Source organism: Salmo salar, chromosome 10 (assembly GCF_965601325.2).
Source record: "Salmo salar chromosome 10, fSalSal1, whole genome shotgun sequence".
NCBI lineage: Eukaryota > Metazoa > Chordata > Actinopteri > Salmoniformes > Salmonidae > Salmo > Salmo salar.
In genome coordinates, this window is record NC_138300.1 from 82,125,842 (window position 1) to 82,250,389 (window position 124,548).

The following is a 124,548-nucleotide window of genomic DNA, read 5'->3' on the forward strand; positions in this document are numbered from 1 at the left end:
AGGTCATTGAGACCTTTCTCTGAGACTGCTGTTGTGTGTGCCAAATGGCAGACTATTCCCTATAGTGCTATGGGCCCTGGATAAAAGTAGTTCACTATTAAGAGAATGGGTCCCATTTGGGATGCAGCCCTGGTGTTGCATAACACAAAGTCTGGTGAAAGCCTCATCTCCCCCCACCCTCAACTCCTCTCTCCCCCTGGCCGGGTACTTTGATTCCCCCTTCCACCTCTTTCTGTCTCACTGTTAAAGTGGGTCTAAGCTTACATTTACATTTACATTTAAGTCATTTCGCAGACGCTCTTATCCAGAACGACTTACAAATTGGTGCATTCACCTTATAATATCCAGTGGAACAACCACTTTACAATAGTGCATCTAAATCTTTAAGGGGGGGGGTTAGAAGGATTACTTTATCCTATCCCAGGTATTCCTTGAAGAGGTGGGGTTTCAGGTGTCTCCGGAAGGTGGTGATTGACTCCGCTGTCCTGGCGTCGTGAGGGAGCTTGTTCCACCATTGGGGTGCCAGAGCAGCGAACAGTTTTGACTGGGCTGAGCGGGAACTGTGCTTCCTCAGAGGTAGGGAGGCGAGCAGGCCAGAGGTGGATGAACGGAGTGCCCTTGTTTGGGTGTAGGGCCTGATCAGAGCCTGAAGGTACGGAGGTGCCGTTCCCCTCACAGCTCCGTAGGCAAGCACCATGGTCTTGTAGCGGATGCGAGCTTCGACTGGAAGCCAGTGGAGAGAGCGGAGGAGCGGGGTGACGTGAGAGAACTTGGGAAGGTTGAACACCAGACGGGCATATAGCCTCGGTTTCAATCGTCCTCACTAGGAAACGCAACTGAGAACGAGATTTGGGTCACGAAGGTGTGTTTTGATGTGGGTGTCTCCTATGTGTGTGTGCTTGCATGTGGGAAGTGTTTGTACATTCACTCTGCCAAAACGGTATACAGTTACAGTCATTCACCCTTCTGGATAACCTGAAACAGCCTAACTACATTTTGTCTCTGGAAGTAGCCAACTTCTTTCTCCAATTATCTTCAGCCGGCCGGTGTGCAACCGTGGCAAAGTTGGAGCTGACTTTGGATAGATCTATGGGGCTAGTTTCTAACTAGCTACTTACATGCTACTGACACATAACATAGGCAGTACACTATAGTACAGAGTTTCTCAACTTGTACCAATGAACAGTGAGTGATTGTCCTCCTCTTCTTTTAATAAGCAGTTATTTTTAACCAACTCATGTTTAAGACAAATTCAACATGTAAAAGCACCACTGGAGATAACACTCACCACCAATATTCCCTCTAATTTTCCCTCTGAAGGTCTGCTGAATGCAAACCTGAACATTGTGGAAGTTCTGTGCAACTTCCAGCACGCGTTGACTGTGAACACACACTGTACCAGCTTTAAGTGACAGTTTCGACAGTGGCCGTGTAGGCTACTGTGGCTCTTTGATCATATTGTAGGCCTACCACAGTATCCTACCATCAAAAACATATGGAGGAAATGCATCCTATATGCATGGATATAGCTGTTCTATCATTCAGCCTACAGTAGTAGCCAATGTGTGGTGTTCAATGTAAGCCTACATTCCATTAGGCTTTTGAGAAAAAAAATGCAGGGCTTGACATTAACTTGTTCATCCACTTGTCATTCAGACGAGGGGGTGACTGAAACTGTTGTTGCAAGAAACCACTTTACAAAATAAATGATTATTCCCACACCATTATTACAGAGAATCAGACAAATTATAGCTTATCTTAGCTTAGTTTATTCAAGCCTGTCTCAAAATACAACACAAGACAAAAAAAAAGCTCTTTACCTGACTCGCTTTTCAAATATGTCTTGAAATGTTCACATTTTGTGCTCTTGTAAGAAGCAATCACTCCCTTGTTGCTGACTACAAATGATCTATAACTGGGATAATAACTCACTAAATAGCAAAGGATTTTAACAAAATGTGCACGTGGCTACATGCAGCTCTTGCTTTGATCTAAAAACAAGCGAATCTACTTATGACCGCTCATGCTGTAAACATAGTCCAGTTCAAAGTAAATGCCACAGATCCATATATGGCAGTGGTCTATTTTTATATAGGTTTACTGCAGCTCTGATTGTTTATGCTGCACTGGTCTGTGTAGAGTATGGGCTGAGTAGTGCGTGTCAATGCAATAGAATCCTATCCAATGCGTTCTGCCTACAACAAAATCTCTTGCATAATTCATTTTGTTTCAGTATGTTGCATTGAAAGGGGCTAATATTGTGTTGATTCGATCACAATTGTCACAGTAAAGGTAAACGTTGATAGTGTTAACAGGGAAAACTCTAGAACAGTAGTCACCAACCTTTTTTGAGTCAAGATCACTTTCAGTCAAAATGCAAGCCGAGATCTACTGCTCAGATGTTTTATTAACGTGACTTAAAAAGAGTAGGCCTATGCGACATTAACCAATTAAAAACAGTACTGTAGCAATGAGGTTTGTGGAGTAAGCTATAGGTCCAATACATTATCACCACATATTTATTGAATTGCCCTGCCAAAGCAATGTTGTTCGGGCTATTTTTGTAAATTATAATTTTAAAATGAGGTAGGCTATATGATTACACCGGTAGAAGATCTGTTGTTGTATTACTTGTGAAGCACAGCTGAGTGAGCATACATTTAAATAGCTAGCTTTTTATTTTTATATGCCTGCATCTGATGGTCAGTCTCAGTGGAGGGAAAGAGCAGCAGACTGAGGGGTCCGCCTCTCAACATCCCTCCTCTCTCCCATTCCTTCACTGACACTGACCAGAAAGTATTACTATCTTCCAGCTGATGGCAAAACTCGAGAAACATCTGCCTCATGCACAAATTCATGTTGTTACTCCTATGAACAGAGAAAGTGAAATATTCCTCGATATTAAAAAAGACTCATGCAGCTAATAATAACAACAACGCAAGCATATACAGTAGATACACTTCCCCACTCATTCATTACTGCTGCACTGTTTGTTGTAGCGCTGAGTGGAAATGAGAAGAACGCGCATTTTAGGGCTTATAAAAGTGTGACAGTGCTGAGTAAGAACTTAAACTTGAACTCACTCATAATCATAAGAACAGCCTCTCTTTGCTGTATTCGTTGACAGTTTCTGTAATATATTAGCACACTGAGGCAGGGATGTGTTTACAAGAACAACATCAGATGTCATGGGTCAAGTGCAAGTACAGATGATCACATGTAGTAATTAGTAACAGCGCCACCCTCAGGCATTCCAGGTAAGTACATGTACATAGATGACATTTCCCTTTTTTTTACAATTTAATGTTCTTTCTTTCAACTCATTGTTTCACATTGCAAACAATATGCAAAACAATCATATTTTTTTCTACATAACCTAAGACATCAAAATTGTCATCACGTTGTTATTGTTAATGTATTTTCAACGTTTAATTTATTATTTTCTTCTTATTTTTTTAACAGACTTTTCAATATAGTCTTTTCACTACTGGTAGCATTTTGGCATTCTGATAGTGAAATCATAGTGAGTTGATTTCACTGGTGTGTCAATGTTTACATTGTTGCTTTCCACTGTTTGTTTTGGTGTTGTTGGTGCTGGAGAACACACAAGTGAGTAGTTTTCTTCCAGGCTAACACTTGTTTCAGGTTCTCTTTCCACAGGATAAGGTAAGTCCATTATGGTTTCTGAGTGTCTCTCTGGGTATGTTGTTTCATGTGTTTTTAACAGGAGTCTCTGGTTCCTTCGGTAGATTCTTTCGTTTGGTGTTTGTACTACGTATGACCTTGGCTGGTCATGTTTTTCAGGTACAATTGCTGGTTGCCATTTGCTGTCTTATCTGATCCTGACTCATTCTCCTTCCTTCATGACCTAAAGCTTACGTGTGCCTTGGTCAAAGTCGTTTTTTTGTCTCTGTTGTCTGCTTGTGAGACGGCTCCTAACAATTTATTATTATTTTATTTTCATGTTATCTTTATTTAACCAGGTAGGCTAGTTGAGAACAAGTTCTCATTTACAACTGCGACCTGGCCAAGATAAAGCAAAGCTGGTCGAATACATACAACAACACAGAGTTACACATGGAATAAACAAACATACAGTAGAAAAAAGTCTATATACAGTGTGTGCAAATGAGATAGGATAAGGGATTTAAGGCAATACATAGGCCATGGTGGCGAAATAATTACAATATAGCAACTAAACACTGGAATGGTAGATGTGCAGAAGATGAGTGTGCAAGTAGAGCTACTGGGGTGCAAAGGAGTAAGATAAATAAATAAATACAATATGGGGATGAGGTAGTTGGATGGGCTATTAACAGATGAGCTATGTACAGGTGCAGTGATCTGAGAGCTGCTCTGACAACTGGTGCTTAGAGCTAGTGAGGGAGATATGAGACTCCAGCTTCAGGGATTTTTGCAGTTCGTTCCAGTCATTGGCAGTAGAGAACTGGAAGGAAAGGCGGCCAAAGGAAGAATTGGCTTTGGGGGTGACCAGTGAGATATACCTGCTGGAGCGCGTGCTACGGGTGGGTGCTGCTATGGTGACCAGTGAGCTGAGATAAGGCGGGGCTTTACCTAGCAGAGACTTGTAGATGACCTGGAGCCAGTGGGTTTGGCGGCGAGTATGAAGCGAGGGCCAGCCAACGAGAGCGTACAGGTCGCAGTGGTGGGTAGTATATGGGGCTTTGGTAACAAAATGGATGGCACTGTGATAGACTGCATCCAATTTGTTGAGTAGAGTGCTGGAGGCTATTTTGTGAATGACATCGCCAAAGTCGAGGATCGGTAGGATGGTCAGCTTTACGAGGGTATGTTTGGCAGCATGAGTGAAGGATGCTTTGTTTGCGAAATAGGAAGCCAATTCTAGATTTAATTTTGGATTGGAGATGTTTGATGTGAGTCTGAGTCACGTCCTGACCATGGTAAGCTGTTATTTTCTATGGTAGACTGGTCAGGGCGTGACAAGGGGTGTTTTTTCTATGTTTTGTATTTCTATGTTTAGGTTCTAGTTTTCTATTTCTATTGTGGCAAAGAAGGGGGTCGAGTGATAAATGGCAGATATGTGAGGGCAGAACTAATAAACGGGCTCTGCCCGATCACTAAAATGGCCACTCCGATCAGAACTACAGATCACAAAATGGCCGACTGCCAAAACTACAATTCCCAGAAGCAAGGGGAACCCTCAGAAGGTGGAGCCGACCCACAGATAAAGGGTCAAGAAAAACCAGGAAGAGAGAGAGAGGGCGGGAAGGATCTATGAACCATAGAGAAAGAGATAATCTACATTGGCTGGATTTACCGTATACGAGCTGGACTGTTTTGGACTTACCTGTTGGCGTTTAGACCTGGACCTACCGAGAACCAGATTTGTGTACCGAACCCTGCTATCCTTGACCTTACCTGCGGCCTGGGTGGACCAGGACAGAGAAACAAACACACAGGTACTGTCATGTTCGAAATAACTTTAATTCTGGGCTGACTTTGGTGACAGTTTCCCACTTCAAGGACCCTGGAGTCAGGCTGGGGAGTATCGATGCCCAAGGGAGGAGATTGAGGCAGCAAGAGCAGAGTTATTATGAGCGTCATTATGAGGCACAATACCAACCACGAGGCACCCCCCAAAAAAACTTTGGGGGGTGCACACGGAGAGTTTGGCAGAGTCAGGGTGGAGACCTGAGCAAACTCCCCATGCTTACCATGGGAAGCGAGTGAAGAAGCAAGCACCGTGTTATGCGGTGATGCGCACTGTGTCGCCAGTGCGCATTCACAGCCCTGTGCGATCTGTGCTCGCGGCCCGCATTTGCCGTGCTATGTTGAGCATCCAGCCAGCTATACGCTCGAGACCTCCGGTGCGCCTCCACGGCCCAGTATATCCTGTGCCTGCCCTACATACCTGGCCTCCAGTGAGTCAATCCAGCCTGGTACATCCTGTGTCTGCTCCTCGCACTTGCCCTGAGGTGCGTGTCACCAGTCTGGCATCACCTGTGCCAGCCCCACACATCAGGCCTCCAGTGCGCATTCCCAGCCCAGAGCTTCCGGCGACAGTTCCCAGTCCGGAGCTTCCGGCGACAGTTCCCAGTCCAGAGCTTCCGGCGACAGTTCCACAGTCCGGAGCTTCCGGCGACAGTTCCACAGTCCGGAGCTTCCGGCGACAGTTCCACAGTCCGGAGCCTCCGGCGACGGCCTGCAGCACAGAGCCTCCGGCGATGATCCACGGTCCGGTGGCACAGAAGCAGAGGGATCAGCGGACGGAGCGGGGGTTATGCCCCGAACCAGAGCCGCCTCCTCTACTGGAGGATTCGCTGGATGATAAGGTTCTGGGTACTGCACCAGAGCGGCCGTTGACACTTGTTACCCTCCTTTTTGTTTTTTGTTTTTGTTTTTTAGTTGCATTCGGAGTCTGCACCTTTGGGGGGGGTACTGTCACGTCCTGACCATGGTAAGCTGTTATTTTCTATGGTAGAATGATCAGGGTGTGACAGGGGGTGTTTTTCTATGTTTTGTATTTCTATGTTTATGTTCTAGTTTTCTATTTCTATGTTGGGTTTGTTTGGGATGATCTCCAATTAGAGGCAGCTGGTCCTCGTTGTCTCTAATTGGAGATCATACTTTTCCACCTGGGTTTGTGGGATCTTGTTTTTGTATTGCTCAGTGAACGCAGAACGTGACGCTCGTGTTTCTTTGATTATTGTTTTTGTATAAGTGTTCTGAGTTAATAATAAATATTTATCATGAGCACTCAACACGCTGCAGCTTGGTCTACTCCTTACGGCGAACGTCACAGTCTGGAAGGAGAGTTTACAGTCTAACCAGACACCTAGGTATTTGTAGTTATCCACATATTCTAAGTCAGAACCGTCCAGAGTAGTGACGCAGGATGGGCGGGCAGCGATCGGTTGAATAGCATGCATTTAGTTTCACTTGCATTTAAGAGCAGTTGGAGGCCACTGAAGGAGAGTTGTATAGCATTGAAGCTCGTCTGGAGGTTAGTTAACACAGTGTCCAAAGAAGGGCCAGAGGTATACAGAATGGTGTCATCTGCGTAGAGGTGGATCAGCGAATCACCAGCAGCAAGAGCGACATCATTGATGTATACAGAGAAAAGAGTCGGCCCGAGAATTTAACCCTGTGGCACCCCCATAGAGACTGCCAGAGCTCCGGACAACAGGCCCTCCGAACAATCTCTTTGATGTCAGAATCTTTGTCTTCAGCCTTCTTCCCATTAGTAGTTGTGCAGGTGAGATACCTACTTCATCCAGGGGTGTGTTTCTGTACTCAAGGAGAGGTATGTAAGGATCTCTGTTGCTGTCTTGTGCTTTTTTCAACAGGTTCTTCACAGTCTGAACTGCTCTCTGAGCTTGGCTGTTTTGACTGTGGAAATCTAGGTCTCTACGTGACATGTTTGAATTCCCAGCTGGTCGAGAACAGTGAAATTTCTTGACTCACCAACCGTCTTCCATTGTCGGAGCACAAAACGACTGGCACCCCATGCCTTGTGAACATGCCTTATGACTTTAGTGCTGTAATGATGTGTTTACTTGTTGTCCTACTGAGCATGGAGATTTCTGGGTATTTTGAGAAGTAATCCACACATAGAAGATATTCGGTGTCATTGTAATTGAAGAGGTCCATTCCAATTTTGGTCCAAGCTCTCTCTGAGACAGGATGAGACATGAGCGGCTCTCTTTGGTTGTTGTTTTTGTGTGTGTTGCAGACTGCACATTTTGTTATAACATATTCAATCTGTTTAGGCATGCCAGGCCAGAACAGAACATCCCTTGTTCGTTCCTTACATTTTACAATTCCCATGTGTGCTTTATTGATTTTTTTTCTTCATAATTTCATCTCTCATTTTCTGAGGAATGACACGTTTTTAACTTTTGAACAGCAGTCCATCTGAGTATGTCAAGTCCTCTCTGAAGGTCCAGTAGTGCTCTATTTTCTTTGCAACTTTCCCTCTCGTGTATGGCCATCCTTTCCTATCTGTTTTTGTGACCAGTCTTAACTCTTCATCTTCTGCTGTTGCTGTTTTGAATTGCTGCAGTTTCTCTACTGAAACAGGAAGATGATGAGCGATGTAGTTTACATCCATCTCACCATCCAGCAATTTCTCTCTCTGTTCCTTCAGGCACGCTCGGCTCAGTGCATCAGCGATGTGTTTCACCTTTCCTGGTTTGTATGTCACATGTAAACTGTATCTCTGTAGTCTCATCAGCATGCTCTACACTCTGGCTGGTGCTTTCTGGAGCGACTTCTTGAAAATTGTTTCCAAGGGCTTGTGGTCTGACTCTACCAGGATCTGTTTTCCATACAGGTATTGATGAAACTTCTCGCAGTCATTACACTATCGCCAGTAGATCTTTTTCGATCTCTTTTGACAGTCTGTGAGGGATCTTAACACATATGCGATTGGCTGACCATCTTGCACGATCACAGCTCCCAAGACTTCTGAGCTTGCATCCACAGTCCCTGTTTTAATTTTTGTTTATTTTTTTTACATTGTAGTACTTTCACACTGGTGCATTGCTGACAAGTGTTTTCAAGCTTTTGAAGCTCTGTTCCTGTGCAGACTCCCAGTGCCACTGAATTTCTCCTTCCAGCAGTTGTCTCAGTGGTGCGCTGACATCTGAGAGATTTGGGATGAACTTCGCGAGATACTGCAACACTCCCATGAACCTCTGAAGCACTGCTTTGTCCTCTAGCTCTGGCATTTCTTGTATTGCTCTGGCCTTTTTGGAATCTGGTTTCAGGCCTTCTTCGCGTAACATATGTCCAATGTAGCGAATTTCTGTCATTCTGATTTTTCACTTGTCCTTATTCAGTTTCAAGTTGATGGTTCTCAGTCTCTCTAGTAGCTGTCTCAGTCCCCGGTCATGCTGCTCTGTGTCATCACCCCAGACAAGAATGTCATCCATGATGTTAACGACACCTTCCAGACCTTCCAAATGCTGGGCGAGGCTACACTGGAACACCTCTGGAGAGGACGAGATTCCAAACGGCAGTCTCTATTCATCCAGTTGGATTTGCCAGAATCCTTGGTTTGCATCACCTACTGAAAATACCTTTGCGTTAGGCATTTCAGCAACTACCTCTTCAATGGTACATAAAGGATCATGTTCTCTCTTGATGGCTCTGTTTAGATCCTGTGGGTCCATGCATACCCATATTTTGTTTGGCTTCACGATTGTCACCAAGCTGTTTACCCATTCAGTAGGCTCAGTTTGCCTGATGACAACATCCATCTTTTCCATGCGGTTCAGTTCCTTTTCCAGTTTTTCTTTTAGTGCTACAGGCACTTTTCTGGGTGAGTGAACCACTGGTGTGACTTCTGGGTCTGTTTGTATGTGATGGACTCCTGGAACACATCCAAGCCCTGTGAATAAATCTTCATATTCACTCAAAATGTCAGTCTCTGTCCTTTTGTTCAAGCTTGAATATTCTCTCTATTAAGCCCAATTGCAGACAAGCTGATCTTCCAAGTATTGCAGGTGCATCTTGTTCTATCACTTGACATTCCAGTTCAAACACTTTCTCTTTAAATTGACATTCAAGTGTTGTCTTGCCTTTTGGCTCCATCTGGTGGCCAGAATATGACACTAACTTGCAGTTGGATTTTTGCATGGAGTCGCCCATCACGTTCACTTTCAGCATTTTCAAGTCTCTCACAGACTCCTGTATCCAGTTTAACAGTACATTTGTGGTTGATTATTTTCAGTGTTTCTGTCCACTGCTCTTTCTCAGTATTTTTCTCATTGACATCCACTGATCTACACATTGTACTTTGTTATGTTTCACTTCAATTGTCCCAATGTCCTCATTTCCTGCTGTCATCTCCCTGTCAATGCCCGAATCCTAAGACTTTCTCTCTGTGTGCATGTGGAGCACATTTTGGCGTCATCATTTTTTCTGTGACATGCTTTGCTTATCTGACCGTATGCTGGGCACTTTTTTTGGTTCATGTTTGTAACCACAACGTGAGCATTCTCCCTGCGACCTCTATTTTACTAGCTGTGCAGTGTATATGTCTCTTTGCCATTGCTGTGTTTTCTTTTGCTTATGCAACTTGTGAACGGGTATCTCGACTTCATCATGAAGCACTTCACTTGCACGGGCAAATGTCTATTGCTCTAGCTAGCAGGAGATCTGGTTCTCTGAGTAATCTGCCTCGCACTTGGTCATTTGTCATTCCACACACAATTCTGTCCCGTATCAGTGACTCGGTAAGTTGTTGAAACTCAGTCTTTATTTTTTAGATCACTCACATAAGTGTCAGTTGACTCTGTTTGTCCTTGCACTCGATTAAAACAGATATGCCTCAGGTACGTCAGAGTCTTTCTTGGCTCAAAGTACGTCCGGAAAAGCTCTTTTAATACATCCAAGTCATCAACGTCATTGTCAAAAGTATTGAATACCTTCATTGTATCATCTCCGGCTACGTGCAGGAATGTGGCACATTTCACTTTTTTGGATTTCTCAGAGATGCCACTGGCGATGATATAAAGGTTGAATTTCTGGATCCACACTCTCCAATTTTCGACTAGATTTCCCTCTATGTTCAGAGTAGTTGGTGGTCTCATTTGTTCCATGTTTCTGAATGTTGCAATTTCCTTGTATAACTTTTAAACTTCTGACACCATGTAATATATTAGCACACTGAGGCAGGGATGCGGGTGGAAGAACAACGTTTATCAGACATCAAGTGCAAGTACAGATAATCACACGTAGTAATTAGTAATAGCGCCACCCTCAGGCACTCCAGGTAAGTACATGTACATTCATGACAGTTTCTATCTAGCCATGTTTTTAAATCTCACCGTATAAACTGCTGTAGCTTTATTTTATGCGTGCTACGTTACTGCAGACACGTTCATCTGAGCCATCCGGTTGGCCAGCGGTAGACCTTTAGTGCACTTCATTTGTTCTTTGGGCCCGCCGGGAAGGCTGAGTTTGTACCTTCAGACATATGAAATGTTTCAAAATAGCAACAGTTCGCCTACCCGGCGTGCAGTGCCGCTGAATCGGGTGCACGTACTGACAACAGCCCGAGATGAATTTAAAAAAAATACGAACCCAAGGCTTTATCTTTCGGTTCTTTACAGTAATGTTTGGCGATCGACCGGTTAGTGACCACTGCTCTAGAAAGTTGAGTGAAGTTCAATCTCGTGCTTCTCTCTGTGGGCTTATTTTTCTACGCGGCAGTCTTGGGGCGCGCGCGTGCAGTTTAGAGGGAACATTGCTCACTACTATGACTACAGCCAGATACTTTTTTTTAATTCAGTCGCTCTTTAATCACCACTAACCAAAGCTGAGTAGGAGCTACCATCTGCCTGGGGCTTGCACGGCATGGAGCCAGGGCTTGCACGGCACCGCAGCACACATGCATATCATTAATAACTTCATTAGTGCTTCCTGACTACAGCCAAGGCCATGGTTGGATTGCTAGCTAAGGAGTGTGTGTGTGTGTGTGTGTGTGTGTGTGTGTGTGTGTGTGTGTGTGTGTGTGTGTGTGTGTTTGAACGCACTGTGCATGCATGTGTGTGTGATCCATACCTACATGCATGTGTGTGTCTGCGCATGTGTGTGAGCAAGACAGGGGCTCTCTTGATTGCATCCACCCCTTGGGGTTCAGAAAACACATCTCCTCCAATTGCATCCTTCCACTGTGATGAGAACAATGCGTGCTTGGGACACCCACACCATTCACCATTCCCACTGTGCAGATTGGGTTCCTAACCTCGATAAGGGTTCAAAGACTTTAAAATGATCAAAGATTGACGCTGCACACACTGCATGAAGACAGAATCTATTATAAGGTGAAGTATGCTAACGTGTTGGCTATCACATGTTATTATTGATAGACCGGACCAAAGGGTCTGTTTCACTCTGGAGGAAATCAACTATCTTAGTTTATTCTGCACCGGAATGAAAAGGCTGTCCCCTCTTTTAACTTTGATTGAAATCATACAATACACATACATTGTATAATTCATTATCCTTTCCTTCTCTGCTGTATGAGGGAATTTCTAGCACATTCAGTTGTAAGGAAATGAGGCCCCACTGTTAAGAAGAAATACTTCTCCTATACTTAAATAGCTGAAAAGAATTGTCAGCCAGACATGAAACAATACTGGTAGTACACTCTTAGCACCTTTTTTTCTATCTAGAACCTAAGAGTTTTTTTTAGGCTGTCCCCATAGGAGAACCCTTTGTAGAACCCTTTTAGGTTCCATCTAGAAGCCTTTCCACAGATAGTTCTACATGGAACCCAAAGGGGTTCTACCTGGAACCAAAATAGTTATCCTATGGGGACAGCCGGAGAACCGTTTTGGAACCCTTTTTTCTGAGTGTACAGAGGGTGTCTTGACATAAGGTTTTGAATTATTACAATAAATGCGGTCTGACTGCGCTTTCTCTCAACATGCAAGCAGAATTTTGATGACCCCCAAAATTATACTACATGTGTGCACTCCACTACCCCGGCATAATCAAATTCCTCTCGCTCGCAATCTAGTTTTGGCACCTTTCAGCAGAGCCACAACATAGTCAACCACATGACTTTCAGCAAATGTGTTAGCCCAGCCACTTGATCTTACTTTTAATCATATGGGCCAGCTGGAAGCTCAGCTCAAAACAACTGTACATTTGGCAGGTTTGAATGATGAGTTCCGTCCTTTGTTCAGATCTAGCATTCCAACATGCAGTGTGAGATCAAACCCTTTGAACATGTATTCAGTCATAACCCATTTAGTTGTCTTGAATGGAGTACTTCTGAGATGAAAACTTGGGTGATCTGGATATAACCTTTTGAATTGTTCAGAGACCCATAGGGAAAACAGCATTACAAAGACACAGCAGGTATACCGTTTCTGCATCTCAATGTGCCGTCTGTGCCTGGTATACATTTTTTGTATTATTGTCTACTTCCCCCTCAAGGTTTTGCTCTGTGAAAACTTTTTTTTCGGTCAGTGCCCCTTCTCTCAGAGCCTGCTCTGCTGATATAATACACCATCTTACTCCACCCCTTTGTCCTTCCTGTCTCTGTCATTGGGGGAGACTGAGTTCTGTCGCTGATGCAAGGGCCCAGCTCAGCAGGGCAGATGTGTGATCTACAGAGGAGGAGGGAGGGACGGAGCGAGGGAGGGGTTTTCTAGCAGGCTATTCTCTCTTAAAGTAACTGTCCAGTGAAAATCAAACTTTTAAAAGTTAATATTATATTAACTCATACCCAAATAGTGTTGTTGACTCATCCTATGCTCATATTTGTGGCCAAAGCATACATTTTGAGAGAAAAAAAAACACCACCTCAGACTTGTATCTCAAACACAAAAATGCCTGCTATTTCCTCATAAAGGATTATGTCATCCTCATGAGGAGGGTGAGCTGGCCAATGAGCAGTTTACTCAGCAGTCTACAGCAGTCTACTTCTGTGGAAATGCAACAATTAAAGAGTGAGATGGGTGCTCTGGGTATTGCTTTGGGTATTGAGAATGTTAGAGAAAGATTCATAGCTGTATCTAGATTAGTTAATAGAAATAGTATTATTAGCCAAATTCGTACAACAAATATTAGAAGTAATATGGAAATAAGAGTTTTACGTTGTTTATAATAGCATACTTACAGAATCATAAACCAGTAATAGTCACAGCCATCTTTTTGGGGAAAATTAATTTCCTTCATAAACATACAGTAGATGGCTATGATTCTGAGGACATGATTGAATGTTTTGAAGCTCTCAAAAGTTCTCTGACCTTGCTGGACCTGTGAGTGTCTGCAGCACAAAGGAAGTGAGTGTTCTGGTTCTGCACTTGTACAATGCATGTTTGTCATCACTGGGTGCAAAGAGGGAGTGTATGGGACATACAGTAATGTTATTGTGTACCCAAGGGTGTGCCTGGCTCAATACTGTAAGTTCAGAGAGGTCATTTACTGTAGGGAGGGAGATTGTTGTTCAGCCCAGTTACAAATCCACAGCAGGCTTAGCATAACCATTCATTTCACCATTGTCTTGACTGTGTGTTTTATAAGCAGGGTTTTTACTGTAAGTACAGGCAAGGATACAACGACATCGATCTGTTATATCACTTCAAATTAGACATTGAAACGTCCTCCTGCCTTTGAGTTATAACATGGTGTATTCTCAAAAGGGAGTTAACGTGAACAATCCATTCAACTCAAATTAAATATGATAACTCAGACAAACCACAAAGCTAACAAATCGGTTTGGTAAACAGAATGCTAGACATTTGTAAGGCGTCTTTGACAGCTCGTGACAGTGTATGACAAATGATACACAGAGTGTTGTGCAATGACTGCAGCCAGGCTGGGAGCTGGCCAGTCAGCGAGCCTAAATCTCTGCAGATCTCGGGTCTGATGCTTGGAGGAACCCTGGAGTGGAGCAGACCTGAGCTAGCCTAGGACTGAGTCTCACACGGGGACGAGGCGGAAATGCCACTGGAAACAACGGATCAAGGTTGTTTAAGATGAACAACACCATACAACACACACGTGCACATGCACGCAGACGCACGCGCACATTTATACACGTATATGCACACATTACAGACAGCGTTCCCTCAAGCACGCGCAAGCCAAGCCTAGAATGAAGTGATAAATATTTGCTTTCTGTCTAACTTTTATGGGGGTCTTGTTTATGATTGTCTTCAATACTCTTTTCTACCACTGTGAGTTTTCAAGTGTTGAACCAACAGAGTTATAGCTATGGTGAAGGCCTAGTAAAACTTATTTGGATGATTTGTTTACCTGCAGAGAACTTGCAAATCGTTTGATTTCCCTGAGCTGCTACTTCCAGGGGTGAGCGAGTCCATGGAGTCCCGTGATGACCCAGAGTGGCTGTGAGCTCATTTGAATGTATTACTGGGGCCTGATATCTTGTTAAGACACATCTGCCAACCAGCCTAAGCCTGTCGTTGTGTTGTGTAGTTAGGGGAAACAAACAAGAGACAGCAGAGACAACTAGGAGAGACAGTTGGCAGCAGCCTATGGGAGCTCACTGTTAGGGCTCAGACACACCAGTAGTGTTTGCTGGCCGAGAGTACTTAGCGCCGCAGAAAGTAATTTGCAAACCGAGTGCCCACCGATTTTTACATGTAGAACCATGTGAAAAATGTCTGCAGTCAGACATCTACAGCGGATGATCCCTCAGCAAACAAAGGCTAGATCTACATTCGGTCTGATGTGTGCAAGCCTATAGAGTTATCCTTAAAGTAGGTCACAGGAAGCAGAGAATAAGGATATAGAGCAGCCTTTCTTAAAGATGCACCGTGCAGAAACCGCTCTGACATTTCCTGGTTGCTAAAATTCGAATAGTTTGCCTAATTTCAGTTAATCTGAGAAAACAAGCAAGCGTAGTGTAGAGAATCATTGTACCATCTTAACCGCTGTGGAATATGTTTTCCAGAACCAAAAATATTGTATTTTCAACTGTTTGAAGCTGGTGTACAAAAACTAAAGTAAAAGACACAAAACTGAACTTAAGAACGGGAAGCATAGAAATAGTACACATAGAACATATCTACCACTTCTTAGACTTCCTTTCAACGAGAATGATAGATCTATAGCGCACATTTCTATGTGAATTTTGTTTGGTCGGCCAAACAGTTACTGGACCACTAACTGAATCTTGCTCTTCCCAGAGTACCCCTGAGGTACCCCGTCATGTGCATTTTACCAGTAGGCCTATGGTCTCATGAGTCTTCTCAAGTACCCCCGTGGATAGTCCAAGCACCCCCAGGGGTCAGTACCCCTAGTTGGGAACCACTGATGTAGTGGACAGTCCTCTGACTTGTCTGAATGTCCTGGCTTTTGGCTGTGTATCAACCCATGTTGTCAGCCTGAGCGCTAATGTAGCCACCCACGGCATTTGGGGCCAAGTTCTGCCACTGCCACATCATTGGATAAGGTCCTTCCCTGTGTGCCTGCATTATCTCTTCTTCACCTGAGATAACCCCACCAGAGAAGAATAGATGACTCATCTATGCGAAGCTCTGCCTGTAGCTTATGTGATGTATTCTATCCATGATAATGATGATAATGTAATCTGAGCCACTGTACACCTTAGGGCTCAACCACTAGCTGAATGGTGCTGCTTACACTGTGTCATAACTTTGTGGCACAATAGCAGCTTACCCTATAGCAGCTATATAGGCAGGTTGAGATGTAATTATTGAACTTGATGAACCTGTGTGAGGACCCGGTGCGCTGGTTGTGCCAACAAAGTTATGACACAGTGCCTAGGCTGCTGTCTATTTCCTTTGGTCTGTCTTATACATAAACTAAACATTACTTTTATGAGGGCACAGTCACCAGGCTTGTGACATAAGTGGCCAAGTCACCAGCTGGCACATTACTATAATTGAATGTAAATCTATGTGAGGTCACAGTCCAAGCTGTTGTTTTGTCTCAGTCTTCTATGCATCTGTACTTTAACCTGCAATATGATAATCTACCTAAGCTGCTGTCTGCCTGGCTGTCCTTCAGTCTCATGCATCTGTAACAGTGACCTTTAATGAGGACATAGATCTTCTAAGATAGCTCCTTTTCGAGGATCCAAAATCACATCAAGTGATTTAATTAGAGTATATGAACCAGTGAACTTATATGAGGACACAGTCCAAGCTGTTGTCCCACTTTCGTCTCATGTGGGGAAAAAAAACTCTTGAAATTAATTTTAACCATACAAGTCATTTCTGACCCCAAATTGGTAATGATTGCAAAAAGTAAATTAGTAACACTTTTTATTTTATTGACCTTTTGTAACTCAAGTCAATGGTTTAAATTCCCTAAAAAACATGTATACCGTACAGTGCATTTGGAAAGTATTCAGACCCCTTGACTTTTTCCACATTTTGTTATGTTATAGCCTTATTCTGAAATAGATTAAATACATTTTTTTCCTCCTGAAAATAGCTGTGCAGTGACACTCCCCATCCAACCTGACAGCTTGAGAGGATCTGCAGAGAAGAATGGGAGAAACTCCCCAAATACAGGTGTACCAAGCTTGTAGCGTCATACCCAAGAAGACTCGAGGCTGTAATCGCTGCCAAAGGTGCTTCAACAAAGTACTGTGTAAAGGGTCTGAATACTTATGTGAATATAGTATTTCAGTTTTTTATTCTTAATGAATTTGCAAAAATGTCTAAACTGTTTTTGCTTTGTCATTATGGGGTATTTTTTGTAGGTTGTTGGGAAAAAACGATTTAATAAATTTTAGAATAAGGCTGTAACGTAACAAAATGTGGAAAAAGTAAAGTGTTCTGAATACTTTCCGAATGCACTGTAATATACGTTTTTGCATGTTTTTCATGTTTTGAACACATATTTATACACTGCTCAAAAAAATAAAGGGAACACTTAAACAACACAATGTAACTCCAAGTCAATCACACTTCTGTGAAATCAAACTGTCCACTTAGGAAGCAACACTGATTGACAATAAATTTCACATGCTGTTGTGCAAATGGAATAGACAACAGGTGGAAATTATAGGCAATTAGCAAGACACCCCCAATAAAGGAGTGGTTCTGCAGTTGGGGACCACAGACCACTTCTCAGTTCCTATGCTTCCTGGCTGATGTTTTGGTCACTTTTGAATGCTGGCGGTGCTTTCACTCTAGTGGTAGCATGAGACGGAGTCTACAACCCACACAAGTGGCTCAGGTAGTGCAGCTCATCCAGGATGGCACATCAATGCGAGCTGTGGCAAAAAGGTTTGCTGTGTCTGTCAGCGTAGTGTCCAGAGCATGGAGGCGCTACCAGGAGACAGGCCAGTACATCAGGAGACGTGGAGGAGGCCGTAGGAGGGCAACAACCCAGCAGCAGGACCGCTACCTCCGCCTTTGTGCAAGGAGGAGCAGGAGAAGCACTGCCAGAGCCCTGCAAAATGACCTCCAGCAGGCCACAAATGTGCATGTGTCTGCTCAAACGGTCAGAAACAGACTCCATGAGGGTGGTATGAGGGCCCGACGTCCACAGGTGGGAGTTGTGCTTACAGCCCAACACCGTGCAGGACGTTTGGCATTTGCCAGAGAACACCAAGATTGGCAAATTCGCCACTGGCGCCCTGTGCTCTTCACAGATGAAAGCAGGTTCACACTGAGCACGTGACAGACGTGACAGAGTCTGGAGACGCCGTGGAGAACGTTCTGCGGCCTGCAACATCCTCCAGCATGACCGGTTTGGCGGTGGGTCAGTCATGGTGTGGGGTGGCATTTCTTTGGGGGGCCGCACAGCCCTCCATGTGCTCGCCAGAGGTAGCCTGACTGCCATTAAGTACCGAGATGAGATCCTCAGACCCCTTGTGAGACCATATGCTGGTGCGGTTGGCCCTGGGTTCCTCCTAATCCAAGACAATGCTAGACCTCATGTGGCTGGAGTGTGTTAGCAGTTCCTGCAAGAGGAAGGCATTGATGCTATGGACTGGCCCGCCCGTTCCCCAGACCTGAATCCAATTGAGCACATCTGGGACATCATGTCTCGCTCCATCCACCAACGCCACGTTGCACCACAGACTGTCCAGGAGTTGGCGGATGCTTTAGTCCAGGTCTGGGAGGAGATCCCTCAGTAGACCATCCGCCACCTCATCAGGAGCATGCCCAGGCATTGTAGGGAGGTCATACAGGCACGTGGAGGCCACACACACTACTGAGCCTCATTTTGACTTGTTTTAAGGACATTACATCAAAGTTGGATCAGCCTGTAGTGTGGTTTTCCACTTTCATTTTGAGTGTGACTCCAAATCCAGACCTCCATGGGTTGATAAATTGGATTTCCATTGATTATTTTTGTGTGATTTTGTTGTCAGCACATTCAACTATGTAAAGAAAAAAGTATTTAATAAGATTATTTCTTTCATTCAGATCTAGGATGTGTTTGTTAAGTGTTCCCTTTATTTTTTTGAGCAGTATATGTTTATCCATAGACACTCGTTATGAACATTTATTTGTCCGTTATTCATTCAGTGTTGTGTTTCTGTGATAAACGCAGATTTGACAAAGTCCTACAATTTCAGAAGGATAAAAAAACGGGTGCCCTTGTCAAAAGTAGTGCACTATATAGGGAATAGGGTGCCATTTGGGACATAGCCTTTGACTTGAAGGATTTGGAGATCCAGATCATGTGTTTCTCCAGCAGTGACAGAAACACTATATTCCCTCACTGTGAAACAATCTGTTGGCATTAGATCGTTCTGAGTGACACATCAGACCCAGAGCTCTCCTATATTAACCCAGGCCAGGTTTATAGCTGTGTGAAGCGGTGCAGCAAAAGATTGTGTTCCTTTCCAAACACTGCCACTTATTCAATCCAGAACCAACTTCCTTTTAACATTCAAACTCCTAGAACACGAGAGCCCTGCTGAAAGACTGATTATTAATATGACCAAGTTAAAGGATTTCTGGCCATTCCGAGGCCTGCAAAATTATAGTGGAATGCATGCCTGCAAGCCAATGTTACCATACAATTTACAGTAATAAGATGAAAACCATATAATAATCAACTGATGTATGAAGGGGCATACAGCCTGAAGTATGACATGTTAAAAAACATCTTCATCAGCAAAATACTATGAATTTCATCCATATTGAGCTTCATGCTGTATTATATAGCCTAATAGAGTACAGCCTAAAGGCATTTCACTGTACCTTGTGCATGTGACATTAAAACTTGAAACGTGAAACTCTGAGACTGATCAATTCAGTAAGTGATATAGAATAGTTAAGCCTAGAGGCCTGTTGGTCAAATCCAGGGGAGTATCTGGTACTAGTAAAAGTACTCCCCTGGTGAAGAGAGCCGGTGTGTGTTTGTGTGTATTGAATATTATGGCGAGGCTGCTGGTTCTACTAACAAGATACAACCGAGCACTGTAGTACCCTGCAAACCATGATCCGTTTGGTGTTTTACACACTGAGTTAAATGTAATGGAGTCTGTTGCACATGTTGTTAATGGTTGCCGTTCATACAAAGACCTGTGCATTGCAAGATATGACCACTTTGCCGACCTGGTAGCTACTGAGGCGAGTCAAGTTGTCTCACCAACAGCGCACATACACTTACAGTCTCCTGTCAGAGGAGCCTGGTTTAATGTAGATGATAATGTGTAGATGATTTTCTTATATGCCGAATAAGCAAGATATTGTTGTTTTGGCAGGAGGCCAGAGGGAGTTGGTGATTCTGGAAGTGGGCTGCTCACCCGACTGTTTGCTTTTGCAGACAAGCTCCTCAAAACCAGCCCCTCATATCACGCCTAGACAGCCTGGGATACAGATGAAGGTAGGTGGCACTGATATTTGGCAGTCTCGGCCACGTACGTAAGCTTACTGTACAAGGCCTCCAGATTGCAGGCCTGCCTAAGACCAGAGCAAAGCAGCTGGCTAGGTACCCACATGAAAAAATACTACAGTTTACTATAGAATACTACAGTACTTACTATATAATTTGATTGTAAACTGTAGTATACTGTAGAATACTATACTACACACTGTAGCATCCCTCGATCATGTGTACTACTTCCTATAGAATGTTGTAGTATACTGTAGAATACTATAGTTAATACTACAGTATTATCCGGCAAAGAAATACTGTCGTAAATACTACACCAACGTCTGCAAAAACACTACACTTTTTTAACCTCTACGTGATGGGTGTGCCTAAATCGGGACAGTTGTTGCTAACGTGCGCTAATGTGACTAGAATGACGTTTTATACAGCAGCCAACTTTCAGGGACATAGACATGTCTTATATGGGCAGAAAGCTTAAATTCTTGTTAAACTAACTGTAGTGTCCAATTAACAGTAGCTATTACAGTGAAAGAATACCATGATTTTGTTTGAGGAGGGCACAACAACAAAACACTTTTATCACGTCAAATGGTTTGACAAACACTTGGATTCATTATTAGGGGGACAAGGGGACATCACCTTAACTCTCATGTTAATACACCAATGGTGACATGATATACTCTTACCTAATTTAAATCAGTACCGCCTTGTATCCAACATCGGAGAAAGCGTGTTTGTACAAGGGCGTGGTTTATATAGCTAGATAGCTACTCTACTGGTGCCAAAATTCCACTGTAGAGTGTCAGCAAAAATAATTAAAAGTTTACCCTAAAAGTTTACCCTTGACAAAGATACTTATATGTTTACCATTTCATCTGTGTCTGATGTTAGCTAGTTACAGGCTAGCTAGGTCTTCAGCCAGCATGAAGCAAAAGGGGGAGAAGCGTCATTCAAAACTCTGACACCACTTTTCTATAAAATTATAATAAAACATGAACACTGTAGTGAATATTTCAGTAAAGTCTGCAAAAACACTACAGTGAATACTACAGTAAATTCTGCAAAAACACTACAGAGAATACAATAGTAGTTATACCATAGTAGTATACTATAGTATTTTTTTATGTGGGTACTGCTCTGTTTCGGCGGTTATGGGCAGCCTAGCTGTCTGGAGAATGGTGCTTTTTTGTTCCCTTGAGTGTCCTTGTCTCAATGACCCTTGAAATTGTTGAGTCCTTTGTGATGAAATGTGATTGGTGGATTCAATAAAGCATTTAAAATGAGAAGCCGTGGGAAAGGTAGTGGCAGGTCCACCCAACGTGCCTGCCGTGAATTTAACTAATTGAAGATTATGGCAGGGTAGTACGCCGTGCCTCCACCAGCAGATAATCCCCCATCAACGCCTGTCTGGATCCAGAACGAAGGGTGCATTACCGAGAGGGACTCCCCCCACGGAGACACAGACACAGACACTGAGAGGAGGCACTGTTTAATTACCAGTCTGGTAACTGCCTCAGAGCTGGCAGACTGTAGCGTGGAGAGAAACTGGGGAGGGAGGGAGAGGGAAGAGAAGGCTGGGGGAGCAGAGCGTGGACACAGAGGACTAGGGAGGGAGAGGGCGGAGAGGGAGTCTTTGAGCTGGGGGAGCATATTGCGGAGACTGGGGAGGCAGTGGGGGACACTGGGACAGAGAGGGAGTGTATTAGGGAGGGTTCGGGGAGGGAATGTCTGCCCCCACTCCCCCACAGCTATGGAAAACAGGAACAATAAGATTTTGTTTAGACTGCATGGCTGCGCAGCTTTCCCCTCAAGTTGCCTACTGTCTCCCTGGTTCTTGCTTAAGCCTTTGCAGGTTGACAAATCCAGACACATATTGAGTCATTCATGCATCTGTCATTGACATGGGGTGAAGCCCCATGTAGGGGACCCTGCTGGGAGTGTAATGAGCGTGTTTTCCATAAGATGCTATCTCCCAGAGTTAACAGACTAGCATATGATGTGTTTATTGGTTTATGTGAGAAAGTTAAATGCCAATAACTTCACTGTAAGCATTTCACTGTTAGTCTACACCTGTTGTTTACAAAGCATGTGACAAATAAATGTTGATTGGATTTTGATTTGAATTCAGAACTTGGATCTGATGCCAGTTTTTTGGTTTACAATCCTGTTCATCTTTATGCAATCTGTTGTTAGAAAGCACCCCTGTGGTCTGTGGGTGGGACTGTTATTGCGGACGGATTCTTCAGGTGAAACCCCAAATGGGGATGCTTGTTGTTTACAGAAACCAATCCCATCAACGTGCAATTCATGCGAATGTCAGAGTTACTAAAGAAACACATTTTCAGCCTTCATCACTTATACTGGTTAGTAGTAAGCAGCAGGCAGAGAGCCCAAACTCAATAGAGAGTGGTAACTTTGTACTTGTGGCCCTGTCAATAATCTCCTCTACAAGGGGAAGCCATGGAGAACTTTACAAATAAGTATGGCTTAGTGTGACTTGTGTATAGAGCCTCCAGACAGTCTGGGGTCAAGCGGTAATTAAGGCAAACATCTCACCACAGTTAAAAATAGACCTCACCGCTTCTCAGAGTTGGTGTTCACATGAGTGACATGAATACCAGGTAAGAACTCTGAGCCAGCAAGTTGTAATCCTTAAACTAAATATCTAGTGGTTTTGCATTTTGATATGCAAGAGTGTTGTCTGACCTGTTGATTAGGCCGTATAAGAAGCTCATTGTCTATAGTTAGAGCTGCACAGCACATGGGGCTAGGGGAAGCATGTGTCCATGCATTATAAAAACAGGCTTTCTATTCAACCATAACAAATATGGATTAGGTCTAAATTCACATTTAATTCTATTTCAACATCAAGGTAATCAACAAGGTGGAAATTCTAGATCTCCACCCCCTTTCATTTTGTTCCGTACTTGGCGTTCATTCGCTCCTGCAACATTGACTACAAGGCTTAACAGTGAAATAAACTGACATTAAGGCAGACGTATTGATGTACAGCTGGAATCTCCTGAATGTGCAGCAGCATGTCCTGTTAACAGCAGTGCCTTGGTTTGACAAGACGCTCCACAGTTGTCTTTATTCTTCCGGATGGCTCCATGGCTGTATTGGAAGCAGGGAGCCGGAGCGGCTGTGGGGTGGGCGGGCGCATGGTGGGGCAAAGTAAAGCCTTGTGGAGCTTCCAAAGTAGACTTTCCCTGTGGAGCCTGTGTCAGCACTCCGTAAATCCATGCTTTCTCCCACCACATCTGTTCCTGGATAACATGCAGCATAGGCTAAGACTACGACTACAGGGCTTTAGGTCTGGGAGACCCTCTTAATCCTGACCAGTGATGAAGAGACGCCCCAGTGTTTCTTCCCGGTCACACCACCACATGGGCTGTTGCACCCATCCTGCAATGTGCTCCCTCCCACCCTGAGCACATCAACAACAACCTGACTAACTTAAGACACATTAAGACACATTCATGCAGTTCTAAGAAAAAGCATAGCTTTCAACAAAGGATTTTACAAGAGCATCAGGAATTGCAATATTGGAATGATCCAAAAGCGATGTGAACTGTTGATTCCCATGTATTAGTATTTCATTACAAACACAGAGAGACAGTGTGTTCCTTTCAGAACCTCTAGCTCTGTAAGTCCTTACAATCTTTCTTTATACAGAGCACGTAACTCTGCCCTGAGTCCCAGGCTTGGCGAACCCGATCACCCCGGCCCGCCAAGTAATCCCCCTCTCCTAACCTCAGTGATCTCGTCACATGACCAGGGGGCTGAATGGCTGCCTGAATGCGGAATCTGATAAAAGACGTCACCAACAGACTGTCACACTCTGCCTTGGTAATCTCATTAAATCTTGTCTCTCGATGTCACTGCTAGGGTCAACGGGGTTGTTGTGTGTCTTGCCCTACGATAGGATCAAAATGATCATGTATTTAAGTGCAAAACATGAGTCGGTCAGTTTAAAGCGGCTGGGCATGTTAGTACTACTGCCAGAATGATGAAGAATGATGAAGTGGACTTACATTCACTCTGCATGGGAGGAAAACATGTCTGGTGTTGTACAAGGGGGGGAACATTTTTGGTGGTAAACAAGGGGGGAAGTTGCACGAAATGACCTCCTATGTCCTATATTGTTCACTAAAGTAGTACCATTTCAGAAGCAGCCTTGAACTTATCCTCCTGCAGGAAAAGTCTGCTAGGGCCTGCATTTCCTGTTTTTCAGGCCCCTGGTTGGTTTAACGAGGCTGCTCATGCAGTACTACAGGTGTAGGTTACTGTAGGCAAGCTGAGAAATATCTGTGTGACTCATCATTTCTTCCTCTGAGCTCCCCGTGTCCACTGAAGAGACCCCCTCATTTGTCATTGATTGTACAATGTTAGAATTGCACCTTGCCCCCAAAAAATTAAGTAAATCAATATGGCTACTGAAAACAGAATATTGAAACGAACAATAAATAGGTATCTTGTCAATAGTAAAAACCTTTTTAAATGAGAAGTATAATAGTTAATGTCTATATATTCATTTATGGTGCATGTCCTAAAAAGTCAGAGTGGATATTGACAAACTTGTACCATGACAAATTAAATACATTTGACAATAATGTAGCTTAAAATCACTGTACTAGTTACAGTATACACACCAACAATCATAACTATAGTCACTGAAATACTACTGTAGCTTACTGTGTAGTCATGGCTCATGCCCAGTCTGCTTAAAAACTGAGATTTTGGTCATAAGATATTGTAAAATGTCTGTAGAAAACGCCCTTCTGAGATTGCCACATTTCATGAAAGATTTGCAACATTTCCGCTGGTTGTCTGTAGACTTTAGGCGTGCTTGTAATGAATGTACTCTATTTGTGCCTCTATAACCATCTCTGTAACACATTTGCATCAGCTTGGCCTGTCAGTTAAAGTAATAATTGGTTAAGTTTGACATTTAATAAATCAAATTGCTTGATTTTATTTTATTAGGATCCCCATTAGCCAACGACAATGGTGACAGCTCGTCTTCCTGGGGTCCGATACATAACGAAAAAGACATTACTGACAAAAATACTTTACAATGTACATACATTTAAAAACATTAAAATAGACATTACAGACAATGTACAGTACCAGTCAAAAGTTTGGACAAACCTACTCATTCCAGGGTTTTCTTTATTTTTACTATTTTCTACATTGTGGAACAATAGTGAAGACATCAAAACTATGAAATAACACATATGGAATCATGTAGTAACCAAAAAAGTGTTAAACAAATCAAAATGTTCTATTTGAGATTCTTCAAAGTAGCCACCCGTTGTCTTGATGACAGCTTTGCACACTCTTGGCATTCTCTCAACCAGCTTCACCTGGAATACTTTTCCAACAGTCTTGAAGCAGTTCCCACATATGCTGAGCACTTGTTGGCTGCTTTTCCTTCACTCTGTGGTCCAACTCATCCCAAACCACCTCAATTGTGTTGAGGTCGGGTGATTGTAGAGGCCAGGTCATCTGATGCAGCACACCATCACTATCCTTCTTGGTCAAATAGCCCTTACACAGCCTGGAGGTGAGTTGGGTCATTGTCCTTTTGAAAAAAATGATAGTCCCACTAAGTGCAAACCAGATGGGATGGCGTATCGCTGCAGAAGGCTGTAGTAGCCATGCTGGTTAAGTGTGACTTGAATTCCAAATAAATCACTGACAGTGTCACCAGCAAAGCACCCCCACACCAACACACCTCCTCCTCCATGCTTCACGGTGGGAACTACACATGCGGAGATCATCCGTTCATCTACTCGGCGTCTCACAAAGACATGGTGGTTGGAACCAAAAGTCTCAAATTTGGACTCATCAGACCAAAGAACAGATTTCGATGGGTCTAATGTCCATTGCTCATGTTTCTTGGCCGAAGCAAGTCTCTTCTCCTTATTGGTGTCCTTTAATAGTAGTTTCTTTGCAGTAATTCGACCATGAAGGCCTGATCCACGCTGTGTCCTCTGAACAGTTGATGTTGAGATGTTTCAGTTACTTGAACTCTGTGAAGCATTTATTTGGGCCGCAATCTGAGGTGCAGTTAATTCTAGTGAACTTATCCTCTGCAGCAGAGGTACCTCTGGGTCTTCCTTTCTTGTGGTGGTCCTCATGATTTCATCATTGCGCTTGATGGTTTTTGCGACTGCACTTGAAGAAACTTTAAAAGTTATTGAAATGTTCCACATTGACTGACCTTCATGTCTTAAAGTAATGATGGACTGTCATTTCTCTTTGCTCATTTGAACAGTTCTTGCCATAATATGGACTTGGTCTTTTACCAAATAGGACTATCTTCTGTATACCACTCCTACCTTGTCACAACACAACTGAATGGTTCAAACGCATTAAGAAGGAAAGAAATTCCCACAAGCCAGGCACACCTGTTAATTGAAATGCATTCCAGGTGACTACCTCATGAAGCTGGTTGAGAGAATGCCAAGAGTGTGCAAAGCTGTCATCAAGGCAAAGGTTGGCTACTTTGAAAAATCTCTAATCTCAAATATATTTTGATTTGTTTAACACTTTTTTGGTTACTACATGATTCCATATGTGTTATTTCATCGTTTTTATGTCTTCACTATTATTCTACAATGCAGAAAAGAGTAAAAATAGAGAAAAACCCTGGAATGTAGGTGTGTCCAAACTTTTGAATGGTACTGTATAAGTATAGATAGTATCCATAAAACTACAACTAAAGACACAAATTTGCACAATAATAATAACAACGTTTTATTGTCGCATACACTGGATAGGTGCAGTGAAGTGTTTTGTTTCAAAGGGTCAGCCATTGTAGTATGGCACCCCTGGAGAAAATGATGGTTAATTGCCTTGCTCGGGGGCACATCGACTGATTTTTCACCTTGTTGGGCTCTGGTATTTGAATCAATGACGTTTCGGTTACTGGCCCAACGCTCTAACCGCTAAGCTACCTGCCGCCCAAACAAGAAGTTGCTCATTCAGAAAACCCAATCAGTTATCTAGAAAATCTCATCAAATCTCAGGTCTCTTGTCAGTAGTCCTGGTCAACATAGTTCTTCCAGGAAAATGTATCAGCAACTGCAACAGTTTTATATTCATACCTTCACAAATATGTTTTAAAGCCTTCCCACTCAACAATCAATAAATCAAACTTTATTTATAGAGCATATTTCATACAGGAGATGCATTTCAAAGTGAAAATAAAATAAAATAACAAACCACATCACATTATTCAATAAAGAGTTTCTGGGCACATGTAAATTAAAATGGTGCTTTAATTTAACATACGAATGGTATGACAGCATTGTCCATAAAACAGGTGTGTTGAAAGGGAAAGGGGTCAGTTGAAAGGGAAAGGGGTCAGTGAAATAAGGGAAAGGGGTCAGTTGAAAGGGAAAGGGGTCAGTAAAATAAGGGAAAGGGGTCAGTTGAAAAGGAAAGGGGACAGTGAAATAAGGGAAAGGGGTCAGTTGAAAGGGAAAGGGGTCAGTGATATAAGGGAAAGGGGTCAGTTGAAAGGGAAAGGGGTCAGTGAAATAAGGGAAAGGGGTCAGTTGAAAAGGAAAGGGGACAGTGAAATAAGGGAAAGGGGTCAGTTGAAAGGGAAAGGGGTCAGTAGAATAAGGGAAAGGGGTCAGTTGAAAGGGAAAGGGGTCAGTGATATAAGGGAAAGGGGTCAGTGATATAAAAATAATCATGCATAGGCCTTAATTGTAATGGGTTAGTTTATAAATGTTTCAATTTGTCTAATTATTCATTTATATTTAATAAATAATCGTTTAGTCATTGTAATTAACCACATTTTGAGAGACAGGATTTAGGCCTACGGGAATAGCCTAAACAATACAAATAAAATGGCAAAAGGTATATGCACATACAATATTTCATATGTGTATAGTTTCATATGCAATAGCCTATTTTAAAAAGAAGCGAGCAAGGACAAAGCTAATAGTCTAGACCTTGAGATAACCAACAGTTTTACTATTTACTGATCAGCCTATAACAGAAATGGTGAACACGTGCTGTTGGTTGTCTCAAGGATCTTCTGCAAACAGGTGCAATATTCCCACCTTTCAGTTTAATCTGTAGAATACTGTAATGTACTGCATCTATTTTTCTGTTGCACTGTGTGTGTGGCTGGTGTGTGTCTGTGTGTGTTGAATCTTTGATCTAATATTTTCTGTGCAGCTTTGTAAAGACCCACATCTGCAGATTTCAATCAATGGCCAAAGCATGGACAAAAACGTGTCAGTCCATTCCCACTGATCTGGACCAAATCTGAACCAGTCATAGACATCTATGTTTCACAAGTTTGGACAGCACAATACAGCACAGCACAGTAGAGCACAGTAGAGTACACATTTGGTATACATTTGGTATACAAGCACACAAACAAGTACACATTTGGTCGGTGGGGACAGGATCCGAATCTAAACGAACTGTTGACGTCTAGGCTGTTTCACAAGTTTGAACATCACAGTACAGTATGCACAGTTTAGCACATTAATAAAGCACAGTAGAGTCAGTGGTGGAAAAAGTATCCAATTGTCATACTTGAGAAAAAGTAAAGATACCTTAATAGAAAATGATTCAAGTAAAAGTGAAAGTCACCCAATAAAATAGCACTTGAGTAAAAGTCTGAAAGTATTTGGTTTTAAGTATCAAAAGTAAAACTACAACGAATTACATTTTATTTTTGTGTCAAATCGCCATTTGGCAACCCATCCCTTATGGGATTAATCGACACATAAACAAACTTACAATAATTCACTATGGTAATTAAATGATAATTGTTCTTCCGGCATTCTCTGCATTGCGCATCACATAAAGAGTGAAAAAAAGAAAGAAAAAGATGTATATATATAATACATCAATACATAACAGTAAATAAGGTTATCCAAACAATAATGAAATACCTAGAGCAGTAAAATAATACATATACATACATACATACATACATACATACATACATACATACATACATACATACATACATACAATAAACAGACAAATAAAGAAAAAAAAGAAACAGAAATCACTTGAACCCAGTCTGACACAAAGAGAAGATTCATATGGTAGACAAGCCTACACACAATACATATACACACACCATTAACCACATAGAAGATTCATATGGTAGACAAGCCTACACACAATACATATACACACACCATTAACCACATAGAAGATTCATATGGTAGACAAGCCTACACACAATACATATACACACACCATTAACCACATAGAAGATTCATATGGTAGACAAGCCTACACACAATACATATACACACACCATTAACCACATAGAAGATTCATATGGTAGACAAGCCTACACACAATACATATACACACACCATTAACCACATAGAAGATTCATATGGTAGACAAGCCTACACACAATACATATACACACACCATTAACCACATAGAAGCTAAATATTTTTACAATTTAATTATAGGTAGCCCTTCCATGCTTTATGTAAATATTCCGCAAACGGAAATACACAATGGACAAAAAAAACTTTACATTTCTCCTCATCACTCAGCCACATAATGCCAGGGTATATCTGGTGTGCTTTCTGGAATAGGAGCAAGCGTATATCGTGGTAGAAAGGGCAATAGAGGATAAAATGAGTTTCATTCTCCATTTCTTAGAGGTCACAATAGTTACATAGTCTTTCCTCTTCTATTTCATCACAATACCGACCTGTTTCAAAACGCGGTAACAATATCCCTGATCTGACCTGTTTCAAAACGCAGAGGCAATATCCCTGATCTGACCTGTTTCAATACGCAGAGGCAATATCCCTGATCTGACCTGTTTCAATACGCAGAGGCAATATCCCTGATCTGACCTGTTTCAATACGCAGAGGCAATATCCCTGATCTGACCTGTTTCAATACACAGAGACAATATCCCTGATCTGACCTGTTTCAATACACAGAGACAATATCCCTGATCTGACCTGTTTCAATATGCAGAGGCAATATCCCTGATCTGACCTGTTTCAATATGCAGAGGCAATATCCCTGATCTGACCTGTTTCAATATGCAGAGGCAATATCCCTGATCTGACCTGTTTCAATATGCAGAGGCAATATCCCTGATCTGACCTGTTTCAATATGCAGAGGCAATATCCCTGATCTGACCTGTTTCAATATGCAGAGGCAATATCCCTGCTCTGACCTGTTTCAATATGCAGAGGCAATATCCCTGATCTGACCTGTTTCAATATGCAGAGGCAATATCCCTGATCTGACCTGTTTCAATATGCAGAGGCAATATCCCTGATCTGACATGTTTCAATATGCAGAGGCAATATCCCTGATCTGACCTGTTTCAATATGCAGAGGCAATATCCCTGATCTGACATGTTTCAATATGCAGAGGCAATATCCCTGATCTGACATGTGCACATAGCGATCTCTTATTTTTAGGTAGGTTATACATAATATATATCTCACACACAAATTAAAACACTTAATCAAACAAAAGGTTCTCAATTTTGGTTTATGATTCATCTCCTCCACCCATTTGTATTCTTCATGTTGCATCAACAGTTGTTTTTTAAATCATATCTATGTATCCCTTAATTTGGTTTTCATACAGATGTTCACAGTCAGACTGTTGTAAAAGGTCAGACATTTCAGTTGCCCAGACTCACCCTATGTATATATCCCTTTGAAAAACTTTACTAGCTATTCTGGCAGTAGGCAAATCCAACAGTTTATTCCAAAGTCTCACCATACACGCCTTCCATCTCACCTCACAGGGATCCCAGCCCATGTCCCCAGTTATTGCAAGTATAGGTGCAAACTTGTGGACACCTAAAAAGTAACATATTGATATGTTATGAACATGTTTTTTTTTTTTAAATACCTCTTAGCACCCCACACCCCTGCTGAATAGTCCAGAACAGGACACACGCATGTCTGATACAGTTAGGAATACGTAGCGTAACTAATATCTTTGAGTGTTTTTGTTTTTCCTATAACTACCCCAAGAGCTCTACTTGCTGAGTCGGCCAGGGCAGATGTTGCGCATAGAAAGGTAATATGTTAATCAATAAAAAGTCCCAAATATTTATAAATGCTAGTAAACTCAAGAATGTCTTCACCAAAACAAAACTGAATAAACACTTCTCTTAGTACCTGGTTTTCTAAAATGCATTATCTGTGTTTTTGTCTGGTTGATCGTGAGTCTCCATCTTTGACACCAATTGACTGCACATAATAACATGTTCTGCAGGTCTGGTTCAGTTTCTGCCATCAAAATAATATCATCAGCATATAACAGGATACTTAGCATTTCATCATCATATCTTACTCCAATATTTAACTGTTTCATTTCTTTTGCCAAATAATTTATAAACAAAGCAAACAAAGTCAGTTATAAGGCGCCTCCTTGTTTTACACCCGAGGGTGTAGGAAACCAATCTGTACCATATTCATTAACACGCACACAAGCAATTGGTACTTTGTAAAGAGTGGATTGCTTGATTACATTTCCCATCAAATCCTGTCCTTAACAAAATATAGTCTAAAAGATCCCTATTTACAAAATCAAAAACTTTCTGGAAATCAATGAAACATGCAAAAGTAGGCTTCTCCTCATGTAATCTATTTCTGATTATTGTACACACCGAGAAGATATGATCTATACAGGCTCTGGATTTATGAAAACCATTTTGTTCTTCCACCAGAATGTTTTGGTCCTCCAAAAATGTAATTAGCCTATTGTTGAGGATGGATGAATATAATTTATAAACCGTACTTAATAAACTTATGCCTCTATAGTTCAGTGGCACTCTCGGGTCATTTCTTGAAGATTTGGGAATGAGATTCACTATAGACTTATACCAAGTGGATGGCTGTATGCTATACTCAAAACACATTTGGAGCAAATCATATAGGACGTCAATTAATTTAGGGGATTTTAAAACCTCATTAGGCAGTTGATCAATGCCAAACGCTTTCCCATTTTTTGCAGCGTCAATCACCTTCTTAACTTCTGCCACAGACAGCTCATCATTTAAGTACGGGTTACAAAAATAAGAGGGTTCTAACGCTGTATTTTCCATTTTAGTTCTCAGGGAACATATGTCTTTATAAAATTCTTCCTCAAAATATGTCACATTTTCATTACCTGAGAACAAACTAGCAAACCCCTTCTCCCACTCCTTAAGTACCTGTGTAATATCAGAGTTCAGCCCCCCCTGCTCTTCCCTGACATCCATTGGAATGTCGTTTTGGTCCTAACTTGTTTATTTGGCTCCAAAACTGTTGAGGATTTCTTGTCTGTATCTCCTCAAAGTGTAATAACTGCCCTCCCTGATATCTCCGTTTCAATAGGCACAGTTTTTTATCAAACATGCTGTTTTTTCTTAAATTCCTTCCTACACTCTTGCATTCCTATCTTTACACTGTAAAAATAAGTACTCAGCCTTGTGCATTACTGACCATAGATCCCTTAATCCATCATTCCAATAAGGCTTGTTCGGCTTGTAAACTTTCCTGGACTTGGGGGGTAATTCTTAATTCCCATTTTTTCCCATTTTAGAATATATAATATCACAACATTTTTCATACATGTATAAATCATTTAAAATTCCTTATATTAAGCAAACCAGACAGCACCATTTTCTTGTTTTGATTTATTTACGGATATCTACGGGTATGCTCCAACACTCAGACATCATTTACAAATGAAGCATGTGTTTAGTGAGTCCCCCAGATCAGAGGCAGTAGGGATGACCGGGGATGTTCTCTTGATAAGTGCGTGAATTGGATAATTTTCCTGTCATGCTAAGCATTCAAAATGTAACAAGTACTTTTGGGTGCTAGGGAAAATATATGGAGTAAAGAGTACATTATTTTCTTTAGGAATGTAGTGAAGTAAAAGTAAAAGTAGTCAAAAATATAAATAGTAAAGTAAAGTACAAATACCCCCCAAAAACTCCTTAAGTAGTACCTTAAAGTATTTTTACTTAAGTACTTTACACCACTTAGTAGAGTACAGTAGAATACTGTACAGTATGGTACGATACAGGACAGTAGCGTTTTATTCAATAGAGTAGAGTACAGTAGAGCACAGTAGAGTATAGTAAAGAAAAATAAAATAAAGTATAGTGTACTGCATTGTACCCTACCTTACTCAAATGTACTATACTGAACTAAACTGTACTGTACTCTACTGAATTAAACTATACTGTACTTTACTGTACTTTACTCTACTGAACTGTTATGAATAAAATGCTACTGTCTTTTACCATACAGTGCTTTACTGTGCACTAATGCATTAAACCGTGCCGTACTGTACTGTGATGTTCAAACTTGTGAGCTTTGGATCTAGTCCTCACCACCAAATGTGTACTTGTTTGGGGGTGGAGCTCATTAAACTAATACCCAGCATGCTTTATAAGTGTTTGTTTTAACATTTACATTTTGGTCATTCAGCAGACACTCTATGCAGAGTCAGTACATTCAAATAAGGTAGACAAACAACAATTTATCACAGTCATAGCAAGCAAAAAAAGCTGTAACCATTTCTGAGAATTTTATTGTGATTAATGTTGGTTAAAGCGGTTGGTTGGTCTCCTTTAAACATAATTGCTGCTAGTTTTAAAGCTTTTGATAAAGCTGGATGTGCATGTTATAAATTATATATTACACTGTAACCTACAGCTCTTCTTTCCAATATTAAGAGGCTTGAAAAACGAGTGTGATACAATGCCTACGTCATTAAGAATGTATAGCAGTTGAAATTTGGCCATACAATCAATGACTGAAAAATACGTATTTTCAACGTCTGTAAATTACGTATTTTCACCTTTCATTCAGCACCTTAAATGCACTTTATTTCAATATCCTGAAAATACGTATTTTCGCCTTCCGTAAAAAGACGTATAAACATGTATTTTCGACATACAGAAAACTATTTCCACCTTTCAGTCAGCACATAAAATGCACCTGACGTCAACGTTTGTCTACTGGGGGTTTCTGTCAGCCTACTCTATTTGTATGCATCAAAATATGTAATACATAACTGTCCTTTTCATTCCGAGAGCAGGACATGATCATGCTCAGGTAGTCTATCCCACCTCTCACTGGTCGCCTGATGATGTTCAAACAATGTATTTGTATTATTGTTATTATTATGTGTGACTGTGTGCAGTGACTACCGCAGTTTCAGCCGATGGTTCCGTTTTGCCAGCCGGTGCGTGATGCGCAGCCCGTGGCTATCACGCTAGTGAACACGAATCGGGATGGGAAAAACACAGATGAGAAGCTTTCCCCGGGATTAAAACCCCGTCCTCTTGAAAGGTTCTATATCGTCGGTCGTCGTTAGTCGGCGTCGGTTTCCTTTCTGTACAGTGCTCTACCCGCGCGAAAAATCACACAAAAGCAAAGCTACAAGTAAAATGGTGTGCTTGAAATGTTTTATTGGGTTTTAATTCAGGTCCTTTTACACATGGAAGTCAGATGGGAGACCTGAAAACAACAACGGACAAATGGTAAATTTTGTGTTTCCCTTGCCATTGGACACTGATATACTTTTGCATGTTTGCTATTGACATAGCCTAAGGTTTATACATTGTTTTATGTATATGGTTTTTTAAATACAGTGTTGCAATATGTAGGAAATACAGTGTTGCAATATGTAGACCTAGATCTTTGGTGCTGAAACCAAAGGTTTAAATATGATTGAGGTGGAATAGCCTTCTCTCCTTATTTAAAATAATGTTCTTTTTTTATTTCACCTTTATTTAACTAGGCAAGTCAATTACATTGTAATGTAGGCTAGCCTATTATAATGTATTGCATTATGAGAATAGCCTCTTGTCGAAAATAGCCTATACTTTAAAAATATGCATTGGACTGTGATTCTTTAGTTGTTGATATCTTGCTTAATTATTAGTGTCCATGATTCTGACTGTCCATGATTCTGACTGTTTACAATTTCAGCCATTTGTATTGAAAAATATGCAGTTAATGTAGCTTATAATTGTTTACATTTACATGTTTGTGTTTCCCTGACTCATTTCCTTAGTATATTAGGCCTATAGGAAAAGAATACGGCAACATTGGACATGTTCATGCTGTTCCTTCTTTCTCTGGTAGTTCACGGTGTAAACCAGTCACACAGTATATGTTGTGTAACCAAACACAATATCCTGAGGTAGCTGTATGCTGTGTGCTCAAAAGTTTGAGGCTGTGCATTTAGAATGTTCAAGGCTACTGTAATTATGCGTTTATTACATGTACTTAGTACTTCATTGAATGAAGCTCATATGACAAAATAGAACGCTAGAAGAGCCTGCAACTTGGCCTTGACCTTTCCTCTGCCTGAAGTACAGTATACAGGTTTGATATACAGTACAGGTATACATGGTGTACCTTTGTCAAACTAGAGAGGCCCTTCAAGATGGGATAGAAACGTGTCATATAACAGTGTCACATATGGCCAGGTGTGCATTGGTAGATGTGGAATAATCGTAAAATATATGGCATGTTTCCTACAATCACACAGCCAGACCTCTTTCTAAAAAAGCCTTAACACATACACTCCCCTACGTATTTATTTGGACAGTGAAGCTAAAACCTTTAATTTGGATCTATACTCCAGCATTTTGGATGTTTTATATGAGGCGACAATACAGAATATCACCTTTTATTTGAGGGTATTTTCACACATATCTGTTTTACCATTTAGAAATGAAAGCACTTTATGTATCTAGTCCCCCCATTTGAAGGTGTCATAAGTATTGGGACAAATTCACTTATAGTGTATTACATTTAGTCCAAAATGTTGTATTTTTTTATTTAACCTTTATTAAACTAGGCAAGTCAGTTAAGAACAAATTCTTATTTACAATGATGGCCTTCCCCGGACAAACCCGGATGACGCAGGGCCAATTGTGCGCCGCCCTATGGGACTCCCAATTACGTCTGGTTGTGATACAGGCTAGAATCGAACCAGGGTCTGTAGTGACGCCTCTAGCACTGAGATGCAGTGCCTTAGATCGTTGCGTCACTCGCGATAGACCTATTTGGTCCCATATTCTTAGCACGCAATCACCACATCAAGCTTGTGACTGCAAACCTTTTGGATGAATTTGCAATTTGTTTCGGTTGTGTTTCAGATTATTCTGTGCCCAATAAAAATGAATGGTAAATAATGTATTGTCATTTTGGAGTCACTTTTATTCTAAACAAGAATAGAATACGTCTCTGAACACTTATACATTAATATGGATGCTACTATTAGTGTGGATAATCATGAATGAATCAAGAATAATGAAGGGAGGCATAAATATCACATCCCCAAAAATGCTAGCCTCCCTTGTTATTGGGAATGGTGAGAGGTTAGCATGTTTTGGGGACATTTATGCCTCTGTAACTTTCTCACTCATAATTATTCATGATTCATTCATGATTATCCATAATCATGTTAGTGTCCACATTAATGTAGAAGTGTACACTATTAGTGAATTTGTCCAAATACTTATGACACCTTCAAATGGAGGGCCTAGAAACACAAAGTGCATTTATTTCTAACTGGTAAAACAGATATGTACGAAAACACAACACCCTTAAAGAAAAGGTGACATTCTGTACTGTCGCCTCATATAAAACATTTGATCTCAAATCCAAAATGCTGGAGTACAGAGTTGTAGCTTCGCTGTCCAAATAAATACATAGGGGAGTGTAACAGTAAACTTCTGGGCTGTGTACGAATAACTTGTTCTCCCCTGTTACCTCCTTCCAGCAAGGCCGTGGCGAGGTTGGGAAGGGGAGGGAAGCCGCATTGGGATTGCTGTCCTGAGAATATTGCTGGCCGCCAAGACATAATAATAGCAATAGCAGTATTAACAAACACACACACACATCGCAAAGGAAAACAATCTAATCTAAACTGTCAATTTTTACACATACATTGTGCACTCTTCTCGTGATCCTCATTTAGCTTGGGAAAAGCTCTGGCAGATTCTTTTTTCCAATTGATAGTTCCTGAGATTTGACATTACTTTTAGTAGCAGTATGTCAGTGGCCTGAGAGGAAGGCTTGAGAGCCTGCCACACCTAGATAATGTGTGTCAGCACAAAAGCTGCCTAATATGTACTGCCAATTGTAACAGTGCAGAGCTGAGATTGCTTGGTTGCTTCCTCTGACTGTAGGTCAGAAAGTTGATGGCTGTAGTGTTCATTTGCCTTTTGCATAAAAAGTTGGACTCGTCATATAATTGCAAGTATTAGCTGGCATTGCGGTACGCTCTCATTAACGTTGAACTCACTCATCAACTGAGGCTGTACACTCCCAGTCAAGACAAGTGTTACTAAATACTTATCAGTCACTGAATTTCATTGAGTTGATGGCTGACTAATGTTAATAACTTGGTGTGTGAGATATTGAGATATCTATTTCTGCTTTGGTATTTAACTTTCATAGCCATATCACATCATTGCCAGTAAGTCACATTCAACCTATTTTCATTGCTGTTGCTGCCCTGGCTCACCTAGGAAATGACAAGTGTGATGCGGCTTTCGAGGTCGTTGACTCTGCTACAATTGACTATTGACTGTCATCATTCAGTGGAGAACAGGGAAAGACAGACAGACAGACAGACAGACAGACAGACAGACAGACAGACAGACAGACAGACAGACAGACAGACAGACAGACAGACAGACAGACAGACAGACAGACAGACAGACAGACAGACAGACAGACAGACAGACAGAGCTGGTGAATGATGTGTGTTGCCAGACTAACCAAATACCTTGGTTTTTCAAATGACTGCCTCGCCTGGTTCACCAACTACTTTGCAGACAGAGTTCAGTGTGTCAAATCGGAGGGCATATTGTCCGGACCTCTGGCAGTCTCTATGGGGGTACCACAGGGTTCAATTCTCGGGCCGACTCTTTTCTCTGTATATATCAATGATGTCGCTCTTGCTGCAGGCGATTCCCTGAGATAGAGGTGCTACGCAGACGCTTACCATTCTGTATACTTCTGGCCCTTCTTGGACACTGTGCTAACTAACCTCCAAACGAGCTTCAATGCCATGCAACACTCCTTCCGTGGCCTCCAACTGCTCTTAAACGCTAGTAAAACCAAATGCATGCTTTTCAACCATTCGCTGCCCTGGACGGTTCCGACCTAGAATATGTGGACAACTATAAATACCTAGGTGTCTGGTTAGACTGTAAACTCTCCTTCCAGACTCATATTAAACATCTCCAATCCAAAATCAAATCTAGAATCAGCTTTCTATTTCGCAACAAAGCCTCCTTCACTCACGCCGCCAAACTTACCCTAGTAAAACTGACTATCCTACCGATCCTCGACTATGGCGATGTCTTCTACAAAATAGCTTCCAATACTCTACTCAGCAAACTGGATGCAGTCTATCACAGTGCCATCCGTTTTGTTACCAAATCACCTTATACCACCCACCACTGCGACCTGTATGCTCTAGTCGGCTGACCCTCGCTACATATTCGTCGCCAGACCCACTGGCTCCAGGTCATCTATAAATCTATGCTAGGTAAAGCTCCGCCTTATCTCAGCTCACTGGTCACGATAACAACACTCACCCGTAGCACACGTTCCAGCAGGTATATCTCACTGATCATCCCCAAAGCCAACACCTCATTTGGCCTCCTTTCCTTCCAGTTCTCTGCTGCCAGTGACTGGAACGAATTGCAAAAATCGCTGAAGTTGGAGACTTTTATTTCCCTCACCAACTTTAAACATCAGCTATCTGAGCAGCTAACCGATCGCTGCAGCTGTACATAGTCCATCTGTAAATTGCCCACCCAATCTGCCTACCTCATTCTGTTTTTATTTTATTAAGTTTTATGCTCTTTTGCACACCAGTATCTCTACTTGCACATCATCATATGCTCATTTATCACTCCAGTGTTAATCTGCTAAATTGTAATTATTCGCTCCTATGGCCTATTTATTGCCCAACTCCTCATGCCTTTTGCACACACTGTATATAGACTTTCTTTTTTCTTCTAATGTGTCATTGACTTGTTTATTGTGTTATTGGCTTGTTTATTGTTTACTCCATGTGTAGCTCTGTGTTGTTGTCTGTGTCACACTGCTTTGCTTTATCTTGGCCAGGTCGCAGTTGTAAATGAGAACTTGTTCTCAACTTGCCTACCTGGTTAAATAAAGGTGAAAAAAAACAACAACAAAAAACCCGTAGACCAGACTCAGACTATTGACCATAGCTGACTGGTGGGGCACATCCTCTGTGTAGCCCACTCTCTTTTCCTAAAGTCATCTGTCTCTGTGTTGTGTAATGTCCAAGTCAAATACATGTGAAAAGTCAAAGCTCAGCACATACAGTATGACTAGTTACTTTACTGACAGTACTGGGTGCTTAGAAATGGCCGTCCGCGTTACGTTGGCATGGTTTTTACTGTGTGTGCTTTTCTTGCTGGGTTTCCATGTGATTTTCCGATGACTTTGAAAATGGCCTTTCAAAGTAGTGCATGTTTATCTGTGTGTCTGTGTTTCAGGCCTTTATGTGCATGACCTAATTCTGCAGCGAGCAAATAATCTGCAGTGAAGGCTTTCCTCGTGTGTGTGTGTGTGTGTGTGTGTGTGTGTGTGTGTGTGTGTGTGTGTGTGTGTGTGTGTGTGTGTGTGTGTGTGTGTGTGTGTGTGTGTGTGTGTGTGTGTGCGCGTGTGCGTGTGTGCCTGCATACACTCTCCCTCCCTCCCTCTCTCCCGCCCTCCCTCAACGTTTCCTTGTATGAGCCGGCAGGGAGAGAAAGGGAGAGAGGGGGGAGTGAGAGCACACTAAGTTCATCTGAGGACAGGGAAATGCTTTTCTTTCCAGTGTGAATCATTTTGGAAAAATGAGCCTCTGGACTGAATTGCCCCAGCAATTTGGCATGTTTCTCCATTCTGCTTTATTGTCTATTTTGGCTGAACTCACAGTTCTTCGTTTTACTGCCAAGAAAACTTCAGGTCCTTTAAAGATACAGCAGGCAAACCACGTCCTTTAAGCAAATAAAATAAATCTCAGTAGAATGCTGCCATAGCTTCCTGTTTATCTCTGAATTCCAAGGGGAAATGAGCTGGTTCTCCGAGTCTGCATCCATCCAGCGCCCAGGGAGAATTAGTCAGTTGGCGTTTAAGAGGCAGTTTGAAGAACACCCCTTTTTTAAAAGGATTTAAACGTTGGTAAAATGGACATTACATGTTTAATACGTGGTGTGGGTTTTGGTTCAGATCTTTCTTTTTGGTAAGTGAATTTCCACACTAAAGATGTTGCCTTTGATTTCAGAAAGAACCTTGAGTTTATCGGCTGCTCATGCACTTATCAGTCAAGCAGTTTGGAAAACAAATGTCTGCAGTGCAGTGAAGAAGAAAAAGAAAGTGTAAGAAGGGTATGGGAGGGAGGGAGGGAGGGAGGGAGGGAGGGAGGGAGGGAGGGAGGGAGGGAGGGAGGGAGTCAGTCCCCTCTCCCACCACACAAATCATTTTGCTGTCTCCCCCCCTGAGAGAGGAGAAGAGACAAGGGGGAAGACTGAAGAAAGGAGAGAGAGAGAAAGGGGAGAGAGGGAGTGGCCTGTGTTGGGGTTTAGATGAGGCAGTGGTGGACCCAGTCAGCAACAGCTGGGTCTTTAGTGTCTCACTGTGTCTCCCAGCCAGCCTCCAGCCCCAGCCTCCCAGCCTCCCAGCCTCTCAGCCTCCCAGCCCAGTCTGAATTATGACACAACAGGGATGGCAAGCAGACTAATTACAATGACTGATTGCCTCTCTGCTGGCATTTCATAGACAGTGATTGTCATGTGAGTGAGCAGGACTGGAGACCTGGAGGAGGAGGAGGAGGAGGAAGGCTTTTCATTAGCTTGCCTCACTTCCTTTGGACAGAAACGGATGCAGATTCAGATGTGATTGGTTCAGGGCAAAGAGAATGTGTTTTTTTTATAACATTTGGCGCCAGACAGAACTGGTGTGAGGAGGCTAGAAGCCAGAAATACAGGTGATTTTGTAAAAAAAATTGTAGATTTGCTGTTCAGTCTTACTGTGCTGGGTTAGAGCTAAGATATTACATGTGTTAGTTTTATTTAAGTAATATCACGTAGGGAACAGACTCTGGATTATGAATGAAATTGGGTGATATTTTTGGTGTACTTTTTCCTAAATCAGCCATGTCATTTATACTGTGCTATAAGGAAGTAATTGATCTTAAAACCAGCTGAGCTGAAAAGGTGCTGGCTTCTAAAGCAGCAAGAGACAAAGTAATATCCATAGGAGGCCTCTTAGAGGTTATTGAAATAAGTGCAGAGTTCTTCCTCTATTGACTTCTCATAGTGGTCATTTATGAGATGTGTCTCTGTATATTACTGGGCATATTTATTTTCAAAAGGAGAAAGGTAAGGCCTTGAATTGTCCATTTGTATGTTAGTCTTTCAGTCAATCAGAGAGCACAGTGAAGTGTGATGTGTGTGTTAAGTGGGAGCTGGTTTGGGTTGGTCTGGACGGCTTTGTCCACTGCTTTGGCCTTTGTTCCTTTAATAATGAATTGTGGAGGCCTTGGCTTGCGCCGGCCTGTCTCGTAGCAACTGAAGACAGAGTGGTGGCGAGGCGAAGGGAGAGAAGGGCAGAGACAATCACGGGCGTATGTCTGTCTCTCGTGGGACAGACAGACAGACCACGGCTCAGTCCAGCACACTGAAGAATACTTAGCATGCAAAGAGGATGAAAACCTATTTGCTTTGTATAATGTGATCAATTACTTCCAGATAACACTGTCATTTTGTAACTGTAGCTGTGTCATTGTCTGGCATCACAGCTTTCATGTTGTCAACCAATGTTCCATTACACTGTTCCACTTATTTCTTGTCATGATCTTCCCAAATGAACCAGGGACAAACACATGCTGCATATGTACATGTTGTAAAACATGGAATAAACATGTAGTAATACAAAGAGTCTATGACCTCAAATGGGCATCTAACCTTATGAATCAGCTGTCGTTGATTAATGGAAGCCTGTTCCCCTGTATATTAATATTTGTCCTCAGGTCAGCTGGCACCAGTCACCCGAGACGGGTGTGCGTGTGTGCACATGCTGTGTCTGTTTGTGTGTGTGCTTCTGCGCCCTCGTTCACACTGAGCTAGAGTTTTATTAACCGACGGCAGACCGCTCGAGGCTGGCAATGTTTGCCCTGTGACCCAGACACTACCTGTCTGCTGCCATGGTTACAGGGACGGAGCAGATTTAGTGGCCTGACTCCAGGGATCACTTCCCCTGCGTTAACAATCAACCCTGCACCCTCACGGCCATAAAACAACCACCCTGCTGCCTCACGGGCCAGGAGAGACCAGGACACATCAACCCTGGTGCCCTGACGCCTGTTAAAGATGTCCTAAGTGCCTTGTAAGATTAGCTGTACGGCCTAATTGCTGTGGTGTCAGTGAGCGTCTCTCCCTTTGTGATCGGGTTCACTTGGAGCTGTTAGCCCTGTTAAATGAAAGAGCGCGTGAGTATCTGATACCATTTGAAAGCGCTTCTCTGGTTTGCTATTGCATAATGAACTGGCCCGCAGTATGGAGCATGGTGCTTTGTTATGAAGGGAAAATATCTTGTCACTTTGTGCCGTTGTATTATGTCCAATGGATTGTTAGCATTGACTGTTGTGTTCAAAGACCTTTGTGCTGTGGTTAGATACTGTATTTCACGATGTGTGTTTTTGTTTTTCAGTGTTACAGAGGGTGGCAAGAAGTCCAGATGAAATGGACTTGAATGAAGCAATACAGGTAAAAGATTAATAAGAAGAGTGTTCACAAAGATTCTCAGTGCTGTCTCATAATGTGCCCTCATATTTAACATCAGATGGCTCTAGAACCAGTTTTCTTTCTCTCTGAATGAAGTACTGAGCTGGCCAAACCAGCTCCCTCTGAATGAAGTATTGAACTTGCCTCCTATGCACATATCAAAACCAGCCTTATCCACACACATTAGCCTTTCTTTCTTTCTTTCTTTCTTTCTTTCTTTCTTTCTCTCTTTCTCTTTCTCTTTCTCTTTCTCTTTCTCTTTCTCTTTCTCTTTCTTTTTCTCTCTCTCTCTCTCTCTCTCTCTCTCTCTCTCTCTCTCTCTCCAGTGACTTGCACTGTTGCAGGTGTCCACCAGATGCTGCAAGCAGACAGAGCCTTTGCGGAAAAACCACATGATTTCACATGTGGAAAATCATATGATTTCACGTGACATTTCCACATGTTTTGCACATGAGAAATCATGTGAAACCATGTGTTTTTGGAACACTTGATGTGATGACTTTTCACATGTGGATTTTCACAGGTAATGCCCTGCAAACATAAATGTATTATTATGATACACACACACAGTGCTTTTAATATACATAGTTTTCAACTTATGTACGTTGTATATGTTTATTTATACAGTAATTTTTATTCAACATTACGTTTCCTAAGATTTGAACTGACAACCTTTTGTTTCACAGCATTCTGATCTTGCTGCTATGCCACAATGTCTGTGTCAGTAACTGATTTCACCTTTATTTTTTTGCATTACAACCATGACCACTGATTTGACCTATGAACCTGAAAGGGTTACTTTGGGATTTTGGCAATGAGTCAGATGAACTCGTGGATACCATTTTAATGTCTCTGCGTTCAGTTTAAAGGACCTTGTTAACTAGCGCAAGCACAATTGTTAAGGACACTGAAGCAGCAAACTTTGTGGAAATTAATATTTGTGATATTCTCAAAAGTTTTGGCCATAGAGGAAGAACAATTCCAAGGACCACCCTCCTTTTGAAGCTTCCAGTCTGTTATTCGAACTCAATCAGCATGACAGAGTGATCTCCAGCCTTGTCCTCGTCAACACTCAACACCTGTGTTAACGAGAGAATCACTGACATAATATCAGCTGGTCCTTTTGTGGCAGGGCTGAAATGCAGTGGAAATGTTTTTGGGGGATTCAGTTCATTTGCATGGCAAAGAGGGACTTTGCAATTAATTGCAATTTATCTGATCACTCTTCATAACATTCTGGAGTATATGCAAATTGCCATCATACAAACTGAGGCAGCAGACTTTGTGAAAATTAATATTTGTGTCATTCTCAAAACTTTTGACCACGACTGTACAGTTCAAGTCGGAAGTTTACATACACCTTAGCCAAATACATTTAAACTCAGTTTTTCACAATTACTGACATTTAATCCTAGTAAATATTCCCTGTCTTAGGTCAGTTAGGATCACCACTTTATTTTAAGAATGTGAAATGTCAGAATAATAGTAGAGATAATGATTTATTTCAGCTTTTATTTCTTTCATCACATTCCCAGTGGGTCAGAAGTTTACATACACTCAATTAGTATTTGGTAGCATTGCCTTTAAATTGTTTAACTTGGGTCAAACATTTCGGGTAGCCTTCCACAAGCTTCCCACAATAAGTTGGGTGAATTTTGGCCCATTCCTCCTGACAGAGCTGGTGTAACTGAGTCAGTTTTGTAGGCCTCCTTGCTCGCACACGCCTTTGCAGTTCTGCCCACAAATTTTCTACAGGATTGAGGTCAGGGCTTTGTGATGGCCACTCCAATACCTTGACTTTGTTGTCTTTAAGCCATTTTGCCACAACTTTGGAAGTATGCTTGGGGTCATTGTCCATTTGGAAGACCCATTTGCTACCAAACTTTAACTTCCTGACTGATGTCTTGAGATGTTGCTTCAATATATCCACGTACTTTTCCTACCTAATGATGCCATCTATTTTGTGAAGTACACCAGGACCTCTTGCAGCAATGCACCCCCACAACATGATGCTGCCACCTCTGTGCTTCACAGTTGGGATGGTGTTCTTTGGCTTGCAAGCCTCCCCCTTTTTCCTCCAAACATAAGAATGTTCATTATGTCCAAACAGTTCTATTTTTGTTTCATCAGACCAGAGGACATTTCTCCAAAAAGTACAGTCTTTGTCCCCATGTGCAGTTGCAAACCGTAGTCTGTTTTTTTTATGGAGGTTTTGGAGCAGTGGCTTCTTCCTTGCTGAGCGGCCTTTCAGGTTATGACGATATAGGACTCGTTTTACTGTGGATATAAATACTTTTGTACCTGTTTCCTCCAGCATCTTCACAAGGTCCTTTGCTGTTGTTCTGGGATTGATTTGCACTTTTCGCACCAAAGTACATTCATCTCTAGGAGACAGAAAACGTCTCCTTCCTGAGCGGTATGACGGCTGCGTGGTCCCATGGTGTTTATACTTGCGTACTATTGTTTGTACAGATGAACGTGGTACCTTCTCCCAAGGATGAACTAGACTTGTGGAGGTCTACCATTTGTTTCTGATATCTTGGCTGATTTCTTTTGATTTTCTCATGATGTCAAGCAAAGAGGCACTGCATTTTAAAGTAGGCCTTGAAATACATCCACAGGAAAACATCCAATTGACTCAAATTATGTCAATTAGCTTATCAGAAGCTTATAAAGCCATGACATCATTTTCTGGAATTTTCCAAGCTGTTTTAAAGCACAGTCAACTTAGTGTATGTAAACTTCTGACCCACTGGAATTGTGATACAGTGAATTATAAGTTAAATAATCTGTCTATAAACAATTTGGTGACAAAACGGATGGCACTGTGATAGACTGCATCCAATTTATTGAGTAGGGTATTGGAGGCTATTTTGTAAATTACATCGCCGAAGTCGAGGATTGGTAGGATGGTCAGTTTTACGAGGGTATGTTTGGCAGCATGAGTGAAAGATGGTTTGTTGCGAAATAGGAAGCCAATTCTAGATTTAACTTTGGATTGGAGATGTTTCATGTGAGTCTGGAAGGAGAGTTTACAGTCTAACCAGACACCTAGGTATTTGTAGTTGTCCACATATTCTAAGTCAGAACCGTCCAGAGTAGTGATGCTGGACGGGCGGGCAGGTGCAGGCAGCGATCGTTTGAAGAGCATGAATTTAGTTTTACTTGTATTTAAGAGCAGTTTGAGGCCACGAAGGAGCGTTGTATGGCATTGAAGCTCGTCTAAAGGGTAGTTAACACAGTGTCCAAAGAAGGGCCAGAAGTATACAGAATGGTGTCATCTGCGTAGAGGTGGATCAGAGACTCACCAGCAGCAAGAGCGACATCATTGATGTATTCAGAGAAAAGAGTCGGCCCAAGAATTGAACCCTGTGGCACCCCCATAGAGACGGCCAGAGGCCCGGACAACAGGCCCTCCGATTTGACACACTGAACTCTATCGGAGAAATAGTTGCTGAACCAGGCGAGGCAATCATTTGAGAAACCAAGGCTATTGAGTCTGCCGATGAGGATGTGGTGATTGACAGAGTCGAAAGCCTTGGCCAGGTCAATGAATACGACAGCACAGTATTGTTTCTTATCGATGGCGGTTAAGATATCTTTTAGGACCTTGAGCATGGCTGAGGGGCACCCATGACCAGCTCTGAAACCAGATTGCATAGCGGAGAAGGTGCGGTGGGATTCGAAATGGTCGGTAATCTGTTTGTTGACTTGGCTTTCGAAGACTTTAGAAATGGATTTTGGAGAAGGAGAAATAGGGAAGGCTTGGGCGAGTTGCTGTGGGGGGTGCAGTGCTGTTGACCGGAGTAGGGGTAGCCAGGTGGAAAGCATGACCAGCCGTAAAAAAATGCTTATTGAAATTCTCAATTATAGTGGATTTATCGGTGGTGACAGTGTTTCCTATCCTCAGTGCAGTGGGTAGCTGGGAGGAGGTGCTCTTATTCTCCAAGGACTTTACAGTGTCCCAGAACTGTTTTGAGTTTGTGTTGCAGGAAGCAAATTTCTGCTTGAAAAAGCTAGCCTTGGCTTTTCTAACTGCCTGTGTATATTGGTTTCTAACTTCCCTAAAAAATTGCATATCATGGGGGCTGTTCGATGCTAATGCAGAACGCCACAGGATGTTTTTGTGTTGGATAAGGGCAGTCAGGTCTGGAGAGAACCAAGGGCTATATCTGTTCCTGGTTCTACATTTCTTGAATGGGGCATGCTTATTTAACCTGTTTAGGATAGGGGGCAGTATTTTCACGACCGGATAAAAAACGTACCCGATTTAATCTGGTTATTACTCCTGCCCAGAAACTAGAATATGCATATAATTATTGTATTTGGATAGAAAACACCCTAAAGTTTCTAAAACTGTTTGAATGGTGTCTGTGAGTATAACAGAACTCATATGGCAGGCCAAAACCTGAGAAGATTCCATACAGGAAGTGCCCTCTCTGACCATTTCTTGGCCTTATATAGCCTCTTTATGGAAAATAGAGGATCTCTGCTGTAACGTGACATTTTCTAAGGCTCCCATAGGCTCTCAGAAGGCGCCAGAACGGGGAATGATGACTCTGCAGTCCCTGGGCGTAAAACAGTAGGGCTTTTGGAAAGTGGGCGTTCTGAGAACAATGACACGGTCGCACGCGTGCATGTGAAGACTCTATTTTCTATTTTCAGTGTTTGAACGAAAACAAGGTCTCCCGGTCGGAATATTATCGCTATTTTATGAGAAAAATCGCATAAAAATTGATTTTAAACAGCGTTTGACATGCTTCGAAGTACGGTAATGGAATATTTTGAATTTTTTGGTCACGATACGCACCGGCGCGTCACCCTTCGGATAGTGTCTTGAACGCACGAACAAAACGCAGCTATTTGGATATAACTATGGATTATTTGGAACCAAAAAAACATTGGGTGTTGAAGTAGAAGTCCTGGGAGTGCATTCTGACGAAGAACAGCAAAGGTAATCCAATTTGTCTTATAGTAAATCTGAGTTTGGTGAATTCCAAACTTGGTGGGTGTCAAAATAGCTATCCATGATGGCCGGGCTATCTACTCAGAATATTGCAAAATGTGCTTTCACCGAAAAGCTATTTTAAAATCGGACACCGCAATTGCATAAAGGAGTTCTGTATCTATAATTCTTAAAATAATTGTTATGTTTTTTGTGAACGTTTATCGTGAGTAATTTAGTAAATTTACCGGAAGTCTCCGGTGGGTATGCTAGTTCTGAACGTCACATGCTAATGTAAAAAGCTGTTTTTTGATAGAAATATGAACTTGATTGAACAAAACATACATGTATTGTATAACATAATGTCCTAGGAGTGTCATCTGATGAAGATCATCAAAGATTAGTGCTGCATTTAGCTGTGGTTTTGGTTTTTGTGACATTATATGCTAGCTTGAAAAATGGGTGTGTGATTATTTCTGGCTGTGTACTCTCCTGACATAATCTAATGTTTTGCTTTCGTTGTAAAGCCTTTTTGAAATCGGACAATGTGGTTAGATAAAGGAGAGTCTTGTCTTTAAAATGGGGTAAAATAGTCATATGTTTGAAAAATTGAAGTTTTTGGATTTCTGAGGTGTTTGTAATTCGCGCCACGCTCTATCATTGGATATTGGCGAGGCGTTCCGCTAGTGGCACATCTAGATAAGATGGTGAGGAAGGCATTTAAAAAAAATAACCAGGCATCCTCTACTGAAGGGATGAGGTCAATCTCCTTCCAGGATACCAGGGCCAGGTCGATTAGAAAGGCCTGCTCGCTGAAGTGTTTCAGGGAGCGTTTGACAGTGATGAGTGGAGGTTGTTTGACCGCTGACCCATTACGGATGTAGGCAATGAGGCAGTGATCGCTGAGATCTTGGTTGAAAATAGCAGAGGTGTATTTAGAGGGCAAGTTGGTTAGGATGATATCTATGAGGGTACCCGTGTTTACGGTTTTGGGGTGGTACCTGGTAGGTTCATTGATAATTTGTGCGAGATTGAGGGCATCAAGCTTAGATTGTAGAATGGCTGGGGTGTTAAGCATGTCCCAGTTTAGGTCACCTAGCAGCACGAGCTCTAAAGATAGATGGGGGGCAACCAGTTCACATATGGTGTCCAGAGCACAGCTGGGGGCAGAGGGTGGTATATAGCAGGCAGCAATGGTGAGAGACTTGTTTTTAGAGAGGTGGATTTTTAAAAGTAGAAGTTCAAATTATTTGGGTACAGACCTGAATAGTAGGACAGAACTCTGCAGGCTATCTCTGCAGTAGATTGCAACACCGCCCCCTTTGGCCGTTCTATCTTGTCTGAAAATGTTGTAGTTAGGGATGGAGATTTCAGAGTTTTTGGTGGTCTTCCTAAGCCAGGATTCAGACACGGCTAGGACATCCGGGTTGGCAGAGTGTGCTAAAGCAGTGAATAAAACAAACTTAGGGAGGAGGCTTCTAATGTTAACATGCATGAAACCAAGGCTATTACGGTTACAGAAGTCATCAAAAGAGAGCGCCTGGGGAATAGGAGTGGAGCTAGGCACTGCAGGGCCTGGATTCACCTCTACATCGCTAGAGGAACAGAGGAGAAGTTGGATAAGGGTACAGCTAAAAGCTATGAGAATTGGTCGTCTAGGACGTCCGGAACAGAGAGTAAAAGGAGCAGGTTTCTGGGGGCGATAAAATAGCTTCAAGGTATAATGTACAGACAAAGGTATGGTAGGATGTGAATACAGTGGAGGTAAACCTAGGCATTGAGTGATGATGAGAGAGATATTGTCTCTAGAAACATCATTGAAACTAGGTGATGTCATCGCATGTGTGGGTGGTGAACTGAGAGGTTGGATAAGGTATAATGAGCAGGGCTAGAGACTCTACAGTGAAATAAGCCAAAAAACACTAACCAGAACAGCAATGGACAAGGCATATTGACATTAAGGAGAGGCATGGTTAGCCAAGTGATCAAAAGGGTCCAGTGAGTAGTGAGGTCGGTTGCGGTCACGGCGATTCAGACAGCTAGCCGGGCCATGGGTAGCAAGTTGGCAGAAGATGGTCTGTTTTTAGCCACCTCGTGCGTGTCCGTCGGTAGATTAGTGGGGTTCCGTGTGGTAGAGGGGACCAATCCAATTGGCAAAATAGTTATAGTTATAGTTATAGTGGCCCAAGAAAATTGGCCGATAGACCTATTCAGATAGCAGCCGATAAGACAGCTAATGATTAGCTGGCCGCAGATGGGCGTTCAGGTTACGTCGCGACGGAGGGGCCAGTTGGATAACTCCCTCGGGCAGATAACGTCGGTAGTCCAGTCGTGAAGGCCCAATGGGGCTCCGCATCGGCAGTAAAACGGGTCCGGATAGGTGATTGTAGCACAGGAGTGGCTGATGGAACTCTTCAGCTGGCTAGCTCCGGAATAATTGATGTTAGCTCCGGGACCGACGTTAGCCAATAGTCACTCGGATAGCAGCTAGCTAGCTGCAAGATTCAGGTGTAAATGTCCAGAGCTTGCGGTAGAAATCCTCATTAATGATGAGCTTGGAGGGTACTATGGTGTTGAATGCTGAGCTATAGTCAATGAACAGCATTCTTACATAGGTATTCCTCTTGTCCAGATGGGATAAGGCAGTGTGCAGTGTGCAGTGTGATGATGGTTGCATCGTCTGTGGACCTATTGGGGCAGTAAGCAAATTGAAGTGGGTCTAGGGCAGTGGTGGACAACTCCAGTCCTTGAGGGCCTGATTGGTGTTACACTTTTTCTCCCTCCCTAGTTAACACAGCTGATTAATCAAATTGCATTCTGAACTGAGTAGGTGATTATTGGAGTCAGGTGTGTTAGCTGGGGCTGGGGCAAATCTGTGACACCAATCAGGCCCTCGAGGACTGGAATTGCCCACCCCTGCTCTAGGGTGACAGGTAAGGTGGAGGTGATATGATCCTTGACTAGTCTCTCAAAGCACTTCATGATGACAGAAGTGAGTGCTACGGGGCGATAGTCATTTAGTTCAGTTACCTTTGCCTTCTTGGGTACAGGAACAATGGTGGTCATCTCTGTTTATCATATATGCATAGTCACTTTAGCTATACATTCATGTACATACTACCTCAATTAGACCGACCAACCGGTGCCCCCGCACATTGGCTACCCTGGCTATCTGCATTGTGTCCCGCCACCCACCACCCGCCAACCCCTCTTTTACGCTACTGCTAGTCTCTGTTTATCATATATGCATAGTCACTTTAACTATACATTCATGTACATACTGCCTCAATCAGCCCGACTAACGAGTGTCTGTATATAGCCTCACTACTGTTATAGCCTCGCTACTGTTATTTTTCACTGTCTTTTTACTGTTGTTTTTATTTCTTTACTTACCTATTGTTCACCTAATACCTTTTTTTTAAATCCACTCTTGGTTAGAGCCTGTAAGTAAGCATTTCACTGTAAGGTCTACACCTGTAGTATTCTGCGCACGTGACAAATAAACTTTGATTTGATTTGATTTAATTTGATCTTGAAGCATGTGGGGACAGCAGACTGGGATAGGGAGAGATTGAATATGTCCGTAAACACACTAGGCAGCTGGTCTGCACATGCTCTGAGGACGTGGCTAGGGATGCCATCTGGGCCGGCAGCCTTGCGAGGGTTAACACGTTTAAATGTCTTACTCACATCAGCCACGGAGAAGGAGAGCCCACAGTTCTTGGTAGCGGGCCGCGTCGGTGGCACTGTATTATCCTCAAAGCGGGCAAAGAAGGTGTTTAGTTTGTCTGGAAGCAAGACGTCGGTGTCCGTGATGTGGCTGGTTTTCCTTTTGTAGTCCGTGATTGTCTGTAAACCCTGCCACATATGTCTCGTGTCTGAACCGTTGAATTGCGACTCCACTCCACATTTTGCTTGTTTGATTGCCTTGCGGAGGGAATAACTGCACTGTTTGTGTTCGGCCACATTCTCAGTCACATTTTCATGGTTAAATGCGGTGGTTCGCGCTTTCAATTTTGTGCAAATGCTGCCATCCATCATTTCTGGTTAGGGTAGGTTTTAATAGTCACAGTAGGTACAACATCTCCAATACACTTCCTTATAAACTCAGTCACCGAATCAGCGTATGCTTCGATATTATTCTCTGAGGCTACGCAGAACATTTCCCAGTCCGCGTGATCAAAACAATCTTGTAGCGTGGATTCTGATTGGTCAGACCAGCGTTGAATAGCCCTTAGCACGGGTACATCCTCTTTGAGTTTCTGCCTATAGGAAGGGAGGAGCAAATTGGAGCCGTGGTCAGATTTGCCGAAAGGAGGGCAGGGGAGGGCCTTGTATGCATCGCGGAAGTTAGAGTATCAGTGATCCAGTGTTTAACCAGCGTGAGTGCTGCAGTCAATATGCTGATAGAATTTAGGTAGCCTTGTTCTCAAATTTGCTTTGTTAAAATCCCCAGCTACAACAAATGCAGCCTCAGGATATATGGTTTTCAGTTTGCATAAAGTCCAGTGAAGTTCCTTGAGGGCCATCGTGGTATCGGCTTGAGGGGGGATATACACTGCTGTGACAATAACCGAGGAGCATTCCCTTGGGAGATAATTTGGTCGGCATTTGATTGTTAGGAATTCTAGGTCAGGTGAACAAAAGGACTTGAGAACATGTATGTTGTTACAATTACACCATGAGATGTTAACCATGAAACATACACCCCCGCCCTTCTTCTTCCCGGAGAGATGTTTATTCCTGTCGGCGCGACGCACAAAGAATCCAGGTGGCTGTACCGACTCCGACAGCATATCCCGTGAGAACCATGTTTCCGTAAACAGAGTATGTTACAATCCCTGATGTCTCTCTGGAAAGCAACCCTTGCCCTAATTTCATCTACCTTGTTATCTAGAGACTGGACGTTAGCGAGTAATATACTCGGAAGTGGTGAGTGGTGTGCGCGCCTCTATGGTGGGTGGTGTGCGTGCCTCTGACCAGAAGACCATTCCGTCTGCCTCTTCTCTTGCAGAGTTGTTTTGGGTCAACCTCTGGAATCAGTTCAAATGCCCTGGGTGGTTCAGACAAGGGATCCGCTTCGGGAAAGTCGTATTCCTGGTCGTAGTGCTGGTAAGTTGACATCGCTCTGCAAAGTTTTCCTGTCGAACAACAGATAGTCCCAAAAAAATTATCTAAAGGAAGTTTGTTCTGAAGTGTCTGTCCTATATCTGAGAGATAGAGTGCATTCGGAAAGTATTCAAACCCCTTGACCTTTTCCACATTTTGTTACATTACAGCATTGTTCTAAAATTGTTTTTTCCCCTCATCAATCTACCGTAATTTCCGGACTATTGAGCGCACCTGAATATAAGCCGCACCTGTCTATAAGCCGCAACACCTCGGCCGTCTGCTCTCTGTGTGTTGACCCAGTCTTCGAGCTCATTTTCTAGTTCAGGCCATTCTCTGAAAGCTTTAGTTGTCTTTTTGCACTGAGACAATTCCTCACGCTGCTGTTTCCAACGTCTTATCATCGACTCATTAAGACCAAGCTCCCGTGCAGCAGCTCTATTTCCTTTTCCAACAGCCAGATCAATCGCCTTCAACTTGAAAGCTGCATCATATGCATTTCTCCGTGTCTTTGCCATGATGAGGGTGACAAAATGACTACCATAATCAGAATGATGGGAAGTTTGAGAGCGCTCGATTTAATCTAAACAGTAAACAAAAAAGTTGTTTGACCTTAACCCGTTCGGCAATTTCATTGGTCTAATGAAAGCTTCATGCCGCCAAAAAACTGAGCACGTCACAGAATGTGTTTTTTTGGAGAAAAAAAAATTGAAAGCGGGAAAAATCCATATATTAGCCTCGCCATTGTTTAAGCCGCGAGGTTCAAAGCGTGGGAAAAAAGTTGCGGCTTATAGTCCGGAAATTACGGTACACACAATACCCCATACTGACAAAGCAAAAACTGATTTTTTGAAATGTTAGCAAATGTATAATAAAAACCCCCGGAAATATCACATTTAAATAAGTATCCAGACCCTTTCCTCAGTACTTTGTTGAAGCACCTTTGGCAGCAATTACAGCCTCGAGTCTTCTTGGCTGTGACGCCACAAGCTTGGCACACCTGTATTTGGGGAGTTTCTCCCGTTCTTCTCTGCTGATCCCCTCAAGCTCTGTCAGGTTGGATGGGGAGCATGGGGAGCACAGCTATTTTCAGATCTCTCCAGAGATGTTCGATCGGGTTCCAGTCCAGGCTCTGGCTGGGCCACTCAAGGACATTCAGAGACTTGTCCTGATGCCACTCCTGCGTTGTCTTGGCTGTGTGCTTAGGGTTGTTGTCAGGTTGGAAAGGTTGGAAAGGTTTTCATCAAGGATCTCTTTGTACTTTGTTCCGTTCATTTTCCCCTCGATCCTGACTTGTCTCCCAGTCCCTGCCGCTGAAAACATCCCCACAGCATGATGCTGCCACCACCATGCTTCCCCGTAGGGATGGTGCCAGGTTTCCTCTAGATGTGACACTTGGCATTCAGGCCAAAGAGTTCAATCTTGGTTTTATCAGACCAGAGAATCTTGTTTCTCATGGTCTCTGAGTCCTTTTGGTGCCTTTTAGCAAACTCCAAGCGGGCTGTCATGTGCTTTTTACTGAGGAGTGACTTCCTTCTGGCCACTCTACCATAAAGGCCTGAATGGTGGAGTGTTGCAGAGATGGTTGTGCTTCTGGAAGGTTCACCCATCTCCACAGAGGAACTCTGGAGCTCTGTCAGAGTGACCATCGGGTTCTTGAGCAAAAGAACCGACATGTGCAGTACCAGTCAAAAGTTTGGACACACGCACTCATTCAAGGGTTTTTCTTAAGTTTTACTATTTTTTACATTGTAGAATAATAGTGAAGACATCAAAACTATGAAATAACACATATGAATCATGTAGTAACCCAAAAAGTGTTAAACAAATCAAAATATATTTTCTTCAAAGTAACCACCCTTTGCCTTGATGACAGCTTTGCACACTCTTGGCATTCTCTCAACCAGCTTCATGACAATTATTTACTTGATTCTGGGCAGCTTTTAGCAAAACACAGAAATGCATTATTGCCTATACGCCTGTGGCCATATCTTTTTCACACTCACATATCTGGTGGTGTAGCTTGAGTTTGCTAGTGACCAAGAGGTTATGGGTTCGAGAACCATTGGCTTGGCCCATCCAATCAGAATCAGATTTTCCCCACAAAAGGGCTTTATTACAGTCATACATACTCCTCAGCACCCTCCAGCATGGTATTTGCACGCTCCCTCAAAACTTGAGACATCTTTGGCATTGTGTTGTAACGGTCGTCGTATATACTGGACCAAGGCGCAGCGGGTTGAGTGCTCATTTTATCTTTTATTTAGAACACTTAATAAACAAAACAAGAAAACGTACGAACGAACAGTATTGCAGGCTAACACAGCAGTGCAACAACAACTTCCCACAAGGGACATGTGAAAACGGGGCTACCTAAGTATGACTCAATCAGCAACAACGATGTACAGCTGTTCCTGATTGAGAGCCATACCAGGCCAACACAAAGAAATACACAACATAGATAGATCATAGAAATGCACAACATAGAACATAACCAAAACCCCGGAATACTCTAAACAAACACCCCTCTACATAAACACATATATCAACAAACCCCGAACCACATAAAACAAACACCCCCCTGCCACGTCCTGACCAAACTACAATAACAAATAACCCCTTTACTGGTCAGGACGTGACATGTGTGACAAAACGGCAAATTCTAGAGTGGCCTTTTATTGTCCCCAGCACACCTGTATAATGATCATGCCGTTTAATCAGCTTCTTGATATGCCACACCGGTCAGGTGGACGAATTATCTTGGCAAGAGATAAGCTCACTAACAGGGATGTAAACGAATTTGTGCACAAAATTTGAGATAAATATGCTTTCTGTGCTTATGGAAGATATCTGAGATTTTTTATTTCAGCTCATGAAACATGGGACCAACACTTTACATGTTGTGTTTATGGTTTTGTTCATTATATTTATTTAATCTTTACGGCAAAGTCCAGAAATGTGTTCTTGCCCATCTCCATTATGTCTAGTGCAGAGATTATGAGTTCAAATCCCAAGGGAGGTTCAGTCCCAACTAATTATCATCTGTCCCTTAACACCTGAATCTAGCTGTAAAAAATACAGTAACTACTTGTAGATTTACAGTATTGTCACCGCAACTAGACAAAAACATCCAGGGGACCATGACTGTTTAAATTGAATTAATGTAAATTATGCTTTTCAAAGTAAAATATTGTGAATTACATTCCACACCTGGGTTTTCACAGAGCTCTATTTTCATTTATTCTGACCACAGCACCGCCAAGATTTTGACAAACAGAGTTGGCACTTGGATTGGAACCGGTGCTATGCCCACAAATAAATTGTTAATTTACATTAAAATCAACATTTTGCAATAGCCATCTCGGTCTCCGGACTTGAACCCCATTGAAATACCGTGGTTTGAATTGAAGAGGGCAGTCCATAAGAGCAGACAAAAGATATGGAAAGATTCTGTATGGAGGAACGGTCTAAGATCCCTCCCAATGTGTTCTCCAATCTCATAAAACATTTCAGAAAAAGGCTCAGTGTTGTTATCCTGGCAAGGGGAGGGTGCTAGAGTACTGAAAACAAGCGAGCCAATAAGTGTGACCCTTATCTTGAGATTTTATTTTATTACTTGTTAAACAAAATCTCTTTCTCTGAGCATATGTATTATTATAAAATCATATAATTTCCTAATTTTGTTAGTATACAATATGCTGTGGCTCAGTAGACTATTTGTATTATTTATTATATACAGAAATTGAGAAAAATACTGTATTTTCCCATTAATTAACATACAATTATGATATTTCAGAAGCTATTTTGAATAAAAGAAATAGGTCATAGAGTCATGAAAGTACATTGAGATGAGTTACTGCTTTCAATAAATGTAAAATATTAGATAATTGGCAGAAATTGAGGTTTTCATCAGAGAGTGATGATACAGTATGTGTGCCAGCAAATACATGTATTTTGTGTGATTATTGCGTGTCTGTCTAGTATGTACTGTAGAACTGTATTAGAGAGTAAAAAGAAAGGTTCCGTCACGTGCTGAGTCGAGTCGAGCAATTTAACAGTTAACACAGGGACAAAGCCAGGACTGCGCAATGCATGCTGGGAAGTTTGGCTGCCAGACAAATTGCCTGCAAAGTTTCAGCTGAAACTCTTGCTAAGGCTGAAACTGAGATTGGAAATGAGAGGAGCAACAAAAGAGAAAGAGAGAGAAAGATGGTTAAAGGCTGAGTGTGCTCCTAAGCATTCCTGAAGCATGGAGAGAGACATGGGACTGTATAGTACTTACCAGTAGAAACAACATTTACAACTTTGGTTTACTTCTTTTGATGGAGAATATGATTGATGGGGACATTTTTACTATTCTGCATTTGCCTTTACCACAGCCCGAATTTAATTAAATACATTTTACACATTTCTTCCCCCATCAAAATGACATAGGAAGGTGCAATGTAGCACATTGTTACATAGTACTGACAACTTTTATACCTGAAGATGCACAAGCTGAAAGCTTTGCACGAGTAATTTACATTGTGCAGTGATAAGCATGTAGCTAGAAGGAAGGTTTAATCACAATTCATTTTGAATTTGTTTTTAAATCTAATGTCCGTATAAAAATACACGAACAGCAAACTATGTAACACAATTTTATTCAATTGTTACACACATGTTATTCAAATGTGCACAATAAAGATGAATAATGTAATAATAGTCCTAATTCAGTTGAATAATGTATCCTATCAACACTGGAAGTTGGAAGTTGGAACAACACAGGTTGTGATGAAACACAAAGTTATTTTAAACACGAGCTACAGATCTTCAGATTCCACATAAAATACACTACACAGTATTATATTTTAAAATCAGTTTTGTATTTTAAAATCTTTGAAAGAGTCCCACAACAGGTTTTGCTACCCAGTAGCTATATAGTTCTGTCTCGCCGTTCTTAAGGGCCTTCATCTCTCTATCAGAGAGGTGTGGCTGGTCCATTAGAAGGCTGTGTGTGGAGATGTTGAGCTGTGTGTGTAATGATGGGAGCAGAAGAGAGAGGAGGCTGAATATAGAGACTGGCACCTCTGTGGCAGCCTGGTAAGGCTCTCTCTCTCTCTGAGTCTCTTCAGCCCCTTCAGCCCCTCGTTTGGCTCTCACACATTGTGCCATTCAGCCCCAGACCGTATATTCACCCTGTTCTGAGACTAGGCAGACTGCTATTGTGTGCGCGAGCTCATTTGAATAGCCTTCAGTATTTTGTGTGAGCAAGTCCGGGCTATTTGCATTTGTCACAAAGGTTTACAGGTCAATTGAGGCAGGCTAGAAAAATCGCACATGCCAAGGAGGGTGTTTTTCTCCTTCTCTCTCTCCCTTTCTTTTTTCCTCTTCCTCATCTTCTATGGTTGCTAGGCACCTCATTATGTAAACTTCACCCCTCCCTCTCTCTCTCTCTCTCTCCCTCCATCTTTCTCTCCCTCTCTCTCACTCCATCTTTCTCTCCCTCTCTCTCTCTCTCTCCCTCCATCTCACCCTCTCTATCTCTCTATATCCCCCTCCATCTTTTCTCTCTCCCTCTCTCAATTTCTCTCTCTCCCTCCATCTTTCTCTCCCTCCCTCACTCTCTCTCCCTCCTTCCCTCTCTCTCTCTCTCTCGCTCTCTCTCTGTCTCTCTCTCGCTCTGTTGATTATATAGTGCTAAGGGTCTGAAATACTTTTGTTGGCATCCAGGGTGCCAGCTGGGGATCAGTTAGTGGAGAGAGAGGTGTGCGGTGTGCCAGCCTTCCATTCCTGCCCTGTTGGCTGACAGACAGACAAACAGACCACAGACAGGCTGGACATGGTGGGTGAGGGAGGCTGGTGCCAGGCCAGCAAACCAAGACAGCACTCAGACAAACACAACTAATCCCTTTAATTAGCCTAGCTCTTTGGGCTCTCTATTGTGTGTTGCTAGTGTGTGTGTGTGTGTGTGCGTGTGCATGCGTGTGTGTGTGTGTGCGTGCACGTGCGCGTCGAATGTGCGCATGGGGACGCCAGTCTCAGAGAACATTTTTGAGTGTGGCCGGGACCTCATACACAAGGGTTGATATATTTGTTGGTGTGTTGTACTTCTTCTGTCTGCTGCAGTACAGGCCAATAGAACCCATATAGTGAAGAAGCAGTGTGCTCTGTTTCACATGGTGTGTTGACAGGATAGGGGTGTGTCTGTCTCCAGCACTGTGCTGCACTGTGCAGCGTGTTCGTCATCAGTGTGTGCGTGTGTGTGTGTGTTTGTCAGTTGGTGGATGATGCTGACAAGGACGATGTGCCGTCTTCTCAGCAGACAGTGTGACAGTGGGAGCTAAGACTGGGAATTGCCAGGGTCCTCTCGATGCTCACGATTATATGTGTTGCGATACGATACTGTGATTTTATTGCAATTTGATGTTCCAAACATATTACTCACCATATGTCTGCTGCAGACGGACAAGAGAGAGCCATGAGAAAACAAGTTTTCATCAGTCATGGAAAAAAAGTGCTGACAACAAATTGGCTCCCTATTTAAAAAGAAGATGGTGAACAAGCTATGAAGGAAAAATACTGGAGTTTTGGTCCACGTACAAATCAGTGAAATGCTTACTTACAAGCCCTTAACCAACAATGAGGTTTTAAGAAAAAAACACCTAAAAACAAAAAAGAAATAAAAGTAACAAATGATTAAAGAGCAGCAGTAAAATAACAATAGCGTGGCTATATACAGGGGGTACCGATACAGAGTCAATGTGCAGGGGCACCGGACAGTCGAGGTAATTGAGGTAATATGTACATGTAGGTAGAGCTATTAAAGTGACTATGCATATATAATAAACAGAGAGTAGCAGCAGCACAAAGGGGGGGGGGGGGCAATGCAAGATGTCTGGATAGCCATTTCATTAGATGTTCAGGAGTCTTATGGCTTAGGGGTAGAATCTGTTTAGAAGCCTCTTGGAACAGTCTATGACTAGGGTGGCTGGAGTCTTTGACAATTTTTAGGGCCTTCCTCAGACATCACCTGGTATAGAGGTCCTGGATGGCAGGAAGCTTGGCCTCAGTGATGTACTGGGCCGTACACACTACCCTCTGTAGCGCCTTGCAGTCAGAAGCCTAGCAGTTGCCATACCAGGCAGTGATGCAACCAGTCAGGATGCTCTTGATGGCGCAGCTGTAGAACCTTTTGAGGATCTGAGGACCCATGGCAAATCTTTTCAGTCTCCTGAGGGGGAATAGGTTTTGTCGTGTCATCTTCACGACTGTCTTGGTGTGCTTGGACCATGTTAGTTTGTTGGTGATGTGGACACCAAGAAACTTGAAGCTCTCAACCTGCTCCACTGCAGCCCCATCGATGAGAATGGGGACATGCTCGGTCCTCTGTTTCTTGTAGTCCACGATCATCCCCTTTATTGTGATCACGCTGAGGGAGAGGTTGTTGTCCTGGCACCACAAGGCCAGGTCTCTGACCTCCTCCATATAGACTGTCTCATCGTTGTCAGTGATCAGGCCTACCACTGTTGTATCATCGGCAAACTTAATGATGGTGTTGGAGTTGTGCCTGGCCATGCAGTCATGAGTGAACAGGGAGTACAGGAGGGGACTGAGCACGCACCCCTGAGGGGCCCCCGTGTTGAGGATCAGCGTGGCGGTTGTGTTGTTACCGACCCTTACCACCTGGGGGCGGCCCGTCAGGAAGTCCAGGATCGAGTTGCAGAGGGAGGTGTTTTGTCCCAGGGTCCTTAGCTTAGTGATGAGCTTTGAGGGCACTATGGATTTGAACATTGAGCTGTAGACAATGAATAGCATTCTCACATGTTCCTTTTGTCCAGGTATGAAAGGGCAGTGTGGAGTGCAATTGAGATTGCATCATCTGTGGATCTGTTGGGGGCGGTATGCAAATTGGAGTGGGTCTAGGGTTTCTTGGATAATGGTGTTGATGTGAGCCATGACCAGCCTTTCAAAGCACTTCATAGCTACAGAAGTGAGTGCTACAGGTCGGTAGTTATTTAGGCAGGTTACCTTGGTGTTCTTGGGCACAGGGACTATGGGGGTCTGCTTGAAACATTTTGGTATTACAGACTCAGACAGAGAGAAGTTGAAAATGTCAATGAAGACACTTGCCAGTTGGTCAGCGCATGCTCGGAAAACACGTCCTGGTAATCCATCTGGCCCTGCGGCCTTGTGAATGTTGACCTGTTTAAAGGTCTTACTCACATCGGCTACGGAGAGCGTGATCACACAGTCGTCCGGAACAGCTGATGCTCACATGCATGCTTCAGTGTTGCTTGCCTCGAAGTCAACATAGAAGTAATTTAGCTCGTCTGGTAGGCTCGTGTTACTGGGCAGCTTGCAGCTGTGCTTCCCTTTAAAGTCTGTAATAGTTGGCAAGCACTGCCACATCCAACGAGCGTCAGAGCCGGAGCCGGTGTAGTACGATTCAATCTTAGACCTGTATTGACGCTTTGCCTGTTTGATGGTTCGTCAGAGGGCATAGAGGGATTTCTTATAAGCTTCTGGGTTAGAGTCCCGCTCCTTGAAAGCGGCAGCTCTACTCTTTAGCTCAGTGCGGATGTTACCTGTAATCCATGGCTTCTGGTTGGGGTATGTACGTACGTCACTGTGGGGACGACGTCATCAATACACTTATTGATGAAGCCTGTGACTGATGTGGTGTACTCCTCAATGCCATCGGAAGAATCCCGAAACATATTCCAGGCTGTGCTAGCAAAACAGTCCTGTAGCTTAGCATCTGCTGAATCTGACCACTTTCCTATTGACCGAGTCACTGGTGCTTCCTGCTTTAGTTTTTGTTTGTATGCAGGAATCAGGAGGACAGAATTATGGTCAGATTTGCCAAATGGAGGGCGATGGAGAGCTTTGTACGCGTCTCTATGTGTGTGGAGTAAAGGTAGTCTAGAGTTTTTTTTCCCTCTGGTTACACATTTAACATTCTGGTAGAAATTAGTTAAAACGGATTTGAGTTTTCCTGCATTAAAGTCCCCGGCCACTAGGAGCGGCACTTCTGGGTGAGTGCTTTCCTGTTTACTTATGGCCGTATAAAGCTCATTGAGTGTGGTCTTAGTGCCAGTATCGGTTTGTGGTGGTATGTAGACAGCTACGAAAAATACAGATGAAAACTCTCTTGGTAAATAGTGTGCTTATCATGAAATATTCTACCTCAGTCGAGCAAAACCTCGAGACTTCCTTAGATTTCGTGCACCAGCTGTTGTTTACAAATATACATAGACCTTACCCCTTGTCTTACCTGAGTCCGCTGTTCTATCCTACAGACAACTAGCGCAATACAATATCATCAAAAATATAAAGATAATTTTGGTAACTTTTAAGTAATATATGGAATTTTATCATAAGACGTCTAGTGGCCTTTTGGGGTACTTCAGATTATCACAGGTGTCTGTAATTATCTCTGGCCCTGTGTGTGGCCTTATCACATGTAAAATACATTTAAAAAATGCTAAATAGATGTTTTAAAAAATTTGAATAACAAAGCTGTAAACATTATCCTAAATATAAACCATCAACTTAGTGAATATATTGGTATAACTCAGTGAATACACTTTTATTTATTGTACTATGTCAATATGTCTTTGTTGTAAATGTTTTGATCAGGAGCACCCGGTCCTCATGAGCTGCTGGGGCCCACGACGGCGGCTCTGTGTTGTTTTCCTTAAAGTGGGCGAAAAATGTGTTTAGCTTGTCCAGGAGCAGTGGCGGACTTAGGCATAGGCTACATGGGGCAGCTGCCCAGGGCGGCATCTTGCCTGGGGCGGCATGGGGCACTCGCACAAAAAAAACAAAAAAAATAATTTAATTAAATAATAATTAACTTTTTTAAATAAAAAATGTATATATATTCCGATTGGTGACATTTGCGCGATCGGTTTTCTATCGCTCATTTGCACGTCACATCAATGATATCATGTCACCGTGTGGGACTGTGGGTCAATTAACCTTGTCGGAGTGGGTGCCCTGATTCTAGTTTGTGAGCTAAGCAGTTGGGAAGGGAAGGTTAAGGTCTCCCACTCAGAAGTACAAGATGGGGAGGGGGCGGAGGTAGGTTGACCTCAGGTCTCCCCACTGGAAGCCCGAGGTAGGGGGAGCGGGGGAATCTATCAAATAGTGCACCTCTAACTTTGTACAGTACTAATGCAATTAGTAATGCAATTAGTTGTGCAATTTAGTTTGTGTGCTTCTTGTTTGAAGTACAATAGTGTAATAATCAGGTTGTCTTCTTTATAAGTGTGTTATTCTATTTGTGTATTTGTGCGTTTTTTGTTAGCAATAAGGTAATAGTGTAATAATTTGACACTCTTTTTAATTTGTATTTATATACTACAATTTGTTTCTATTTGTCTTTGTTACTTCTTTTTGATATTTATGAGTCTCATTTGTGTATATATATTTATATTTATATAGTTTTAAATGTTATGATTATGTATTTGTGTTGTTCCAAATGTCTGAATAAAAGTTACTGTTAGTGCAGAATGGTGCTTTTTTGAGGGGGGTTCACCCAGTGAGCCATACAAGCTAGAATCGCCACTTTCCGGGAGTGAGGGATCGTTGTTCGCGACGTGGCTGGTTTTCCCTTTATAATCCATGATGATCTGGCATCCCTGCCACATGCGCCTCGTGTCTGAGCCATTGAATTGCGACTCCGCTTTGTCCCTGTACTGTCGTTTCGCCTCTTTGATTGCCTTATAGAGGTCATAGCTGGTCTGTTTGTACACATCCATACACTAAGGCATTATTGGCATGATAGATGGATGCAGTTCAATGCATGATTAATATAAATCAGGTTGTAAATCACAGCTGGTCTGGTACATTGTTTGCTGCCTCCATTCAGGATGCACTGTTTCAGTTTCAATGACTCAATATTCTGGACAAAAGTGGATGAGTGTGGCCTCCCGAGTGGCGTAGCCATCTAAGGCACTGCATCACAGTGCTAGAGGCGTCACTACAGACCCGGGTTTAATCCCAGGCTGTGTCGTAGCTGGCCACGACCGGAAGACCCATGAGGCGGCGCACAATTGGCCCAGCGCCGTTCGGGTAAGGGGAGGGTTTGGCGGTCCGGGATGTCCATGTCCCATCGGGCTTTAGCAACTCCTTGTGGTGGGCCCGGCGCATGCACACTGACTTCGGTCGCCAGCTGTACGGTGTTTCCTCCGACACATTGGTGCGGGTCGTGTTTCGGAAGACAACCTTCACCTCTCCCAAGTCCGTACGGAAGTTGCAGCGATGGGACAAGACTGTAACTACCAATTGGATATCATGAAATTGGGGAGAAAAAAATAATAAATATGGATGAATGTAACTAAGGCTGGGAATGTCAATACAATCAAACTAGCCAGGGCAATGATTAGAAGTCTGTCATAATGTGGTGAATAGGCTAGAATATCTATTTATTTATCAATCTAAAAACACAGAGCCTAGCTAGATAGATGGATGTCGTGTCATGCCATTGGAGGAGTGGGTGAATGACTGACAATTTCCCCTCATATCATTTTTCTGTGGCTATACACAGCTAGAGATGCAGGTGTCATTTGGTTAGCTAGCAAGAACTTGAATGACTGTTATCCAGTTAGCATATCTCTTGCGTTCGCAAATTCACTCTGGCTACTGTATATATGATTTCAGAGCACTCATCTAAGTGTGCCAGAGCACAGAACAACTGATGAATTTACGAGCGCGCAACACCTGATGAATACAACTGGTGTTAGTAAACGTAGGCAAAAAAAAGTAATAGTTAGTCTAGATAGCATGCAAACAGACTTACCAGCTCTGCTACGGCGGGAAAAATGGTCTGAGTGAGGTGTTCTCTCATTTGTGTCAGGAAGTAGCTAGCTAGCATGCTAGCCAACTTTAGCAAGTTAGCTTGGGTGCTTGGTTGGAACAAGCATGCATTGGCAGGCAAGCTGCAGTAGCACGAGGAGGCTACAATTCCCCATTTATGAGTGCAATTTTGATGGCCAACAAGCTGAAAAAGTTTAAGAGGGTTTATCTAATGTTCCTTCGTTAGATTTTAGCTCATCTTGCTCTGCTTAGCATTTGTTGTTGATCTTGTTGATGTGCATAACTGAGGGAGAGAGCGCCTACCTTTTCATGGTTGTTTGATCGATAGGCCTGTAAAGTTCCTAAATGTAAAAGGACTCCCGTGGTGTTTACATATTTGCAGAAATCTATTCAGGTGTATTTTGTGACTTTTGGCAAATGCGTGCTAATGATCTAAGCTCACGCTGTTGCAACTGCCTGTAAACACAAAGTCATGTTCAAAGTGAATGATGTCAGGGCCGTATGGCAAATGGCCTGTTTGCAAAAGGCCTACTGTAGCTCTAATTGGTTATAGCTCACCGGTCTGTGTAAACTCTGGTCCTGGACAAGACAGATGTTTTTATTCGGTTTTATTTACTGCAGTGTCTATTAATTGTCCAAACGCACGGCTGCTTGAGAATTTTCATACATGCCTTAGAATATGTAGTTCCCAAACATTCTAAGAATTTAGAAAAACACGAAAATTACCATATCTAAGTGGTTGTTTTTCAGAATATTTTTTTAAAGTGTAATATACTTCCTGGAGGTGTAAATGAACAGATTTTAATAAGATGTCATGTTGCTAAAATGCTATCAGTTCCACTTTAAATGCAACAATGTTTCACACGCATAAGTTATTTAAAAGAGATGGCTAACAAAAGATGGTGCGCTGCAATAAAAAACACAGTTCCACTCACCAGATGATGATCACCTTCTTGTTGAAAGTTATTCTTGAAAAGGGAGAAGCTAACAAATTAGCAACAACATCCTCTTTGATAACACCTGCTGCAGCCGTTGCAAACTAGCCAACTAGCTGACAACAAAGGCTAGCTAGCTAGACTGTGGGAAAACTACTGCTCGCTATTGCGCAGTGACCTGTTGGCCTTCAAGAAGTTTCCATACATTTTTGTAAAAACGGTCCCACCCATTAAGTCAAAATGTGATTGGTTGATTCCACTGTCATTCCAAAATGTTGCCCTAATATAGTTGAATGGCAGATGCCTTTATCTAGCATCTGATGGCCTAGCCAATGGCTGACTTAGCTAGCTAGATTTATCTCCCCAGAGACCAGCAGAGAAAAAACTTGATTGGATCTTTCTCATCAGTGTTATCCCTTTCCTTTCCAACAAAAACTGATGACATTTCATGAGAACATCATTGAAAATAATTATAAATCCTTAGCCTTTCTCTGAAATACCCATTGTAGAATGCCCATTGTTCCCCCCTGTGTTAAGGTTAGTAATAATTTGAAGAGTGGCTCTATTCTGAATGTGTAAAGAATTCATATGTTGTTCTGAAATATGAACACAGTAATACTGGACATTTTCAACTCTTATGGTGGTGATTTGACAAATTACAATCATGGTCTTAAATTGGACTCGCATATTTCCGATCTCTTGTCCCCCTCCCGGTCTTGACTCGGCCTCGCACCCCCTCCGGTCTTGGTCTTGACTCGGCCTCGCCCCCCCCCCCCCCCTCCCCTCCGGTCTTGGACTTGACTCGGCCTCGCCTCCCCCCCTCAGCCTTGGTCTTTGTCTTGACTCGGCCTCGCCCCCCCTCCGGTCTTAGTCTTGACTCGGCCTCGCCCTCCCTCCGGTCTTGGTCATGACTCGGCCTCGCCCTCGCCCTCCCTCCGGTCTTGGGCTTGACTCGGACGCGATTCACTCTGGTCTTGGTCTTGAATCGGTCTCGCTTTAGGTGGTCTCGAATACAACACTGCCTTTAGCTATTAACCCCAGTTATTCCTCATTATCTGAACTTGGCAGGGGCATGAGGACAGGGTAACCTGGGTCATCTTTACCACACCACCTCGTTCCCTTCCTACCCCTGGCCGGCACATGATGGCACTCGATGCCAGACCCACCCCTCCCTCTCTCACTCCCTTTCTCCTCCTCCCTCCCTTCGCCGCAGGCAGACCCAGGCATGGGATCTCCATCTGTACACAAAGGAGCCTCCTCTATCTGCATACGCTGCACATAAAAGAGCCTTTTGTCATGGGCTCTGCACACATGACCGTCTGCCTTTCACCCCCTGGAAAAAAATACCGATCTCTCTCTCTCCGTCAACCAACTCCACCCCCAATCGTCCCCAGCCCCCCAACCCCACTCCCTCCCTGCCAGAGTTTCGTCTGCAGCAGAAATGATTAAACACTCACTTTTTAAAAATAAAGAGATGCATAAGTGAGCTATACCTCCCTTATTACTGTTAAGTGATTTTCAAGTTTTCAATTTCTCGCTGTATACATTTCAAGTTTTGCTCTCTCGCTCCACCCTCTTTCTCTCTTGCTCTCTCACTCTCCCTATCTCTCAGTTTATCTCTCTATTTCTCGCACTCTCTCTCTCTCCCTCTCCTTCCCTCTCTCTCTCCCCTTGGCCCTTGTTGTGTGCAGCACTCACAGTAAGTCACAGTGGACTACAGCATCTGCTGTCCTGAAATATGAATGCGCTCTAGTTTTTGTCTCTCCTCCTCTCCCGTCTCTGACATTTAAGTGAACTGAATGGGCATTAGTGTTTGGTACCATGCCAGGTTATCACCCCCATTACTGTGGCAAAGGCACACTTGGGATTGCAGACTGTCTGAGAGCTGCTGGTTTTCACACTGTCATTGTGGAGCCGTCTATCTTTTCACCCTCCTCTCCTGTAGTTGTGAGAGCTGAAGAAACAGCAAATTGGTATGAATCTGTCAGAAAGGAAGCGAGTTAGTGCCATTATGAGACTCTGCTGCCTGCACTTTATGCTCCCATGTGCTTTATTGAACAGGTCTCGACGCAGGTCTGACCTGATAAAGACCTAAGGGATTCAAAACATCAAAGTACATTGGAGCATTGGATTCTCTTTTCCATTTTACTGAGCAAATATGTTTTGATCTCCAGCACCTGCTTTAAAAACATTGAATGTATGTAATACTGCATATTTCATTTTGTCCTATACTTGATGCAAACATGGCCATTTAGCAAAGGTGCTTTCCTGCAGTTTCCTGAGTCCGATGGGCTGGATTTCTCAAGAATTGAATCCAATGGATATCTGCCATTTTGGCAGTGAATGATGACAGATAGATATTCCGTTGGGGAACAGTCAGAGTCAGTTGGGGAGGGGTAGAGAGTGTAAGTAAGGAGACCGTGGGGACACACATACACTGTTAAGTGCGCGGGCCATAAAAATGCTCTCCTCAGCAGTTCCTCCGAAACACTGCACTGATGCCTTCGCTTTCTGTCCAAATAAGTGTGGATTTTGGAACGCTCCTCCAGCCCATCTTGCTGTCACTGCACAGCTGGTGCCGGAGCTGTGCCATGCAGGAGTGGAACTGTTTTCCGTACAAACAGTGCCATGTCCCCTCCCTGACCCCTGTGTGGCGTGAGAGGTCAGGGGCTGCCATATAGCCGACTGGGGTGGCCTGTCCACACCTCGACCCACACCCTGATGGGAGGGCCAAGGAGTCATCTCCTTTCCGTCACAGACAGACAGTCAGACAGACAGACAGATGGCAGACATACAGACAGACAGGTCTGCCGGGACATGAGTGGTTTAGTTCACACTGGGTGTATGTCTAGTGGGTTAATTTATAGTGTGAGACAAATTACAGGGATTGTAAATTACAGACGTGTTTATCTTAAGGGTTATTGGGGCGATACTGTAAAATATGGTACTTATGGTAGACTTAAAATGTTATTTGCTGTTTAGTTTAATTATTATGTTTTTTTTTTTTTTTTTTTTTTTTTAAATGTAGGTGACTTACACATATGCAGGTTGAACCGTAATGCTGAATGTTATGCTCTTTTTTAATTGACCATTATATTATTTCACAAGAATAAAATAAAAAGTGCTTTGATGTCAGTAGTTAATAACAAACACTCCGTTCGTTGAATTGTTCACCAAAACGTTGCCACGTTGTCAAGTTTCCTCACCCATCCAACCGTACAGGCATGTACACAGATAGGGCTCTACCTTTGCAGAGCACATGCCCCTTTTCCCTTCCAGTCTCCAAAGTGCCCTTTTGGGTGGTGGTATAAGCCAGTCGCACCTGGACTGGCAATTTTAAAAACATTACAATACATTCATTACAGAATTCACAACACACTAAGTGTGTGCCCTCAGGCCCCTACTCCACTACCACGTATCTACAACACAAAATCCATGTGTACGTGTGTGTATAGTGCGTGTGTTATCATGTGTGTGTAAGCACGTGTCTGTGCCTATGTTTGTGTCTCTTCACAGTCCCCGCTGTTCCATAAAGTGTTTTTTTTCATCTGTTTTTAAAATCTGACCCTACTGCTTGCATCAGTTACCTGATGTGGAATAGAGTTTAATGTAGTACTGTCTCTATGTAGTGCTGTGCGCCTCCCATAGTCTGTTCTGGACTTGGGGACTGTGAAGAGACCTCTGGTGGCATGTCTTGTGGGGTATGCATGGGTGTCCGAGCTGTGTGCCAGTATTTTAAACAGACAGCTCGGTACCTTCAGCTTATCAACACCTATTACAAAAACAAGTAATGAGGAAGTCAATCTCTCTTCCACTTTGAACCATGAGAGATTGACATGCATGTGATTAATGTTAGCTCACAGTGTACTTTTAAGGGCCAGCCGTGCTGCCCTGTTCGGAGCCAACTGCAATTTTCCCAAGTCCCTCTTTGTGGCACCTGACCACACGACTGAACAGTAGTCCAGGTGCTACAAAACCAGGGCCTGTAGGACCTGCCTTGTTGAAAGTGTTGTTAAGAAGGCAGAGCAGCGCTTTATTATGGACAGACTTCTCCCCATCTTAGCTACTGTTGTATCAATATGTTTTGACCATGACAGTTTACAATCCAGGGTTACTCCAAGCAGTTTAGTCACCTCAACTTGCTCAATTTCCAGATGATTCATTACGAGATGTAGTTGAGGTTTAGGGTTTAGTGAATGATTTGTCCCAAATACAACGCCTTTAGTTTTGGAAATATTTAGGACTAACTTATTCCTTGCTACCCATTCCGAAACTAACTGCAGCTCTTTGTTAAGTGTTGCAGTCATTTCAGTCCCTGTGGTAGCTGATGTGTATAGTGTTGAGTCATCCGCATACATAGACTCACTGGCCTTACTCAAAGCCAGTGAGTGGCATGTCGTTAGTAAAGATTGAAAACTTTCAATAGCGACCTCCGCCGAGCCAGCTAGGCTAGCTGGGCTTCCGTGTTTCTCCTCCTCTGCGGAATCTGGAGGGATCCAGACAGAAAGCAGCGCTCACAGCAACTATGCCCAATAGAGCCGCAGGATCCAACATAAAATAAATGTATATAAAAACACTGTCAGCTTTACAAAAACGATAAACCGAGGTCTCTGTGTCGGCTTTCGGCGTTCAACAGCATTCAACGACAAACAGACGTCGCGCTCAGGTGATGTCACCAGTTTCCCAAGCGTTGATTATAGTAATTGTAGGCTAGAGCATTTCTCACAATTTTCTATTCATTTCCTCTCATTAGTGGCTTATTTAAGCAATAAGGCCCGATGAGGTGTGGTATATGGCCAATATACCACGGCTAAGGGCTGTTCTTAAGCACGACGCAAAGCGGAGTGCCTGGATACAGCCCTTAACCGTGGTATATTGGCCATATACCACAAACCCCTGAGGTGCCTTATTACTATTATAAACTGGTTACCAACGTAATTAGAGCAGTAAAAATACATGTTTTGTCATACCTGTGGTATACGGTCTGATATACCATGGCTTTCAGCCAATCAGAATTCAGGGCTCAAACCACCCAGTTTATAGTTAGGGATAGTGTAGAGCAGCAGCTGTATACCTGAAGTAACTTCATCAAAGGTTCAGCCAGGTAGGATACATGATAGTGGCAACAAATGGAGTTAATTTGGAAATAGGAATGGTAGGCTACATTCACTGGCTGAATGGGCAAGACAAAATATTGAAGTGAATTTGAACGGGGTATGGTAATAGGTGCCAGGCCAAGAACTGCAACACTGCTGGGTTTTTCACCCTCAACATTTTTACATTTTACATTTTAGTCATTTAGCAGATGCTCTTATCCAGAGCGACTTACAGTAGTGAATGCATACATTTCATTTCCTGTGCTGGCCCCCCGTGGGAATCGAACCCACAACCCTGGCGTTGCAAACACCATGCTCTACCAACTGAGCTACAGGGAAGGCTGTTTCCGTGTGTATCAAGAATGGTCCACCACCCAAAGGACATCCAGCCAACTTGACACAACTGTGGGAAGCATTGGAGACAACATGTGGAATGCTTTCCACACCTTGTAGAGTCCATGCCCCGACGAATTGAGGCTCAATATTAGGAAGGTGTTCCTAATGTTTTGTACACTCAGTGTATTTAGCCTATTGATTTTATGTAAAGAAATATTAAAAGTAATAATTGCTCAACAAGTCTGTGACAGCGGTTGCGGGAACATTTTGGGGTGTGCTCTTTTGTTTGAGCACATTACCCCCCCCCCCCCCCCCCCCCCCAACAAAAAAAAGTATGTGCACCGCCCTGCAACAGCGTCATTTTGGATCTACTGTGTTTGCCTGGTACGGAAATGAAAGTCAAATTCATTCTGATCCATTTCAACTGTGATTTCTCCTCAATGAAATGACCTCATTCTGGAGGTGTTGTCAATACTGGAGGAGTGTTACTGCTGTAATTGATTCCACTGCCACAGTAGCATCGCCAGTACTGTTAGACCAGCAGCTGACAGAAACCTTCATGAAACAGCAACAGCACCTCTTAACTGGACCTGCTGCTGCGACACAGTTTCATATGCTGTGTTAGTTTCACTGTGTTAGTTCCACCCCCTGTAATAAAGCCACGTCAGATTAAGACAGTGGCAATGTATCTGCCAGACAGTGAGCGATTTAGGTTTGGTTAGTGTTCTAAGGAGACACGAAGCACAGTCTGTGTGTTAAGATGTGGAGAAAGAGCATGCACAGTGCATGTGTGTTAAGAGGTGTGTGTTGTGAAGCAGAGACAGCAAACAGTGTGACTGAAATAGAGAAAAAGCACATGGAGAGTGTGGAAAAGAAGCGGGAGAGAGAGTGGTAGTCAGCGGCCATTGGGTACGGAGGGTTGGGCTGGTTGCCGGGAGATCCTCTCGGAGTCCCCTCGGCCCTGTCCATGCCCGGCAAAGGTGCTGTGACGTGGTGTGCAGAATGTCCCCCACAGCACCAGGCTAGTGCCAGGCTCGCCCGCTCTTAGCTTGGCACAGGGGACTAATGAAAGCGAGTGGCCCAGGATGTAGCCTGTGTGAAGGGTGTACTAGCAGCTTGCACACCTCTCCTCAGAGGGGGAGCTCAGGGATGAAGGAGACCATGGTTCCAGACACATACCGGCTGGTTGTAGTGGTGGTCAAGCATGGGGAGATAGGAGAATTTACTTTTTATTGTTACGCTTCAACAGATCAGGAGAATTTGTCTTTTTGCTTTTCTGTTGGGTTTGTTCTTCGGATTTATGTATTTTACTGTAAGTTAAGGTTAGTTGATTTTTCTTTGTAAGAGTGTGCATTGTCTTTGAATAATGCATTTTTATATGTGTTGTTGCATCATAGCAACGATTATCACTGATAAATGTTTAGATTTAGCTGAGAATGGGCAACAAGGCCTAATATAATGGTCCCTTGATATTATTCAAAAGGCATATTCAAATCATATGAGCTTAAATCATTAGCGTTTAATCAGATAAAATAACAATGTTATCTTCATTGTGAAAACCTAACTCATGTCTATCCATTTCAATGTAATACTGTAGAATTTAACATGCAACTTAATTAAAAAAGGCTACATAGGTCATTTTTCAATTTGAATTTCCTGTCAACCGTTCTGCTCAAGGTCAAGATAAATTCACTTTGAACCTACCCCTGATATGTTATAGCCCTTTTTATGTTGAGGAGCTCTGACCTTTGCTATAGTGGTGTTGTTGCTATACTTAGACTGTACTGTCCACACAATATCGGCTTCCCGAAGGGCCATGAGGAGGGTCATGTCTAGATGGTATACAGCTTTGGTCATTTTAGCAAACCCTTTTCCTAACCTTAACCTAATTCTCCTAACCTGCTACGTTAATTCTCCCGACCTGCTGCGTAAGTTCTCCTAACCTGCTACGAAAAATCAATTTTGACAAAAGCTTTATCTCTTCTGGACAAAACACATAAGGAGTAGTCACTACAATCTGGGTGTGTCCCGCTTCTGAAGGTTGTCCATTTTGAGATCTGATATCGAATGGGATCCATTTTGTTTTGCAAGCTCTCATGCCGAATCTTTCTCCCTCCCTCTCTCCCTCTTTCTCCCTTTCTCTTCCATTCTCTTCTCAGAATCCGGTGAGGCACAGCAAGGTGAGTTTAACTCTGATGGAATAGCATATCTATTTGTCTTGCTCTTACATGTTGAAGGCCATATGCTGTACATTCGGTCACTGTTTATTTGTGTGTTTATTATGTTTAATTTCACATAATATATATGTAAGTTGTGAAGTTATGTATTAGAGTCCCTCCCTATTAGCTTTTGATTAAAGTTTTTGCGTACGAAGGTGACTAAACCCAGCGAGAACCAGCCAAATTCAACAGAAGTTGGATGATAAAAGGACAATAATCTAACATATATTATTATTGTAATAGCGTAAGTACTTACATATGATATAGAAATAACAAAAAATGACTTATCTTGAATATTCCCCTGCAAACAAATGGTAAAATAGTTCAAAGTATTTGAATGACTATACTCTGAAGTACTCTATGCATGAAAGCAATTTATAAGCTCATATTGAATCATGAATCATTTTATAAGCTCATATTGAATCGTGAATCTTTGTGAATCTTGAATCTTGTAAGTTACTCCAAAATACCTTGACCTTGACCTTTCCTTGGAAACTTCAAATTTATGAAAAGCATCTCTGTGTAAAGTAAGCATCAATACATGGTTTGATAATCACGTAGCTCATTGCTTAATGACTGCCAGCATATTGGTTTGCTGGAATTTCACAGATCAATAAATTCAGATATAAAGATGTAGATGTTAAGGTGTTAAATGTTTTTGATAAAATGTTAATACATTTTGTAGTCGTAAGTGAATAAGTATAATTTGCAGCCTTGCTTACCATATCAAATGATACTCTGCGGTTCATTTTCATAAATCCAATGATTATTTCGACTTGTAAATATTGTATTTCAATAAAAAGAAAAAGGAGTGTTACTCGTTGCTTTGCAGGTGCATTGGGAATGTGAAACAGGTCGGCATGAAAATAAACGACTGCTACATTGTCTGAAGGGTGTGCAGGAGCTTCTTTCCTTTGAAGAAATGTTTTATTGGAAAATATGCTATTTTTGAAAATGTGTTTTTCAAAATCCTTGTTCAATATAATAAGTGTAAATCATTTGTTCTCATCCTTTTTTGCAATTCCAATCATGGGAATATGCTCAGCCTTTTTGTTGGCAGGCAAATAAATAATGACTTACGATTTAGCTTTAAAAATATATATATATAAATCACAATGTGTTACTGTTACAGAATGATGAAGCGGATTTGAATTGTTCATGTGCTTGGCAAATTGAAACAGATTATTTTGTGTAGCCCAATTTAAGTTTGTAGTAATTTCTTCTTACCCGATTGATATTCACTCCTAATTTGTGATATCAATTACTATCTAATCAATATATTTACAATGATGTATTCATTCCATATTAATCATATAGTAAATCTAAGCTATTTGTGGTAAAAAGTGACGCATTTTGTTATTGAGTCAGTACATCGTATTTTATTATTTTGCTATATACTGTATTGATGTTTTTTACAATTACCTCTGGCCCTTCATTATAAATGTATTCGAAATTGTATTGTCATTAGAAAGACATTATCATTCATTGTCAATTCAAATATATGGATACTATACTTTTATAATGTTATATTGGACTGTGAACCCATTTAAAAAACACAAAAATATATGTGACTAAAAGTTAACCCAAAATGATAAATACCACATTCTTGTTAGTGATACAAAATCAAATGATTTAGTAACAGTGATCTTCATGCCTCGTTTGTCAAAATTCCAGAAGTCATTGAATTAGTTGTGAAAAATAGATTCTTTTTAAAGTTACACTTCAGGGGTGTCGGTGAAGGAAAATATTTCACAATTACACTTTTCTTTAACTTTGTATAATATTCAAGTGTAAACATGTAAATCACATACGCATGTCATGTTTAAACATCACCATCACCATCTTTTTCTCAGACCCATAATATTCACGTTTCGTATTTGTTTTTCAGCAGAAAATGTTATCATGACATTATGAGTGATTGCATAGTATGAACACCCGATGAAATGAAACAATGTCCATTTAGTTTCAAGAATTTTAATTTAAGCCTTCGTTTTGACAGAGAGTCTTGCTGAGACCAAAGTCTATTTTACAGATGAGCCCTGCACACACATCAATACACACGAATACACATCAATATTCATATCAATACATGAAAGCAAAACAAAATCATAGAAAACAAACATATTATTCAGTAAAAAAAAAGGTCCTCAAATCAGCCTTTTGAGAGGCACCAATTCATCCAACTTTGGAGATGGAAATGCCTTGAAGATGATATTTTTACAAGCAAAGTGCAAAAATAAAATAAATAACTAAAATCAGATTTAGTTAATTCAGTGAAGATGGAAGGGATCTTTAGTTAGCCATCCCTGAGACCCGGTATAGTATCTTGTACATCTGTAATGAATGTGTAGGTTTACTCTGTCAGGAGATATAGGGTTAAGTCAGCTTTCACTTGTGCAGATAGACACAAATCATTTGTCACCCACTCAATACATGCGTGTTAACTGAAGACAGAATGTGTGAAGAGAAAAAAAAGCATGGGCTGTTGAAGGAGTGTATCATACCGTGTTAGTTCTATCCAGGATATCAACACTGGAAGTCTTCTGTCCACCATTTTGTGATCAGAACTTTATCCAAATGCCCCCATTTTATGTGCTGTGGAACACTTGCAGCGCAGTAATACGGCCGGTCATTTTGAGGGACTACTCCTATTGAATCTATTGTTGTATAGGGTATAATGATTCATGAACATTGTGAAATGACACATCACAGACGCACATTAGCTAATCATAAATACTTTTGAAAGGACATGCCGATTTCAAGTTCAAAGGTTTCCCATATTTTAATTCTCATGCCAATACTACTACAAAAAAAAATATATGATTACAACTATTTGTAATTCAGAATTGACACTTAGTAATTGCAGTGATTGTTTTTTTCAAGTTTGTATAGATAAGAACACGTATTGCTCATTTCTTTCAGGCAACGTTGCACCCATCCCTTCCACTCTCTTCTAGTGTGTGCGTTTGTGTGTTATCCAAACACATAGACAGAAAGGGAGAGTGGCGGTCACACTCTGCTGCCTGAAGTGACAGGCCAGAGGTCAGAGGTCATGGGGTGTTAATAACACGTGATGTGTAGACCCTGTGAGTGACGTCCCTCAGGGCATAACCCCCTAATCGGCATTAGTTAATGTGTTAGTAATCTTTACCTTCTTAAAGCAAACAGCACTAGGCCCTCAATGGGTCTGCCTGGCCTCCCGTGTAACGCTTTTGACCCCAGGGTCATGGCCTTTGTTCCCTGCTCTATGGGGAGTGCCCTCAGAGGTCTCTGGTGTAATAGAGAAGTTGTTTAGACACGTGCGAGGCTGGAGCAAGACCACCTCATAGACTCACTCGGGCCCCTGTTCCTAGAGAGGGAGACCGAGTCTTTCATCCCTGTGTACGTAGGGCCAGCCGGCATTGTGATTTGGTGTTATCCTCCTAAATAGCTTCATTTAAAATACTAATTGTTTCTGTGTTCTGTGTCACTGTGTGTGTCTGGTATCCTGAGGCTTTGCGGTTCCTGATCCTGCACAGTCAGAAACCTTGGTTTTACTCCTGTTGGTGACTAATGGGTAAAGGAGTGTAGATCATGTCTGTCTATGAGGAGCTACTGCCCACTGCAATGTCATATTCATCAGCCTCCCTTTCCTTTCTGTTTCCTGTGTTTCTAGACACTAAAGAAAAACAATCGGGCTCCTAGTTATTTCTTGACTCCCCTCATGTGACCTACATGGAATATCAAGTGTTAGATGTGACAGTTTTGAAAAAAACGGGTGTACAGTGACTGTTACTCTGTGACTCCTCTTGCATATAAAATTATGGAGAATAAAAAGTTTACGAGTGAGAAAAAAAAATACATTTCAATGAGATAAATCAGAGAATGTCATGATTATACCTTTTGCATAGATTCTTTGTCGCATATAGTTTGAACTTCCCTTGGCCGTCACTTTCATTTTAAATGTTCTTTCTTGTGTGTTCAGCAGTGTGCATTTGACAGTTACCCCTACTCAAGAGAAAGGTTAGAAGTGAGATCTCGATTATGGAATCCAACAGTCTAGATTTGGCATGATCAGGATTTCATATTATGCCAAAATAACATGTGATTTCTTACACATTATTTTGTTGATCATGTTAAGATCCAACACTATCAAAAGTTATCCTTTTCTGTAGGGCCAGTTAGAAAAAAATATTGCAAGATCTTTTTACCATATATACTAGTGAAATACTACTGGGTTAAAATCTGTCGAATGCATTTATCTGTACAGGAACTTCATATGCAAATATTGGATATTATTTTAATTGTTTGTGATAGATAGAAATTACCCAAGACCACAAATCAGTTCTCATATTGATTGTGCTTAAAGGCCCAGTGCAGTCAAAAACTAGATTTTTCTGTGTTTTATATATATTTCGACACAATGAGGTTGGAATAATACTGTGAAATTGTGAAAATTATGATAATGCATTTTAGTGTAAAAGCTGTTTGAAAAGAACACCTGAAATTTCATCCTGTTTTGGTAGGATGGTGTTTTGGCCCTCCTTGTTGACATCACCATGTGGTAAATTAGTTAATAGACCAATAAGAAAGACATTTCTAAAAAACTTGCCTACTCAGACCACTCCCAGACAGTCCTAGCAAAATTCTTGCTTGAGAAATGTACCTTTGCTATTTTATTTTTAATTTTTTTACTATTTTAATTGAAAACAGAAATAATTTGATATTAAGATAAAAATTACTGCATTGGAGCTTTAACATTTTATGTTGAATTATGAGTTTGTATTACAAATACGTCATTACAAATGTATATAACCAGCTTGTCAACTAAGAGTTAAAAGACTAGACAGAGACAAAATGTTCAATCATTTTTCCTGGACTCGTTATGGTTAGCTTTTTGCAAATGTGTAGTATTTGAATACATTTTATCAAGCAAAGTTATGTTTTTAATGTATCACAATGCTTTACAATTCTGTATGAAGCCTGAAAATGACATGGCGGCTCCGCCATTTTGTTGAACATTTCCTTGGATGGGACCGAGTGACTGAATCTGTATTCTCGCGTTGATTGCCAAGTCACAATAACAGACATGTTAGTTAGTGTTCTACTCTGATCATGTTCTCCTTCACCCTCCTCTCACTGTGTGGAGTTGTAGCATTGCAAAGCATAACCAGGAACGTAACTTCGACTAACAGGTTTGATATTTACTTGATTAACCATTTTAATCTAAGTTGATATTATCTAAAGTTAATACTGAGTAAGATGCATAGCATACATGCATATCATATTTATTAACAATACAGTTAAACAATCCCTTCAAATACTACAGACGGAATAGTTACATTTACCTCCCTGTTCTTCCTCCAAGCTTTTTTCTGTTGTACGAGGACATCATTTTTTTTTATAGCTGTATTGTTTGCCAAAGTTCTTATGCACACCTGTGTACAGATTGCGTTCCTTAAAAAATATCTTAGTTGAAAAATAACTACATGAAAACCTGCCATGTTAACATTTCTTCATTTATTATTTGAAAAGTGTTTAAAGAACGCGTGGTTGGGGTCATTTACAAATATAAAACACAACGTATAGATGAAATAAAACTGCGTGTAATTAATTACAGACAAATGCAACCCAAGTAGAGAAGAAGGGAGCGAGGTAGAGGCACACAGTGGTAAAAATTGGCAGGCCACCCAAAACCAAAACCCTATCCTCAAGTGAACTTGTTGCAAACGCTAAGTGCTACATGCACGCTAAGCTAAATGATAACTACAGACAGTTCCAAACCAACCATCTCAAACAAATTCACAGCTGCATGTCCATTTCTCCTACATCCTCTACAGAAACTGAACAGGGCTGTGCATACGAAAAATACACAATCTTAATATACATCTACAGTAGCCACAAACTGTATGTGTCAATGTACATGCTTAAAACCAAAGACGTGGATTTTTCAATTGGCTAAAACACATGGCGAGATGTGACGTGAGGCTACACTGCTTTGGATGGGGTTCTAGGGGGTTCTAGGGATCTACTGTAGCTCAGGCAGACACATCCAACCCAGTATATCTCCTTTTTAAAAAGAAGACTGTAAAGACTGCTAATAACGCCCTAACTCAGCTGGACCATTTCTTCAGTAAGTAAACACAAAGAGTGTTTTTTTTTTTTTTTTGTCCCTGCTAGCGGCAGGTCCATTGAATGTAGCCACCTGTGTCTTATTGAACCTTGTTGTGAAGAGAGGAGGAGAGGAGAGGGGAGAGTCCTCGGAGTAAGCGAGCAGAGGAACCGGTCGTCCGTTGCCGTGCTGTTCTAGCGAGGGAGCCAGCAAGGAACGAACGGGTGGTTGCGTTAGGAAAGTGCTCCTCAAAGACCCACTCTGCAGATGAGATGAGAGCCCAAAACAGGAGCAGCCATGTTGGCTAGTCCCGTCTGAGCTAACCTAACAGCACAATGACATCCACAAACCAACAGAAAGTTACACACAGTAAAAGAAGCAAAAGAGTAGTTTCCCCCACCTTTTTCTCTGCTAGGCATGCAATCCCCTGCTATACTTTTCATCTGGCATTAAAGACATAAGGCATCAAAATACGTCCAGAACAGGAGACATGCAGAGATTTGACCGTTTTTCCTTTTTCTTTCTTTCTTTCTTTCTTTTTAGAGCTCCTGATACTTCGGGGCAGAGAGGGGGAAAAAAGTTCAAGCGTGTGAGCACAGCCTTTGCCGTTATTTGTAACCAGAGCCAAAAGAGGCAGGAAGTTGTTTTACAATAGTGTTATAGTAATCTGCCACAAATGGGAAAAGCCAAACGCTGGTCGCACGGTGGAGAAGGTGGTGGGACAGAGAGAGGGAGGGAAAGAGGAACTATGAAAAAGACAGAGATAGAAAAAACGAAAATCCAAATAATAATCGGTATGTACTAAGATGGTGGAGGACTGGTCTGCCATGCTGTTTTGTAGTGTGTGTGTGTGTGTGTGTGTGTGTGTGTGTGTGTGTGTGTGTGTGTGTGTGTGTGTGTGTGTGTGTGTGTGTGTGTGTGTGTGTGTGTGTGTGTGTGTGTATATGCGCGCGCAAACGGCAGGGTTTAGGGAGGGTGGAGCGCGCCACAATGCAGGATTCTAGATGATTCCAGGGTAAGGGATAGTTTAGACGCAAATATACTCAACCATCTTTTCCTATTTGGACAAGCTATCCTGTGCCTTTTTACCCAGGACAAATCAGAACCCCTCGTGTTTTCTGTGAATTCTCAATCACGTTGTAATCACAGCAGCTGTTTTTCTTCCAGAAAAGCAGTGAGGTCTCACCCAAAATGCTTATCAGGCTTTGACCCCTTGCCAAAATAGCTGTAAGGGTCATGCGATGTTTAGCCCCTCGGAGAAGCAGAGCCAGGGCAGGAAGAGGACAGTCTTAATGTACTGTACTGTAACTCTACTAACCCCGCTCTCTACACTGCCACGTGCTACACTACAGTATTATACTCAAGTAGCTCCCATTTTTCCATATCTACTTTTTGTCTTCTCAATGCTGCTTTCACGCTAGCTGCTGTGGCATGCTAAAGAGTTAATACTTTCTGTCTGTAAGCCATGGCTGGCTGTAGAATGTGATCCAGACAGACTGTTGCAGCTTGACGAGAGAGAGAGCTACAGAACTGTACTACACTGTACCAGATAAGGTTAATCATTTAACCTGCTCTCAGAACTGTTGCATATTTCAAATGTCCTTAGGCAGGGCAGCCCACTCTGAGTGTTTGTACGTTCTCTTTTTTTCGTTTCCTTATTTTTTATGCTCTTTTCTGTAGCTGATTGCCGGGGTGCAGAGAGTGCTAGTATGGCGTGAGTGTGTGCACTGCGTCTGCGCACTGCCGGAGGAGTGCATTTCTGTGTCATTCTTCCTCCTCTACCCCCTCCCACCCTCGACTGCTTTCCGCCCTCCCACTCTCCCCCGTCTCTCTCTCTCTCTCTCTCTCTCTCTCTCTCTCTCTCTCTCTCTCTCTCTCTCTTTCCCTCTTGGTCTCCGTCTCCCACCCTTTCCCCTTCCTCCTCCCTCTCTCAAGTGCATATACAGTTCCTTGCCGTGTTGGACGTGTGATGAAAAAGTGGCTGGCTCTCGTGCTCCGCCGCACCTCCTATTTCATCATCAGTCGAGCTTTTCTCTCCTTCACTCTGCGCTTGCTGCCTCGTCTCTTCTATCGCTCGCTCCCCTGTTCTCAGCTCCAGCCGCACGCAGGGGGGAGACTCGAGCTCTGTGGGGAGAAAAAAAGAACAAAGGTTTGCTGCTATTTCTACAGTCAGGGCCTCCCCACAGCCCGCCCTTCCATAGAGGAGATTTTTTTTTTTTTTACTACTAGCTGGATTTTAACCCTCTGCCTCCAAATATCTACACAACGGCTCTGCAAAAACCTGGCAACAAGTAGCTTTTTTGGGGCCTTTCCGTAGTTTTGTGCGGCAATTTTTGCATCAGTTTGGATCTTGGTGTTATTTCTTCTCTTTGGGTGTTATTTTTTCATCTGCACTGATACCCAGAGTTTTATATTTTCCTTTGAAAGAGTTTGGCGGTGTGCATTTTCAAGGTCTTATTATTTTCTGTCGTCGTTTGGTCGTGTTTGTATCTCGCCACGTGACGAGCCTTCTTCCTCCTGGAGCTGTGTTCGTACGGGCGTCATTCCTACTGGGTAAGCCCTCTCTCTTTTTCACGCTCTTCCTTCTAGTGACTGTCTGTGGATGACAAGCAGGAGAACGTGTCCAGTCTCTGAGCGTGTGGTACGTCTGCGTGTTAAAGACGTGCCCTTCGTGAGCGCCATCAGTTCTCTCGCCTGGAAATACTGCACCTCCCTCTTCTTCCTCACTCTCGCTGTTTCTCTCCCTCTTGCTCCCTCTCTTTCCCTCCCTCGTTCTCTCGTTCTCTCTCTCTCTCTCTCTCTCTCTCTCTCTCTCTCTCTCTCTCTCTCTCTGTCTCTCTCTCACTGGCTCTTTTTCCTAACAGGGGAGTGAGTGCTGGGCTGGAGCTCTTTCTGGGACAGGAGCCAATTCCAAACAAAAGACAGGAAAAGGCAATGACAGAAAAATGCAGCGATTGAATTTGGAAAAATGTTGCAGCGAAAACATAAGAAGTGATTGTGCATGTCGTTTCGTGCCGCCGATGCATGCTTGTGTTAAGTGTTAAAAGTGATTTCAGGGGCTGAGACAGCTTGGGGAGCGGAGGTCTGAATACACTTTCTCGGGTAGCGAAGGCATTCGAGTTGGGAAGACGGAGAGAGGGAAGAGAGGAGAGGAGGGGGGGTTCCTTTTTTCCAGACTGCTGAATTATTCATGTAGGCAGCCAAGGCTGTGACTGGACTGGTTGTGCTATTTGCATGCATCAGACATGCTGTTTGTCTGTTTGCTAACATTCCTCCTTCAAAGACTTGTTAACTAGCAGAGGGTTTTAGCTGGAGCCTTCCAGACAGCCTCATGGCCTCCTTTTGTTGCAGGGCCCGCCAGGCCTGGGCCCAGCCTACGGCAGCCAGGCAAGGTAGCAGCAGCCCAGGCTGGGGCTCTGGACTGAGGCTGGGCTGGGCTACGAGGTGGACTGCCTGGGGAGTCACTGGGCCTGCGTGCCTCTGTGCCTGCCTGGCTAGCTTGGTGCTCTGCCAGAGCTGCATGGGACACAGAGGCTGATGGATTTCTGTTCTCCTCAACAGAGATGTGGATCCAGCGGGGAAAAAAGAGAGGAAGAGAGAAGCTGCTCAGAATTTCACCCCCGGATTCGGGAACGTTTCGGAATCGCCTCTACTGCAGAATATTTGTAAGTAATACCTGTTTCTTTATGTGTGTGTGTGTGTGTGTGTGTGTGTGTGTGTGTGTGTGTGTGTGTGTGTGTGTGTGTGTGTGTGTGTGTGTGTGTGTGTGAGTGTATTCATTGCGTACATGTGTTGAATTGTGTATAGTATCATCTTTGTTTATAACACTCATTGTACAAAATAATGGACTTCATACACTATAGTACATCTTTTATTTTGATGCAAGTGCTGAACCAAAAACCGCAATCGGAATCCATTGCATATAGTCGTGCATTGCACGAAGGTAGTACTTTATGTTGGTTATGAAAGCGTTTTTTTCATGGCAAATCACCAGTACTCAAACTCAAAAAGTATAATACTGTGACCTCTACACAACACAGTTATTTAATAATATTGCAAATGTGTTTTTCTTAAAACCAGAGGTATCCGTTAATGGTCCATTGATTACTGCCAAATGAATGTGATTTCGTTGGTAATCGCGGGGTCACGTTTGTAGAGATATTTCATGTGAGTGATGCGGTTTTGGGTTAGGTGACAATGTGTGTGGAGTGATACATTGTGGTACCCAGTTTGTTCAATAATGTTATCTTTCCCAATGACTCATCTGTCAATTAAGGCTGGGTTGGAATTATGATTTATTTACAGGTGTATTTGTTGTTCGTCAAAGTCTTGATTTATATTGATACGATTTTTTATTTTGCATGGGTTATTTTGAACAACAGGAGAAGGCGCATGTGTGTGTGTGTGTGTGTGTGTGTGTGTGTGTGTGTGTGTGTGTGTGTGTGTGTGTGTGTAGCTCCTGTTGCTCTATTATACCCCTTATATATACAGCAGCATAGTACAGCATTTTTGGTACATTTTCAATATATGATTGCAATTGTAATACAATTAGTAAAAAGTCAAGTCCCTGCAATGCACAGATATTTCCGTCTGATAAATTACACTCTGCTCATTTTTCTTAACAAAAAACTCATATTGAAGCAAATAAGTAAATCAGACTTGTAATTTACACACACACTTATACAAATATATTCAGTGTGTTAGGGTCTTCTCATTATAATATGGCTGCTATGATTTGGTTATGCATTTGGCTGCTACAAAATAAATTAGAATCTAATTATCTAGCTATAATAATAATTCAGACTTGATATTATGTGTTGCTGGCACAAAATTTTATTTCAGCAGATCACACTCAATCACCATGTTTTCTCCAATACCCTTAAATTGTATCACTATAATGCTATTGAATATTTCACTTAATTGTGAAATGCCTATCTGTGAGGTTTTGAGCAAAATAGTCACGGTTTTCATGAACATGGGGAATTTGGTTACATTGGATGTTGAACTTGCTCTATCATTTAGTGTGCTCGTCGATTGATAAACACACCTCGCAGTGCATTGCCAGTAACAACACATGCCTGCTTAAGACTCTGCATTCTAAAAAGCATAGGCCTAATTATTACCTACTTTACGCTTTTTCAAATGATGAGCGGGGAGACCCTTACTGAGAAGCTTCGTGTTAGTAGTTTGTATTCAGTCCATTACATACATGGAAATGCATGGTCACAAAGGTAGGCCTAATTTAGCCATGGATATACTGTATGTGCCCACTTGCTTACCTTCAAAAGTACATGAATTCGACTGGCAGTTGAGTGCGCCACCTCACCCCTAAGGCCTTTTTGGCGGGGGTGGCTGTCTTCCAGGGGTAGTTAGCTCCGTTGCATGTGGAGGGGCAGATGGCACGGTCATAAGCAATTGCAGTATTTTCTCTCTCTCTCTCTCTCTCTCTCTCTCTCTCTCTCTCTCTCTCTCTCTCTCTCTCTCTCTCTCCTCTCTCTCTCTCTCTCTCTCTCTCTCTCTCTCTCTCTCTCTCTCTCTGTAACATTATACCTGCCCAAGCATAGCTCCTGGACAGCCCTTCACATACTGTGAATTGAAGTCCATTATACTGTACAGTAGGTACACACAGATACAGACAATTATTTGGGTGGACTCAGCATACGAAGGTGCGCTTGTACACCACACACACACACACACACACACACACACACACACAAACGCTCATGCACACACATATACACACACAGATCGTTAAAACGTGTAAAGATGCAATCCTATGAGTGAAAATGTAAAAATGATTATTTTCTGTCCATTTCTAATAATGAATCATTGAATAAATGGTGTTAAACCACTATATCTTTCCTTATTTCATTACTGTGTGTGTGAGCTGTGAACTGTGTGTAAGCAGACCACTTATTGTGTTGCAAATAGGAAACTGCAGGTTTAAAATAGACACCTCTGTGAATTTGAACTTGAGCGTTTGAACTTGAACGTAAATTTGGACTTGAACTTGACCTTGCATTTACTCTGGGTTTCCGTTGCGACTGACATTTCCTGTCCATTGACGTTGGTCCTCTAGATGACATAGCATTTCAACATAATATCTGTATTGGCAGTGAAACCAAGCGTAGATGTAGTTTGTGTTTTTTGTGGGTCGTAACAGTCTGGAAAATCAGGTAATAGGATTCTATATGACAAATTATTTTCAAGGCCCCAACTTCGATAGTTGGTTTTGATTATTATCACACACAAAATAGGTCTACTGTGTTAGATTTTCTTTGCAAATAGTTATTTTGTCAAAATTGTATATAAATGGGATTACTGGTCGATTATTGATTGCAAGGTGCTTTGACGGGTAGCCATTTCCTTCTTTTTTTGAAAGAAGAGTTGCGTCTTATATACTGTCCTGTAAAGTTCAATTTGATGCTGCAACATGTTGTCTACCGTCATTCAAATACATTGGCAATACAAAGGTAAATAGACACGTCCAATGCAGCATAAACGTATGCCGCTCGAATGCAAAGTGGTGCTCTCTGTACGGCGGTGCTAAATGTAATAACTAATGAACTATACAGACAATGGCGGTAGACGTGATCCTCATTGGAAATACGACATTTGTCAATGCGTGTATGTAATTGTATAATTACAAAGGCTGTCAGAGTTAATCAGTTAACTCAAGTTCACTTTTTGTAATTTTAGTGCACTATTGTCTTTATCACGATTAATTGCATTGTCTGTAAGCGTTCGAAATACACTGAACACAAAATAAATGATCTATACAGCTAAAAACAACAATGCGATGTCAAAACAAGTTGACTTTGAGGTTAAAGAAGGTGTGCTTTATCAATTGAACTGATATTGTATTTTCCGTAACTTTTCACAAAATCAAAATGTCAATATTCTTGTAAATGATTTCTGAAGAAATTCTGAATTTGCGATTAAGTGCACCAAATCCTGCATTAACTCGTTAAAAAATTTTTTTAGTTACGGACCTTAATAATGACACAATGCACACACATATTTTTTTATGAATGACTGTACTGAGTGCAATGACCGTCAAAGACTATTTGATCCCGTAAAACGTACAGTATATTCTTATCCCCTTTTGTTAATATATTGTGTGTATTATTTTTATACATTTGGGGGAATTAAATAGGTCAATTCTGTTTCACAGAATTGTGAGATATAAATTAGGTGTGTGTGTGTGTGTGCTTGCATGCGTGTGTGTGTCTGTGTGTCTGTGTGTGTGTGTGTGTGTGTGTGTGTGTGTGTGTGTGTGTGTGTGTGTGTGTGTGTGTGTGTGTGTGTGTGTGTGTGTGTGTGTGTGTGTGTGTGTGTCTGAGTGTCTGTGTGTCTGTGTGTCTGTCTGTGTGTCTGTGTGTCTGTGTGTGCGTGTGTGCGTGTGTGCGTGTGTGCGTGTGTGCGTGTGTGTGTGTGTGTGTGTGTGTGTGTGTGTGTGTGTGTGTGTGTGTGTGTGTGTGTGTGTCTGAGTGTCTGTGTGTCTGTCTGTGTGTCTGTGTGTGTCTGTGTGTGCGTGTGTGCGTGTGTGCGTGTGTCTGTGCGTGTGTGTGTGTGTGTGTGTGTGTGTGTGCGTGCGTGCGTGCGTGTGCGTGTGATATTACTTTATTCATGGTTATTACAGTCAAACATACCTTTGATAATTACAGTATGTTAACAGTTTAGAGGCGTAGTTGTACTATATTAGATCAACTCATGAGTTTGGACTGGACTGAAACTAATCTGGACAGAGTTTCTCTTCTGAGTAGTTAGAACGAGTGTGAACAGCCCAATTCACATCGTATGGTAAATTCTAGACAAATATCATGTTCATACTTAATAGTTATCTCAAGTCATCTTGTCTATCATCAAATTTGTATATTTCTCTGTTTAAAAAAGATTTCTAGCAGTAACTCAGGGTTTGGAAGGTTGCCTACTGCGTATTGGCTCTCACATTTCAGCTAATAATTGGTCCTTGTTGCCTATAGTCTGTAATTCATACTCAATTTAGTTGTCAGCATAAAACCATTCATTCTCAATTCATTCAATAGATTTTAGTGGAGGAATGAGATTAGTATCTTGTTTGGCATTGCAAGCGTAGTGCAATGTGTACATTGGTACTTCATGTAATGAGTAGGCATACTGTACAATTGTGATCCATATGTCATACCACGAAGGGAAACCTAATTCATTTCAGCACATCACTTTTTGATTATTGAGAAATATGTATTATCGGAAAAGTAGGTTTGTCCTGAACAAATTGGATTGATGATCCATGGTTGACGAAAAGAAAAGTGAAAATAGATTTTATCATGTTCTTACAGTAGGCCTACATTTTCTCCACAGTAACTAGGTTTCAGCATATGATGTGTATTTTTACCCAAATCGTCTTTTGAGGCTCTGTGTGGTTTGACTCATGTGGCACAATGTTCTATGTACTCTTACCACTACTCATACTGAAAATGAATCGCCCACCAGCACAACATAACCATGAACAACCAGTGCTTTGTTTCATTTGTTAAATGGAGAAATTGTCATGTAGAATAATTTGATTTCTATTCATTAGAGATGTAGTATTATTATCCAGTATCTTTCTGCTCTGATATTAAGCACAGATCTGAGGATGGTGGCTATCACAACCAAAATGCCCACCAGAAATTCAATATCTGCATCTAGGAAGCAAGAAATGATTTAACTGGTTCAACCAGCCGTTATTCCTATGACATTTAGTGCACGGTGTGTTTTTTTATCATGTCTTCCTGCATCTGGTTGATCAGCGGACCGGTAAGCCTAAATACAGTGCAGGCTTGTGTCATTTTCAATCTTGGCTTGAATTATTTCTATCATATCTTATCTTATGTAATCCGCTGTATCTATTAGATTAGCCCCAAAAGTGACATCACATTCTGAGTTATGTATATAAAACAATGTATTATATTGACCATTACATTTTTTTTCTTTTAGTCGTTTAGCAGACGCTCTTATCTTATTTATCTTAAGATAGCTGGGGGGGGGGGGGGGGCGACAACCACATGTCACAGTCATAGAAAGTACATTCTCCCTCAAAGTACATTCTTCCTATCAGCAAAGTCAGAGTTAGTCAAATTTTAAAAAAAGTAAGATGCTGAGCTGGATAGAGCCCTATTTAGGTTTTGGCTAGCTGTTGTAAGCATTTTAAAACGTTGGCAAAGTCCTTTGCATCCATGTGACTAGTTGCTCAACTGAATATGAGATGCAGGTTTACAGTGTTTTACTTTGCAGGTTTTGTGACAATACTTAGGCCTAGGTATTAAGACTGTATTTATCTCAAGAAGGGATAAAGATAAAGTCCTATACTGTACATACAAGCCTATATGCCCATCCGCATAGGAATATGATGAGCTTGTAGTTTCAGCTAGCCAGATTCTATATTGCTGACAGATTTCAGAAGTCAACACTGCTCCAACAAGCCCTAACTAGCTAAATGGATTCCAGTTTTCAACTCTTAGTGTTATGACAGTGAGTTGGTAGAAGCAACAACCTTGGTACTTAGACCTGCATGTACTGACCCGTAAGTCACAAGGGAAGGACAGTATTTAGCTATATGTACAGTGCCTTCAGAAGGTATTCACACCCACTGACTTTCTTTCCACATTGTGTTGTGTTACAGCCTGAATTTAAAATATATTCAATTGAGATTTTTTTTTTTGTCACTGGCCTAAACACAATACCCCATAATGTCAAAGTCGAAATATGTTCAGACATTTTTTTTTACTAATTAATTACAAATGAAAAGCGGAAATTTCCTGAGTCAATAAGTATTCAACCCCTTTGTTATGTCAAGCCTAAATAAGTTCAGGAGTAAACATGATCTTAACAAGTCACATAATTAGTTGCATGGACTGTGTGCAATAATAGGGTTTCAAATAATTTTTGAAAGACTACCTCATCGCTGTACTCCACACATACAATTATCTGTAAGGTAGTCGATGCAGTGAATTTCAAACACAGATTCAACCACAAAGACCAGGAATTGTTTTCCAGTGCCTCACAAAGAAGGGCACCTATTGGTAGATGGGTAAAAAAAACACACAAAAAAACAGACATTGAATATCCCTTTGAGCATGGTGAAGTTATTAATTACACTTTGGATGGTGTATCAATACACCCAGTCACTACAAAGATACAGGCGTACTTCCTAACTCAGTTGCCGGAGAGGAAGGAAACCGCTCAGGGATTTCACCATGAGGCCACAGTTGTAATTACTCCACAATACTAACCTAATTGACAGAGTGAAAAGAAGGAAGCCTGTACAGAATGAAAAGATTCCAAAACATGTATCCTGTTTGCAACAAGGCACTAAAGTAATACTGCTAAAGATGTGGCAAAGAAATTAACTTTATGTCCTGAATACAAAGTGTTACGTTTGGGGCAAATCCAATACAACACATCACTGAGAACTACTCTCCATATTTTCAAGCATAGTGGTGGCTGCATCATGTTATGTGTATGCTTGTAACCATTAAGGATAAAAAGAAACTGAATGGAGCGAAGCACAGGCAAAATCCCAGAGGAAAACCTGGTTCAGTCTGCTTTCCACCAGACACTGGGAATTCACCTTTCAGCAGGAAAATAACCTTAAACACAAGGCCAAATCTTCACTGAAGTTACTTACCAAGAAGACAGTGAATGTTCCTGAGTGGCTGAGTTACAGTTTTGACTTAAATCTACTAGAAAATCTATGGCAAGACCTGAAAATGGTTGTTTAGCAATGACCAACATCCAATTTGACAGAGCTTGAAGAATTTTGAAAATAATAATTGGTAAATATTGCACAATCCAGGTGTGGAAAACTCATAGAGACTTGCCTAGAAAGACTCATATCTGTAATCGCTGCCAAAGTTGCTTCCACAAAGTATTGACTCAGGTGTGTTTTCATTATTGGGTATTGTGTGTAGATGGGTAAAAAAAAACGGTAGGTGGGGGCAGTACATCCTGTATAAACACAAACTCACTTCCTTGACAACCGCTCTGCACTGCTCAGCAAAGCGCAAGACGTATGAATGCCCTGACTTCTGCTGAGGCCGTAAATGCTGCAGAAGTCTGATTGACCACGCGCCCGCATGCACAATGCACTTCTCTCTCCAGAATGCGCTCTTTCCCAATTTGTGCACATTCATTGTTTCATAACTTAATTGTGTGAATTGTTTGCGTTTGATTGTTATTGTATATCAGTTCCCCATTACATATAATCACCAGTATTACATTTACTGTTAATTTCTATAATTTATTATCTACAATGTTTGTTATTTTGGTTGCGGTCATTTCTTTTAATGCATTCAATATTGTTATTCCAGTCGTCCTGTTCTCATTGTCGGTGTGGACACATAGTTTGCAGAGTGCACAAGCTATGCTACACTTGTGAGAAACACGTTTTGGATTATTTCATTTCATTTTCGAGTTTTGACAATTGAGTCTTTTGTTTGGAGCGCTCCTGTCAATGTCGAGTAAGGACGCGCACTCATAGAAGTATTCCTATAGGCTACCTGGGCTACGAGCAAATGTAGGGATATAAATGTGCCCATTTGGGGATCTGATAGTATTTCTGATTGGCTTAACGCACCACCGCTAATGACCTGTGGAGCTTCTCAAAGTAATGTTTTCTTCACCTCAAACAGCAAGCAAACAGTCTGTTTTCACATCCATTGAGAATTACAATAGTTCCTCGATGTATTTGACAAATCTTTCCAGCTCTCTCCGTTTCGATAACCACTCAGTGAAAGGGGAAAATGTCATGCTCTGAAACGTCATAAAATAAGCTTCTTATCAGTGCTTGACTTGAACTGAAATAGGTTCCGGTTCTCATTTTGAGCTCTGGTACTGTTTATATTTAGGTGCAGGAGCTCCACAATACTTCTGAGCTAATATTCTATAAGGGGAACAGGAGCTCAAGCAGTAGATAATGTAAGGTGCCGGTACTCAGCTCCGGTGAGCTCCTGCCCAAGTCAAGCACTGCTTGTTATCCCAAGCGCAAGTAGCCTACAACTGTGAATGTCCCGACGCGGGAAACTCTGAGGGCCCAGAATATTTTATACAATGTTGCAAGTTCGCTGGCGCAAGCTTCAGGCCGGACCGACCCATTTAGTTAATAGTTGACACAATGTTTCAAGTTCCTTGCAGACTGGCCATGTGTAGCCAATGTGATTCATAGGATATTTATTTTTATCAGGATATTTTCTACCTGCAGGCTGCAATGTTTTTATTTGTTGGCTTTATTTAGGCTATTTTTACATAGGTGGCAATGGTAATAAAAGTTACTTTTTATGTTTAGAATTTTGATTAACCACATGACAAGGATTTTGAGATATGAAGACTTTATTATTGAAAAGTTTTTAAAATGAAAATGTGCATATGAAAACCATACTGGCACACAGATCGGTAGAAATAGTAAGATAAATTGGAATTCCACATGAGAAAGGTTGCTGACTCCTACTGTAGCCTATTACTGGCAACTTCAGGAGAGTAATGGCAGAATATGGGAAAGCCAGCAGGAATGGGAGGAGAAAAGTTGGGTCAGGTGAAGTTTTTTTTCCTTCTTCTGGTTATCTAGATCTCTGGCGCCCTCTTCAGGCATCAAACCGTAAGCTTAAAGCATCAGACAAACTGGAAAAATACACGTTAAAAAACAGACGACTTTCGGTCAACCAATATTTTTTTTTTCAGGGACAGCCCTAGAGCTCATAAATGTATGTGTAGATGTAAAACCAACTAATGTTCTTTGTTTGTTTGTTTGTTTACAGAACCCTTTATATTTTATTTGTCATACAATTCTAGAGTTCATTTATACTCTCCCATGTAAATGAATTAAATAAACTTGAATTTGGCATGTTTAAGGCTGGCCTCAGTTATAGATTGAGTTGTCTAGCTTTCCAGGTTTACAGCACTGAGGCTGAAGATTAGAGCGGGTAACAGTGGCCACTACAGGTCCTCTAGTCTCTGTGTAAAGCAGGATTATATGCAATACACTGGGGCCAGAGAAGGCAGAAGCAGAAATACTGTGTAGGTTTCCCCTCAGACCCCCTAGCCATGCCTTCCTCTCCTCTCCTCTCCTCTCCTCTCCTCTCCTCTCCTCTCCTCTCCTCTCCTCTCCTCTCCTCTCCTCTCCTCTCCTCTCCTCTCCTCTCCTCTCCTCTCCTGTCCTCACACATGGAAGCCATTAGCCCATTACGCCGCTGACCACTGAGGATTGGGGGCCATTTTATTCTCTCTGCGTTTATCGGGATGTCATCAGGCACGTCACATGAGATTTATCCATGAAACCACACGAGCTCCGCCGAGACGCTGAGCGTAGTAATAATGACATAATATTGGACTGGAGGAGAGTTTGGGGGATGATGTCGATTTTCCTCCTCTAACGCTATAAGTCCCCCATGTAGGCCCTTTTGTCTCAACTTTGACCTGCACTCAATCAGTTTACCTCAGCAGACCAAATGAGCGACTCAAATCACCAGCAAAATAAACTTGCATTTGGGCTAGTTCCAGGTACTAGTTAGTCATGTTTTAGATAGTTTGTAATGGGTAATGTACCACGTCCAAAGGGCCCCTTAGTACAGTATGCATCGTTTGGATGGATACTAGTTTTATGTACCTGCCAGGCTGAGTGATATTCCAGATAGCATTCGGGCTGAGAGCCTTCCAGTACTCATATATTCCTTCCCTTTTTTGGCCTCAGTCGTCGCCATGGCAATTTTGTCCTCGAAAAATTGCAGACTGCAGAAGTGTAAAGTTAGAGGTAGGCTACTGGAGCAGAGTGTCAGAAGGTTTTTTCCAGAAATCTCCCACTTGCTATTTTATCCACTCCAATCCCTCCTCTCCTCACCACCATTTTCTCAAACTAAAGACTGCCAGTAGGAGGAGATTGTAAAGCTTTTAGTTGTGTGTTAGATTTAGTGCTTTTAGTCAGTGAATGTAACTGAAAATGTGGTCTGTTAGATTTAGTACTTTTAGTCAGTGAATGTATCTGAAAATGTGGTCTGTTAGATTTAGTACTTTTAGTCAGTGAATGTATCTGAAAATGTGGTCTGTTAGATTTAGTACTTTTAGTCAGTGAATGTATCTGAAAATGTTATATCTTGATTACATGGCTGTAACCATTTCTAGGTCTTGTAATTTGTTGGATAGTGATATTGTTACATTTATGTCATTAATTGCAACAACAACAAAAAATTCCAAGTGAAGGTTATTGTGGAAATGCATGTAGTCATAGAACAAGTGAATACCCTCTCACACTGTCAAGGCAAAGTAAATGAATATGGACCTACAGTATGCTCTTACTTGGAGTTTGGAGAATACAATTCAAGTAGTGTGTTGCTTGCTGTTAACAGTTGGGCGTCTTTGTAAAGCCTTTACAGCTCAAATGGTTGTGTTTTACTGTAACATCCTACAGTGTGTCTTGGTTCACCCACACATCACAGATGCTGTATGTCCCCTGCCCTCTGCAGTCTGCACCTTCTTCTTCAAGCCTTTTGACTTGTCAACACAGTACAGTTCCACTGCCTCTGCTCCGTCGTCACAGGAGTTGGGTTACTCACAGCAGGGCCATAAACATGCACTGGCATAGGGCCATCTTGCCCTACTGTAATTACAAACATTAGAAACAATATATAAAAGACCCCTGGTTGCCTCTGCAAGGCTACAAACTCCAACTGCAATTAATGTCCTTGTACAGAATTATCACCCTTCAGCAGCACGGCTAAGTGGAGGCTGGTAATTGGTGGTCCTCTCCCCTGGTCCAATAGGAACAACCCTTTACTTCTCTCCATGCTACCGCTGGGATCTTCCTCTCCTTCTCTCTGTACTTTGTTGAGAGTTGAATAATGATGACTAACTAACTACCCCCGTCCTCCGTCCTTTTCACCTCCACACACTCGCCATCACATGGGAGATCTGTAGGCACACCACACACACACACACACACACACACACACACACCACACACACACACACACACACACACACACACACACACACACACACACACACCACACACCACACCACACACACACACAGCCCCCCCCCCCCCCCCCCACACACACACACACGGGCCCCCGTCCATTAAGACACGTTAACAGTTTTTCCATAACATTCCATATACTCCCTTTAATATAGGTCAACTTGCGCTACAGAGAGAGATAGCAAATCCTCCTTATTCAAAGTTTAGCCGTTCCACAAGGTCTTAGACCAAGGGCTGGACGATATATTTTCATGCATCCTTGACTTGACAAAATTCACATGGCATGTTTTTGCATTCTTGACAAAATTCAGTATTTTTGCCTATCACGCACATCCGTGTACTTTTACGAGAAAAGATGCAGCACGATAATACAAAATGTACATACGTTTAAATTCTTCTTTCGCTATGCAAAATTAAGGAGGCACATGGTTTTGTCAGGTAATTTACCTTCATGGTTAGAACTGTCTCCATTACGGCGGTAAGCTTGTAAACTTTTGTATACCGTGTGGGTCCGAGTCCCACTTGCGACAAACAAAATAAAAAATCTTCCTACTGCTAGTCTTTGAGTCAAATAACGAATATGTGATGAAGTAGATGATAATAATAAAGTACATTAAACATTGTACATTTAAATGTACACGTCTATGTAATATAGAAGTTTATTAGCAGTGTGTCTAGGTAAAGAAAGAATCTTGAATCTTTATTTAAACGATGGCGACTACCCTTCCCTTCTTAACACACTACCACAATAAATTCAAAAGAAAAAAATATAGAATCTGTGATTCCAACCCTTGCAGCCACCTTACACTCTGAGCTATTTCACAAGTCCTTATAAGGCATTTGATATAGGTCATTTGATGAGCAAAATGTTGTGTTGTTGGTGTTGTGGTTGCTAGGATTTTTGTTGGTGCTCATGCCGATTAATGTTTTGGTGTGGGTGTTCAGTGTTCAGCGGAGGGAGCAGAGAGATTGTGGTGTGGTACATCCTCCACTAATGAGTTTCCTTGCCCAAGTCAGACCATGGGGAGAATGTGGGGCGAGCTCATTAGTCAGCAGACTACAGAGACTGGAGGCCCTGGAACCAGACTGATCTCGAGCTATCTCTCTCTTCTTCCTCTCTCTCTCTCTCTCTCTCTCTCTCTCGCTCTCTCTCTATCTATATATATATATATATATATATATATATATATATATATATATATATATATATCTCTTCTTCCTCTCTCTCTCTCTCTCTCTCTCTCTCTCTCTCTCTCTCTCTCTCTCTCTCTCTCTCTCTCTCTCTCTCTCTCTCTCTATAGGCTGCATGACTGACTCTGGCCGATGGCACGGGACTTTTGGCCAATCAGAGAACCCCATGGTCAGACAGACGGACAGCCCTAGCAGTAAGTAACTTATTGTAAGCTATTTTATAATACAATTTGTAAAATATCATATTGTATAGATTTGGATTTGTTTAGTATTTATGACTGCCTCGTCTTACTTTGAAATAGCAATTAGCAAGTGCAGGTGGCTAAAACACACAAACACACACCACACCGTACCTAATCTTCAGAATCCATTGGGGCATAAAAAGTTCTGTGTCTAGCCAACCACCGCTATCTCTCTGCTGTGCCTGAAACCGTTACAAAATGGTGTCCGCTCTCTGCCTTCAGCTCCCTCCAGCCCCCTGCAGCTCTCCCATCCATTTTGTGTGTCTCTGCCAAAGTAGTCAGGTAGCAGGATGAGAGGAGAGAAAGAGAGAGAGAGAGAGAGAGAGAGAGTAAAAGTAAAGGGATGGGGTAGGCTAGATGGGGCATAGAGAAGAGGGCACTAGTCCAGAGGATATTGGGGGGAGAGAGGCATGTTAATGTACAGTGACAGGAAGGAATACAGAATCTGCTCTTCTTATTTGGAGGTTTAATTGTTTCCAACTGACTGACTGACTGACTGACTGACTGACTGACTGACTGACTGACTGACTGACTGACTGACTGACTGCATACAAAAACAGCCTTGAAGACAGCGCCGCTGGACCCTTCCCAGCTCTTCTTCTCAAAGAGCTGACCTTGGGCGGACGCCATAAACTGTTATTTTCCATTGGCCCACAATGTGATGCTGGCAAGGCCTGCAGCTGCACAAAACCCCGCCCCCCACCCCAGCCCCCTCCGTGCCCCACCCTGGCTCGACTCCCCCAGCAAGTCTGTGCCTGGCCTGACCCGTAACACAACCTGCCTGGCCTGCTTACGGTGCAGAAGAGCCGGGGCCGCCCAAGCTCTATCCAATGCCCCTATCGTTTCCCCAGCCCCAGCCCTAGCTCCAACCTCAGCCCCAGTTCCAGCCCCATGCCCCATCCTCAGCCAAGTTCCCAGCCCCAGCTCCAACCCTGACCCCAACCTCAGACCCACGCTAAGCCCCAAGCCTCCAATCCTTACCCAGTACTGCCCGCGGCTCTGGAATTCTGCACATGCCAGGCATTCGATTAGACAGACATAATAGTGTATAGATCCCATGCTGCCTAGCCATACTACCACGGCTATATGGATAAGGGACAAGGCTTCAAAGACCCATGGTCTTTAGCTATGCTAAGCTAACTGTGCATCATTCCTTTATTAGCAATGTTAGCAAACTCAGATATTGCCCCCTTTTTAGCAATGTTGGAATCTATAGCCTATAGGCTACCAGTAGACCCACATAGACTCAACAGAAGCCTATGTTAGGCTGTGGAACACTGTTCAGACAGTCAACACCCCCATAGCTCAGTTCTTTAGTCTGTTCTCTCTCTCTCTCTCTCTCTCTCTCTCTCTCTCTCTCTCTCTCTTTAATATCCTTCCTCTAATCTGCCCATGTGCTCCAGTATGGCACAGAACAGCCTACATATTGTATTTGTGGTAATGAATTATAAATGATATTGCATAACCGTTCCCGTTATAACCTTATCTGTGAATCATCTACCCAGAGACATGCAGCATGGATACATTTCCCCATGCTTGCAGTCTAGACCGGACCTTGTGGAAATGATACTGTGAAGTTGCCTGGCCTCTGGTGGGCCTGCGTTTGTTTATGGTTACACACAAAGCAGATGGCCGCGCAACATGGTCGCATATCTCACACTAACACTCACTGACACTGCCACTGCCACAAGCACACACACTCACCCACGCACACACTCACACTCTCGCACACTCACACGCCTGAGGAACAATCGAGGTGGACTCGTGAGCTATTTATTTGATCTCTGATCTCTCTTTCTATTCTCCCGTTATCAATGGGTTTTATGATTGTCCCATATGACTCATGAGGATACTTAACCTGAGTAGCTAGCTAGCATTGACAACAGTGGTTTACATGGCAGACCTGATCCTGCCAAGGGCTCAAACGGTAAACTACAGCAGCTAACTGTATGTAAGCTAACTGTATGTCGGTTATAGTTAATATTAGCTATTTGTAGCTAACAGTACAATAGATGACTGTACAGTAGTAGCTAGCTGTATCATAGCTAAATGTACAGTAGCTAACCATCCTAGCTGCTAACCTGTTCATCAAAGTTACTGGCTTATTTTTGAGAGAGGACAAAATGCCATGTTTCTCTGTGCTGTAGAATTGGGAAAATCACATTTCTATCACGTTTGTTTGTGTGTGTGTGTGTGTGTGTGTGTGTGTGTGTGTGTGTGTGTGTGTGTGTGTGTGTGTGTGTGTGTGTGTGTGTGTGTGTGTGTGTGTGTGTGTGTGTGTGTGTGTGTGTGTGTGTGTGTGTGTGTGTGTGTGTGTGTGTGTGTGTGTACATGTTTTACTATAAAATTCAGAGAAGTGGGGACATTTTGCCTGTCCTCACTTGTAAAAAAGCTGGTTTAGGTTTAGGGTTAGTGATTAGGTTTAGGGTTTAGTCTTAATGGACGGGGGGCCCTGTGTGTCTGTCTGTCTGTCTGTCTGTCTGTCTGTCTGTCTGTCTGTCTGTCTGTCTGTCTGTCTGTCTGTCTGTCTGTCTGTCTGTCTGTCTGTCTGTCTGTCTGTCTGTCTGTCTGTCTGTCTGTCTGTCTGTCTGTCTGTCTGTCTGTCTGTCTGTCTGTCTGTCTGTCTGTCTGTCTGTCTGTCTGTCTGTCTGTCTGTCTGTGTGATGAGAAAGAGCTGGTGGGTAAAGCTCCCTGCTCCGGGTGATCCCTGCTGCATGCCTTGTCACTGTGATGACTGAGGCCATTTCTCTTCTCTAAAGAGGAGGTTGGTGCTAGGTCAGCTAACTTTGGTTAATGCTGCTTCCATACAGGCCATGTTAACGAGGATTTGCTATGTGCTAGATTATCACTAGATATTTTCTAATCATACAGTCAACATGCACAGCTGAATATCACTCCATAGACAGACACACATGCACAGCATACACACCAGGATACCTCTCAAGGCCCATATCAGCACCAGAGGTTATAGGGAGGTTAGCTTGTCTGACTTTGACCAGAACCCCCCCCCCCAGCCCATGTGTAACTGGACCTGGTCTGCCAACCTGCTCCCTGCGCTATGCGTCTCCCTCTCTAAACCTGGTATGAATAGATGTCCATGCCAGCTAACTCCGTTAACCCAGGGGCCTAAGTAGCCATGCTTCCCTTTTTAAACGCTCTGACGTGTCTGTCTGGATACCTCCTGTCTGCACCTGGCTACCTCTCTGGGCTCACACACACACACACACACACACACACACACACACACACACACACACACACACACACACACACACACACACACACACACACACACACACACTGATAGACACACACACACACACACCAGTCTACAGAAGCTCTGACAGGGGGAATGCAGAGAGGGGTGTACGTTTGAGGAGAGGGTGTGTGCGTGTGTGTGCGTGTGTGTGTCCATGTGTGCAGGAGTGTAGGGAGGTACTGTGTACAGTATGGAGGGCAGGAAGGTCTGTGAGCCTCTGTCTGTAGACAGCCACTGCTTAGGTTAAGTATAACTATAAGAAATCTAAGATGTGTCAAATAAATGATAACCAGCTCAGGCCTCCAGCTATGCATTTGGTTTGCTAACTTACTAAGTGGTTAGATGTCAAGATCAAGCTTCTTGGTTACAGCAGAGACATTCAACCCCCTCCTGGATCAAGATCCCTGTTGCCTAAATTGTTTTGTGCAGGGTTTTTTTTGAACGAAATAGCGCCCCTTGTTTGCACATTAGGTAGTACCTTATACCGCAGTATGGTACAGAAACGGTATGATGGTATGAACATCTGAACCCTAGTGTGGGCGTGCGTGTGTATGTGTGTGCTTGCGTCTCACTGGATGTTGTCAGCTGGTCCATGTTCAAAGGAATTCCTTTACCAGCATAGTGTCAACTATGGATCATAACTCTACAGCCATCTGCCATATTAGAAGATAATGTCCAATCAGCAAGCTAAGGTCAAGTGTTTTCACCTTGTGAACCCAGACCGCTCCTTTCCAGTAAACATGTATTAAAGTGTGTGTGTCCGTGTGTCTGCGTCCATGTTGTGTTTGTACCTAGAAGCCAAGCCTCCAGTGATCCACTTACCAGAACAGTAAGCAAAGCTATGTTTAATAATGCAGGCAACAGAATCCTCCTTACTACTGAGCAGACACAATGGGCCTCTCAAGACTCTCTGTACTGTCCTCTCCTGCTCCTAGGGGATATAGCAGCAGAGGAGCACTATCCAATGTGATTGAATGACTTGACAGCAGGCACTGTGAAGTGAATGAGAGACTGTATGTGCGTACTTGGATGCATACTTCTGCATCAACACACCAATTGCATTTTCTTTTAATTTCACCAGGCAGTTGATTGAGGGATAAACTCATTTACAACAATTACCTTGTTCTTACATTTGGTTGCAAGAAGCCAAATATCAAGTTTAAGTTTTCCCCTTTCTACAAGTAATAGATTTTTCCTCTTGGGTCCTTTCAGATGCTGCTACCTGACAAGCTGCTTAGAGCCTGATGGAGAGAGGAGGAGGAGGGAGGAGGAGGGAGGGAGGAGGCGATAGGCCAGTGCTTTTTTTTCTCTCTCTCTCTCTCTCTCTCTCTCTCTCTCTCTCTCTCTCTCTCTCAGGGCGTGTTAAGGAGCAGGTGAGCAACATTAACAGCAGCAGCTGCTCTGCACACATGTGGTTCAGGATATTCACCACACTGCCTATCTGTCTGTCCACCGGTGTGGACAGACAGTCCACCTGTACTCAATAGCTCTTTCAATGGAGGTTCTCTAGAAGGATGTTTTTTAGTCCTGGATTAGGCTTATTCTGTCTGGAAAGCTGTCCAATTGAGTAGCAGAGTTACACTTCAGACAATCCCAGGATCTCTGTGTCAGACTGCTTGGAGGTGAATGATTCTGTGATTGTGTGTTCATGCTTCAATCCTAACCGTTGTTCTGTGTCTTCTTCTGGTACAGGACCACACATGCCCCCTTGGTGACCGACTGTCTTTGCCCTGAAGTACTTTCAGTAACCATCTCTGTCTGTCTGTCTGTCCGTCCATTTGTACTAACATCTGTCCTGTCAACAAAAAAAAATAAAATAAGTGAAATTACATAAGTGGATCCAAACTCTGATCTCCTTTAAAAAAAAAAAATTAAAAACAAGTTGTCTTCCTGACCTGGTTGACTGGGACCAAGGTACTGGAGTACCAGTGTAGACCGTCGGGTCGATGATGGTCCTTTGGGGTGAGGTAGTAGGTTGTATAGTTTTAGGGTCATACCCTTCCTGTCAGATAACTATACAACTTACTGTCTTTCCTGAAGTGGCTGTAATATCATCCATCATCTCTGCAGCCCACTTGTCACCTGGACCTCGATGGGAATATGTACTATGAACCAACTCAAGTTGATAAAATGTTTGTAATGTCATTTATATGGTATCTGTGCATCATTTGGTTCTGTTTTGGTATGGCTCTTTGTTCATTTCAATACTTTTTGTTTGTATGATGTATTTACTATTTTGCCATGAACGTGATCTGCCTCTCTGATGTTCGCACGGGGTGAGGTAGTAGGTTGTGTGGTTTCAGGGTAGTGATTTTGCCCCATCAGGAGATAACTATACAACTTACTGCCTTCCCTGAAGGGCAGCAATACTACACCAGACAACTACAGAGGGCGCTGTGGGCACCACATGATAATCTAGCATTGGAACGAGGTCATCTAGCTTTTGATCAGCTACAGAGGTGACTGCAGCGTTTCAGGTAAAGTCTACTGACAGTCTAGTATTACAATGTAGCTACCATGTTATTTGATCACTTTGAAATTGTATTTATTCAAAAAGGTAATAAAAATGATTATTTTATAAAATGTCAACTGTCTGTACTTGGTCTTTCTTTTTGCTGTGTTTGGATTTAAGAATCATATGAAACTCTTCAGCAGATGATAGACAGGACTCTAGCTCCCTAGTCCTAGGCAACAACGCAGAGAGATAGAGAGGAGATGGAGTGTGTTTGCCAGTCAGTATCGGGCCAATATGGGTTTCAGACGTGCCTTACTGTCTTAGGACTGTAGTCTGTCTGCTGTATCTCATAGCAAGGACAGATTGCTGTATTACCCTGGCTGGTCCAGACCTGGTTCACACTGGCACCTTCACCTTAGTGCCTGGCCGGACCATGAGCAGCTCACAGGCAGATTGCTGTATTGCCCTGGCTGGTCCAGACCTGGTTCACACTGGCACCTTCACCTTAGTGCCTGGCCGGACCATGAGCAGCTCACAGGCAGATTGCTGTATTGCCCTGGCTGGTCCAGACCTGGTTCACACTGGCACCTTCACCTTAGTGCCTGGACGGACCATGAGCAGCTCACAGGCAGATAGCTGTAGCTCTTTCCTTGGTCTCATTGGTGGAATGTTACTCATCTATTTAATAATTAATAAAGATTATACATTTTTTAAACAACTCAAATCTGGTGTTTCTACGTCAAACAGTTTTGTTCCGTTTCAGTCTTGTGTGATATATGTAGGGATGCGTACTCAAAATGGAATATATTTCAACTCTATATCGGACATGGTTCAGGTGTCTTCTTTTATTAAGCTCATCACCATGTGTGTCTGGTGTTTCAAAGTAGATTTGTTTAAGACTACTAAGAGTCACGGTGACCCTGATTTAGCCCAGTGCAGTAAAAAGTTTAGAACTGGGTGCCCGCTTCAGCAAAGCTCATCACAGCTCCTTGATGCAGTATCTGAAAAAAAGCATAAGAGTTAAGTATATAATTTACCTCAACAAACCGGACAATGGAACGGCACTCGATACAGATTTTTTTTAAATCTTGTCACGCCAAGAATATCTGGCCCTAGGTACATCAGCCACATTTTCCATTTACATTGATATAAATACCAGTGTATACAGTACACCGTCTTCAACTGGTATGCGTGTGTACTTTCTCACTCCCTCAGCGCAGCTTATATTAGTATGGATCCTGCGCCTCTTACCAGTCCTCTGACCGGCCACCATATTGAATTGATGTGAGTCTTGGCCCTGGTGACAAAGGAGAGTGAGCTGAATACTAAGACACATGACACAATGGCTCTGTTCACTCTGTCTCAGGGAGACACTCACCAGCCTGTTTCACCTAGCATCTAGACTACATTTTTCATTTCAAGTGGTGTCTGCCTGTGGTGTGAGGTCATATCAATCCTACAGTGACTGTGTCTTCATTTGCGTCCTTTTTCAAGGCATTCACTTAAATGAGTGTCCTCTAGACACCTCCATCTGAAATGTTACCATCCCCTATTATGAACACACTCTTAGGTAGTCACATAATGTGCAGGATTTGGATGAGTTGTATTCCACCTTAATACTTGAAAGACAATTTACTGGTATGAAGAAGATCTACTTCACTTTAGTGAGATGACTGCTTCGAATTCATAAAGGGGATTAGATTGCCATCTAGTGCCTGCTTGTGCACAAGACCAGAGCCACTTAACAATGAAACAATAACATATCTACACTGCTGCTGTCCCAAGTAGCTGCTAAGCGATGTTCTCAGAACTATCTATTATGCAGTTAAATACGACACGTTTGACACATTTCAGTCGATTGAATTTTGATGCACTGTGTGCATTGCAGCAGCAGGTGGGGGTAGAGGGCCATTTCACTCAGTGCAGCGCCTTTAAAAACAAATCACTTTGGTGCAATTTTCACAGGTATGTGGTACATTTTGTTGTAGAACTGTCAGTACAAAACTCTAAACAGATCATCAAAAACGCAGTTTTAAAACTCTAAGCACCTTTTCAATTGACTAAGTAGGACACAAAATCACAGTCACTTTTTCTCCAAGCGTAATCAATGTTTCATTTAGAAATACATGTTTCACATTGCAATACATGTTCATATCAAGTAATTTCCTTTCACAATGCAATGTTCGCATTACTTTTTATATCATTTTATTTTCATTTGTTAAAATGCATTTTACTTAATCCTACTGCTCTTAATTTATAATCACTTTACCGTTTGATAAACCTATAGATTTTTGACTGGTTTTTCTAGTACAGATTGAGAACTACATAATAAAAATGTATGTTTGTAAAGTATAAACATATAAAGTATGGTATATACTGTACTATTAGGACTATTACGATTCTACTTGGGCCTTCCCTGTGGCTCAGTTGGTAGAGCATGGTGTTTGCAACGCCAGGGTTGTGGGTTCGTTTCCCACGGGGGGCCAGTACCAAAAAAAAATAAAATAAAAAATGCATGAAATGTATGCATTCACTACTGTAAGTCGCTCTGGATAAGAGCGTCTGCTAAATGACTAAAATGTAAAAATGTAAATGTACTTCACAGTAGGTAAAAACAATATCTGATATTGATGTCAGAGACATACGGTCCCTGCTAAAACAAAAACAGCATAGACCAGCATACATTTCAAGCTGGCCTATTCAGGTCAGTGCTGGTCAGATGCTGGTCAGATGGTGGTAAAACTGTTCTGACCAGCGTGGTCTAGCTCAGGGACGGGCAACTCCAGTCCTCAGGGGACGGAGTGGCGTCACACACTAGCTGATTAAACAAATTGCACTCTAAACTGAAGATCATGATTAGTTGATTATTGGATTCAGGTGTGTTTGCTGTGGCAAAAGTGTGACACCAATCAGGCCCCCAAAGACTGTAGTTGCCCATCCCTGGTCTAGCTGGTTATGCTGGCATACCAGCCTTCGTTGTGTTTTGAACATTGGTGAAAAGTATAATCTAAAGCAAAACCAATATAAAGTAACATTACGCTAGTTTGCAAAGTGACGTTTTATTCCTATTGGAATTCAGCCAGAGTGGATTCCCACAATCTGCATTCAGAATGACTGCCAGGGTTAGAAAAGTAACTGAATGAGAGTAACTAAACCATCTAACAAGAAAGACCATTTCAGTAATGGGTGCAATAAGTCAACAGATTGGATTAGTTTAGAAAAATTGTAAGTTATTTGTGTTTGTGTAGCATAAGGTGGAAGAACTTGTCCCGATTGGTATTTTTAAATCACTGATCTTGAGACTGATTCCCTGTCCTGTCAATGTTTTTAATTAGCTGTTTTTGATTTTGTTATACTCTTGTGAATTATACTCTTGTGAATTATTTGTAGTTTTTCATGTTGTTTGTCTAATTTTTGTAATGATTTGGTGCTGCCTATCTTGGCCAGGACGCTCTTGAAAAAGAGATTTGAAATCTCAATGAGCCCTTCCTGGTTAAATAAATAAAGGTTTTAAAAAAAGATACATTAATAAATCAGTGTACATGCAAAAACACAGATATTGAAATAAACAATTCAAAAGAATTTAACTGCAGAGTTTCGCAGACCAGCAAAATTCTGATTACTTGGGAGTCAACCTCATTTGGGATTTGAACACAAAACCTCTCGGGTGCCAACAACCTGCATTTCTTGCTATGCCAATGGATCTGTGGGTGTGATATAGGTTGTTAAAAGATTAGAACAAATAAGCATGCTGTTGTTTGTCCCTATGGGGGATCCCTTTGATTTGTCCCTGTAGGTATGGGAACCCTTTTACGTTCCATTTAGAACCTTCTCATGAAGAACCCTCTGGTTCTAGGTAGAACCAATGACAGGTTCTACAGTTATAGGATGCTTCAGATGTGCTTATGGCACACACTGTAAAAAAACAACCTGTGATTTGACAGTAAGTTACCTGCTACTGAGTTGCAGTAAAAATACAGTATGTTTACGGTTGAATAAAGGCATTATTGTTGTAAAATGACTTGATATTGTTTACCTCACCTTCACTGCGCTTTAAAATGTAGGTGGGGCAAGGTATTGGGGAGGGGCTCATCATGTAAATTTCTCAACAACTTAATGGCAGTTGGTCACTGGGAAGTTTACTTTTCAATAATTTACTATCAGCTTGCTGCAAGTAGTTATTGTGAAATTCATAGTGACTTACTGTAGCTGATCTGTCACACCCACTGACTTGATGGTGTGGCAAGGTCAGTTTACTGCGAATCTCAAGGTTGAGTCCAGGTGAGGCTGGGTCCCAAGGGTGCTCACCACAAAGAACGCTTGAAGGTTCTTACGTTCTCCCCTTGGGTGTAGCTCGTCTGAGGAGACGTAAATGCCTGGGCCTAAACACACAAGGTAAACCAGATGAAAGGGGAAGAAAGGTGGGGTGTAATGAGCGAAAATAACCAGACCACAACCAGGACACAAACACACTAACATGGGAAAATGGGGAGCAAGAAAAACATGTCACACATAACAAAGGTTCTGAACAGAAATCCTGATTCCCATGTTAAATAGCCTTTTGAATTACCAAAATATCACCCATAATAAAGTATTTGCTCCCTTCCTGATTTCTTATTTTTTTGCACATTTGTCACACTTATATGTTTCTGATCATCAAACAAATGTAAATATTACACAAAGATAACCCAAGTAAACACAAAATGCATTTTTTAAGGGATGATAGATACATATAAGTATCTTTGCCATAGATGAATAGTGTAAACTTTATATTATATTTGCTGACACCCAACAGTCAAATTTTGGCACCAGTATGGTAGATAGCTAGCCATGTAAGTCATGCCTCTCTGCAGACATGCCTTCTCCGATGTTGGTTACAAGGCAGTGCTTATTCAAATTAGGCAAGAGAATATCATGTTAGTGTTTGACATGGGGAGGGGACCAGTAACTTTATGATAAAGCTTCACCAAAGCAGACGCAACAGCCATGTTTCACACTTTGGTCATTGAGAAACAAGATTTTGACTGACAGCGCAGGTTCTAAATGTCACATACTCATAAAAAGACTGCAGAACTGACAGTGTTAAAATAGGTATTTATCATTTGACAACATAACCATCAACCACTTAAACTGGGACAACACTTCCACTGATGGTTGGCACAAATACACATATATTAGACCATGCACCCAAATATGCTAATGAGCTCCACCAGTATATTGCCCCACCTACATTTCAAAGCCCAGTGATGATTGTACCTCAACAAATTTACCATTATACTAGATTATCTGCACATGTGCCCAAAAAAGAACTGACCAGTACCATGTGGGTCCTATGTGTACCTCTGAAGGTGCCTTATGTGTACCTTTGACCTTTTAATACCCCCAAAATACAACACTGTACCTTAAAACCTCTCTAGGGTATGTGGGACGTCCCACCTAGTCAACAGCCAGTGGAATCGAGTGGCGCGATATTCAAATACCTTAGAAATGCAAAAACTTCAATTTCTCAAACATATGACTATTTTACACCATTTTAAAGACAAGACTCTCGTTAATCTAACCACATTGTCCGATTTCAAAAAGGCTTTACAACGAAAGCAAAACATTAGATTATGTCAGGAGAGTACCCAGCCTGAAATAATCACACACCTATTTTTCAAGCTAGCATATAATGTTACAAAAACCAAAACCACAGCTAAATGCAGCACTAACCTTTGATGATCTTCATCAGATGACACTCCTAGGACATTATGTTATACAATACATGCATGTTTTGTTCAATCAAGTTCATATTTCTATCAAAACCCAGCTTTTTACATTAGCATGTGATGTTCAGAACTAGCAAACATACCGAAAACTTCCGGTGAATTTACTAAATTACTCACGATAAACATTCACAAAAAACATAACAATTATTTAAAGAATTATAGATACAGAACTCCTTTATGCAATCGCGGTGTCTGATTTTAAAATAGCTTTTCGGCAAAAGCACATTTTGCAATATTCTGAGTAGATAGCTCGCCATCACGGGCTAGCTAATTTGACACCCACCAAGTTTGGCGTTCACAAAACTCAGAATTACTATAAGAAAAATTGGATTACCTTTGCTGTTCTTCGTCAGAATGCACTCCCAGGACTTCTACTTCATCCACAAATGTTGTTTTGGTTCAAAATAATCCATAGTTATGTTCAAATATCCTCTGTTTTGTTCTTGCGTTCAAGACACTATCCGAACGGTGACGTGCGGACGCATATCGTGACAAAAAATTTCAAAATATTCCATTACCATACTTCGAAGCATGTCAAACGCTGTTTAAAATCAATTTTTATGCAATTTTAGCGATAATATTCCGACCGGGAGTCGTTGTTTTCGTTCAAAGACTCAAAGAAGAAAATGGACTCTTCATGTGCACACGCGCACCCGTCTCATTGTTCTCAGATCGACCACTATCCAAATGCGCTACTGTTTTTCAGGCAGGGGCTGCAAAGTCATCATTCAACGTTCTGGCGCCTTATGAGAGCCTATGGGAGCCTTAGAAAGTGTCACGTTACAGCAGAGATCCTCTGTTTTCAATAAAGAGAATAAAGAAGGCCAAGAAATGGTCAGAGAGGGCACTTCCTGTACAGAATCTTGTCAGGTTTTGGCCTGCCATATGAGTTCTATTATACTCACAGACACCATTCAAACAGTTTTAGAAACTTTAGGGTATTCTAGTTTCTGGGCAGTTGTAATAACCAGGTTAAATCGGGTACGTTTTTTATCCGGACGTGAAAATACTGCCCCCTACCCTAGAGAGTTTAACGGTACCCTAATATTGAAAGTATGTGGATATATGCTCTTAGTAATAAAGATGTACCTGGTGGAACGTCTGAAACATTAATGCACTTCTGCCCAAAAGATTCAAATCCTCAAAGCATTTATGCATACTTTACATCAAGTGTCTCTGAGCACTGCTATTATTACATTGGTGTTGTCAGACAATCACACAATTATTGGCTTGATTCTGGGCAACATTTAGCAAAGTGCAGAACTGTATTCTTGCCATTAAATCTGTGGTCAACCTCTGCCATGCACCCAGACCTGGCAGCAGTGCAGGAAATTCAGGTCATTAGCAACCAAGAGGTTGTGAGTTCAAATCCCAGTGGAGGTATAGTCTCAAGTAATCAGCAGTATACTGTCCTTCTACAGCAATGACACCTTAGCCCACCTGTATTTACCTTACTTTCACTGCAACTAATACCCTGTAGTGTACTGTAAAATAACAGCAATCTTTTAAAGGGCTACTACAGAATTTTGTCAATGAACCCCCTTCGCTACTTCCTCCGGGTCAGATTAACTCGTGGATACCATTTTTAATAGCGTAGCATTTCATGGTATAAAAGGAAAACATGGTGGCGAGAGAAAGAACCCATTGATCATGTGCTTCTAATAAAAAGATAAAGGCATTGGCACACTGCTTCGAAGTAAACTGCTTAGTGATTTCAACGCATGCTTTGGAGCTCCGGCATCAAATGTAACATCACTAGCGAAAACACAACGAAGGCTGATCTATGCTGTTTTTTTCAGCAGGGGATTGTAATACATCCTCTATACCGTAAGCATGTATCCAACATGAAATTGCTGGGGTATTTTTGATGGGGGGTTTCACACTGCTTTCCTACAATTGCATTGGTCAATACAGTATTGTAATATATGCCATTTATGTAGCAGGCATTTTTATCCAAAGTTACCCCTTTGGCAATCGAGCCCACCACTCTAGTGTTATTAGTGCCATGTGTTTAGTAACTGAGCCACACAGGACAACTAAAGTACATAAATACAATACAATACTGTAAAATACAATACATGATTACAATACAGATGGAAGGTGTATGATTGTCATCCCCTTGAGCATGCCAACCTCCTTCAGGCATTGATTTGCCATGCCAAAAGGTTTTTTCCCAGGTGCATGAACAATGAAGACATTTACTGTGTCGATGAGAACCTATGGCCAAATGCTCAAGACAGGCTTGATGCAAACTAGTGCCTCCTAAACGTTATTTCTTTCATTAATTTCTTTCATTTGATTACAATACACCTGGAATGCTTTTCCAACACTCTTCAAGGAGTTCCCACATATGCTGAGCACTTGTTGGCTGCTTTCCCTTCACTCTGCAGTCCAAGTCATCCCAAACCATCTTAACTGGGTTGAGGTCAGGTGATTGTGGAGGCCAGGTCATCTGATGCAGCACTCCATCAAGCTCCTTCTTGATTAAATAGCCCTTACACAACCTGGAGGTGTGTTGGGTCATTGTCCTGTTGAAAATCAAATGATAGTCTCACTAAGTGCAAACCAGATGGGATATAGCTGCAGAATGCTGTGGTAGCCATGCTGGTTAAGTGTGCCTTCAATTGTAAATGAATCACTAACAGTGTCACCAGCAAAGCCCCCCCACACCTCCTCAATGCTTCATGGTGGGAACAATACATGCAGAGCTCATCCGTTCACCTACTCTGCATCTCACAAAGACACGACGGTTGGAACCAAAAATCTCAAATTTGGACTCATCCGACCAAAGGACAGATTTCCACCGGTCTAATTTCCATGGAAACCACTACTAAAGGACACCAATAAGAAGAGACTACAAGCAAGTCTCTTCTCATTATTGGTGTCCTTTATTAGTGGTTTCTTTGCAGCAATTCGACCATGAAGGCCTGATTCAACCAGTCTCCTCTGAACAGTTGATGTTGAGATGTGTCTGTTACTTGAACTCTGTGAAGCATTTATGTGGGCTGCAAACTCAAATGAACTTATCCTCTGCAGCAGAGGTAACTCTAGGACTTCGTTTCCTGTGGCAGTACTCATGAGAGCCAGTTTCATCATAGCGCTTGATGGTTTTTGCAACTGCACTTGAAGAAACTTCAAAAGAAAGTTCTTGACATTTTCCGGATTGACTGACCTTCATGTAATGATGTACTGTCATTTCTCTTTGCTTATTTGAGCTGTTCTTGTCATATTATGGACTTGGCCTTTTACCAAATATGGCTATCTTCTGTATACCATCCCTATCTTGTCACAACACAACTGATTGGCTCAAATGCATTAAGAAGGAAAGAAATTCCACAAATTAACTTTTAACAAGGCACACCTGTTAATTGAAATGCATGCCAAGTGACTACCTCATGAAGCTGGTTGAGAGAATACCAAGAGTGTGCAAAGCTGTCATTAAGACAAAAGGTGGCTACTTTGAAGAATCTCAAATCTAAAATATATTTTGATTTGTAAAACACTTTTCTGGTTACTACATGATTCCATGTGTGTTATTTCATAGTGTTGATGTCTTCACTATTATTCTGCAATGTAGAAAATAGTACAAATAAAGAAAAATCCTTGAATGAGTAGGTGTGTCCAAACTTATGACTTGTACTGTACGTTGTAATTATATTTGAACAATATATTTTTTCATCAATGATTGCGAAAGATGTTTTCAATCACACCTTTGATCACACATGGGATAGAAATAACGTTTTTTTTATGGGTACATTTTGATGGATAATGCAAGTATATATTGCCTAATGTCAAAACAGTGTAATGTACTGTAATTCGCAGTACTGTAGCATATTACATTCAAAAGGCAATTTTGAAATGTATTGTATCTTGCAATTTTTGCTATTTGGTTGTTAAAATTGAGAAGATATCATTATGTTGTGTTTTGATGATTAAATCAATTCAAATCGTCATATCAAATTGTATTGGTCGTATAAACATATTTAGCAGATGTTATTACGGGTGTAGCGAAATGCTTGTACATTGCAAAGTTTCTTAGGAGCCATGAACCTGTGCGACCATGTCTACAGCGCATTCGGAAAGTATTCAGACCCCTTGACTTTTTCCACATTTTCTTGCGTTACAGCCTTCTTCTAAAATGGATTAAATAAAAAATGTTCCTCATCAATCTAGATACAATACCCCATAATGACAAAGCAAAAACTGTTTTTTAGAAATGTTTGCAAATTTACAAAAACAGAAATACCTTATTTACATAACTATTCAGACCCTTTGCTATGAGACGTGAAAATTAGCTCAGGTGCATCCTGTTTCCATTGATCATCCTTGAGACCTTTCACAACTTGATTGGAGTCCACCTGTGATAAATTAAATTGATCAGACATGATTTAAAAAGGCACACCTGTCTATTTAAGGTCCCACAGTTGACAGTGCATGTCAGAGCAAAAACCTAGACATGAGGTTGAAGGAATTGTCCATAGTGATCCGAGACAGGATTGTGTCGAGGCACAGATTTGGGGAAGGGTACCATAAAATGTCTGCAGCATTGAAGGTCCCCAAGAATATAGTGGCCTCCGTCTTTCTTAAATGGAAGAAGTTTGATACCACCAAGACTCTTACTAGAGTCCTGGACTTCCTGACAGGCCACCCCCAGGTGGTAAGGGTAGGAAACAACACGTCTGCCACGCTGATCCACAGTACTGGGGCCCCTCAGGGGTGTGTACTTAGTCCCCTCCTGTACTCCCTGTTCACCCACGACTGCGTGTCCAAACATGACTCCAACACCATCATTAAGTTTGCTGACGACACAACAGTGGTAGGCCTGATCACTGACAACGATGAGACACCCTATAGGGAGGAGGTCAGAGAACTGGCAGTGTGGTGCCAGGACAACAACCTCTCCCTCAATGTGAGGAGGGAGACAAAGGAGCTGATTGTGGACTACAGGAAAAGGTGGACTGAACAGGCCCCCCATTAACATCAACGGGGCTATAGTGGAGCGGGTCGAGAGTTTCAAGTTCCTTGGTGTCCACATCACCAACGAACTATCATGGTCCAAACACACCAAGACAGTCGTGAAGAGGCCATAACAAAACTTTTCCCCCTCAGGAAACTGAAACAATTTAGCATGGTCCCCAGATCCTCAAAAAGTTCTACAGCTGCACCATCGAGAGCATCCTTACCAGTTGCATCACCGCCTGGTATGGCAACTGCTGGGCATCTGACCGCTGACCGTAAGGCGCTACAGAGAGTAGTGCGTAGGGCCCAGTACATCACTGGGTCCAAGCTTCCTGCCATCCAGGACCTATGTAATAGGTGGTGTCAGAGGAAAGCCCATAAAATTGTCAGAGACTCCAGTCACCCAAGTCATAGACTGTTTTCTCTGCTACCGCACGGCAAGCGGTACAGGAGCACCAAGTCTAGGACCAAAAGGCTCCTTAACAGCTTCTACCCCCAAGCCATAAGACTGCTGAACAATTCATCAAATGGCCACCGGACTACTACATTGCCCCCCCCCCCCCCCATTTCTTTGTACACTGCTGCTACTCACTGTTTATTATCTATGCATTGTCACTTCACCAGTACCTACATGTACAAATTACCTCAACTAACCTGTACCCCCGCACACTGACTCGGTACCGATGCCCCCTGTATATAGACTCGTTACTGTTATGTTATTGTGTTACTTTTTATTTTTTTATTTTTTTACTTTAGTTAATTTGGTGAATATTTTATTAACTCTTCTTGAACTGCACTGTTGGTTAAGGACTTGTAAGTAGGCATTTCACAGTAAGGTCTACAAATAAAGTTCACGGTAAGGCGCATGTGACAAATAAAGTTTGATTTGATTTGATTTTCGAGCTGGTTGCCAGGCCAAACTGAGGAATCGGGTGAGAAGGTCCTTGGTCATGGAGGTTACCAAGAACCCGATGGTCACTCTGACAGACCTGCAGAGTTCCTCTTTGGAAATGGGAGAACCTTCCACCTTCCACAACCTATCTCTGCAGCACTTCAGGCGTTTATGGTAGAGTGGCCAGACAGAAGCCACTCCTCAGTAAAAGGCACATGACAGCCCGCTTGGAGTTTGCCAAAATGAACCTAAAGGACTCTCAGACCATGAGAAACAAGATTCTCTGGTTTGATGAAACCAAGATTGAACTCTTTGGTCTGAATGCTAAGCTTCACGTCTGGAGGAAACCTGACACCATCTCTACTGTGAAGCAGGGTGGTGGCAGCATCATGCTATGGGGATGTTTTTCAGCGGCAGGGCCTGGGAAACAATTCAGGATCAAGGGAAAGATGAACGGAGCAAAGTACAGAGAGGTCCTTCATGAAAACCTGCTCCAGAGCGCTCAGGACCTTAGATTGCGGCAAAGGTTCGCCTTCCAACAGGACATCGACCCTAAGCACAGAGCCAAGACAACGCCGGAGTGGCTTCAGGACAAGTCTCTGAATGTCCTTGAGTGGCCCAGCCAGAGCCCGGACTTGAACCCGATCAAACATATCTGGAGAGACCTGAAAATAGCTGTGCAGCGACACTCCCCATCCAACCTGAGAGAGCTTGAGAGGATCTGCAGAGAAGAATGGGAGAAACTCCCCAAATACAGGTGTGCCAAGCTTGTAGTGTCATACCCAAGAAGACTTGAGGCTGTAATCGCTGCCAAATGTGCTTCGACAAAGTACTGAGTAAAGGGTCTGAATGTTTATGTAAATGTGATATTTGAGTATTTTATTTCTAATAAACTTTCAAAAATGTCTAAAATCTTTTTTTTGGTCGTTATGGGGTATTGTGTGTAGATTGATAAGGATTTCTAGGGGTCTGAATACTTTCCGAATGCACTGTAAAGGTGTCATTTGCTGCTCGTGGCATTTCATAATATTTTGGATCAATGGTTGTGTGATGAAAGATGTTTCCAAACATGATATGCCACACCTTTCAAGTGGATGAATTATCTTGGCAAATGAGAAATGTTCACTAACAGGGATGTAAACTAATTTGTGCACAACATTTTAGTGAAATACATTTTTTGTGCGTATGGAACATTTAAAAATATATATATTTCAGCTAATGAAACATGGGACCAACACTACATGTTGCGTTTATATTTTTGTTCAGTGTAGGTCAGTAGTTCAGACAATGATATTTTTCAGACAATGATAGTTTAAACCCTTTACAATGAAGATCTGTGAAGTTATATGGATTTTTACTAATTATCTTTGAAAGATAGGGTCCTGAAAAGGGGACGTTTCTTTTTTTACTGAGTTTATATTGTATATCTGTATGGTTATGCCATTTTGTCTCAAATGGGAGTCAATGGGTTGATCCTCAATGAAGGAGCTGTGGTGAAACATTCTGTGTCTATTCCCAGATTCAGATTGTGAAACCAAACAAAGAGGTGCAGACGGAGAGACTGTAAATCTGAAGGCTGGACACTCTTTTTTTGACAACCCCTCTGAGACATGTTCAAAAAGTGTTGAAATGAGTCCTATCTTCTTAATGATCCTTTCTTCACAGGGAAAAACCTCCAGTGCCATGGCTGGGGCCTTGGAGCCGCTCCAGGGAATGCGGAGAGCTGCCGATTACCGCTTGCCACAGGGCCGTGTATGTGTGTGTATGTGCATGCGCGTGTGTGGAGCACAGTATTTGGAGCACAAGGGTCTGGAGGGTACAAACTGGCCCCAGGGTACGGGAAGAGGAGGAAGGTATCTGGGCCAGCAGCCAGGGTCTGATGGAGCAACACACAGCACTCTGCCAATGGCACAGTGTGATGGAGTCCAGACCGGGGACAGAACATGAAGAAACAGGCTGCAGGAGAAATGTAATCAGTGGATGGGTTGTTGCACACTCAGCACCTGGCCAGGCCTGTACAAACCAAAATGGTCCATTAATGTTGAACTTAATGCAACAATTATTGCAATATCCATATGTTATCACATTCTCCTCAAGATTTTAATGCATGTTCTGCTAAATCATATAAACTAACGTAATACTCCACTCTATGATGCGTTCCTCACAATGATGTGAACTGGTTTTCGTATTTTTCACATTAGCGTGGCCAAAGAATTTAAGCTACATGAAAACAATTATTTAGAATGAAGTGTTTTTTACATTTTATACAAGCTTCTCTTTGACAAGGTCCTCCTGCCCTGGTATACCTGTTTTGTTTGGACAGTATTATATGATCTTTTCATCAGGCTATGGGCAAAAACTACCAAATTACAATTACAAAACACAATAAAGATCAACGTATCAAAATACACTAGAAAATAATTGTACTTTGAAATTGATTTAATTTAAATACGTATTTAGTATTTTTAAAATACAGAAGTACATTTTCAAGTAGACGACACGAACAGCAAAAACATTCTCAGTAATGGTTACAGAACCGTTTTATTTGCTATGGCTGTGATATGTGTTGTTTATCTACTTTAGTTGAATGCACTGACTGTAAGTCACTCTGGATGAGCGTGTTTGCTAAATGACCAATATGTAAATGTTTATGTGAAAATGGACATACCAAAATGAACTGCAAAGCACACAGGGTATTACACTGGACAAAAATATAAATGCAACTTGTGGTGTTGGTCCCATGTTTCATGAGCTGAAATATAATATCGCAGAAATGTTCCATATGCACAAAAAGATTATTTCTCTAAAAAGTTGTGCACAAATTTGTTTACATTCCTGTTAGTGAGCATTTTTCATTTGCCAAGATACTCCATCCACCTGACAGGTGTGGCACATCAAGAAGCTGATTAAACCGCATGATCATTACACAGGTGCACCTTGTGCTGGGGACAATAAAAGGCCACTTTAAAATGTGCAGTTTTTTCACACAACACAATGCCACAGATGTCTCAAGTTTTGAGGGAACGTGCAATTGGCATGCTGACTGCAGGAATGTCCAACAGAGCTGTTGCCAGAGAATTGAATGTTAATTTATCGTAAACCGTCTCCAAAGTAATTTTAGAAAATGTGTCAGTACGTCCAACCGACCTCACAAACGCAGACCACGTGTGTCTTGTGGGCAAGTGGTTTGCTGATGTCAACGTTGTGAACATAGTGCCCCACTGTGGCGGTGGGGTTATGGTATGGGCAGGCATAAACAAGGAACACAATTGCATTTTATCAATGGCAATTTGACTGTACAGAGATACCGTGACGAGATCCTGAGGCCCGTTGTCGTGACATTCATCACCGCATGCTTCAGCCTGATAATGCACGGCCCCATGTCGCAAGGTTCTGTACACAATTCCTGGAAGCTGAAAATGTCCCAGTTCTTCCATGTCCTGCGTAATCACCAGATATGTCACCCATTGAGCAAGTTTGGAATGCTCTGGATCAACATCTACAACAGCATGCTCCAGTTTCCGCCAATATCCAGCAACTTCGCACAAACATTGAAGAGGAGTTGGACAACATTCCACAGGCCACAATCAACAGCCTGGTAAACTTTATATAAAGGAGTGTGTTGCGCTGTATGAGACAAACGGTGGTCACATCAGATACTGACTGGTTTTCTGATCCATACCCCTACCTTTTTTTAAGGTATCTGTGACCAACAGATGCATATCTGTATTCCTAGCCATGTGGAATCCATAGATAAGGGACTGATGAGTTGAATGATTTCCCTGAATGATTTCCCTGTCCCTGATTTCCCAGCCTTCCCTGTAGCTCAGTTGGTAGAGCATGGTGTTTGCAACGCCAGGGTTGTGGGTTCGATTCCCACGGGGGGCCAGCACAGAAAAAAAATGTATGAAATTGTATGAAATGTATGCATTCACTACTATAAGTCGCTCTGGATAAGAGCGTCTGCTAAATTACTAAAATGTAAAAAAAAAAAATCCTTATATGAAATGTATCTCAGTAAAATGTTTGAAATTGTTGCATTTACGTTTTTATTCAGCATGTTATTGGCCTTGTTTCGGGGTCATGGCTAGATGGGTACAACTTAAGCTAATTGTCCTAACCTGCTACGTTAATTCTCCTGAACCTGCTATGAAATGTCAAATATTGACAAAATATGTATCCCTTCTAGACTAAACCTTGTTTTGGGCGGAGCTTATTAGAATAATACTCAGCATGCTTTGCAATTGTCCATTTTTACATACACATTTATGTTTAGTTAATTTAGCAGATGCTCTTATCACACCATAGTGCCATCAGACTTCTGACACCAACGCAAGGTGAAAGGGGACCATAGTGAACGGCTATAAAAAAATAAATAAATAGAAAGTATTTTGTATTTTGAAAATACAAATTACAGCTCTCGGAAGTATCTTGTTACAAAATACATTGGACTGTAGTTCAGCCCAGTGTAATACAAATTACAAAATACTCAGAAGTATTGAAATACATACTTCGATGAGCCACTACAACACAGTGAGGCTGACACTAATCTCCAATGAGGAACCTGCCAAGGATGGAGCCGTCAATCACCAGGGAACAGCAGGACCAGCAACAACAACCACCAGACCAGAAACCATGACCCGCCTGGAATTCAGCAGGGCAGTTCTCCAGAGAGGAATGGGCTTTGTACCGTCTGACGTGAACTGCCTCGTGAAACCCCCAGCGCCACAGGAATCATTTTAAGGCAGTTTCAGGACCCCCCAGTTACTAGAATACTTTTGGTCAAAATTCAGAAAGTGCTAAGATCCAGCCCCATTTAACTCCGAGCATACCCCTTTCCGACACAGAATCCAAGGTAGTTACAGTACAGTTCCACAATGAATGCATCCAGGACTAGGACATACAAGTTTGGTTAAGCAGTTTCGCCACCCTCAAGTCAGCGGCTAGGAGGGTCCTGGACGAAAACGATGTCTGGACTTGGGCACGGAAAAGGCTAGTAACCAGACCTAACCAGAGTGGGCGGAGTCCAACACCTCCCCAGCACAATCATGCTGAGAAACAACAGAGGCTCTGTCAACTACTACGGCATGCCCAAACTGTGCAGGACCTGTAGCCGACTGGGCTATCTGGCTGAAGACTGCACAGCCATCATCTGCAAGATCTCTAAAGACAGCCATTCCACCTCAGACTGTACCTTCACACGCCCCTGCAACCTGTGTTGGAAAGGGGGCCACTTCTTCAGAACCTGCCCCAGTTCCTACACAGGCAGGGCAAGGGCCAACGCCACCAATCCAAATCCCACCACCAGACAAAAACAAAGACCCAGACCTTTCCACAGGCACCACACAACCAACTGACTAAGATATCTCCAACAGCCCCCATCCCTGTCATCACCCAACAGTACCCACCCCTGCTGGCCCCTCCACCTTTGCACCCCCAATAAATCCCTTCCTTGCCACCTACACCCCCTCCAAACCCCTGGTCAAAGGAGAGCCGGTTTCGAGAGAGGTCATACAACCGGGAAGACCCCCTCACCACACAATTCCAGTTTGTAGATGACAACGACCCAAACTGGACAAAAATGACCAAATGGAAAAGACCAGACAAACAACAGACCAACAAGAGACCAGACCAGAAGACCACACCAGAACCCAAACCCTGACGCCAGCAAACACGACCACCAGAACCCAAAGCCCCAACGCCAGCGAACACTCCCGCCAAAACCCTTATTCCCTTTGATGAACTGTCTCCCCCTCCCAGACCCCTCATCATACCGCCAAGGGCCCCAGAACCCCTACCATGCCCCCTATTGCCCCTGACTCCTCCACCCCGCTCCTTAATGACCCAGAGCCACATCCTTAAGCCCTCCGTGCCCCTGATCCCACACAGCAGCAAACCAGCCAGCCTCAGTCCAGACCCTGACAACAGACTCCAAACAGAATAACTTTCCCCAGGCGGCTGTTCATGGTTGCCTCCCCACAAGGGAATCCATCTATAAACAAGGTACATACATAAAGCTGACCCACGAAGGCACTAGCATTGTACATACCTACCAACTGTTTGTGAGTGCTCTGTGGCCAGGTGGGTCTGGGCCCGGCCCCTGTTTGCTCCCTCTTTCTTCCAGCCTTGCCGCTGCATCACTCATGCCCCAACACCAGGCCAATGGACATACCCTCCACCATCCCCATCCCCTGCTCCCTCTCCATCCCTTTCTCCCTCTACACTTATCCCTCTCACAGAATCAGACCAGGACTAGGAACCATTCATCACCACACTAGAAGAGGTGTGGAGGAAGGACCAAAGCGAGCAGGCCATAAGGGAGTACCATCACTGACCTATGGGTCTTGTGCTTCCAGGTGTGTCTGCTCACTGCTCAGGTTGTCCTTCCTTTCCTCTACAGACCCAGAGCCTGACCCAGCACCTGTAGCAGCCCCAGTTACTGGGTCCTGTTTTTTTTTCTTCCCGGTCCCCAGCACCAGACCCAGCACCAACCCTTGGCCTCCAGTCCCAGTCCCAAGAGAAGTACCAACCCAGGTTTTTCCCAGTCCAAGCCACAAAACCAGCACCAACCCTGGAAACAGCACCGACCAACCACATCTGACAATTCCTTTCAGCAACTGCCAGCCCAGACGACACCCCTTCCCCTACCACAACACATAAAGACACAGACACATTGTGGACGGAGTGACTGATTGACTGACTTTAAAAAATGTATATGTATTGCTTTTGTTTTGTTCTTGTTTGATTGGATGACCCTTTGTTTATTTATCTAATTTAAATTGATTACATATTGTTTGAATTATTTATTATTTGGAATTTTAAATTAATTATGGATTTCATTTGAACTTTAAACTGTAATTCATTTTGGAATAAATGTATCCTAAGTGCCTATGTACAATACCTTCGGAAAAGTATTCAGACCCCTTGACTTTTTCCACATTTTGTTAAGTTACAGGCTTGTTCTAAAATATATATTTTTTAAATCTCTAAGCAATCTACACACAATACCCCATAATGACAAAGCGAAAACAGGTTTTTATACATTTTTACACATTTATTAAAGATAAAAAACAGGAATACCTTATTTACATAACTATTCAGACCCTTTGCTATGAGACTTGAAATTGAGCTCAAGTGCATCCTTTCTCCATTGATCATCCTTGAGTTGTTTCTATAACTTAATTGGAGTCAACCTGTGGTAAATTATTTTTATTTGGAAAGGCACACGCCTGTCTATATAAGGTCACTCACTAGAAAGTACATGTCAGAGCAAAATCCAAGCCATGAGGTCGAAGGAATTGTCCGTAGAGCGCCAAGACAGGATTGTGTTGAGGCACAAATCTGGGGAAGGGTACCAAAACATTTCTGCAGCATTGAAGGTCCCCAAGAACACAGTGGCCTCCATCATTCTTAAATGGAAGAAGTTTGTAACCACCAAGACTCTTCCTAGAACTGGCCACCCGGCCAAACTGAGCAATCGGGGGAGAAAGGCCTTGGTCAGGGAGGATACCAAGAACCCGATGGTCACTCTGACAGAGTTCCTCTGTGGAGATGCGTGAACCTTCCAGAAGGACAACCATCTCTGCAACACTCCACCAATCAGGCCTTTAGGGTAGATTGTCCAGACTGAAGCCACTCCTCAGTAAAAGGCACTTGACAGCCCACTTGGAGTTTGCCAAAAGGTACCTCAAGACTCTCAGACCATGAGAAACAATATTCTCTGGTTTGATGAAACTGAGATTGAACTCTTTGACCTGAATGCCAAGCGTCACGTCTAGAGGAAAACTGGGCCCGGGACAGGTGTTGGGTCTGCAGAGGAGAGGAAGGACAACCTGAGCAGCGAACAGACACACCTGGAAACACAAGACCCGGAGGTCAGTGATAGTACTCCCACGTGTCTGCTGTACATCATATACCAAGACCCACAAACTCAACTTTGGACCTTGAACTAAGTTCCGCTAAATATTTTCATTCCCCCCCTCTAATTAGGGACTGATTTAGATCTGGGACACCAGGTCTGTGCAATGAATTATCAGGTAGAACAGAAAACAGAGACCACCAGGCTGCCTGGGGTCACCTTCCAGAGGGATGGAGATAGCTCCATCAGCTGAGAGGAGACCATCCATCATATCATGTTATTTTTGCATTTTAGATGATAAGGTGTGATGTGCAAAAAATTGAATAAAAATACAAACTTAATGCACAAACTTAAAATGATGGACATGAATGACATTTATCCTCATGGGTTGCCAAAGCCCCCAATAGGCCACACCTTTGTATTAATCAAACATGGGTTAATTTAGCCTCAGTTTTTATTAACTTTCATTCTGGATGTCTTTTTTAATGTAATCCATAGATTATTTTCAGGAGGTGTGGCCTATTGGGGGTGTTTCTTTCAAATAGGTATTTTTGGCCACCCGTGAGCGAACATGTCATTCCTGTTCATTATGTGATATTTGTACACTGAAAATGTACATTTTTCTTCAATAATTTGCGCATTTAATATTTTGAAGGTCATTAACAGTCAAAATAATATGTTTCTTGAGTTTTGATGGTACTTGGATTAAACCAGATCAAAGAATGAAAAGTGAAGTTTGATCATAAAGTTACTGGTCCCCTTCCCTGTGTCAAACAATTTGGATTCAGGAAGCGGGATTGTTAAGGGCACATGGTGACATCACCCTAACTTTCTTATTGTCACGGGCGGATAGAACAGTTTAAGGGTGAGTCAAGCGCAGGAGACTGAGGTCCGTTGGAACCAACGTGATTTAATAAATCCCAGGGCAAAATCCATATAAGGCTGGGATTTCAGTCAAAAGTCTAGAGGAAGCTCCGCTCGAAAAGGCAGACGGGCCAGACGGGCACATAAAACCAACACCACCTCTACCACACGTAACAAAGAACAATCCCGCACGAATCCTAACTAAACACAGACAGACTAAATACCCCCCCACTAATGACAAACACGAAACAGGTGCAATCAAAAAACAGACATAACTAACAGACACTGAAACACAGATCGGTGGCAGCTAGTAGGCCGGCGACGACGACCGCCGAGCACCGCCCGACCGAGGAGAGGCGCCACCTTCTGTGGACGTTGTGACAGTACCCCTCCCCTGACGCGCGGGTCCCGCAGCGCGCCGACGCCGGCCTCGTGGACGACCCGGAGGGCGAGGCGCTGGGCGATCCGGGCGGAGGCTGTGGAAATTCCGCAACATGGCTGGATCCAGAATGTCCCTCGCCGGGACCCAGCACCTCTCCTCCGGACCGTACCCCTCCCAGTCCACGAGGTACTGCAGGCCCCCCACCCGACGTCGGGAGTCCAAGATGGCCCGGACTGTGTACGCCGGGGCCCCCCCGATGTCCAGGGGGGGCGGGGGGACCTCCCGCACCTCAGCGTCCTGCAGCGGACCAGCTACCACCGGCCTGAGGAGAGACACATGAAACGAGGGGTTAACACGGTAATATGTAGGAAGTTGTAACCTATAACACACCTCGTTTATTCTCCTCAGGACTTTGAATGGCCCCACAAATCGCGGACCCAGCTTCCGGCAGGGCAGGCGGAGGGGCAGGTTCCGGGTCGAGAGCCAGACTCTATCCCCTGGGTTAAACACAGGGGCCTCACTGCGGTGGCGGTCAGCGCTCTCCTTGTGTCGTTCCCCAGCCCTCTTTATACACTCCTGGACAGCATTCCAGGTCTCCCTAGAGTGCTGGACCCATTCCTCCACCGCAGGAGCCTCTGTCTGGCTCTGTTGCCATGGCACCAGGACCGGCTGATAACCTAACACGACCTGGAAGGATGACAGGTTAGTAGAGGAGTGGCGCTGAGAGTTCTGGGCCATCTCGGCCCAGGGCATGAACCGCGCCCACTCCCCTGGCCGGTCCTGGCAATACGACCGCAGAAACCTGCCTACATCCTGGTTAATGCGCTCTACCTGCCCATTACTCTCGGGGTGGAAACCCGAGGTCAGGCTGACCGAGACCCCCAGCCTCTCCATAAACGACCTCCACACCCTGGACGTAAACTGGGGACCCCGATCAGATACGATGTCCTCGGGCACCCCGTAGTGCCGGAAGACGTGGATGAATAGGGCCTCCGCGTCTGTAGGGCCGTAGGAAGACCGGGCAACGGAAGCAGACGTCAGGACTTCGAGAACCGATCCACAACAACCAGAATCGTAGTATTCCCCTGAGATGGCGGGAGATCCATAAGGAAATCCACCGAGAGGTGAGACCAAGGTCGCTGTGGAACGGGGAGGGGCTGTAATTTCCCTCGTGGCAGGTGCCTAGAAGCCTTGCACTGGGCGCACACCGAACAGGAAGAGACATAGTGTCTTACATCCTCAACCAAGGTGGGCCACCAGTACTTCCCCTTCAGGCCTCGCGCTGTCCGTTCCACCCCAGGGTGACCCGAGGAGGGTAGAGTGTGGGCCCATCGGATCAAGCGATCGCGAACACCCAGCGGAACGAACTTCAGACCCGCGGGACATTGAGGTGGAGTGGGTTTTGACCGAGCCGCCCGCTCGATGTCCGCATCCACCTCCCATACCACCGGTGCCACTAGACAGGAAGCAGGGAGTATGGGAGTGGGATCGATGGTCCGCTCCTCGGTGTCGTAGAGACGCGACAGTGCGTCGGCCTTCCGGTTCCGAGAACCCGGAATGTACGAAAGGGTAAACTGAAACCTCATAAAGAACATGGCACACCTCGCTGCCCGGATGTACTCCAGGTTACGGTGGTCGGTCCAGATGAGAAAAGGGTGACGTGCCCCCTCAAGCCAATGTCTCCACACTGTCAAAGCCTTGACCACGGCTAACAACTCCCTGTCCACCACATCATAGTTGCGCTCCGCCGGGCTCAGCTTCTTAGAAAAGAATGCGCAGGGGCGGAGCTTCGGAGGAGCGCCCAAACGCTGCGAAAGAACAGCTCCTACCCCAGCCTCGGACGCGTCCACCTCCACTATGAATGGCAAAGAGGGATCCGGATGCGCCAGCACCGGAGCGTCGGTAAACAGAACCTTCAGACGACGGAAGGCCCTGTCCGCCTCAGCCGACCACCGCAATCGCACCGGACCCCCCTTCATCAGTGAGGTAATGGGAGCTGCCACCTGACCAAAACCCCGGATAAACCTCCGGTAATAATTGGCG

The 124,548-nt window shown here is 42.6% G+C and overlaps 1 protein-coding gene across 5 annotated transcripts; it reads left to right on the forward strand.

The window, feature by feature from the left end:
- Nucleotides 1–42,523: 42,523 nt before the first annotated feature.
- LOC123724451 (uncharacterized) lies at nucleotides 42,524–101,916 on the forward strand. Of its 5 annotated transcripts, XM_082957193.1 has the most exons (9): nucleotides 42,528–42,818; nucleotides 43,040–43,095; nucleotides 43,440–43,636; nucleotides 53,073–53,170; nucleotides 73,496–73,516; nucleotides 83,208–83,311; nucleotides 95,937–96,020; nucleotides 100,540–100,700; nucleotides 101,020–101,916. In XM_082957193.1, the coding sequence occupies exons 3-7, from the start codon at nucleotides 43,564–43,566 to the stop codon at nucleotides 95,947–95,949; spliced, it is 309 nt and encodes a 102-aa protein (XP_082813319.1). In that variant the 5' UTR covers nucleotides 42,528–42,818; nucleotides 43,040–43,095; nucleotides 43,440–43,563; the 3' UTR covers nucleotides 95,950–96,020; nucleotides 100,540–100,700; nucleotides 101,020–101,916. The 5 variants fall into 5 exon arrangements, 1 of the variants encoding a protein (XP_082813319.1); XR_014379065.1 differs by lacking the exon at nucleotides 53,073–53,170 and having other exon boundaries at nucleotides 42,524–42,818; XR_014379066.1 differs by lacking the exons at nucleotides 83,208–83,311; nucleotides 95,937–96,020; nucleotides 100,540–100,700; nucleotides 101,020–101,916 and adding an exon at nucleotides 74,388–74,442 and having other exon boundaries at nucleotides 42,531–42,818.
- Nucleotides 101,917–124,548: the final 22,632 nt, after the last annotated feature.

What these genes read in the sequence shown, in the direction of transcription:
- LOC123724451 (XM_082957193.1), top strand. Translation starts at nt 43,564, where the DNA reads ATGAGAAATCATGTGAAACCATGTGTTTTTGGAACACTTGATGTGATG. An exon ending in TCACATGTGGATTTTCACAG is followed by an intron (nt 43,637 to 53,072) that starts GTAATGCCCTGC and finishes CTTCTCTTGCAG; the next exon opens with AGTTGTTTTGGGTCAACCTC. An exon ending in TATTCCTGGTCGTAGTGCTG is followed by an intron (nt 53,171 to 73,495) that starts GTAAGTTGACAT and finishes TTCTCTTCTCAG; the next exon opens with AATCCGGTGAGGCACAGCAA.